This window comes from Neovison vison, chromosome 2 (assembly GCF_020171115.1).
Source record: "Neovison vison isolate M4711 chromosome 2, ASM_NN_V1, whole genome shotgun sequence".
NCBI lineage: Eukaryota > Metazoa > Chordata > Mammalia > Carnivora > Mustelidae > Neogale > Neogale vison.
In genome coordinates this window covers 44209508-44340194 of record NC_058092.1, presented here as the reverse complement: position 1 = coordinate 44340194, position 130687 = coordinate 44209508, and the positions used below count along the sequence as shown (strand labels likewise).

Below are 130687 nucleotides of genomic sequence, written 5' to 3'. Positions count from 1 at the left end.
ATCAAGAGTTAGAGACCCGGTCTGTCGCGCTCGCGCTCGCGCGCTCTCTCTCTCTCTCTCAAATAAATAAATAATCTTAAAAAAAAAAAAGGTTAGAGACCCAACTGACTGAGCCATCCAGATGTCTCTACTGGGGGGAGGGGTGCAGTTTAAACGGGGTGTACATGCTTTCTAGCAAAGGAGGAGTCCCAGAGTGGCCAGGGCCTATCTGGGGAAAAGCCTTCTCTAGGGAATGACAGTGCGCTTCCCCAGGGCTAGAGGAGCTGAGGGTGGGAGGTGGGGGGTGGCTGGAACAGAATGAGAAAGAGGGTGAGTAGGTGGGGTAGGAAGAATGGTGGGTAGTGATTCTGAGGACTCGCGTCTCCCTAAGATTGTAGCGGTGCCTTTTGAAGAGTTTCAAGGAAAGGGGCTATGTGATCAGACATTCCTGTTTCTGAGGTTAACCACCTCCCTATCCACCCCAGCCAAGATGGGAACAGGAGCTCCCCGTCAGGTGCGTCCTCCTGCGGCCATGGACGCTATAGCCTCGGGGAGCCCACAGCTCGGTCTGGAAGGCAGATAAGCAGCAGACCAATCCAAAGCAGGGCCTTTCACAAGTCTGCAGAGTGGAGGCAGAGAACGGTGGGTGTCACCTCCGGGAGTCAACGAGATTTCACAGACCCCTGTTCTCTGCGGAGCTGAGAGCAGAGATGAGGAAGGTCTTCCCAGATGGATGGGAGCTGGAAGGGAGTTCAGCTTTTTAGGCAGCTGCAGAAGCCCCTATCATAGAAGCATGGTGGTGTACAAGAGCCTGGCATGCTGGGTACCACAAGAGTCAAGAGGAGAAAGGCCAGCAAGATCAATGGCAGCCAGAGGGCAGTCGGGCCTTTATCTTGTAGCCTTTATCTTGCAGAGGATGGTGAGCCAGTGATGGACCTAAGGGCACATTTGTTTTAGGAAGGCCTGGGTTGTCCGTGAAGGACTGATGGGAGGAGGCCGGATTAAGAGATTGACAAGGCTGCTGGTGAGAGACCAGAGGAGAGGAGAGATGGGAGGCCCAGTAGTGGAGCTGGCAGGCTTGGTCATGATCGGATCCCAGGGCGAGACAGACAGCAGGGCTAAGTCTGGATGATTCCCAGACGGCCGTAGGCTTTCCAGGGTACCTGTGTCCTGCCCCTTCTAGCCCACCCATGCCCAGCAGAACACCTGGTCCAAGGGTCTCTTCTCATCCAGAGCTGAGCCTCCTTTTCCACACTTCCTCCTCCAGTCTTCTCCCTAATGGTTCCCATTAGCATTCTCCTCTTCATGGTCTTTTCCCTTCTTGGGTACAGAGCCTACAAATCCTTTGGCTTCTATGTTTTGATTCCCATAAAACCCTGAGAGGCAAGAATTCATTTTACAGGTGGTGTTGGGGGAGGCTTAGGAAGTGAGAAATTGATTTGCTGAGTGCTCTTGGACCCTTCCCACTCAACACGACTTGGGGGTCTTGGCCAGTTACTGACACTGTCAGCCTCTGTTGTGCTTCGAAGCCATCCAGACCCAGAATGTGACAGCTGTCGATTGTCAAAACCAGCCCAGACCTAGGTTCTGGCCAGTGAAAGCAGCAGTCTCTTTGGGTGGCAAGAGCTCCGACATGGGAGTTGGGAGAACTTTGGGACCCACACTGCTATTCTCTCGTGTGAACTTGGACAAGACCCACTCATCTTCAATGTGTCCTCATCTGTAGAATGTGGCACTAAAGCCAGTCTGCCTTCTCCATAACTCCATATGGCTACTGTGAGGCTCCAAGCAGGCCTTGCTTCTGAACATTCTTGGCAATGGAAAAGGTGAGGCACAAGCATCACCCCCATTTCCTGCTCTCTCTTAGGCCCAGAATCCCGATGGTCTCAGCCTACGATTTATTGGCAGATGATTGTGTGGTCAACTTCATAGGCTCCCCATCCGAGCAAGAGCTTAAATGTACTCTACACCCTTGCCCAGGGAATCTCACCTCAGCCTTGTCTGCAAGGAATCCCAAACCTATTTCCACCCTGATTCCCTCTACCCAGCCTCCCACTGTGCCGCCAGGCACCCAGTGGGTGTCTCTACTACCGTGAGATGCCAAGCCTCTCATACTGACCACATCCAGCCTGACCTCCTCTCTCTCTGAACCTGCTTCTGATCCAGAGGAACCACCCAGTGGAGGGACACACCCTTGACCCAGTCATCCACTCTGAAATGCAGACAGCACCCCCAGCACCTCACTGTCCCTCCCCCTTCCTCCATTCTGTCAACCACCAGGTTCTGAAAATTGCTCTTCTCCATCTCCCAAAGGTCTGGTCCCCCTTTCCATCTGACCCTGCAGTCCAGACTTCCATTCCTCCCCCAAGCCTCCAGCCAAGTCATCCTGTCTGTGCTCTTGTTCACTGCCCCCCCAACTTTCCTTCCACCACAGAGTGACCTTTCTTCCCCTCCCTTTTATCATTTATTCCCTTTCATGCCCCAGAGCCCTCCTCCTTACTTCTTCCCACCACTCTGTTTTAATGTGTATTTTCAGTTTTTAAGTGTTCTTGCAAAATGTGACTTCTTTCATGCATGCATTTTTTTTATGTACTTTTCTCCTCAGCACTAGGTTTTAGGTCCCGTCTGTGGTACAACACGTCCCCCTCGGCCTCGAACTGCTGCATGGGCTCCACGGTGCCCTTCGCTCCCTGACCGTGGATACCCAGGCCACCTCCTCTCTCAGGCACCGCAAATAACGCTGTGGGAGACTTCATCATTCGTCTCTTTGCATGGACCTGTGGGAAGAGAACATTCGTCTCTTTGCATGGACCCATGGGAAGAGCAAACATCCAAGATGTGTACTCATGAGCGGAGTCGCCAAGTCCTGGCATGCCTAAACTTGGTATGACCGAATAATGACAGGTTTTATCCAGAGGGCTGCACCCCTCCACACTCCCACCAGCCGTGTCTGCGGGGTTCCTGATCCTCTAGAGGAAGCAGTTTTCTAAAGCCAGTGTTTGCCCACATCTCTCCCCAGCTTCACACGACACCATGTCTTCCCGCTGCTCCCTGAGGTCTCCCTCCCTCACACAGCCTCCAAGGCCTTAGGGACCTAGTCCTGGTCCTGATCTCCTCCCCCCTAAAAACACACATTCTAGGATCCTCCGAACCTACATATCAGCAGTTGGCCCTTGGTCCCATGCACCTTCCTGTCCTCCATATACTCCCACCATGTGGTCATCTTTCCAAGCCCCCTAGTGTGTGTGGGGGTGTCTTATCTCTGGGAAACCTTCCCTGACACCCCCACTCCCTGCTAGCCTAGGTACATCTTTGGACTTCAAAGCTCCCAGGAGTCCCTTCGTCACAGCACTGGGCTGTTGGTGTCTTTCCTGTCTCTGATACTTCCCTGATACTTCCATTAGACCTGAGCACTTTTGAAAACTCGGGATGGATAATTCTTCACTGTGGGCGCTGTCCTATGCCCTGCGGGATGTTTAGCAGCGTCTCTGGGCTCCACCCGACAGCCAAAAATGTCTCCAGATATTGCCAAATATTCCCTGCATGTCAAAATCACCCCTTTTGCAAACCACTGCCTCAGAGTATGAATTACCAGGACCTGGGACTCGTCTTGTTCTCCTCCAGCACCCAGAGCAGGCCTGGTCCAGGTTAGGTGCTCAGTGAATGTGACCCATATAAGGGACAGTTAGTCTCTGAGCAGAGCCCCAAGAGTGGGACTCAGTAGTAGGGCTCCAGAATGTGCCGATGTCATGGGGTGGGAGAGTCCCTCCTTTTCCTTCCCCTAAAGTCACCCCAATCATGTGGGGGAGGGGGGCAGTGAGGCAGGCAGGAGACTTGCTCTGTGGCCTTGAGGCAGCCCCTTCACCTCTTGGAGCTTTGGCTTCCCCATCTATAAAATGTGGACAAAACAGCCTGTGTGAGTCTGTAGTTGTTGACCGAGTCAACAGTGAAGGCCACACTCATCTTGCAGAAGCATCGCATAGAGCCACGGCGTCTCCCTTGAGGGAACACTCACGGGGAGAGGTAAGCCACGTGGCATTTATAGGGGGAATGGCTGTGGCCGTGGCCACCCCTGAGGAGGGCTGGGGGCTCGGAGACATCACTGCTTCAAGGACAACTTCCAGGAGCCCAGGGTCTGCATGATCCAGGAGCGCTGCTGGTGGGAAGTGGGCAGGTTCTCACAGCTGGGGCTCCAGCGGTGTGTGGCAGCCGGGTCGCACACCCATGAGTCCCCGTGCGGCAGTGGCCAGGAGTTTCGCCAGCAGCTGGCCAAGATGTGGTCCTGGGCCTGGGCTGCATAGATGCACACTGATGCTTCTGGGTCGTGTCTCAGGTTTTCCAGAGCTGGGGCATGGGGAAGGAAAGGCTGCTTGTTAGGACCGCATCCCCACATCGATCTCACAGATCATCCTTCTCCTTTCCATGCCTTGGCTCAGGCACTCTGCTCAGCGTCCCCTCATCTCACCTTCCTCCCAGCTTTTCAACCCATTCCTGCCTTTTGAAGCCTAAATCAAAACCTGCCTCCTCCAGGAAGCCTTCTGGAACTGCCCCACCCTCAGGCTCCCATTAGTTTTCCCAGTTACAAAATTAATCTGCCCCATTAAGAGTCTGAACTACTCACCCTGCATTAAATGGTTTGGAGCTTATTTCCTAGTCTGGTTTCCTAGATTGTAAACTCTCCTAGGGTGGGGCTGTGTATTCTGTATCTTGGTGACCCCTTAGCACTGCTCGCCGTGGACAAAGACGATCATAGCTGGGCTGAGCTGAAGTCACTTGCTTTGAGATCTATCCCTTCTGTTTCCTGTCACCCACTGTGAGCCCACTCATTCTCTCACTGCCCCCACCCCACCCAACCCCGCCGAGCTCTCAAAAGACTCAGGGCGTGACTCACCCGCTTTAACCTCATTCAGACGGTCTTCTGTCATGATGCTCTCCATGCAGGGGACCAGGGACCCTTGAGTGTAATCCAAGACATGAGTGCCTCCACCTCCTGACTCTGACCCCCGCCCTCAGACCAGACCTCCTAAGAGAAACTCTCCCACCCTTCTTGGGTCCCACGATTGAGAACATAAAACAAGAACTTCATTTTGACCCTGGCACAGAGTCTCTAAGAGGGGTCCTGGGAGAGGTGGCAGATCCAGAGGGCATGGGTGGCAACGGGACAGGGACAGGATCTGGGCTGCTGCTGACTCTGACAGTATGGCCCGAGGTGGTCCCTTACCCAGGCTGGCCCTCAGTGTCCTCATCTGAGACTTGGGAAGGTGCTTCCTCTACAGTGAGTTTGGGCAGCATCTGTGTGAGGGAACCTGAGTGCAGGTGCTTGGTGGGGCACTGGAGGGCCTGAGACTCTGCTCGTCGGCCACATTGTCCTGCTCCCTGGCTCCCTGCCCACGTGCCTTTCCCAACAGTCCTTGAATGGGACCAGGCCAGACCTCCGCCTGCTCTGAGGCTGTTCCCACATTTCTCTGCCTGGCTCATTGCTATCTATCCTTGATTATTCAGCTTAACATAATTACTTCTGCAGGAAATCCTTTCTGACCCTGAGCCCAAACTAAGTTAGGTGCCTCTCTGGGTTCTCAGAACATCAGAGTTTCCCTCACCTGTATATACTGTGATGCATTTTGTGACTTATGAACTTCTCCCACCAGACCTGAGGTCTCAAGCCTAGATACACTCGAGGTGGGGGAGGGGGCAGGGCAGTCCCTGAAGATCTTAAATCACACGCACAATTGAATGCATGTATGCATTCTTCTAGGGAAAGTGTTCATAACTTTCTTCAGGGTTTCACCAACCCCCAAGAGGTTAGGAATCACAGCACCGGGTGGGGGGCTGGGGGGGAGATGTGTGTGAGAGGACACAGCCTCTCCTCTGCTTGGTTTCCCCCAGCACAGGCCTCTGACTCAGAGAACACACTCAAGTGTTAAACACTAATGCTTTTACACATGATTAATTTGGAGCACGATTTAGAGAAGTCAGCGTCTAGGAAATAATGTCACTCTGTGTGAGAAGCTGCCTGTGAGCAGAACCCCACATTCTGAGGGCTGCCCCCAGTCCTGGGCATCGCTCCTGCCTCGATCATGTTAACACCACAGTCCCCCCCACCGCCCGCCCCTGCCATCCACATCACCTCCGGAAATGTTCTGTTTCTCTAGACGAGGCATGGTGCCTGACACAGAAGGGAGTATCAAGCAATGTTTGCTTACTGAACCAGTGAATGGGTGCATCGGTGAGTGGACTGATGAAAACCACAAGTGAACTGGAGAAAGGAACCAAAAGCAGCATGGCTTTTCAAAATGGGAGATGGGAAGGTCATCCTCTCTCCAAGCTCTTGGGCAGCGGGGTCTCTTGGTCCTGGGGAAGAGTGTGTGGTTCTTTGGGGGAGGGGAGGAGAGTCGCTGGGAGGAGATACACCCGCAAGCCATCAGAAGGGTCTGGGCTGAGGTGGGGGATTCTGAGTGAGGGGAATCTAGTTGTTTTCTCCCCAGAAAGGCAGAGGTTGGGATTATGGAAAATGTGGAGTGAGCTGATGTGGAGGGAGCACCTTGACTAGCCAGACTTCACATTTTTGAAAAATTGTCTCATCTAATCTGTGAAACTGGAGTCAATCCCCATTTTACAGGTGAGGAAACTGAGACTCAGTGGCAGTAAATGACTCAGTTGGGGTCACACGGAAAGGGGATCATGGAGCTGAGATTCTACTTCACTCTACTGCACAGCTTGGCCCCTCCTGACACAGTCAATGGTAGGCTCCCATTGGACCTGGACCCATATTGTACTGGGGCGGGAAAAGGCAGGAAGAAGCAGTTCCTTTGTGTACAGTTGCCAAGGTTGTGACCTGCACAAGGACTCCAGGCTGGACCCATCCTGTGGCCCACTTCCTAAGCAGGGATTTTGGAGGAGGGAAGACCTTTCCAATATGCACCATGATGGTCTGCTGGCCAAACCTTGAACCCAAGGGAGGCATTTCCCAGGTGCCAGGGGGACTGGCAGCTTCCTTCCAAGTGGAGGAAGCAAAATGGAGAGCAGGCAGAGTCCTAGCAGCAAACTAGCTCAACCAGGTTACCTATGAACATGACTGAGTACTTCCGGAGGGAGGCCCGGGAATTCTTGGCATACTCCAGGCTCTGGCTGAGGAATGTGAAGGCGCTGTCTTGGTGGGTAGTCACCTGAGACAAAGAGAAAGCCCAAGAGTTCTGGGCCCTCAGAGGGACTGATTGCCCATCCACTCTTCTCAAACCTAGGAATGGTGACCCTGTCAGGCAGCCAAGCCTCAGCTCCTTGCCTCCTAAACTTCTCTGCCACCCATCCTGGCCTCTGCCTGAGGCCCCCAGAGGCCAGGCCTCCTTTTCTCTTAGTGGATTGCAACATGCTTTCCATGGTCTTCCTGCCTTGGGTGTATCCTCTTCCATTCACCCCCACACTGCATCTCAGAGAAAAGTTCTAAAATAAAAAGTCCAGCAAAGTGGGAAAGGACATGGCACTCAAGGGACATGATAGATAAGGAGACAGCCCTGATCAGGGTAAATAATTCAAGTAACAGAGCAGTGAAGAATAAACTAGAGAGGTCTTAAAAGTCCTTAAAAGCCAGATAGGAATAAGGCTTACTTAGGCATTAGAAAATAGGAAGCCAGCATCCATTCTTGATAGAGCAATGACAAAGCAATGTTTTGGGGCAAAATGGTCTGACAGTGGTATTCAGGATGAGTTTGATCACGGAGAAATTTGGGGGCGGACAAGCTGCTAAGAGGTTGTTGAAGGAGGTGAGGAAGAATCTGGTACAATTACTCTCCTATTGACAATCTGCATGTCAGGGAATAAACTATGGGCCTGGCATCAAACCCTTCATGATCATGCTTCTCAGCCTGTTTCCACCAATGCTCTAACTGCTATGCACACTCTGCTCCGATAGCAGGATATGGCCCCAGCTCTCCCCAGCTCCAAGCTTGGTACGAGTGATTGCTCCTGATTGGGGTACCCTTCCCTCTCTTCTTCATCTTTGATAGATCTCTCTCATCCCTTGAGGTTCAGCTCAGAAGCCACCTCCTCCCCGAAGCCTTTCACAATTTTCAGAGGAGATCTCACCACGCTTCATGTTTCTACACCACCTTGGCACAGCCCTTGTCATGCATGTCACCTATGGCATTGTGCTGTGATTATTTATACCTATTCTCCCCTACCAGATCCAGAGCTCCCACGAGAGAAGGGGCCAGCTCACTCAGCTCCAACTTCTCAGCATCCCGGACGAAGCCTTGTGTGGCACAGATGCCCAGAAAGCACTGGATGGATGGGTAAATGGATGGATGGTGGATGGATGAATGAATGGGTTCCCTCCTTAAAGCTAAGGCTAGCAGTTGACTCTTTCATGAGCAAACCTGTTGATGCTAAAAAGCCAAAACAGAGGCTCTAGAAGGGCCTAGCACAGAGGTCATAAGCCGGCAGCCCACAAACCACGAGGAGTTGGCAGAGCCGTGACCAGCACAGTGTTTTCAACAAGCTAAATTGATTGCTAATTGATGTCTTATAAAAATCTGGGTCTCTGGCTTTTCCCGTGAAAGCAGAGGAGCTGGCAAGAGTGGCCTACACCATGAGCAGGAGCACCCACCCACTCAGGCTTTCAGCAGGGCCTGGCCCTCCAGGCTGACATAGGCCCCACCACTTTCGTGTCACCCACAATCTCTCTCCACCCGCTCCCTGGTCACTGGGGGGTATCTGAATTAGTGCCCTGGCCGAACACCTCCTCTAGGCCTCTTTTTCCCTTGTGCAAGGATGGTAATAATAACAGACCCTGGATTGCAGGGGTTTTGAGCCTTACTGACAGTGGTGGTTTCCAGCCCTTTTCTTAAGCCAGGAGCCATCTGTTACTCTGCATATTTTCATTCGACTGCTGTGAGGGGTGCGGGCATACCCCACCCAGATCTCCCTTTGAGGTGAAGGGTTTCTCCCCCAACACTGGGGACTGCCTCCGTGGAAGAGAACTGCTGGCCCAAGGTCATGTCCCTTCCCAGGGTGGCTGGTATCCAGTAACAAACAGACACGAGCGTGTAAAGACCTGGCCCCGGCCCCAAATGTGGGGAATCTCACTGCAGGGATGGCTGAGGCTCCCCCAGAGCTACGCTGCGGCTTGACCTCTCTCCCTGCCCCTGCCCTCCCGTCCATAGGTGTCAATCCCAAGGCCATGCTCAAATAACCCTCCTGCATGCTAATCTCTGTCTCCGAGTCTGCGTCCGGGGGTGCCTTGACAGTCAGGGATGTAGATAGGACTTATAGCAAAGCTTCCCGAATGGTGCGCAGAGGGACCGGGCTGCCTCCTGCAGCGTGCATTCCATGGGGTATGGGTGGCCTGACCACGGACTCAGCAACCACGGAACATCTTAGCACGGACCACCTCAGAGCCTTTAGTGAGCTGAAGGCATTGCAAACCCCCGAGAGGAAGATGACAAGGCAGTGTTTCCCAAACCTATTCATCTTAGAACCTATTTTCTCCCCTGTGGGGCATTTCCTGTGGGGTGTGTGCCACAGAGAATATACCCTGGGAATTGCAGATGCAGAAAAGGGAACTTTTTGAAGGGAGCTCTTGAAATAGAGATAGAACACAGACAGACCCGTGTTTGAAGCAGATTGCTTTGGTGGCCCAAGGTGGGATGGAATTGGAAGAGGTGAGGTTCAAGGTGGAGAGAACTGGGGGGGTGGCTGGATCGACGGCCCTGCTGGGAGACATCCATGCCCTAAACTAAGGGCAAGGAGCATGGGGACAGGGAGTGAAGAAATAGATGAAGAGACGTTTAGGATATTTAAGATTGATCAAATGTGGAGAGTGAGGGAGACAGTCTAGGATAATTCTAGGCTTCTGCTTTGGGGATCTAGAGGGACAGCGCAGAATTGAAATGAGGGGGAGGGCATCAGCTCAGAAGAGGCATGCTGAGCTTCAAGTGCATGTGGGCCAGTGGGGAGGTGTCCAGTAAGCCACTGGAGAGGGACACCAGAAGTAACAAGCCAGAAAGGCAGGTGAACATCCAGGAGCCAATTAACGTGTGGGTAAAAGTGGAATTGCCAGTCAGGATGCCCATGCAAAAAGGAAAGAAGAAAAAAAGGGGAAAGCTTTGCCCACCTCTAGCACACTCATCGGGAACAACTTGAAAGCACTCACAAGGTACTTGCATATTTTGGCCACCGTCTGCTGCTGGTTGTCCCAGGACTTCCGGCTATAGGCTCTTTTTGGCAATTCCCATGCCATGAGGCAAGAACAGCGGAACAGGGTCTTTATACATTTCTAGGGACCAACAGGAAGACAACACCAGAACTAGGGAATTCCAGGACAGCCAGAATATCTTCCAGAAAAAAAAAAAAGTGTCGTGAAACTGCACTCTGGAGAAATCTATTCCAATTTGAAATGCACAAGTGAAGTCCATCTTGAGGAGGAATTCTGACATGGGTGCCTTTGGAACACAGTCTTGTCCATAATAGATTGTTAGTGACTCTGACTTGGTTTCCACAGAGGGAGGCTCGGCCACAGGGCCCAGTGCCTATGCACACTCACCTGGCTCACCTTGGCGTTGCCCTCTTGCATGAGCAGCATCAGGGGCACCAAGGTGCTGATGAGCTGCTGCTCCACAGCTGGGGTGTGGGGCGACCGCAGCTTCTGGACCACCTTGCCATACAGGTTGATGCAGGAAGAGCGCACGTCCTCTCGAGACTGGAGCAGACCCCGAGGCTCAGGCAGGCTCCCTCCTCCAAGAGGCTGCCTGGGCCTCTGAGTCTCACATGGAGGCAGGCGGCTGTCCTCCCACTCATTCTGGGGGGCCCCTCCGGGCACAAGATGCACAGAGATGGGACAGGGCGGAGGCCGTCGGGTGGGGCTGATCCAGGGGCCAGTACTCCCCTCACTGGAGCCTAGGTCTGGAGTTCTGCCCGCTCCCCTTGGCCAGGACCCCCGAAGAGGTGCCTTAGTGCCAAGTGGGAAAATGCCCCCCTCTGCTGGAAAACACGTGCAGCCTTGAGGTGGGCCAACTGCAATGAGGCAAAGGTCTGGGGAGACTTGATTTCGAAAGAGCCCCCTCAGTGAGAACTGATTGAAGAAGGATCTTTCTCAATGCAATCCACTTATAAAAAGACATGGGCCCACTGGAACGAGGTACTTGCCCCCCACAACCCGCCCTGGGCTGATACCGCTGTGCCCTGCCTCAGCGGGCCACGGGAGGTATTGCAGTCGCCAGCATAGTAAAGGCCACACCCTGAGAGGCTGCCCCTCAGCCCCTCCAGCCCCCCCATGGGATCCCTTACATCACTGAAATGGTGCAGCAGGATCTGCAGCATCTCCACATAGACCGAGCTGTCTGTCAGCTTCCGGTCCTGCCCCTTGAAGATGGTCTTGAGGTTGTGGGCCGCCTCCACCACCAGCAGCCCATCCATCCTCTTCAGGCCCTTCACCATGGAGGGCAGGAGGGCCTGCACCTTGGCAGTCTGCAGGGCAGGACCGTTTGGGATGCGGGCGCCGGGTGGGAGACCCAGCCTCTGATTCACTGAGATGACCTTGGTAGGACAGGTGCTCCACCTCCAGGCCTTTGATTATGCCATCCCAGCTGCCTGGAATGCCCTCCCTCAGCCTCTTGCTGTCCCCAAAGTCCTCTTTGGCCTCACTGACTCCTTCCGGGTCTGGGCAGCCAAGGGCCTCTGTTGCCACCCCCTTGCTGGCACCAGGTAGAAGACCTGCATTGCTAGTTAGCTTTCTGAACCTACATCCTGTCCCTTCATCCCTCTATGCCATGAGCTTCCACAGTGCCTGGGAGAGGAAAACAAAGCACTTTTTTTTTTTAACAATGTTAAGATGCATCAACAATCTGGGCCTCGGTTTCCTAACCTGTAAAATAGGAAAAACTACTACGATCCCCAACCCCTCCTAGACGTACAGCCTTTATGGTGAAAACAACTGGATTAGAAACTACTTCAATGAGAATAAAGTGTATGGGGAATTATTAAAGGCTATCTGCTTTACAGGCAGGGACAGAAATGGAGTCCAGCATCTGAGAGTCAGTGATAGCCAGGCTCCCTCCTTCTTCCAGCTCGGGGTCAGGCTGGGCCAGGCTCTCCCCTGCCTTCTGCTCACCTTCTCAGTCCTGCGGGCCAAGATAACCAGGCCTCGGATGGACAGCACCTTCATGATGGGGTCCTGGTGGTTCAGGCCTTCTGCCATTCGCCCCAGCGAGTACTCCTCAGGGATCCGCCGCACCTGTTCCATCTGTAGGAGCTGTGGGAGTAGCAGGAAGGACTCCCTGAGCCAAGGGGCAGGGTAGCCCCCCACCCCGCTTCCCCAGAGGAGTTGCACTGGATGACCAGGGGCTGAGCGTGAGGCATGAATGATGGCTAGCTGGCTAGTGCTGTCCAAGACAAGCCATGTGCATCAGTTTAAATTTCCTAGTAGCGACATTTAAAGAACAAGAAAGAAATAGGTGAAATTAATGGTAGTGATGCCGGACCCAATACATCCAAAGTATTATCATTGTGACTTGTGATCAGTATAACCATTATTGATATATTTTACGCTCTAAAAAAATTTTTTTGAACCAAGTCTGAAAGGTGGTGTGAATATTAAACTTACAACAAATTTCAATTCAGACACGTTTCGGGGGCTGATAGGCCCCATTGTGGCCAGCAGCTATCATATTGGACGGCCCTGGTCTGGCTAGGACAGTCACTCGTTCCTGTCCCTACCCAGCTGTCTGTGTTGGTGATGCTGAGCTCTGTCCTCTCTGCCTGTCTTCCCTCTGCCCACTGTCCTCCATGAGCTCCTCTGCTCAGGATTTTAACTGGTGTCCCCAGCACATAATGCCCAAGTCACCATCTGCAGTCTGTGCTGTGGTCCAGAGCTTCTGACCTGGAAAACCAACAGTTTGCCAGACACCTCCACCCACTGTCCATCAGCACCTCGTGGCCAGGCGGCACATGTCACTCTCCAGCTCCGAGGCCCCGTGCTCCCCGCTGCCTTTCACCATCGGGCCCCGCCTGCCTCTGGGGCCTGATCCACTCCGTGCCTCTCTACAGCCAACACTCTTGTCACCAATCAGCTTCTAACCAAGCTGCGCATTTTTGTGGAATGATCCAGGCTGTTCTGTCCTCTCTGTGCTGGCAGGATGCCCTTCGGCGAGGGCGGCCACCTCCACTAGAGCCTCAGCTCACCTTGCATGGCTCCATCCAAAACTCGGGCCCCCCCCTGAAGCCGTGTTTGACGATGCCCCCGGACCTCACCGCACCGGGCTGGACTGCCCCTTCTCTGGGCCCCTGGGAGTCCTGAACGTGGAAACCCGAGTGCCCCTGTCTGCCTATGCATCTGCTCCTGCATCGCCCCGGGGCTTCCTTGGGTTCCTTAAGCGTTACTCCCTGGGTTCCTGATACCCAACACAAGCTCTGGGGAAAGTATGTGCTTCAGGAATACTTTGGTGCAAGCGTTCAGGTCCAACATAAAACATGGTTCCTTTCCTCTTTAGAACTGCCTTTCTTCCTGTGTTCCCATTGCTGGGTCTAGCACCACCCCACCCTGCAGTCCTAGCCTAAACCCGGCATCACCCCCATCTCCTTCCTCTCCCCGCCACCCTCCCACCCACAGCAGCCAACTCGTCTTCAGTTCCTGCCTGGTCACCCCATAAACACTTCTCCCATCTGTTGCCTGGCCTTAGCTCTACTGTGACTCCTGAGACCCTGAGTTGCTATGATGAGGAGAGAGCTGGGGAGAGGGGCAGGGCCAGGGCCCAGAGGGACAGGAGCTGTATAGAAGGGGCTCCACTCACTGCCCTCCCTCTGCCCGACCACACAACTCAAAGTCAGGCCTGCTCTGCACCAGGTTCTGGGCTGCACACTAGATAAGCAGAGAAGGGTACTGATGATAATTAATAATAATAATAATAATAGCAATATAGCTGACTCACAGACAGTACTTCCTAGATGCAGGTACTACCCTCGGAGCTTTATGTGAACTCATTTAATCCTCATCAAAACCCAGGTGGCTCAGTCAGTTAAGCATCCAGCGTCTGATTTCAACTCCGGCCATGATCTCAGGGTTGTGGGATCAAGCCCTGAGTCGGGCCCCAAACTCAGCAGGGAGTCTGCTGGAGATTCTCTCCCTCTCTCTCTCCCTCTGCCCCTCCCCCTGCTCGCATGAGCTCTCTAGCATTCTCTCTCTATAATAAATAAATCTTTTTTTAAAAAACTCTATGAGGTGGGCAATTCACCATCCCCATATTGAAAATGAGGAAACTGAGGCACGGGCAGGTTTCGGGACTTGCCAAGCTCACACAGCTCCCCTGAGTTGCCCTGCCGCTGGGAGCAGCAAGCACACACATTGATGATCACAGCATTGGTGGCTGGGGAGGCGGGGGCGGGATATGTGAGCTGCATCAAGGTGCCACAGTGAATGTGGTGGGCCCGGCTCTGGCCGACCGCAGCTCACCTCTCTGGGGAGCCAGAGGACTGAACCTGGCTGAGGATACTTGCTCCAGGGCGGAGGGCCACTGCTCAGGGTTCCAGGGGAGTGTTCAGGAATGGTTAAGCCTAGTACCCCTGACCTTGTGCTGGACATGGGAGCATCCCTTGAGGTTCGTAAAGTGCCGCCACCACCACCATCTCCCTCAAGAACCACAAGTGGTGACCACTCACAGAATTAGAGAGAAGGGGCCGACCAGTTGGGTAGACCTAGTCAGAATCTCTCTGGACTCCTTGAGCTGTGTGACCTTGAATCATACCCTCGTCTGTCCTCCTGGAGGTGACACATTCTACTGGTACCTGCAGGGCCAGGCTAAGTGTTCATCTGGGCACTCACTCACCCACACGATCCCCACTTCTTGAGGAACTTTTACAGCTGGGGATGCAATGCCAGCACAACATGGTCCCTCCTTCCCAGACTGTCACTCCAGCTGGAGAAGCAGAAGAGATGCAGGAGATGCCTGGAAGAAAATGCTGCCTCCTGTCCATCTGGCAGCTCAGAGGGCACCTCCTCCAGGAATCCTTCCTTAGCCTTCTACTCTCCGAGCAGAAAGTGAGCCTGCTACTCTGACCCTACCGCAGACCCTGATGACAGCACAGTGCCCAGCATGACCTTGCCCAGAAGGTCACGAGACAGCACGAGTGGCAGTTAGGAGAGTGGGCTTTACAAATGTCTACCGACAGATGAATGGATAAACAAAATGTGGTAGATACATACAAGGGACTATTATTCAGCTTGAAAAGAAAGAATGAAATTCTGAGCCTTGTTAACAACAGGCATGAACTTCAAAGACTAATTATGTAGAGTGAAATAAGCCAGACACAAAAGGACATATTGTATGATTCTGTTTCCTTGAAACCTACAACAGCAAGCTCAGAGCCACAACATCCAACGCTGGTTGCCAGGGGCCGGGGAGGCAGTATTTCATGGATACCAGTTTCAGTTTGAGACAGAGGCTGCACGTGGGAAGGAAGATGAACACTTCTGTGGATGGTGCTAATGGCGGCACAGTGGTGAAAATGATAACTTTTATGTTATGTGTATTTTTCCACAATTTTTTTCTGAATTAAAGAGAAGGGCGCCTGGGTGGCTCAGTGGTTAAGTGTCTGCCTTTGGTTCAGATCATGATCTCAGGATCCTGGGATTCAGCCCCACATCAGGCTTCCTGCTCGGTGGAAAGCCTGCTTCTCCTTCTCCCACTCCCCCTGCTTCTGTTTCCTTTCTCACTGTCTTGCTGCCAATTAAATAAATAAATAAAAATCTTTTTTAAAAATAAAATAAAATAGAGAGACAGGGGAGGAAAGAGTAGGTTTGAGAAACCAAGAGTCTGGGTTTGAATCCTGAGTCTGCCACTTACAAGCTGCGTGGTCTTGCAGAATTGACTTAAATCAGTGCCTCAGTTTTCCTCCTCTAAAACGGGGGTTGAAATGGCATCTGCATCATAGGATTATCATGAGAATTAAGTGAATCAATATGGGTAAAACTCTAAGAACATGCCTGGAAGAGAGTAAATGCTCAATAAATGTTAGCTATTATTGCTGGTGGGTCTCCTCTTCTGGGTCCGACCCTAACCAACCTTATGATTCATCTCTCCCAGCACCCCCAGTGCCCTCCACACACTCAACTCAACTTAGATGTCACTTCCTCCGGGAAGCCCTCCCTGATGCTCCGGCCACCACCATTACCACCTCAAGTCTCCTATTCTCCCACCACAGTCTGGACTGCCCCCATCAGAGCACAAGTCACTTCATGGCACCCCATTTTATAACTGGAGCATCCTCTGGCTTCTCTGCCACACTGAGAATTCCCTGAGGCCTGGGCAGAGTCAATTTCATATTTGTACCTCCAACCTTGCATCTCTAGTCTGGTGCTTGGCACATGGCAGTGCCCACCAAATGTTGGGGGTTGCCTGGGCACAGGAATCTGGAAAGAGTAGAATGGGATGAAGGAGTGGAGAGAGGAGGAGCAAAGGGAGATCCTACGAAATCTTTATATCCTAGAGTAATCGTGCTTGTGAAATTCTCCATTGCTAAGTACTGTTTGTGCAGGAGAAATGACTAATAATGTGAACTGAGGCCTGGGCTCCAAGCAGCGGGGAAGAGCCTTGCCCAGTGCCCGCGCCCGCTTGGTACCTCCACGTAGAAGGCGGTGGCCGTGATCTTGTGCTTTTCGTCGCCTCGCTCCAGGAGCGGGATGAGCAGGTAGAGGATACGGCACAGCTCCTGGCAGGAGTAGTGCACCATGGCCCTGGGGGTGAGGCAGGGTGAGCAGTCCTCAGGCTCTCCAGCCCCAGGGGACCTGCTGGGGGGCTGGGAGGGTCTGGCCTGACACTCTAAACTCTGAGCAAGTCAGGGGCAGCTGGGTTCCTGGGTTCCCAGGATTCCCCTTCTGCACAGAATCTCGGAGGCCATCTAGTTTAACTGCTTTGTTTTACAGATGGAGAACCTGAGGCTCAGAGTGGGAAAGCTTGCCCAAGAGCACAGAGCACACAGCTCTTTGCATGATGCCTACAGCATAGTAGGTGCTCAATAAATACAATTGTATCCTGAGACCCCTGGGGGGCGGCAGCATCCTGGGCACTCAAGGTGCAAGGTTAAGGAACAGTGTTCCTGCAGGAGTCACATCGTCAGAATCGAGGTGCCCCTTCCCAACCCCAGGGGAGGCTGTGTATGGGGGCCAGGGAAGACCCTGGTCTGTGTCAGCTGATCATCTCCTAGCCTTGCCACTTCCTAGCTGTGTGACCTTTGCTACACAACTGTCCCTCTCTGGGACCTTGGCATCCTGCTGTGCAAAATGCAGGCTGATGATCCCTGTCCCACCAGTCAGCACAATGACCATGAAAGCTAACCTGTGCTACGCTCTTCCCATATACCAGGGGCTGTACAGAGTACTTTAACCCTTATCCTAAGCTCTGGCGATGGGTCCTATTATTATTTTCACATGACTGAGCGTAAAGCTTAGAGAGAGGCAAGAACTTGCCCTGGGTCACACAGCTGAGAGGTGGTGGGCTGGGATCTGGACACAGCAGACCAGCCCCAAGGCCACACTCTGAAGGCCTTGGCTCTACCGCCATGCCTGTATGAGTGTAAAAACTAAGGTCCCCATACAGTGAGAAAAGGGGTGTCGTAAGTAAGTGAAGGGCTGTGCGGTTGCCAGGCACTGTCCCAACCACACTCAGTGTCCACGGAGCGTGTGGCCACCCACTGAGGTCGACCATACCCTGCCACTTAGAAGAGGTGCGGGAATGAGGGAATGGTCCTGCCCAGAGAGAGATGCAAACCCAAACCTCTCTCCCCGCCAACCCCTGCGCCAGGCCATCCCAGCCTCACCTGGCCAGCAGGGACACTCCCCGGTGGTGGTTCTCCGCCTGCTCCATGAGCTCCCAGCCGCCCTGGTCCTCCAGAAAGGTGGCCTCATATGAGCAGCCCATCCTCAGCAGCAAGGTTTTCACCACTTTGACCACCCAGCTGCCAAGACAAGGCGGCTGAGACCTCATGACCCCCGCTCCCCTGCCCCACCACACAGGGGCCGGACCTCCCTCCAGCCTGCCTCTTCCCACACCCCCTCCTGTCAGCTCCCATCTGGTCAGACAAGCTTCTCTGAGACCTGCTGATGCTAAGGTAGCAGTCATCGGTGTACCCACCAAGAGCAGCTTTTAAAAAAATTGTTAGCTTTGAGAAAGAGAGTCAACAGAAGCAAAATTCCCCCAAATGGTGTTTTATCCTTCCTTTTCTCCTGAGCCTCTTTCCCTGGAGGGAGAGGTTGGAGCCAGGCCTCCCCAGACCTCTGGGGTCTGCCTCTCTCCCCCCTCCCTCTCCCCCTCATGCCCATGCCTGGGCAGCTCTCTGGGGGAGAGGTCATCCCTCCTCACTTGCACACAGTCTCTTGTTGGCCTGAGGCCTTCACCCTCTTGGGGCACTCGGAGGGATTCCCTGGATGCCCAGCAGAAGGCCCTGGGCAGTATGGGTAGGGGGCAGGTGGGGGGGGACTTTTATAACCTGTGGATGGAGGAGACTGAAACCCAGTCCTCTGTGCTTTTGAAGCCCCAGCGTGGTGCTGGGAAGGAGCGGCCCTTTGCGGATGCCCCACTATGTCCTGGGCACTGGGTGTCCGCAGATGTGTATGTGTACCTATAGATAAACCTTTAATAAAATGGAAACGGACAGTGTGTGGAATGAAGTTTACGTTTAGACAAAGTTTTCTAGAAACGTCAGCCCTCATGTTTAAAGACGTATGTGGACATACGTCAGGAAATACTGAGAGTGGGTGGTCCTCATGATTCAAGACAAAGCAGCAAAGCATTCTGGAAATTGCGTAATGTTCAGGAATTCGTTTTTAGTTTTCATGTTTTGGGTTTTGTAATAACTGCTGATCCAGTGGGAAAAGTCAAGCTTCTACGAAGACCTGGGCTTTCAGAACCATGCAAGCTTCCTGCTGTATCTTAGAGACACGTGCTGTCAGTTACAGTCCTGGACCAGCAAAGTTACACACACATGGAGGGAGGAGGAGGCAGGCTCCCGGTGCTGCCCACCCTGAAAGCCTAGGGCTTGCCCTCCCCAACTCTCCCTCAACTATTCCCTTCCCCCTAGAGCACTAGCTGAATAGCTAAGGGAGATGTGCACATTTTCATTAGAAGGAAAGTTCTACCTTCCATGCAAAGCATCAGCACCTTGAACTAAGACCAAGTGAGCCAGCTATGTAATGTTCTGCTCCATGACTTGACCACCCAATGTCCCCATCTCCAGGAGCAGTGGTCACTTTCTCTCTAACTGGCTTCAGACTGTCATAGCTCTTACCCAGACCGCACCTACCTGGTGTCAGTGTGTGCAGCCAAGGAACTCGGAATTAGGCTAAAGCTTTTGGACACAGTGCCACATCATTCCTAGGTAAGTGACTCCACTCTTCCACCACGCCCTTGATTGGGGTCCAAGTTTTAACAAAAATGACCCTACCCATCGTCCTTCCTCCCCACCCTACTTCCAAAGATACACCTCCGGGAGCCCCAGGTGAGGTCTGTGCTGCTTTGTAAAAAGGCAGAGGTGACAGCGTAGGGAGGAAGGCTGTGGGTAGTGGTGCAGGTCCTTTGGCTCCCCAAAATGCCCACTCTGTAGGCTTCAACTTCCCAGAAGGTTCTCAGCTTTTCCCAGTGAAGTGGAGCCAGCATCGCCCTGTCCCTGCAGTGGGATGGGGGGGCCAAGGACCCAACATGGAGATGCACTGAAGCCTGAGGCTGCCACAGGGCACAGCAGCTGGACCTTTTGGAGGTGGACACTGGGGTTCTCTCTGGCTCCCCTCCCCAGGCCTTGCTCAGGGAGGTCCTCCAAGTCGAGAGATCGCAGCCTTTATCATTTGATGTTTGAGATCTTTCCACCGTGTGTTCCTCTTCTTCCTCCTCCTCCAGCGCCTCCTCTACTTCCCCCTGGTTTTGTTTCCCCTGGAGCCCACCAGCTTCCTGAGTCAGGGCTGCCACCCTCACAAGCAACAGGGAATCAGAGGTGGTGCTGTGGCCCTGGCATGGGGTGTCCCACTGGAACGCAGGGTCCTGTTTGGTCCTTACAACACACCTGCAGGGCAGGAATCACTTACCCCATTTCATGGGCAAGCCACACCAGGCTGCCAAGAGGTTAAAGTGGTTTACCCAAGGGACAAAGCCTAAATGATGGAAACACACTCAAATCCGAGATGTTCAGACTTCAAGCCCAGCCTGGCAATGGCTTGCTCTCGGCCCCTCAAAGTGTGCCTCTCTAAGCATTCCACACAATAGAAGCCAAAGAAAAGACTGAGACACTCGACTGCATACAAACTTAAACCCTCTGTATGGCAAAGACCATAGAATAGTTACCAGTTAAGTGGAATACATGTGACAAAGAGTTACCATCCTTAATATATAAAAAGCCCTTACAAATTAATACCAACAACAAAATTCTCAACGGTCCTATATAAAATTGGCAAACGTTGCTCAAAGAAAAGGAAACACAGGGGCACTGGGTGGCTCAGATGGTTAAGCATCCAACTCTTGGTTTGGGCTCAGGTTGTGACCTCAGGGTTGTGAGACAGAGTTCCACGTGGGGCTCTGCGCTCAGCACAGTCTGCTTGAGATGCGCTCTCTCCCTCTCCCTCCCCTTCTGCTCCTCCCCCGTTCACACATGCACTCACTCTCTCCCTCTCAAATAAATAAAATCTTCAAAAAAGGAAAACACATATGGCACTTCAACCTCAACCTCAAGCATAATAAGAGAAAATGACAGCATTTTTTTTTCAACTTTCAGATCAGCGAAGATATAAATATCTTCTGTTCCACTGTGCTGGCCGAGGTGTGGGAGACGGCCATTCTCATGCCCTCCTGGACGCAGCAACCCCTGGCAGAGGCCATGTGGCAAACTGAATGCTTGAGAGGGCACTCTACCTTCCCTTTCATCACTCACTGGTCAAGAACGTTCTCCACCCCATATCCCTATCCCAGTTCACGATTAAAATGCAGAAGCCCTTCAATGCACCCAGTCTCTTTTCGGGAATTTGTCCTACATTGTACCATCACATGTGTGCATAAAGACATATAAATGAGCTCATTGAAGCTTTGTCTGTAAGTGCAAAGTACCTAAACCAAGAGGACCCTGGTTAAATAAATTATGGTACATTCCACTCAGAGGGTATTATGCAGCTGTTAAAAAAAAATGACACAGATCTCTATGTCTATTCTCCTAGGACAGAGTATATGCTAAAAGCAAAACTGTAACTATAAAGGACGTTACTATTGGTATAAAAACAGAAACAGACAGGTGTGCCTATCTCTGCATCAACCACGTGTGGAAGGGTATGGAAGAACCTGGTTCTGCTGGGGAAGCTCACTGGGTAAGGAGAGGAAAGGAAACTCACTTTTAATGCCTTTTGAGATCTTTACCCACATGCATGTATTACCTATACAGGTTAATAATGAAAAATAAGATGGTGAGGGGTGCCTGGGTGACTCAGTAGCTAAGCATTCAGCTCTTGATCTCAACTCAGGTCATGATGTCAGGGTCGTGGGTTCAAGGCCTGCATGGAGTCCACGTAAAAAAATTAAAATAAAAAATAATAAAATAAAATAAAAAGGTGGAACTTGGATACAAATCTAATACAAATGATATGTCTAGGGAGGGAGGACGAAACATGAAATTGTGAGCTCCTTGGGGGAAGGCTTATTTTTTGCTGTCATCCAGCACCGGGCAGGTCTGAAACACAGCACTCCTAAAAATAGGCTTCTGTTTTCTCTTTTAGTCCCAAAGCTAATTCTACCAACGGACTGTCCTCAAGGTTTTAGGAAGGGCCCTTGCTAGTGGCCTCCCCCAGCCAGGAAGAGCAAGACATACATACCGCACAGGTATGAAGATGGAAGGCGGAGTGTCCTTCCTGGCATCCTTGCAGAAAGCCATGCGGCTGGGAAAGTGGAGCCCGATGTGGTAATGGACCTGAATGAGCAGGGCCAGGAGCAGCTGGGGATAGATACGCCTCACACGACCCACGCAGCTGTTGACCGACAGGAGCTCACACAGGCCGCTGGCTGCCTGGGGGCAGAGGGGAGGCTGGCTGGAGGCTCCTGGCAGGGGTCTGGACAGCTTCTCTAGCAGCTTGGACCTGGATCTTTGCTCTTCTCTCCCTCCGATTGGTAGAGCCCAGATCTCTCCACCCACCGTGCCCCCACACACACTCCAACTCCTGGCTCTCTGGGTGAGCCCCAGACCAGCACAGCGGCCTGCCTCTTTGGTGGTGACACAACTGTAGAAGAACTGGATGGAGGGCTCCTCTCTCACCGTGGGTGAGGTGCAGTCTTGATCCCGTTGTGCAGGCGAGGAGAGACACCTCAGAGGAGTGAAGGCGCTTACTGTGGTTGCCCGGCCCTTGGGACAGAGCTGGGACTGGAGCCCAGGCTTTCAGACACCAGCTGCACATGCCCTCCCTCTTCCTCATTCATAACATGGGCACAGAGACCATGATGGCGCTCCCGTTGTCCCTTCACTTCAGGCCATTAAACCTGGCTGCCCTCCCTGCCTCCCCTGCTGCCCAACAAACCGGAAGAAACAAATCCCAGCTTGAGTGGGAGCCAGGGAGGCCCAGTCCTCAACTCTGTCACTCCACCCCTACAGGTCGCACCCTGCCTTTTCTATCCACGACTGCCCACACCAGCCCCCAAAGTCCTGGGAACTTGGCTTTATTAGCGTTTTGTCCATGACGTTCCCTGGGACCTGACGGGTGCTCACCATCCAACCTCTCCACCTGCCATTCACCTCTGGTCCTGGCCTGGGCCCGCCTCCTGCTCCGCCCACCAAGGCCTCTCTCACTGGTAGGAAGACAATGCAGGAGCAGGGGTGGTGGTGCTGGGGTCACAGATTGGATGGCTCCTTCCCGCCCACAATTCCCTGGCCCTCTCTGAGCTTCAGATCCATCCATCCTGTCAAGGGGTGGGGGGGCTCACCGGTCCTCTTCCCACCAGCCCCACAGGTGTGGTGGAGTGTGAATCAGGGGAGAGGTGAGAGTGCTTTACAAAGAAGTGACCAAGATCTGTGCTCTCATGCTAGCTGGCCCAAGGGAAGAGAATTTGTCAAGTGACAGAGCCTATGGCATGTTCCCAGGGGGATAAGAGACAAAATGCGGGCTGGATGAGAACCAGGAGTGGCACTTATTTGTGCTTTACAGCCTAGGAAGCCTTTTCTTTCTTTCTTTCTTTCTTTCTTTCTTTTTTTTTTTTAAGATTTTATTTATTTATTTGACAGAGATCACAAGTAGGCAGAGAGGCAGGCAGAGAGAGAGGGGGAAGCGGCTCTCTGCTGAGCAGAGAGCCTGATGCGGGGCTCAATCCCAGGACTCTGAGATCATGACCCAAGCTGAAGGCAGAGGCTTAACCCACTGAGCCACCCAGGCACCCCTAGGAAGCTCTTTCACACACAGTATTTCACTCTTCTGAAAAGGGAAGCTAGACAGGGTGGGACTTATTACCGCCCATTTTACAGATCAATATACCAAGGCTAGAGCAGGGGGAAGTGACTGACCGAGATTATATAGTGAGGCAGTGGCGGAGCTAAGATAAGCCTCTTGGACTCAAAAGCCTTTACGTTTTTCAGTAGACCAAAGACAATGATTGTATCCAAAGAACATGGTTGTGCTGTAGAGAAAAGTCTCTAGTGATGGGCCATAGGGCTCTGCTCTTGGCTCAATCTTGGTCACTGTTTATCAATACCACGAGATAAAAATCTGTCCAGGCTGTATCCGTGCTCAAACTATGCTTCAGCAAAATGCACAGATGAGTGACTCACGAATATAGCTAGACACATTCCTTGAGGGAGGAGAGGATGAAGGACCAAATCAGGGAAGGAATGGAGGCTCATGCCTTATTTGTAGACCTCAGCGCTGGGGGAGAGAGGCAGAGAACCCCAGTGGTGAAGCACAGGATTCAGAGGTAGGAGATCTGGGCTTGACTGCTGGCCCCACCAAGCTCTATGACCTTAGCTAAGTCCTGGGATGTGACTGAGCCACAGTGTCCCCCTCCGTAAAGGGGTTACCATCCATGTCTCCACCAGCCATGTCTTTATTTGCTTCCCTCCACCAGAATATCTTGCTCTCTGCTGAATCCCCAGAACTCATGAGTGTGCCTGGCATATAGTAGGTGCTCAGTTATGAATAATGAATAAATAAACCAGTCCAACGAAACTTTTTTTGAGTTTGCGCCAGGTATACGTCAGACATTGGGGATATTATGGTGAGCAAAAGAGGCTCAGGCACTGAATTCATGCATCTCACAGATTACTCAAAGGACCCCACACATTAGTGTCAAATTAAATCACAACAGGGTAAACCCCTCCAAGATAAAGCATGTGAAGCAAAGTGTAATATGCACAGATGTGATCAGGTCAGGGAGGTAAGGGAGGGCTTCCCTGAGGTGGTGATGCTGGAATTGAGAGCTGAGGGATGGGGCACCTGGGTGGCTCAGTGGGTTAAAGCCTCTGCCTTCAGCTCAGGTCATGATCTCAGGTCCTGGGATTGAGCCCCGCATCGGGCTCTCTGCTCATCAGGGAGCCTGCTTCCTCCTCTCTCTCTGCCTGCCTCTCTGCCTACTTGTGATCTTTGTCTGTCAAATAGATAAATAAAATCTTAAAAAAAAAAAAGAGAGAGAGAGAGAGAGAGCTGAGGGATGAGTAGAAGTTAGGTTAGCAGAGAACAGTTCAGGAGAGGGAACAGCATGTGCAAAGGCCCTGTGACAGAGATAGCATGGTGTGTAAGAATTTCTGACAAAGAAAAAGGCTGGATGCATGCAAATAAGAGGGACCATGGAGTGTGGTAAGGCCCAAGAGGGGTGCGGGGCCTTGCAACATCAGTAGAAATACTGTGTTATTCTCAAGGACAAAGGAAAGCCACTGACAGGATTGAGAAGAGCAGAGGTGTATTCTCAAAGATTTTTTGGCTGCAGTACAGATTGGAGGTGCTGAAGTGGAAGCAGCAAGATGAACAGGGGTGCTGTCCAGAGGGCTAGGGTCAGGGTGACAGTGATAGAGGCAGAGAGAAATCTGTCTCTCTACCCAGTCACCTCCCTGCAGTCAGAGCCGCCTTTCCCTCTGTGTTCTCAGGTATGAGCTCGGAGCCCCGCAGCAAGCATGTAAACATGTTGCATCACTAAATGAAAGGATGAGTTACCTCATTTTATCTTCACCACCACCACATGAGGCAGACTCCCTCATCAGTATCCCATTTACAGACGCAGGGGCTGAGCCTCAAGCGGAGAAGTGACTTGCTCAGGTCATAGATTAGTACGGGAATCCAAGCCAGCTCTTAGACCCGGGTCTGCAAGTCCCCCTTCCCCGCCTACTGTCCTCCCTGTAAGTAGCAGCAAGATTCTGTCCAGGGGGTCACAAATAGCAGGCTGGAGACAGACCTACCTGAGCCATACAACTAGCTCCTGGCAGAGCAGGGTGTGCTGAGCTGGGCAGGAGGGCAGGAGCAGGGAGCGCAGGATGGGGTAGTCATGAGGTAGGCCAGGCAGGGGCTCACCGCAAGGGGCACGATGGAGGTCCGGCCGTTCTTGGTGAAGGGTTTCTCCTTCAGGCTGGTCAGGAGCAGGTCCAGGAGGTCTCGGGCGTCACAGCTGGGCTTGCGCAGTATCAGCTGCCTCCACATCTCCGCACCATTGCTGGGGGGTTGGTGGGTGGAGATGGTTAGTGAGGACCAGGGCGCTGGGCCCACCCTGCCTCCCAGTGGTTTGGGGATGGAGAAGGGAAGATACCATCAAAATGGTATCCATGGGTGTCCCAGTGAGGAATGATTCAGAAAACACTCTCTAAGAGGCAGAGGGCTCACAATTCTTCAAAACCCTATTTCCATTTATTATACCAAGTGCTTTATACTCAATTTATTTAGCAAACATGGAGCATCTGCTGTACGCCAGGCACTAGGCAAATCCCTGGGCGTATAGATGTGAACAAAGTATTCAAGATACTCAAATCCACTGAATTCTCAAAGGACACTCAAGTTGGATTGTTATTCCCATTTTACAGATGCGGAGTTGAGGCTCAGAGAGGTGACATCATTAGTCTGAGATATTACAGATAATGAGCTGCAGCGTCAGGAAATGACCAGATTTGGCGCCTTCAAAGCCAGTAGTCAGTCATTCCTCTATGCCAGGAGGCCCCTTAGGGCCTGGACCTTGCATTTGTCACATAATATCAAGGAATGCCTGCACCTGTCTCCTTACAAGGAAAGCCTCTGGACCTGCCAGCACCAGACTGTGGGCATTCCTATCAATTGTGGGGAGCCAAAAGCATGGGCAGGCCAGTGGTGCACAAAAGGGTTAACAGAACCCTTTCCCCTCTGCATGAGCATTTGAACCTTCCATTAACTTTCCAGCTCTGTTCCCCTGGAAACCTGATAAAGATAGTATGTCAACTATGTTGCTAGGCAACATTGCTTATGGTGAAAATGACCCAGTTGGTAAATTGCATCTGGGCTGGGAGGGACTATAAATGAACTATAAGAACCGAAGAGGACGCTGTTGCATTGAGCCTCCCAGGGAGCAGTGACTCTTGGGACTGCGCTTGTCCCCATGGGGACCCCAAAAGCAAAATCTCTAGATCTTTCGTTAAAGAGCAATTCTAGGGGCACCTGTGTCGATCAGTGGGTTAAAGTCTCTGCCTTCCGCTCAGGTCATGCATAATCTCAGGGTCCTGGGATGCAGCCCCACATAGGGCTCTCTGCTCAGAGGGGAGCCTGCTTCCCCTCCCCCTCTCTGCCTGCCTCTCTGCCTACTTGTGATCTCTCCCTCTGTCAAATAAATAAAATCTTGGGGAAAAAAAAAAAAGGAGCAAGAGCAATTCTTAGGAGCCATTTCAGCCAGGGAAGTCCTACACCTTTCACTGGGAGGCCCAAGAGTCCAGCTCTCAAGCCCAGAGGGAAGAATAGGGTGAGGCACGTGAGGCATCCGGGGCATAAGATGGAAGGAGGCCACGCCAGCTGTGGCACCTGAGAGCCCAGCCTCTTTCCATCTTGTACCGGCTCTGTCTGGCTGGCCCACTGGGCTGCCACAAGGACTTCTGGGAGCAGGAGCCCCTGCCACTGCTCTGTCCTCCATCCTGAGCAACTCTGATGACAGGTGTGGCCCTGCCAGTCTTGAGTCTGAATGGTTGGTGACTCCAAGAAACCCTCTAGTGCGGGCAGAAAGGGTGAAATTCTTCCAGGTGGGAGCACGGGGACTTGACACCCTAGCTCTCACCTTCCCAGCCAGTCTCCCTGGCCTCTATAAATGACACGAGCTGTCCCCACTAGAAGCACAGCTCATCACACACCTTGGCGCAATTCTGCGTGAGCTCCCATATAACTATCTTAAGGTGTGGGCCACGCTCTGGCTGCCGTGTTCTATTCATTCAAAGGTGTGGGAGTGTCTCCTGGGCTGGGAGGCTGGAGCAGTCAGTCTGGTCTCTCTGGCCACAGTCCCCTCTGCCCATCAGACCACAAGATCCTGAAGGCTGAGAGGAGGAAGCTTGGTCCTGCAGAGTCCAGCCTTGGGCAGGCCCTCAGCTCAGCTGGCTACGTTGCTTGTCACAACCAGCCATCTGGAGTGGGAATCATGCAGGGAGTATTTGCCTCTTTTGTCTCTGGGGGGAAATGAAGCCCAGAGAGGCAAGTGAACTACCCAAGACCACACAGTAGCCAGAGGCAGAGTCAGGGCCAACACTCAGACCTCCTTTCTAGGGCCTCCTTAGAGATCTGGGCTCAGAGCTGATCAAATCTGAGTTTAGGTCCTCATCCTGTTGCTTGCTCCCCAGGTGCCGAAGACAAGGAACTTCACCTCAGTCTCCCCATCTGCAGAGTGGGGTTGTTGTACTAAGGACAGAAGGGATTAATGCTCCACATGGATACCCGGCAGGGCTTCGGAAGTGCTTAATGGCTGTCATAAGCATCCCAGATCATACGGAAAAGGGGTCAGCTGGGAGGGCCAGGGCCTGCTCTGGGTGGGAGGACAGGTTCCCAGCCCAGGGTGAGGGCTGCTCCAACCCTCGGAGGTGTGATGGCGGGAGCCCCTCCGTGGGTACCTGTCCAGTGGCAGGGGGCACGTGAGCAGGGCCACAACCACCTCGGTCATGAAGGAGCTGGCCAGGAGGGAGACGGGGAGCAGGGCCACCTCGCGGGCCCGTGGTTCCTGGATGTAGTTCAGCTGTGCGTAGATGCCTTGCATGATTTCTGGGATCTGGGGCACAGCCAGAGCAGCCGTGAGCAGCCAGGAGGCCAGTTGGAGAAGCCAAGGCAGGTGTGGGGAGAGTAGGGAGAGGGGAGGAGGAAAGAAGTGGGGGTGACAGGATAGAGGGGCAGGGGAGAGGGGAGAGAGAGAGGACAACAGGAGAGAGATGGGGATTGGGGGGGGGCAGTGCACCTGCTCCTTCCCTGGGAGACAGCCAGCTGTCCTCACTGCCTTCCCTACTGTCCCTAGATCATTGAGTTCTTTCTTACCCGCAAGTAGGAAGCACCTAGAACTCAGCCACTACCACCCCTACCCTGCTCCAGGGCTTAGGGGTTCCCACACTCCCCACCCTGCCCCTGCCAGACGGTGGGTCCCAAGGGATGAGCAGCCCTGTGGGGACTCCCACCTCAGCCACTTCCCACAGGGAACCTTACCACCTCCAGCACCCTGTGGCGGTACCATTCCAGCACCGAGCTGAGCGTGACCTCCGAGGCTAGCTGCATCATCTCCCCAGAGTCCTTCCCCCGGGCCTCTGAGCTGCCTTTCAAGCCTTCTAGGGCTGCTAGCAATAGGTCCTTAACCTGCTGGGGTCCCAGGAAGTCTCCAAACTCCTGAAACAGAGGCACAGAGATACAGACCCCACGGACGGATGGCCAACCCTTTGGGGAGGAGCTAAAAGAGAGGGGAGATATGGCCCCTGCCCCCAGAATGAGCTAACATCCCTCCGGCACAGCTCTGAACCGGCTCTGAACCGAGGAGGAGGGGGTACTCAGGGTGGGCCCGTGTGGTTGGGGAAGGCTTTCTTAAAAGGACTTGAGCCTGGAGAGATGGAAACATGGGGAGGAGACACTGGGGGGGTGGGGGGCTGGCACTGCCCCTCCCCCATTTCCAGGAAGGCCGAGAGCTGGTGGGCAGTGGGTGGTCACCGCGATCACACGCAGAATATTCTGGCATGGGCTGACAGGGTTGTAGGGTCCCAGGAATCGCTTGTTGCTCTCATATAGCTCCTCCTTATTGGTCTCTTCCTTATCTCTGGATCCTGCAAGAAGAAAGCCTCAGTGAGGCCCAACCATCCTGTTTTTTTTCTTAAACTTTCTGCTAAACGTAAATGTAGGAAAGTACACAAATCAGAGATAAGCAGCGAGGTATGTTTTTCTGGAACCAGCACCCAGGTCCAGGTAACCAGCTCTTGCGTTGAGAAACACTACGTCATCAGCAGCACCCCAGAGGCCCCCTCTTGGTGCTCCTTCCAGTCCTCTGCCCCCTCATCCCACCTCCTCTGACCCCACTGTTCTGACTCCTAAAGCCACAGGTTAGATGTCTTGCTGTTGGACCTATGTGCCGGCTTTCCCTCAGCGTCATGGGGGTGACAGTCATCCCGCGGTCCCAAGTAGCGTGAGCTCATTGGTCATGATGTTGCATCGTTTCCTATGGTGTGAACACACTGCGGTCTAGGTCTCTCTTCTGCTTCTGATGGACACTGGGGCCATATCCAGCTATTGGTGCTGCTTGGAACATTCTGGTAGGCCTAGCCCATGCCTTTCAGTGAATGGAGGGACACATTTGTTGGTATGGAGGCAGAAGTGTGTTTGCTGGGTGCCAAGGTACGCACGGGTTCAGCCTCAGGGGAAGCTGCCAAATGGTCTTCCAGTCAGGCCAACTATGCACCCCCACCCCAGCAGTGCACGAGCGCTCCAGCCCATTCCCCCCCCCATCCCACCAGTGAGCTGTCATGTGGCTTTCTGCTGGTCTAGTGGGTGTGTGGTGATCCCTCTTTAAATTGTGGTCCTCCTACCCTGGCCTTCCCAAACCCCCTTTTCTGATGTGTTTGCTTTAGTGCTCGTTATCTGACTTCACTATACGTATCGCTTGTTTATTTTGTTTATTGTCTCCTAACAACGAGAAGGGCCCCTGAACAGGAAGGATTATTTAACTTCATCGCTGTTTTCAGTGCCTCGACTAGACCTGGCACAAGGCGGCTTCATATTTTCTATGCCAGGAAACACATTTCAGGCTCATTTCCTCAGGCCTTTCTGTGGCCTGGCCCAGGTCCCACCTGGATGCCCGAGCATGTGCAAGTCATAGGCATAAGGGCCATAGAGGCAGAAGGACCCTATGGACCAAGTGTGTGAGTTATTTGTAAAGAAAAGAAGCATGATGGGAGCCTGGGTGGCTCAGTGGGTTAAGACTCTGCCTTCGGCTCAGGTCGTGATCTCAGGGTCCTGGGATTGAGCCCTGCATCGGGCTCTCAGCTTGGCAGGGAGCCTGCTTCCTCCTCTTTCTCTCTCTGCCTGCCCCTCTGCCTACTTGTGATATCTCTCTGTCAAATAAATAAATATAATCTTTAAAAAAAAAAAGAAAAGGGAGCGCCTGGGTGGCTCAGTGGATTAAGCCGCTGCCTTCAGCTCAGGTCATGATCCCAGGGTCCTGGGATCAAGCCCCGCATCAGGCTCTCTGCTCTGTGGGAAGCCTGCTTCCTCCTCTCTCTCTGCCTGCCTCTCGCCAACCTCTGATCTCTGTCTGTCAAATAAATAAATAAAAATAAATCTTTAAAAAAAAAAAAGAAAAGAAAAGAAAAGCGTGAGACCTGGAATCAAAGACACCCAAGTGCAAAGCCTAGCTTTGCTGCTCCCTACACTCAGGGGGCCCAGACAAAGCACTTCACCCTTGAAAGTCTGACAGTGTATGTCTGGGGGGTCCCCAGACAAAATACAGGATAGCCAGTTAACTGCGATTTCAGATGGCCAGGCCACTCGGCCTCTGGAGCCAGAGTTTAAATAACATGCCGAAGGCCCGTGGGTGGGGTTAGGACCATGCAGAAAGGATGGAGGCAGTTAGCCGCTGAGACTGCACACCTCTAGGCACAGTGCCAGCCTAGTACCTAGGTCATCCCGTTTCACACCCCCAGCTCCCTAATGCGAGGTCTACAGGCTGCATCCACTCCAGACCCTAACGTGGGACTTGGTCTTTGTTTGTTCACTCAGTAAACGTTCACTGAACACCTACCATGTGACCAGGCCCAGGGCTAGACCATGGGAATGGAGTGGAGATGAAGACATAGCCTTCCCTGCTCTTGGCACATCATAGAAATGTGACAATGAGAGTCACAGATTATACTTGAGAGGAAGAGGAGGGGATCCGATGGACAGACGGCTTAAATCAAGATAGATTTGTTTGTAGCCCCTGTCCTCTGGGTCTGTGTGGACTGAGGCATCTCGCCAGCCCATCGGACCCGTGCTGGGTTCCTCCATCTTCTACCTGTGCCCTTGCTGTCAGGGCTCCAGTCCATTCCCAGGCCGAGTATCTGCTCAGAAGCTTGCTGCAGACGCGCTGCAAAGGGCTTACGTTTTTGGAGCTCCAGGATGGTGTAGAGGATGATGATGCCGTCCAGGGCCTCCCGGCCGATCTCCTCATCAGGATCCCCGATGCGAAGGATGAGTCTCCCCAGCAGAAGTCCCAGCGCCGGGAACCCCGAGGACATCTGTTTGCGTCATAACTTCAAGGACTGAGTCTTATAGGTTCAATAGCACTATACAGTGATTAGTGAACAGAGCCGGATGGTCTGGCCCTGATAGGAGAGCCCTCTGAAGATGAAGGGCCACCTGGGAACCCTGGGACAGAGGCACCGGATCCCTTAGAGCCAAGAAGTTTCTTCCTAAGAGTGTCCTCCCCTCCCAGGGGCCACTCACAAAGAAAGGCAGGGTCAGAAGCGTGTGGTTCAACACAGAGACATTGCTGTTCACAGCCCGTGCTCGCTCATGGGCCTTCCCAGAGTTCATCCAGGGCCCCAGGGGCTGTGAGGACAAGGACAAGACTCAGAGCTGCAGGCTGGACACCAGCCTTCTGCTGGCTGGGTGGGGAGGTTAGCCTTCACCAGTCAGCAGTCAGCAGGAAGCTTCCAGGAGGGCAAAAATGCAACTGTCCATACCCCCCATCCTCCTCCAGGAGCATAGGGAGGCATGAGGTCCAGAAGTTGAGGCTAGGACTGAAAAACCAGAGGGAGGAGGAAGGACAACAGGGAGAGAGATGGTAGGTGGAGAGTCATGAGGATAGAAGAGAGGGAGGGATGAGAACAGAAAAGGAACACTAAGCGGGAGGCTAGAGCAAGAGCAGGAAGGATAGGGAGAGAGTGAAGGGGCAGGAGTTTGGAATAGAGCCTGTTAAGAGGGACCAGGGAGCGGAACACGGGCACAAGGTGACATCCAGAAGTTCAACCACTCCTGGGCATAGCCTCCCCAGGCTCTGGAGCCCATTCTCCTTTCCCCTCTGCCCTTGTACTGCTCCCTGCCCCCACACCTCCAAGATGCTCTTCAGCCCGGCAGGAGTGGGGTCCTCCACAAAGAGGGCATTGAGCAGTGTCTGCAGAGCTTCCAGGGTCTGACGGTAAAGTGTCTGTGGACAGAAGGTGGACCAAGTCACTAGGAGGCTCCTGGAGCAAACCCAGCCTGCAACCCCTGCTATGGGTCAGGGGAGGAGGGGCATCCAGTCCCATGAGAGCTGTTTTCTGGCTCCATCTCAGACACTAACTTGAGGTGTAGTATTGGACAAATTACTACCCCCACCATGGGTATGGTTTCCTTATCAACAAATCAGTGGGGCGCCTGGGTGGCAGAGTCAGTTAAGTATTGGATCTAGGTTTTGACTCAGGTCATGATCTCAGGGTCCTGGGATTGACCTGTTATCAGGTTCTGTGCTCCGCATGGAGTCTGCTTGGAATTCTCTCCCTTCCTTTGCCCCTCCCAGGCTCCTTCTCTCTCTCTCTCTCTCTCTCTCTCTCTCAAATAAATAAATAAAATCTTAAAAAATAACAACAAATTGGTGATTATTATCCCTGCACTCAGGAGGAGGAAGAGGAGCCCCAGCATTGACTGAGAATCTATCATGGGCCAGGTCAGTGTGGAGATTCACACAACCATATCAATGTGCCCTCAAAGTGTTTTTCTCATTTTGCAAATGAGGATGCACTTATCCAAGCTCACGCGGTTTCCAGTGGTGAGGAACAAAGGAGAGGCTGGGTGGGCAAATGGCACGGGAGCGGTAAGAGCCAGAAAAACGGGAGGGTCGGCCTTTTACTATTGTTCCGGGTGTTTTTACTTGCTACTCCTAGACCGAAATAGACTTTCTAAGTTGCCCCTGCAGGGAGTCATGTCTCCCCTGCCCCGGTTCCCCTTCCCTCAGCCACACCCCAGTCCCAGAATTGTCTTAGGAAGGTACAGGCGTTACTCATACACAAGGCTACAGAGTGGGTTTGGGCCACCCTGGGAAGACCCTCTGTCCCCTGCATCCTTTCCTTCTGCCAGCTCATCATGTCTGTTTGTCTCCCAGGGTGTCCTCGCCCAGGCTTCCCCAGTCTGTGCACACCAGCGTTACACCACAACCACCAAGCCAGGCCCTGCTTGTCCTGCTACCACCTCCTTCCCTCCCATCCACGGACCCATTACTGTGCAGCACTGACCTCTGGTGTCTAGGCCTGGTACTGCAAGAGGGCATCCTGCTCTCTTGCCAGGCAGCAAGGATTCCCCCACCTTGTCTCCGTGTACCACCTACCTCCCAGGACCCAGAGTCCTCATGCTGCCAGTGTGGTCTGGCTCCTCCTGCTCTCTAGACTCGCTTCCCAGCCCTCCTGCATCAACCTCTGGCTCCAGCCACATTGCCCCCTTGTCATCTTTGCAGTCACCCTGTTCTCACAGTCTTCAGGCCACTGCACAGGCTGTTCCCTCTGCCTGGCATGCCCTTCCTTCTGCCCACCCCTCCACCCCAGCTAACCAGCTCTTCTGTAACCTCTCAGCTGCAGCACCATGACCCTTGACCCCACCTAGGCCAGGATACCCATCCTAAGCTTGCTTGCAACATTTACCATGAATAAATGTGCATTTATTTGTATGGTTCTTTGATAGTGTCCCTCTCCCCCCTCCCCTCCCTCTACTGTATCCCCCAGCCCCTGGTAGTTTGGAGTGGGCACTGTTTATATTTGCTGAATGAAAGGATGAATGAATGTGCCTCCCTCTGGGCTCAAACTCCTCTCCCTAAACCTCTCCCCTGGACCCTACATCCTACACTAAGGGTCACCTCTACCCACTTCTGGGACCACCCTTCCCAGGCTGGAAGACACTCACAGGAGCCCCTTGACGTTCTACCCTCATCCAAGCTAGGCATCACCCCAGCTCAGCCAGTCCTCAGCCCTCCTCCTCCCACTCCCAGTCACCTCCTCTGGCCGCACCAACACAGGCTCACATCCCTCTCTTAGGGCAGGACCCACAAGTGGACAGAGCATCCCAGACGAGCAATTCCTTATTCTGAAGATTCACTCATTCACCGAATATTTATCAAAAGCCTGTTCAGGCCAGGAGAGGCGAGGTCATGCAGCCTGAGTAGGGGTGTGAAGATTCACATCTACCTTCTGCAATGCTCTTTCTCTCCCCATTAGGAGGTCAGAAATGCACCTTTGTCTAAGGACCCGGACAGCCCTGAGGACTCACCTGTATGGCCTCAGCCTTGGCCTCGTCTTTCTCCTGCATGGCCTGCACGGAGGGGAGGGAGAATACACTCTTCACACACGTGCTCACCAGCTCTGCTCTTTCTTGCCAGCCCAGGATAGGCTGGGAGTGACTGCCGTAGACAAAAAGCAAGGGGGGAGAGGAGGCAGTGAGGGAGGGGCCCTGTGGCCAGAAGCAGGAAGCTAAGGATGAGGGGCAGGGAGGAGGGCACCTAGCTGGAGGCTTGGGCATGGCCTGAGCAAGATGAGGTGGGGAGGAGGGAAGTGGGTGTGCAGGACGGGGCCTGAGGAGCAGAAAAGGCCCAGGAGTGGGTGGGGCACTGAGGACAGGCCCCAGGGGAGAGAGGTGGAGCCCAGGGAAAAAGGGAGAGGGCTGGGGGTCCGGGAGGGGGCTGTGGACACCTCAGCTGGGTCAGGGTCTCCATGGCCTGCCAGCGGACAGTGCTTGAGAGGGAATCCAGTGGCTCCTCCTGGATCTGCCTCTGGACAGGGGACCACAGAGGGGCCAATGAGGGGGCAAGTCCACTGCAGACCACCAGGACCGAGGCCGCTGTTCCGCACAGGGCGTGGGGCTGTGCCAGCCCCTCAGCCTGGACAGAACTCCCCACCTCCACACCATGCAGGGCCTCCTCTGGGGATAGCTGGCTCATGGCTCAAACCCGGTCCTGGGATCAGTTCAAGGCCACCAAATGCACACTACACCTTAACCAGCCAAGGCCACCAAATGCACACTACACCTTAACCAGCCACACCCCACACACAGGGCCCAGCAAGAACTGCTTCAGCAGCCCCGTGGTAAGGAGGTATATTTAAGCCATGGGCTGGCCCAAAGCAAAAAAAAACACCATGAATGGCTCTGGAAGAGGGTCCACTTGAATTCCTTTAAAATTGTCCTAAGGGTGCCTGAATGGCTTAGTCAGTTAAGCATCTGCCTTCAGCTCACGTCATGATCTCAGGGTGCTGGGATCAAGCCCTCTGTGGGGCTCTCTGCTTAGTGCTGAGTCTGCTTGCCTCTCCCTCTGCCCCTCCCTCAGCTGGTGCGTGTACTCTCTCTTTCTCTCAAATAAATAAATAAAATCTTTAAAAACAAAATAAAGGGCACCTGGGTGGCTCAGTGGGTTGAACCTCTGCCTTCGGCTCAGGCCCTCATCCCAGGGTCCTGGGATTGAGCCCCCACATTGGGCTCCCTGCTGAAGGGGGAGCCTGCTTCTCCCTCTGCCTCTGCCTGCTGCTCCACCCACCCCCCCGCCCCACTCGTGCTCTCTCTCTCTCTCAAATAAATAAAATCTTAAAAATAAATAAAAGGGTGCCTGGGTGGCTCAGTGGGTTAGGCCTCTGCCTTCAGCTCAGGTCATGATCTCAGGGTCCTGGGATAGAGCCCCGCGTCAGGCTCTCTGCTCAGTGGGGAGCCTGCTTCCCTATCCCCACCCCCCACCCCCCGCCACCTGACTCTATGCCTACTTGTGATATCTGTCAAGTAAATAAATAAAAAATAAAATAAAAACATCCAAATAATTACTTCTTACTTTTGATCTCCCATCTACATACAATAGGGGCTCAATTAATGTTGGTTGAATGAAGTTATCAAAGGCAAGGATTTGCTCTCTTTAACGGACACAAAGCTAAATATAATTTTGGGGACTTCAGCGGCCCAAACCATTCCAGTGGATAACTGGGAAGTAAATGTATTTTGCCAAACAATAAGGAAACTCTTGGAAGTTTCCACACCAGGAGGAGTTTCTGGGACAAGAATGTGTTAAACAGTCACAACTGTTCACAGGGACTTGGGCTCTATAGTGATCTAACCACTGGGTTACATCCTTCCAAGAAGAGAGCCCACACACAGGCATTATTACCACAGGTACTGAGGAGATGAGAAGAGCCAGGCTCACAGAAGGAAAGGGGTTGAGCTCCCTCAGTGGGGTGGAGGGCAGTTAGAGGTGGACCGCCGCTCACATCCAAGCGCCCTGCCCCCATCTCTGTCCTCCTCCCACCTCAAGCCTTGTCTCGTCCGTTGGGCAGACCAGGACTCCCACCTCCTCCCCACCCAATGCCACAGGCCCACACAGGGTTCCCACACCATCATCTTCTTCATCATGGTCTTCTTCTCGCCTTCCCCTTCCTGGTGTTTCTGGAGGGCGATGACATTCTCCACCTGGGAGGCAGCAGAGGACAAAACCACGGGGTGAGAGTCACAAGGACCTCGCCCTCAGGGCTGACCCACACATCCCCACCATACACGGCCAGCCCGTCCCCACCTGCCAGCCCCCAGCATGGGCTCCAGAGAAATGAGAAACCAAGGTGACACTTGAGGTGGGGTACAGATTGGGGAAGGGTGTGGTGGCAGTGGGGGAGGGGTTGGATAATCCCTGAAGGGCGGCATTTGGAGGAGGATCAGATTTCAGGCCCTGCAAAGCACTCCCCCTCTCTGGTCTCCCTCTCTTGGGGGAGAGGAGGCAGGAGCTGAGGCGACAGAAGAGGTGCTGTCACCTCCTGCCAAAATCCCACCATGAGTGATACCTTTCAAGGGCTTTCTAGTACCCACTCTTAAGGGTACATCCTAGTCAGGTCTAGGTGTCCCATCAGCTGAGAGAGGGAATACCTTCACTAATGTCCAATTAATCTATGCGTTCTCATCATCTTAGGGCAGAAGAACAAAACTCATGAAATAGATAAACTAACTTCATCCAGGGAAGAAAGCAAAAGCAAGTGAACCCGATGGGCAGTGTGGTGGGTGCGAGAAGCCACACATTCTTGGCCATCATAATCAAGAGGACAGAGAGCCCTAAAATCAGGGCTCATCTTAGGGCTTGCTTAGATCAACAGAAGGCCATGAAGTGATGACGTGCCAGTTCCTGGCCTAGCCCTTCAGGGAACTGGCCGCATTTTCCTTCTGGAACCCAGCCACCATGCCACAAGGAAGCAAGGCTAGATATGGGACGATGATGCCATGTGGAAGGTGACATTCCAGCCCCTGCTCCCGGGGAACCTCAGGCTATAGCACAGAGAGCAGAAGAGCCACCTCACTGAGCCCAGACGGTTTCAGAATGGTCACACAATCCAGCAAGTTCATTTAGCTGAAGAAAACAAAAGCACTCATTCTAAAAGGTGTGGGCTCTACGGTTGACTGCGGCATTATCCACACCAGTCAAGATACTGAAGGAACCTGAGTGTCCACCGATAGATGAGTGGATAGAGAAGGTGTGTGAGATCTGTACACACACACACACACACAGACACACACACAGTGGAATGTAACTCGGCCATAAAAAAGAATGAGATCTTGCCACTTGCAACCACATGGATAGGCCTAGAGGATATAATGCTAAGTGAAATCAGTCAGACAGAGAAAGACAAATACCACACGACTTCACTTACATGTGGGACAGGAAAAACAAAACAAATGAACATACAAAACAGATTCATAGATACAGAAAACGTTCTCGTGGTTGCCAGAGAGAACGGGAGGTGGGGCGGGGCTGGGCAAAACAGGAGAAGAGGATTAAAAGATACAAACATAAGATACCTGGTAATAAACCTAACCAAAGAGATAAAGGATCTGTACTCAAGGAACTACAGAACACTCATGAAAGAAATTGAAGAAGACACAAAAAGATGGAAGACCATTCCATGCTCTTGGATGGGAAGAATAAACATTCTTAAAATGTCTATACTGCCTAGAGCAATCTATACTTTTAATGCTATTCCGATCAAAATTCCACCGCTATTCTTCAAAGATCTGGAGCAAATAATCCTAAAATTTGTATGGAATCAGAAGAGACCCCGAATCGCTAAAGAAATGTTGAAAAACAAAAATAAAACTGGGGGCATCATGTTACCTGATTTCAAGCTTTACTACAAAGCTGTGATCACCAAGACAGCATGGTACTGGCATAAAAACAGACACATAGACCAGTGGAACAGAGTAGAGCGCCCAGATATGGACCCTCAACTCTATGGTCAAATAATGTTCGACAAAACAGGAAAAAATATACAGTGGAAAAAAGACAGACTCTCAATAAATGGTGCTGGGAAAACTGGGCAGCTATATGTAGAAGAATGAAACTCGACCCTTCTCTTACACCATACACAAAGATAAACTCAAAATGGATAAAAGACCTCAATGTGAGACAGGAATCCATCAGAATCCTAGAGGAGAACATAGACAGTAATCTCTTCGATATCAGCCACAGCAACTTCTTTCAAGATGTGTCTCCAAAGGCAAAGGAAACAAAAGCGAAGATGAACTTTGGGGACTTCATCAAAATCAAAAGCTTCTGCACAGCAAAGGAAACAGTCAAGAAAACAAAGAGGCAACCCACGGAATGGGAGAAGATGTTTGCAAATGACAGTACAGACAAAAGGTTGATATCCAGGATCTATAATGAACTCCTCAAACTCAACACACACAAAACAGACAATCATATCAAAAAATGGGCAGAAGATATGGACAGACACTTCTCCAATAAACACATACAAATGGCTATCAGACACATGAAAAAATGTTCATCATCACTAGCCATCAGGGAGATTCAAATTAAAACTACATTGAGATATCACCTTACACCAGTTAGAATGGCCAAAATTAGCAAGACAGGAAACAACATGTGTTGGAGAGGATGTGGAGAAAGGGGAACCCTCTTACACTGTTGGTGGGAATGCAAAGTGGTGCAGCCTCTTTGGAGAACAGTGTGGAGATTCCTCAAGAAATTAAAAATAGAACTTCCCTATGACCCTGCCATTGCACTCCTTGGTATTTACCCCAAAGATACAGAGGTAGTGAAAAGAAGGGCCATCTGTACCCCAATGTTTATAGCAGCAATGGCCACGGTCGCCAAACTGTGGAAAGAACCAAGATGCCCTTCAACTGATGAATGGATAAGGAAGATGGGATCCATATACACTATGGAGTATTATGCCTCCATCAGAAAGGACGAATACCCAACTTTTGTAGCAACATGGACGAGACTGGAAGAGATTATGCTGAGTGAAATAAGTCAAGCAGAGAGAGTCAATTATCATATGGTTTCACTTATTTGTGGAGCATATAAGCATGGAGGACATGGGGAATAGAGAGAAGGGGGTTGGGGTAAATTGGAAGGGGAGGTGAATCATGAGAGACTATGGACTCTGAAAAACAATCTGAGGGGTTTGAAGTGGCGGGGGGGGGGTGGTAGGTCGGGGTACCAGGTGGTGGGTATTATAGAGGGCACGGATTGCATGGAGCACTGGGTGTGGTGAAAAAATAATGATACTGTTATGTTGAAAATAAATAAATGAAAAAAAAAGGTACAAACGTCCCATTATAAAACAATTAGGACACAGGGATGCAATGTACAGCATAGGGAATATAGTTAAAAATATTTTAACAGCTTTGTATGATGACAGATGGTAGCTATATTTATCCTGGTGATCTCTCGGTCCTCTATTTAAATGCTGAATCACTATGTGGTACACCTGAAACGAACATAATACTGTATTCACTTACAATATTGTATACCCTTCAGTTAAAAATAAATAAAAATTAAAATTTTTCAAAAATTTCAGGATCAGGAGAAATTGGGCCCCTCAGTCCTTATTCCCCCAGCAGAGTGAACTTTTAGACCACTAAGTTTTGGGGTGGTTTGCTAAATAACAACTGACAACTTAAACTGCCAAAGTGATGATAGAGGGATAGCTAATAGACTGAATGGTCATGGGAGACCTCTCAGAAGAGCCGATGTTTGGGTTGAGTCCTGAATGACAAGAAAGAGGTAATCATTCAAAAAAAGGGGGGGGAGGTAACCATGTAAAGAACTAGAGGAAATTCTGCCTATTTCCCCAATCTAGAATGTTACTTCACTGTTATATCTCTAGTACCTGAAACAATGCCTTGCACATAGTAGGGACTCAACAAAACGTGTTGAATAACTCTAGTAATAAACTCTATTTATTGCAGGCACTGTGCTCAGTGTTGTGTGTACATTAACACAGGCCTCCACTTCAACTTTATTATACCCATTTTGTAGCTGCGAAGAAACTTACTGGCAGAAAAGACAAATGCAAAGGCCCTGGGGCAGGAATGAGTATGCCATGTGTGAGAAACCGAGAAAGGCCAGTGTGGCAAGAACAAGATAGACAACCAAAGGAAAGCCATGGGATGAGGATGGATATTCCTAAAATGCCAGACCTCTTATATTAGTCCTGGCGCCCTGTCCCCATGCCCCACCCTGGTGTACTCCAGGGACTGGAGTTTGCCTCTGAGGCAGCCTGAGGGCAGTGCCTCCCTCCTGCTTGGCCTGGCCTGGGTGGATCCCACCGCTGGGCTCCATCCACCTGCCAGTCTCCCTGACTATGGGTGTGTTCACACTCACATCCACTAGCCTGTCCAGTCTGCCCCCACTGACCTTCACCAAGTCCTATGGGTGCTGGCTTTCTCTGGCCTCCTGACACCCAAGACCTGGGCTGGGGCTGTGTCCTGAAAAGGGGCATTTCTAACCTCTCTTCCCCTTTTAGAGACCCTCTCACAATTGATTCAGTTGCTTAAAAAACCTTTGTTGAGCACCTATAATGTTCCAGACACCATTCTAGATGCTGGGAATAGAGCTGAGAGTAAGACAGACCTGATTCAGGGGGTTCCTGGGTGGCTCAGTTGGTTAAGTGTCTGCCTTTGGCTCAGGTTAGGATATCGGGGTCCTGGAATCGAGGCCACCTCAGGCTCCCTACTCAGAGGGGAGTCTGCTTCTCCCTCTCCTTCTGTCTGCTCCTCCCCCCCAACTCGTGTGTGTTCCCCTCTCTCTAAAAAAAATCCTTGATTTATGGAGGATACATTCCAGTGTGAGAGGCTAACAAAAACCAAGGTGAACTAGTCAAGCACAGTGTATACCAGATGGTGACGAATCCCATGGAGAAAAGAAGAGCCGGGCAGAGAAACAGGAACCACTGGGGCTGCAGAGTAGAGGAGGAGGAGGGGGGAGGGGTACCCCAGGGAAGTCCACTGGGGCTTGGACAGGAAGCCTACCAGAGCCATCTTGTTGTCATCATCTCTCTTCCCTGGCACCTTCAGCAGGCATGAGGTCACTTCATCGAAGATTCCTGAATGTCACAGTTTCAATGAGGAGACAAGAGGGAAGGTAAAGATCTGGCGCCACAGCCCTGTCTCCCCTCCCCCACTGGCCCCCTCCAATCCTTATGCCCTTAGCTGCCAGACAGAGCTACCTTCCTCAAAAGCCTTCAGTGGCACCATAAAGCCACCATTCTTGTCAGCACCCTCAAGTCTCTGCCTGATCTGGGACCCCTGCCCACCTCCCCAGCCTGTCTCCTGCTGCTCTCCTCTCTCTCACCATGCTCTGGCCTCAGCCCTCCTTCTGGGCCAGGACAATCTTCTCCCTCAGGGCCTTTGCACAGGTGGTCTCCTCTACCCGGGCGCGTCCACTACTACACCCCATTGCACAGCTAGGGCTCCCCTCCTTCAAATTTTTGCCTGTCTGCCACTGCTCAGTGAGGCCTTCCTGACCTTCAGGGTGAAAGAGCTGTTGCCACAACATATAATTAAACTCTGATTTGTAATAGTAGATATCTGTTTTGTCAGCCCTGGATTTCCTCATCTTTCTTTCTGGTGAAAGAGGCCCTTCGTCTCTGTGGGCTACCCTTTCTCTGGATCTAGAGAAGCTGGATTATGCAAGCATCACCCCTTCTTCAGGTAGGGCTGGGCCTGGAACCCAGGCTTGACCAATAAAAGCATCCCATGCCCCCCGCCACACTGAACAGGCTGATAGACCCCCTATTAAAGAGACTGAGGGGAACCCAAAAGAAAATAGGTCTCTTTCCTTCTGAGGGCCTATGAGTGCCTAGAACTTGTTTCAGGGCCATCTCGGCCACCAGGGCTTCAGGAGGAAGGAGCCAATAGGGAGAAGAAGAGACACCAATAGTCGCGAACATGGCTTGCTTCAAAATCTCATCTCCTAGGTTCCCTTTTCCACTAAAAGGTACAAACCTCCTCAGAGAAATGTGTGAGTCTGAGATTTGGGCAAGAACGTACAGAATGAGCCCGAAACGTCTGGTAGCAGAAAACAAGAGAGCTCCAAGAATGATGGGGACATGTCATGGGGACATGTCATTGGGACGTGAAAGCTCGCTTAAAGGGGATCCCACTGGCCAAACTGGGAATGATTTGAGGATCACGATAAACAGCAGTAGTGGCAGATTATAATTCGTTGAATGACCTAAGGAATCATGAGACTGTACTAATAAGAACAAGTACACAAATAGCTGAAAGTTTGATGGGAAATGGTATGTTTACATAGTCTCCGAGTACCTCTCCACACAACATCTATTACACACAGAGGGTCGTGCCACTAGCATCTACTGGGGACAGTCCGGGTGTCCATCTTACAAAGCACAGACCAGCCCCTCCATACCTACATCCATGCCGCAAAGAATTATCTGACACAAACATCAGGAGCACCAAGGTTGAGAAAGCCTAGCTCCACGAGACAGGGTATGGAATGGGAAAGGTCACAGGGGACGCTTCTGGGCTGCTGAGAAAGATCTCTGTCTGGTTCTCCGCGGTGGTTACCAGCTTGCATACATATGTAAATACTCATGGAGCTGTATTTGAGATTCTTAGTACACTTTACACATTCTACCGATACAGGCAGGGTCTGTTTCCTGAAAACATTTTGTCTTTACAAATGCAAATGAACAAGCGAAGCCTGGGTGGCTCCGCTGGTTGGGCGTTGACTCTTGGTTTCTCCACGGCTCCCATAATGACCTCAGGGTTGTGGGATGACCTCCCACTCAGGCTCCACGCTTAGGGGCGGAGTCTGCTTGTCCCTCTCGATCTGCTCCTTCCCCTGCTTACTCTCTCTCTCTCAAATAAATAAAATCTTTAAAAAAATGGAAATGGACAGAATGTTCCTGTTAAAAAGCAAAGATTGGGGGCACCTGGCTACAATCAGAAGAGCAGGTGACTCTTGATCTCAGGGTCAAATCAAGCCCCACATGAAGTGTAGAGATTACTTAACTAAATAAAACTATTTTTTTAAAAGATTTTATTTACTTATTTGACAGAGAGAGAGAGTGAGAGAGAAAGCAGGAGTTGGGGGGAGGGTCAGAAAGAGAAACAGACTCCCTGCTGAGCAGGAATCCTGACAGGGGACTCGAGCCTGGGACTCTGAGATCATGGCCTGAGGGAGAGGCAGATGCTTAACTGACTGAGCCACCCAGGCACCCAGTAAATAAAGATTAAAAAAAGGAAGAAAAAAAGAAAAGCAAAGATTGACCCTAAATAGCCAAAATAATGTTTTTTTAAAGGCTTTTATTTATTTCTCTGTCAAAGATCACAAGTAGGCAGAGAGGCAGGCAGAGAGAGAGGAGAAAGCAGGCTCCCTGCTGAGCAGAGAGCCCACTGCGGGCTCTCAATCCCAGGACCCTGAGACCATGACCTAAGCCAAAGGCAGAGGCTTAACCCACTGAGCCACCCAGGCGCTCCTAGCCAAAATAATCTTGAAAAAACAAATAAACAAAGTTAGGGGACTCACATCATACTTTCTGATTTCAAAACTTAACTGCAAAGCTACAGTAATCAAAACAGTGTGGTCTTGGCAGAAGGGCAGACATATAGACCAATGGAATAAAATAGAAAGCCCAAAAATGAATGTAGTCAATTGATTTTTGACAAGGGTGCCAAGATCATTCAGTGGGGAAAGGATGGCCTTTTCAACAAATGGTTCTGGGAAGACTGGATTTCCACATATAAAAGGATGAAGTTGGATCCCCACCTCACACTCTCTATGAAAACTGCCTCAAAGACAAAGATTTAAAGGCTAAAACTGTAAAACCTTTCAAAGCAAGCATAGGAGGAAACCTTCACGACATTGAATATGACAATAATTTCATGAATACAACACCAAAAGACAGACAATAAAGCAAAAAATAAACCAGACTTCATCAAAATTGCACGTTTTTGTGCATCAAACAACACTACCAGGGTACCTGGGTGGCTCAGTCAGTTAAGCATCAGACTCCTGATTTCAGCTTGGGTCATGATTACAGGGTTGTGAGCGGCTCAGAACACAGGGCAGGGTCTGCTTATCCCTCTCCCTCCTCTTCTGCCCCCCCCATCCTGCTCATGGACACATGCATGCACTCACTCTCAAATAAATAAATAAATAAATCTTAAAAAAAAAAAAAAGAAGAACACCATCCAAGAGAACGAAAAGACAACTCACAGAATAGGAGAGAATATTTGCAAATCTATATCTGATAAACAAATTAGTAGCCAGAATATATAAAGAACTTCTAAAACTCAACAAGAAACAACCAACCAAATTTGAAAAGGGGCAAAAGACTTAAACACCCATTTCTCCAAAGATATACAAGCAGTCAATAAGCATAGGAAAAGATACTCAACATCAGTCATCATTAGGGAAATGCAAATCAAAGCCTCAATTTGATACCACTTTACAGCCTTTAGAATGTCTATTATAAAAGTATTTTCAAAAAAAGGAAAATAACAAGTGCTAACAAGGAGAAATTAATAGTGTAGAAACTGGAACCCTTGAACATTGCTAGTGGAAATGCAAAATAGTACAGCTGCTCTGGGAAGTGGCTTAGCAATTCCTCAAAAAGCTAAAGATAGGGGCGCGCCTGGGTGGCTCAGTGGGTTGAGCCGCTGCCTTTGGCTCAGGTCATGATCTCAGGGTCCTGAGATTGAGTCCCGCATTGGGCTCTCTGCTCGGCAGGCGGCCTGCTTCCCTTCCTCTCTCTCTGCCTGCTTCTCTGCCTACTTGTAATCTCTATCTGTCAAATGAATAAAAAAAAATCTTTAAAAAAAAAAAAAAGCTAAAGATAGAATGACCAGATGATCCAGCAAATCCACTCCTAGGTGTATATCTAAAGGACTTGAAAAGAAGGATTCAAACAGGTACTTGCACACTGATGTTTATAATTGCAGCATTAGTCCCAATAGCCAAAAAGTTTAGAAAGAACCCAAGCGTCCATCCAAGGGGAAATGGACAAATAAAATGTGGTACAGATCTTGGAATTTTATTCAACCATAAAAAGAAAGTAGTGTACACGGTACAGCATAGATGAATGTAGGGCAAGTGAAATAAACCAGACACAAAAGGTCAAATAGTATATGATTTCACTTCCATGATATCTCTAGAGTAGGCAAATTCAGAGAAAGAAAGAATATTAGAGTTTAGCAGAGCCTGGAGAGAGAGGGCTGGGGGTTGTTGCTTTATGATATGAGCTTCCATGTTGGGGTTGTAAGTTCAAGCTCTATGTGGGGTGGAGAGATTGCTTAAAAATAAAACCTTTAAAATATTTTTGTTTTTAAATAAAATGTTTATGGGAAAATGAGGGTCAACTATTAGCCTCCAAGGCAAAGTACGGATGCTATTGTCCTCAGAATAATACTGAGAAGAACTTCAAAGAGGAATTCTCATCCTACCAGATACCTATTATACCTTTGTAAATACAGATTTACAAAGCCACGGTATATTTTTAAAAATCACAATATGGTATTGATGCATGAACAAACAAAAATCTTTGGAGATACAAATAACTGGGAAAAGATCTTTACAACATCAAAAGTCGATAAGGGATTAATTTACAGAACTCCTGTGTATCCCAGCTGAGTGAGGGGCAGGCTCCGGATAGGACTTAAGGCTTCACTTAAGTGAGGACAGCAGACACTCAACAGAGGTGAGCTGAGCCTAAAGCCTGCCTGCTCTGTTGGCCAAACTTGAACCTGAGAAGCCAGGTCTGAAATTTAACTGGAAAGAATTAGAGGCATACATTTTGAAAGAAATGCATAGTTAGCTATGTGCCTCATATTTTGGACATAATAATGCATTATGATATGGAGATATTTCAGTTAGGGAAATTGAAGCTCGGAGAGATTAAGTAGCTTGTCCCAAGTCACACAGCAAGCAGAGGCTGAGAGCTGGATTTCTTGTGTTTAATTAATACGTTTCATGCTGTCCACTGCAGCCTGTTCCTTCCCCCACTGTATGCTGTTCCTTTCCCACTATATGCTGTTCCTTCCTCTTCCCACTCCTCTTCTCTAGCCTCCTTGCCCCCATGAGTCTGAATACAAAATTCTTCCCGGGTAGTGCCCTCTCTGGGGCTGTCACCCCTGCTGTACTCACCCTCTGGGATGCTTTGGAAGGCTTTGGTGTCTTCGTCTGTGGTGGTACAGGTGGGGAACCCCAGCGGGAACTGACCTGTCTCAGTGCTGACCATCTCACCCCAGCTCCCCAGATTCTCATCCAAGGGTAAGGTGTGGATGCTGTTGCCCTCAGAGTAATCCTGCTGGCTGCTCAGTGTCAGGGTGGAGGTGTCACTGAAGATGAGGCTGGAGCCCAGGCTGACAGTCTCATTGGAGCCCAGGAGCAGGGTCATGCACGAGGGTGGAGAAAGGGTGGGGTTGGGTCCATGGGTGCTGGAGTGCAGGCTGATACTGTCACTGGGGCCAGGAATCAGGGTCAAGCATGAGGCCTGAGTGATGGTCATGTTCAAGTCAGACCTGGGATTGCCATTGGAAGCCACGTTGATGGTTCCCTTAGAGCTTGTGTTCCAGGCTGCTCCAAAGGTTCCCTTTGCCACAGACCCGGAGATCTTCTGTGACACCACAGTGATGGTCTCGTTGACATCTGGGATCAGAGTCCCACTGGAACCTCGAGCTGCATGCAGGTCTGGCTTGGAGGTGTTTCTTGAGCCCGCACCAAGTATCTGTTTGGTGTCTGGGTCCGGGGGAGAGTTGGAGGCTGGAATAAGGAGTGCTTTTGAGCCTGGCCTGGAGACACACTGGCCCACAACCAGGGCTTCTCTTGAATAGGGCCTTATAAATGGGTCTGCTTCAGGCCTGGAAGGGTTGGAATTACTCTGACCCAAATCAAAAATCTGGCTTGAGTGGGAGTTGAAGGCCTCCTTAGAATTGGGCCCTGTGTGACTCCCTGAGCTCAGACCCTGGGTCCCAGTAGAGCTGGGGCTCAGAACGAGGTTTGAGGCTAGACTTACGGCCTTCTGGGAGTTAGGCCTGGAGACATGTTTTGAACTCAGGCCCAGGACTTCACCCGAATGGGAAGTGGTGATCTGGAGGGAGGCGGGACCCACAGCCCAGCTGTCAATAGGCCTGGGGGTGTTACCAGTCACCAGGCCAGGGGACTCCTCTGACACAGGACTCAGACTTGGATTAAGTTCTGGAACAAGGGCTGAGCCAGGATTTGGAGGTGGGCTCATAACAGGAACGAGGCCCATGTCTGAGTGAGACCCAGAGATGGTACCAGAGCCTACATCTGTGACCTCGGTGATGCTAAGACTAGGTGTCATCTCCGGGCTTTCATGGAGGACCGCACTAGCCCCTGGGCTCAGGGCCATGCCCAGTATGGCAGTCTCTCAATGCCGCTACTCCCTTCTCTCCAACAGCCAACTGTTGAGCCCCCTGCAATGCTCCTGGGAGGGAAAAAGGCAAATTCAGCGTGCTTCACGTTCTAAGTCATGCTTAAAACCTTTCCACGGCTCCCCACTATCCTTAGGATGAAAGCCCTTGCAGGACTTCCCAGGTCTGTCGTGACCACACCCAGCCCACCTTTCCAGATCCATCTACACAGCCCCACCCCTTGAGCTCTGGGTCCCAGCCACATCCTCATTCCCCCCCACCTTGTTTCTCTGACCACACCCTGCCTCCTCTCAGCATTCTGCCCACCATGCAATTCTCTTGGCTTGAAACCTCCTCGTGCTGTCCTTTGCCAAGCCCAATCCTCCCAGCAAAATATTCATCCTACTTTATTCCAGTGCCCCATTTCATGATCTAGCCTCTGATAGAGGTAGCAAGACCCATGCTCATCCCCAGCCTCTAGCACCCAGTGGGAAGTCCATAAATACTAGACCAAGGTAGAAAAGGGCAGGGAGGAGCCCCTTTAGGGGTTAGCCAACTTCCAGCCTACATTTCTAGAATTACTCTGCACACAGCTGTGGCACTAGATTTTCAAAGCAGCCCCTGGCAGAGCTACCCACTGGCCTTAACAGTTTGCTTATTCTGGGGGAGGCAGGCTACCTGGAGGAAAACCGGGGGGCAGACCACAAGACCAGAGCCGCCTCACACCAGCAATCCAGCTGCTGGGTGAACTCCCCAACCCTCCCCGCACCCTACCCCACTCCCACACTTGGGCTCCTCTCCCCGTTGGAACCATTGGGACAGCTCACCTGCATTCATGGTGTTCTTAAGCAGGACTGGGCCCCTGGGAGGAGACAGAAGAAGACCGAGACAGCTGAAGTGTGTTTTCTCAGTGATTGCTGAGCAAAGTCTACAGGCCAGGCATGCACATCTGCTAAGCAAATCTGCCCTACACACACACACACACAGTCCTCAAGTTAGATATTAATGCCCCATTATATACTTAGGGAAGTAGAGGTCAAGGAAAGGAATGTCACCCACCCTACCAGCACTCAGGGAAGCCAAGACCCTCTCTTTATGCCTCATATCCACCTAACTCCTCCCCGGCTTTTCCCACTGTTTTCAGGACATGTCCCTAACTCTCAGCAGAACCTAAAACGGCCATCTGTGTCTGGCCTTACTGCCCCTTTCACTTCTCTTACCCCTTCATACTCCCTTCCCCACTCCATGCCACCACCACTCAATGCTTTTGTGTTTCTCCAAAGAGCCAGGCTCCCGGGTACGGTCTGGGTCTTCCAGGAGTTGGGCACACCCTTCTCCAGACTCCTTCCCTGGCTAGCACCTAAGGCTTCTCCCTTCAAATATTGACTTAAGAGCCTTCCAGGTCCCCCGGAAAGGTGAGGTCCACTTGTAAGTTCCCAGGGTATCTTGACCACTTCTCCCTTGTTGGTGCATAATAATATCTGGTCTCTCCACTAGGTAGCAAGGTCTCCGAGAGTCTAGCACAGCACCTGGCACACAGGAACCGTTCGGTAAATAAGCTGCTTGCTTCCTCTTTTTATGTCTTCTTCATTCACTCATTTATTCATTCGCTAGCTCATTTCATCACTCATTCATTTATTATTCATTCACACACTAACTCATTCACTAACTCATTTACTCATTCTGTAAATTTTGCTCTGCGTCTTTATAGCTTGGCTTTGGAAAGACCATAGATTTGGAGTCATATGGCTCTGGATTCCGTCCCAGTTCAACTTCTTACTAGTCTGAGTGAGCCTGGGCAGGAGACTTTCCCCATCTGGCCCTCATCCTGCTCATCTCTAACACAGGAAGAATCAAGCCTGCCACCCATGGTGGTACAGGTTTCAGTGCCCAACACAAAATACGTGGGCTACCGAAGGTCCTCTCTAAATGAAAGCTACCTTTCCGTTACTCTTTGCCGGGCACTGCGGACAGAAAGGCGTAAGGTGCTCAGAGCCCAATGAGAACTGCCTTCATTCCAAGCAAGCAGATCATGAATAGTTTCACATTCTGCCTCAGCCCCAGAGCGGATTGGACCCTGAAGCTAATGGAATTAAAAAATTCAGGACTCCTGGCCTACACACCCCCTTTCCAAGTGCACTATACTTAATTTGTGTTCACAGTTTTGTCTTCTTTGACTCAAAGAAGAGCTAAAAAAAATCTTCCATTTCCTGGATCTTCCCTTCATCACCCCTCCCACCTGTGGATATGCGTGTGCGCGCACGTGCATACACACACGCACACACCATAGTTATCAAAGAGAGGCGTTCAACCTGGAAAAATATGCACCAGGTGCAGCCTCTGAAGCCATGTGTTGGATTTTCGAAGGCCTCCATGGTTTGGGCTGTGGACGAGAACAATCCCCATCCCTCTAATACTCCATCCCTCTAACAGAGCAGGTGTGTAGTACAGGCTCCCTGGGCAGAAAGTTACAGCTCTCAACCCTAGCTGACCCTCCCTGAACAGATCTCCCCCACTTTCCCCCTCTTCTTTCCCTCATCCTCTTCTTTCATCTTGCAACAGACAGGCAAGGCTTCAGGCCACCTGCCAGTGACTGGGGCAGCCCAAGTCTTACCCTCCACCAAAGGGACATCCGTGCATCGGGAAGAGTGGTGGTTGTTGCCGGGCTTGGGTGGGACACTGCAGAGCCAGAGGAGCTCGGTACTGACTCGGCAGCCACAAGCTACCTACGGGCCTTTGCTTCCCAAGCCCAGGGGCCCCAAATAGGGAGGGCAGAGGAAAGGTATAAAGCAACTAGCTGATCCTATCTAAGACTGAGAGAATCACTGATGGATTCCCATCCTCTCTCCTCCGTGAACTCTTCCAGGCCTTGAAAAAGGGTTCCTGGAGCTCTCCGGGGGTGTAACTATCAGTGGATCTTCTAGCTCCTCATAGAGAACACACTTATCAGCTATATGGGCCTGGAACGTGTTAAGTAACTTGTAAGTATGCACCCACACATCTGTGTGTGCACACACGCATCTGACATCAGGGCACCTGAGGCCTAGAGAATCCCAAACAGAACTTGCCATCTTTCCCCTATATCAGACCTTCCTATTCTCTTCCATTTCTAGAATCTGGCAATGATATCATCCTTGTCTACTCTCTTTCTCACCAGCTGCATCCAATTTTGGCCAAGTTCAGCCAACGCTGGTTCCAGAAAAGCTCCCAAATATCTCCCCCTGTCTCTATCACCCTTTCCAAACCCTAGAGCAGATACCATTGCCTAAGACCCCTGTATCTAGGGACTGCTCCCAAAACACCATTTTCCAAATTGAGCAGCACATATCCTCCTTTAAAATTGCATTCAGCCGTGTGGTGCTTACATAAGGCTAGACATACAGAAGAATGGAATAGAACTGAGAGTCCAGAAATAAACATATGCATCCACGGCCAATTAATTTTTGACAAGGATGCCAATTCCATTCATCGGAGGTAGAACAGTCTCTTCAACAAACGGTGGTAGGACTACCATGTTTCAATAGGCAGAAAAATGACATTAGACCCCTACCTCACACTATATATAAAAATTAACTCGAAAAGGAATGAAGATGTGTCAAAGCTAAAATTATAAAACTCTTAGAAGAAAACATGTGGATAAATCTTCACAACCTTACATCTGGTTTCTTGGATGTAACACCAAAAGCACAAGCAACAAAAGAAAAAAAGTAAACTAGGCATCATCAAAATTAAAACACTTGTGCATCAAAAGACACCATCAAGAGGTGAAAAGACAGCCTGCAGAATGAGAGAAAATATTTATAAGTCATATATTTGATGAGCCCAGTATCCAGAATATAAAAAGAACTTTTTTTTTTTTTTAAAGAGGCTCCATGCCCAGGATGGAGCCCAGCATGGGTCTTGAAATCACAACCCTGAGATCAAGATCTGAGCTGAGATCAAGAGTCGGCCACTTAACCGACTGAGCCACCCAGACACCCCCAGAATATATAAAGAACTCTTAAAACTCAACAACCAAAAGGCAAGCAATCCATTTTTAAAAATGGGTAAATGAGACTTGAATTCAACATTTTTCCAAAGAAGATATACAAATATTTAACAAGCACACAAAAATATGCTCAACATCATTAGTCCTTAGGAAGATGCAAATCAAATCCATGATGGGATATTACTTTATACCCACTATAATTTTTAAAGTGGAAAATGACAAGGGGCACCTGCTAGCTCAGTCAGCAGAGCACATGACTCTTGATCTCAGGGTCATGAGTTTGAGCCCTACATTGGGCATGGAGATTACTTTTAAAATAAAAAGTTTTTAAAAAGTTTAAAAATTTTAAAAAGCTTAAAAGTTAAAAATTTTTAGTTTAAAATTTAATTTTTTAAAATTAAAAATTAAGTTTAAAATTAAAAAAAAAAGAAAATAACAAGTGTTGACAAGGATACAGAAAATTGACAGCCTCAAATAGTGCTGATAGGAAGGTAAAATAGTGTAGACTCTGTAAAAACCAGGCTGGCGCTACCTCAAGAAGTTAGGATCCAGCAATTCCACCACTAGCTATGCACTCAAAAGAATTAGAAATGGATGCTCCAACAAAAACTTGTACCAAACTGTCCACAGTAGCACATTCCCAAGAGCCAAAGTGGGGAAACAACCCACATGTCCATGAGCTGGCAAATGGATGAACAAGATGCTTATCCATGCAAGGGAATATTATTCAGCCGTAAAAAAGAATATACTCGCTAAGGACAAACTGAAAATACCATGTGAAGTGAAAGAAGTCAGACACAAAGGCCACATATTGTATGATTCCATTTGTGTGACATATCTAGAATAATCAAATCTAGAGAGACTAAAAGCAGATTTAGGCAGACAGAAAGAGGTTGCCAGGGACCAAGGAAAGAGAATGGGAAATGACTGTTTGCTGGGTACAGGCTTACTTTTTGGAGTGACAAAAATGTTTGGGAACTAGATAGTGATGGTGGTTGGACACACTATGAAGGTACTAAATGTCACTAATGGTGAATTTTATGCTACGTGCATTATGCCACAATTTTTTTAATGCATGTACCAGGTAACAGGGCATAGACTCACTTTTCCCTGCTCCTCCTTTCCAAATACAACTAAATATCCTAGAAATGATTCAACCGACAACCATAAAAGGACTCTGAAAGCTAGGAAGAAGGCAGTGGACTAGCTAGGAACCTCAGGACTGGACAGATGACACTGGGTGCATTCCTTGGGCTTTTCTTTTCATCTCCTATATATCCCAGACTGGGCACCAGAGAGGCCCACAGACACAGATCTGCCAAGAATATGTATGTGCTTACACACATACAAAGGGGAAAAAAAGCCTGTTCCCTGGCCAAAGGACCAGGGTAGGGGAAGCCGAACAAGAGACAGGACCCCAGTCCGGAGCTCTAATCCCCAGTCTATATCTGGAGCAGCAGCAGACCAATCTACCTGCAGGAGCAGTGTCAGCAGAGCCCTGCCTCTTGGGGCTCTCCACCCAATGGCAAAGAATTTACCAGGTCCCACAGCTCCTGGCCTCCCAGTGACAACAGGTGGTCATGGGAAGCACCGTCTTACCCCTGCAGGTGGTACCACTGGGAATGAACAAGAACCCCATCAGGGCCAGAAGAACAAGGCATACTAAGCCTCTTAAAACAACCATTGGAACAATAGTCCATAAAGGCAGGCCAGGACCTACATTCTAAACCTTAACAGGTTGATTGCCAGCTAAAATAGATTTAAGTAAGATCAAAAGTCTCTTAACATAATGTCCAAGATATCAAGGACATAATCAAAAATTACCCACCATACCAAAAACCAGGAAAAAAATCTCATCTCGAGAAAAAATACCTAATGCCAACACTGAGATGAATCAGATGCTGGAGTCTGCAAGAACGATTTAAAAGCTGTCATTATAAAAATGCTTCACCAGGCAACTACCAATCCTCCTGAAACAAATGAAAGACTAGAAAATTTTAGCAAAGAAATAGAAGTTATGAAAAATACAATAACTGAAATTAAAATAGAAGTTATTTTAAGGACACAACTGAAAAAATTTTAAATTACTAGGTGAGCTCAATAATAGGGTAGAGGGGGCAGAGGACAAAATAAGTGAAATTAAAGACAGCAATGAAATTTACTTAATCTGAGCAAGAGAGAGAATGGACTAAAAAATAGGAAAAGAGCCTCAGGGACCTGTGGTGCAAAACAAAATATCTAACACTCTTAGGGCTCCAGAGGGAGAGAGAGTACTGAAAACATTCAAAGAAGTCATAGCAGAGGGGCACCTGGGTGGCTCAGTCAGTTAAGCACCTGCCTTTGGCTCAGGTCATGATCCTAGGATCCCAGGATCAAGCCCCCATTGGGACCCCTGGTCAGTAGGGAGTCTGCTTCTCTCGTTCTCTGCCTTTCTCTCCCTCTGCTTATGCTCTCTCTCTCCCTCTCTCTCAAATAAATAAAATCTTAAAAAAAAAAAAAGTAATAGCTGAAAATGTCCCAAATTTAGTGAAAGACTTAAACATACAGATCTAGGGAGCTGAGAAAACCACAAACAGGTTAAACCCAAAGAAGTTCATGCCAAATGCATCAGGATTAAACTCCCCAAAACTAAAAACGATGAAAAAAATCTTCAAAGCAACCAGAGAGCATTACATATCAGAGAACACCAATTGGAATGAGAGGATTTCTCATCTGAAACCAGGGAGGCCAGAGAGAGGTTGCACACATGCTTCCAGTGCTGAAACAAAAAAAAAAAAAAGCTGTCAACCATGAATTCTCGATCAGGCAAAACTATCCCTTAGGAATGAAGGGGAAATAAAGATATTCTAGGACAAAAGAAAAATGCATGCCAACCCAACCATGCCATTCCCCTGTAGAACCCGTCTGCGACTCCTCATGGGTTTTTAGATGATGGGGTGTAGGTAAACCTCATATTTTTTATAAGACAGATTTCTGGGCCTCCACTTGGCACCTCTGAAGGGGCGGAGGAATCAGACTTTTATCAAGCTCTCCCCACTTCTGCTCTTCCCCTAAGTGACTGGTACATTGCTGGTGAGTAGGCTGCTGGTAGAGATATCCCTGTCTACAGTGTGATTACTGTGTTTCTTTTGCCAGGATCCTCAGCCCATAGGCCTGCCCTCCCCTCCTGCTCCCTCCATTCCCTTCCCCAAACCCATATTTGAATCCCTCTCAACTTCTCCCAGTGCCTCAAATGTGCTGGCCTCCTTCTTGACTTGGGGCCTTTGTAAAACGCTTTTTTCTTCCTGTAAACTTCCCCAAGATTAGCCATCTAAACCTCCATCACATCCTTTGGCTAACATCTAACACTTCAGATGCCAGTTTAAGAGTCCCTCTCAGGAAATCTTCCTGAGACCCTCAAATGTAGGTGGGATCACTCTATTCTGGAGGATCACTCTGTTTATTTGTATATCTCCACTCTAAAAAAAAATGAACTTGTCTATGTCTGGCCATCTTTTTACCCTTGTTTTCCCAGCACATGGCACAGTGCCTAACACACAGGGGAGGTTCAGAAACATACATGGAGTAAGGGAATAGATGGATGGATGGATTGATGGATGGATGGATGTGCGGATGGATGTATAGATGGGTGGATGGATGGGTGGATGGATGGGTAGATAGGTAGATGGGTGGTGGTTTGATGCTTGGATGGATGGGTGGGTGGATGGATGGGTGGGTGGATGGATGAGTGGATAGGTGGATGGGGGAGGGATGGATGGGGGAGGGATGGGTGGGGGGGTGGCTGTCTGACAACTCTTTAAGATAGGTATCATTATCCTCACTTACTGGCATGTTAATTCAGACTATTCAGGAATCTAAAGTAATGTTTGCAAAGCCCCAGAAAATGGCAGTCAGAATTCAAATCCAATTCTGACAGCTTTTCCTACAACACCCCAGAGATTTCTGAGCCATGAATCACTCAGTAAAGCCACATCTCCCTGTTTCTCACTCCCCATTCCCGTTGCCACTTAGGCCCTACCCTAGCAGAAAAGTCCAACGAAAACAACACAACTCTCCTGATGCCCAGTTAAAATGTACCAGTCCAGGGCTTTGGGGTCAGCTGGACTGCAATTTGAAACCTACTCAGTCTCTCACCAGTGGTGTGAGTGTGGGCAGGTGGCCGCACCATGCTGAGCATCAGTCTTAATACTCAATCCGTAAGATTAGCATAGGGAATAAAATGGGTAATGTACATAGTGAGGATCACAACACCTGACCCCCAGTAGTTCCCCAGTAAATGCTCCTCCCCATCATCCCTCCCACCCCCCACCAGTAGGGATAGGGTGGAGGAACTTGAGATAAAGACCAAGTCTGGCTTCCAGGGTCTCTGCCTTCTTGCCCCCCCCCCCACCAAGCCCAGTCTACAGCATTCCTTCCGGGGTGTTCTCACCTCCCCCAACTCCCACCCACCGTACTCTCAAAACAAGCCTAAACTTTTTCCACGGGCCTTGAGCTGCTGCTATAAAGTTCAATGTGTTACCTCCACCTGGGGCATCCACGTTGTTACAGAAAATTCAGCTTTAAGCCAAAGGTATGAAGTTCTAACTGTGGAGTTACAGCCAGGGGGAGACTTTTACCCAGGAGGGGCGGGGTCAAGGTGGTAAATGCCTTGTGGAGGCTGTTGAGGCTGCCTCCACCCCTGGGACTTTCCCAGAGCCACCCCTCAGCTTACCTAGTCTCCCCCTAGCCCAGGCTGGTGTTATGGTCTTTGTGAGGTCACCATAGCTCAGGAGTTCCCAGCCAATGAGGTTCCTCCTTTTGCCTATACCGTAGCTAGAAGCTGGGAGGTATCCTTTCAAAGAAGAACCCTTTACCGCTACTGAGAAATGACCTTACTCAAACAAAGACCAGGTTCCTTGCCCAGCATTCAAGTCTCCCCATCAAAGCCCCTCACCATATGACCTTACGTATTTGTTTATCTTGGGGTGACTGATTCTGAGAAACATTGCAGGTTTGGGGTACAGCATACCTGAAGGGGAGGCATGGGTAGCAGTGCAAGGGGCTTTGGAATCAGGCAGTCCCTGTGGAGGAAACAGGAGACCCACAGAGGGAAAACCCTGGCCCAAGGTCATGACAGTCCCTTATCTCTTCCCTACTCCACCCTGCCTCCTCCACCCAGGTACAGATACAGTGAGGAGCTGGGCGGGAATGAGGGCCGGGCTGGAAGACCCAGACCCTGAAACCTCAATTCCAGGAGAAGGCAATAAAGACACTACTACTATGTTGAGTAAGATTACCAATGACTACACTGGCAAATGGCGCTGGGCACCATTTAAAAAGCTGTAGTGAAACTAACCACTAAGCTGTATTCCGGGTTACCCAGGTCGGTCTGGAAATCCTCCTCACCGCCCCCGCCCCAGGTCCCTGCCCCAGGCGTCTCAGTGCTCAACAGTGAATTCCCTCCTGCCAAGTCAGATCTCCTTTCTCTGCTCCCCACCCCCCCCCCCCCCGTTCTGCCTTCTGTGCCCCTGCCCTGCCTGCTCCTGGCTCTGCTCCCCAACCCCTCCACCTTGCTGCCTCAGGGGCCTGGGCCATCTAGAGCTCCCACCCGCTTGCTTCTTCCATGTGGCCCACCAAGCAGTATGACCAAATTTTCTTTCTCCACAAAATCCTCCTGGGACAGGAACTCCTGTCTTGTCCCAGCAGCCCCTCCCCGTCCATCAGCTGCAGTGACAAGCCTCTTCCAAGAACCCCCTCTGATTCCTCCCTCCTCTCCCCTGACTTCATGCACAAAAGTCCTTCCAATTTTGTCCAGTCTCTCCAACCCCACACCCTCCACTCTGACTCAGGTCCTCATCCCCGGATTTTGGCCAGTCTTCTAAATAGTGTCCACAGGGCCAGCTCTCCCCTGGGCTAGCCGCCACCATGACGCAGCAAGGGAGCCTCCTGACAACTCATTCCCACACCTTCCATGTCTCCCACTGCCCGCGGGGCACGTCCAAGCTTTTTGGTCTGGTGTCAAGGTCCCTCACGGTCTGTTCCTGCCTGCCTGATTCTGCTCCCTTTGGATTTTGTTAATTCATACTGTAACATAATATGCATACAGGAAACTGGACATATCACGCCAATTCTAGTGAATTCTCACCGAGCGCACCACGTAACCAGCACCCAGACCTAGAAATGGGACATCACCCGGACCCCAGAGACCTATCACTGTCCCCCACCAAGGGTATCCACTATCCCAACTTCTGATACCATCATTTAGATTTGCCTGTTTCTGTACTTCGTTAAGTGGAATTGTACAGCGACCCTTTTGTTTCTGGCTTCCTTGGTTGAATACTGTTTGTGAGATTTCATATATTTTTTCATGTGGTAGCTGCTCCTTCCAAATGCTGGCCCCCCTCTGATCTCTTTCTGCTTTTTATCTCTTTCCAGAATCTTCAAGTAGTTGTTTTTCGGTTTTCTTTTTAAATATTTTTTTTAAAGATTTTATTTATTTATTTGACAGACAGAGATCACAAGCAAGCAGAGAGGCAGGCAGAGAGAGAGGAGGAAGCAGGCTCCCCGCTGAGCAGAGAGCCCGATGAGGGGCTCGATCCCAGGTCCCCGAGATCACGACCCGAGCCGAAGGCAGAGGCTTTAACCCACTGAGCCACCCAGGAGCCCCTAAGTATTTTTTTTTTTTTAAGTTAAGTAAACTCTACGCCCAATTCGGGGCTTGAACTCACGACTCCAAGAGTCATGTGCTCCACCAAGTGAGCCAGCCAGGTGCCCCCAGGAAGCTGTTTTTTATATTCTGTCCAGAGTTTACAGCCGTTATCTCTAGGATGGTTGTTTGAAAGGAGCTGCTTTGCCATTACTAGGAGTAGAATCTCGCCTTTTAACTTTTTTTTCTTACTTTTCTTTTCCTTACTCGCTTTAGGATTTCTGAATTGGTCCGCCTTCTCGTACTCTGCTTTTCTCTCTTCTGCTTGGTGAAAGCTACATATTTCATGTCTATTACCCTAGCCATGTGAACATACACACTTACTAGCAAAGTCCGAAATTAAGTAATAGCGTCATCCACCTCCGGAAAGCCAACCAATAAAAACCGAAAGGACCTTGCAAGAGTTGTAGTCAGCCACCTGCCAACTCTGATACTATCACCCTTTATTTTAGCCCAGTTCTGCCTTCTAAACCCTGCCAATGAGACCCTATTGTTTTATGTGCTTCATGCTGCTTAGGTTTAACCAATACCTTGGTTAATATCTGACATTTTTTTAAACTGAATCTCGGACCCTCCACCTGAAGAACCACCTTCATTGGGACATCCGGGCAGCTCGGTCATTAGGTGTCTGACTCCTGATTGCGGCTCAGGTTGTGATCTTAGGGTTGTGCTGTCAAGCTCCACGTGGGGCTCTGTGCTCAGCGAAGAATTGGCTTGAGATTCTCTCCCTCTGCCCCTCCCCCCACGCACCAGCTTGCTCTCTCTAAAACATACATAAATTTTTTTTTTAAATCGCCTTGGGGTGCCTGGGTGGCTCAGTGGGTTAAAGCCTCTGCCTTCGGCTCAGGTCATGATCTCAGGGTCCTGGAATCGAGCCCCACATTGGGCTCCCTGCTCAGCAGGGAGCTCGCTTCCCCCTCTCTCTCTCTGCCTGCCTCTCTGCCTACTTGTGATCTCTGTCAAATAAATAAATAAATAAATAAAAAGATTTAAAAATAAATAAAAATAAATTTTTATTTTAATTGTATTTTTCATTTCTGGAAGTTCTCTTTTGCTCCCTCTCAAATTCACTTGGTCATTCTGCATGGTCTACTGCTGTTTGTTCTTTTTTTTTTTTTAATTTTTTTAAAAAGATTTTATTTATTTATTTGACAGAGAGATCACAAGTAGATGGAGAGGCAGGCAGAGAGAGAGAGAGATGGAAGCAGGCTCCCTGCCAAGCAGAGAGCCCAATGCGGGACTCGATCCCAGGACCCTGAGATCATGACCTGAGCCAAAGGCAGCGGCTTAACCCACTGAGCCACCCAGGCGCCCTGTTTGTTCGTATTTTCAAGGTAGTTTTTATTTCTTTAAACATATTGCTTTATTCCATGTCTGGTTGTTTTGACTTCTAAATACCTCGGATCTGATTCTGCTGTTTGCTTTTCTGTCAGTTTTCACTCTTGGAGCCTTGTTTTCTTATGAGTTTTGAGGTTGCAGACTATGAGCTGTTCATTTTCCTTGACCCTTTGCCTGGGAATTCCTTAAGTCCTGGTTAAAGCTATGTTCCTCTTGAAAAGATTTATTTTTGCTCCTGGTGGTCACCTTGGGGCACCCCAACTACCTTAAACTAAATTCTACCAATTAAGAGTTTTTGGACCACTTAGGGGGTATGAATTTGGACCAAGGACCAGTGTGAGGGACAACATGTGGTTAATCATTTTCAGAGGAATTTATTTTTTTTTAAGTAGGTTCCGCACACAATGTGGGACTTGAACTCATGACCCCAAGACCAAGACTAACATGCCCTACCAACTGAGTCAGCCAGGCACGCCCAAGGGAATTTTTTTTAACTCACCAAGTGCCAATATCAAAACCAGCAAGTGGGTTTATTTCTCTTTAACCCTTATAAAGGGTACAGCCTTTGGATTCCATTTTCATGAAGGTATCTCCTACTATAATCCCCACTTTGGAGGGGAGTCCTAGGCTTTGTCCCTTGTCACCTCAATCTGTACAAGCACCAGAGTGGAAGTTCAGGGTCACCAGGGTTTGGCAAAATTCCTCAGGACCAAATTCAGCCTTGACAGTTGCTTCCCCCTCAGACAGCTACATGTCATCTTGCAGAATTTCCTATCCCATCAGCTAAGAGATGCTCTTTCAAAGATTATTATATTTTATCCAGCATTTAAGTTGTTTTCCCTGGGAGGCTTATCCAGTGTGTGTAGCTCATTACACTGCTGGAACTGTGCCCCCATCTCCTCTCCTCCCATCCCCTCTTACACAACTTCTGCTGCAGCAACACAACTCCAGACTCACAGGAATGGTCCTGGCCTCTCTGCCTTTCTCTCATGATGGGCCCTCCACATAGAATCTTCTTTCCCTCCCACTCTGTTGCCCAAAACTGGGTTCACCTCTTGGTGGTGAACCAAAAGACACAGCCAAGCCCAAGGATAGGAAAAGAAAGAGTTTTACCAGCAACAAGAAAAGGAGCATCCCAGGGGGCTTTTAAGCCATGGCTGCATGCGAGGTGACCAAGGCGCATGTGCAGTGGGGAATCAGCATGGACTTGGGGCCAAAGTCATGTGATGGTGACTGAGCCCAGAGCAGAATCTCGAGGCCTGTAAGGGTCAATATCACCAAGTCTCTGGCTCTCCAGTGGGTCTGCTATCTCAGTGTTCAGAGGGATTGAGATCCTGTGGAGATAAGTCAAAATGTGTGTCAGCTCCATCTTCACTTCTGAATATGCTGGGGCTGTGCCCTGACCTTATGGTGACTGTTTGTTCTTGTCTTCTTTCACAAGATGGCTGAGGGCCTACCATGACTTTTGTTATGTCAAGAAAGCTGTGTTAGTCTTTCTTTTCCTAGGGGTCCCCTAACTCTTTCTGCTTACAGTTCCCCTCCCACTTCACCAGTCTAACTCCATCTATTGAAAGCCAATAGGCATCATCTCCAGGAAGTTCTCCATGATGCCCTCCCCACAGCTGGGTTAGGATGTTTCTCCTCTGCTCTTGCAGCAGAGCTCAGAACACTTCTGACAGCAAGCTGTAAATTTCTGCTCGTTAGTTTATTTCTCTCATCATCTGAGAATGTTTTAAGGACAGAGATGATGCCTTTTCGACTTTGCTTGCCTGGTACCCGAAGCCTACCCCAGAGCTGGTACCCAACATCAAGACGTATTTGGGGAAGAAATGAGTCTTATTCTTACTCTGTGCCCCTCCTCCCCCGGCCTCACTCCCTGCCCCACGCTGTTACAGCAGCAACAGCAAACTAGCACACTCACTGAAAAGGCAAAACAAAGCAAAAATACTAATAATAAATGTGCACTGAAATGATTGAAAAGATCTTCAATAAAATGAAAACAAATTATAACTGGTTAGTGGAGCTCATTGTTCATTGTAAGATAATGATAATTTCCTTTCTCCACGTTTCTGAATTTCCAGTATCTTTCTTATACCACTTTTCTAAGGGGAAAAATAATCAGCTTTTATCTTCTCCCTAAGAGATCCCAGCCACTCTTCAAGGTCCAAATCAAACACTGCCTCCCTCAGGAAGATTCCCATAGATGAAGGTTTCCTACCCCATCCAGGTTGGGGCCAAGCTTTTCACCAGGGTGACCCAAGCCTCTCGGCTCCCTAGACCCATCTCTCCAAGCACCTCTATGCCACCTGGTGATCCAGTCACATGGCACGGTCTATGTCCCCCAGCAAGCCCTCTCCCACACGCCTTTGCTTGCTCCCGCAAGCACCACTCCCTTGATCTGGAACATCTTTCCCTACTCCCCGCCCCCATGGTTCTCCAAGTGAACTCAGGCCATGCCTCTTCTGAAGATCTTCTAGTCCCCCTAGGATCTTGGGGCTCCTCCCCTGTGCTCCTAATCCCCTTGTGTCTCCCTGATCCACTATGCTCCCCTTGGGGGCCATGCTGTGGGTGCCAGGTCTGACATCCTTACGAGCTCGGACTCCCCTCTTTCAACACTGGCCCTAGAATGGAGATAATAAAGCCTCCTGACAGCCCCTGGCTGCTTCTCTCCTACAGTATGTCATGGGGGGTGGAGCTTCCCAGAGCCTAGCATAGGGCTGCATGCCGAGTGGGGCTCAGCAACAATTAGTTATCTGACTCGTGACAAGTATCACTGGCAGTGGAGTCTTTCGGGGCCTGGTGTCCATTTTAGAGCCGCTCCACCTGCCAAAAGCCAGAGCTGGATAAGGTCCCTCTTCTCTAAGACGTAGCCCCTAGAACCATCAGAACCAAGAGAGGCAGGCAAGCTCAGGCCTCACTGGCATCTTTCCCAAGGATAATGAGATGCTTCTTCTCTTTACCTTTGGGCAGGAGATGATGCTCTCACCCTGTCTTTGGTCCCAAGCCCCAGATCTCTATATCCTGAGTCCTTCTGGCTAGCTCTGTAGGGATGACTCCCAACCCCGACTCCATGAGACCTGAACCAAACTTCCTCCTGACCTGCTCCCCATCCTCCAGATTCCCTCCCTCTGCCCATGTGGGCATCATTCATCATTCTAGATACTCTTTCAACACACACACACACACACACACACACACACTCTTTAATCAGTCCACCAGTCACCCTGATAGATTTCTCTGTGAGCATCAATAAACCAAAGTCCCTGTGTACATTACAGGTGATTCTTGGACTCATTTGAACTCCAGGGTCCCCCCTACCTGGGTGGCTCATTTGGTTAAGCGTCTGCCTTCAGCTCAGGTCATGATCTCAGGGTCCTGGGATTGAGCCCCACATCAGGCTCCCTGCTCAGCAGGGAGTCTGCTTCTCCCTCTGCCTGCTGCTCCCCCTACTTGTGCTCTCTCTACCCTCCCCCGACAAATAAGTAAATAAAATCTTTAAAAAATAATAAGATAAAATTAACTCACGGGTCCCTGAAGTAGAGATAGGCTCTAACTTACTTCCCACACCAGAGCACCCAGGACACCCTCAGCACAAGCTAGTGACTCAGTCCCTTCCTTGTCAACTTGCTGTCCCAGGAGTGGCCTGTGTATTCTAGGCCAGCAAGCGCGAGCTAGTGACTCAGCCCCTTCCCTTGTCAACTTGCTATCCCAGGAGTGGCCTGTGTATCTTAGGCCAGCATGCCAAGCCTATCAGCTTCAATCTCAAGTAGATAATCTATCAACCACAATCTGGGATGGAAGGAAAATTCATAGCCTCTGGCAGATCTACTATGTCCTTGTCACTAACACTAGCCTGACCTTGGTGACTTCCTGGGACAAGGCAACACAGGGAAAGAAAGATCCAGCAGCCACCTTCTGCACAGGAGGAGAACCAGGCTCAGGGAGAAGACTCCTCGTCCAGGACTCAGGAAGACAAGGTCAAGCTGGGTCTAGGTCCCTGGTCTTGGCACTCCCAGGCAGGAGCAGAGACAGGCATTAGACAGAAGCTTGGTCCAACATTTTCTGGCCTCTCAATGTGCTCAAAGGTCATTTTGGAGGCGGTAGAACTTGCCTGATTTGTTAAGCTCCTGGGAGGGTGTGGAATGAGGAGGAGGAGTCTCGGAAGCTATCTCCGCAGGAAACATTTCTAACACTCAGGAGCTGGCAGGTCTTGGTGGAGTAGTAGATGTTGCAGGGGGTTCCCACGTTCCAGTGGGTCCCAGCTACAGGGAGCCTTGGGGACCTTTGGGCCGCGGGGACTTGGGAGGCGTTCTGCAGAGAGACTCATCATGGACTGCAAGAAGATGTGCTCGAACAGTCGGACCAAGTGGGCACTTCTGGGCAGTGCCAGCGTGGCCCTGGTGATCGCCATTGGATTGATCCTGAGCTTCGTCCTGCAGCCACATAGCCCGCCGGGTAGGGGCCCCTGTCATGCCATCTGGCTGGCTTCCCCGTCCACTGCTCTGACTCCTCTCTCTCACCCCACATCCCCCGCTATGACTCTCCCCATCAACTTTCCCCTCCCCCTCCACCAGGCTTGTTTCCTTCAGCCCAGACCTCCCTCCTGTGCCCCTGAATGGACCTTCCTTTTGAGGGGGTCCTATAGGCATCTCAGACTCAGCAATGGCCAAGTCCCAACTCAATTTATCCTTCCCCACACCCAGTCCTCCATGGTCCCTCTCTGGGTGAAGGGCCTCTCCTTTCCCACAGAAACCTGGGGGCAGCCTTCATTCCCCTCTCCTGCCTCATGTCTGTACTCTCAGGCCTGGTGTCTTGAGGTTTCTGCCTCCCCACCCTCTGTCTTCCCTGCCCCCCAAGCTCCGAGGCCTCAGGTGTCCTTAACTCCTGCTACAGCTTTCCTTCCCACAGTCTCAGTCTGCAACCTACTCTCCCAGCTCGTGCTAGCTCTGCAGCCCATGAGATCTTGCTAAACACAAATCCCCTTGCTTCCCTCAACACACAGCTAGCCCCTTTGCTGGCGTTCATGGCCATTTACAGTCTGATCACAAGGCCCCTTTCCAGGCCTGCCCTCTCCTTGTCTCCACTCCCATCTGTACCCGGCCAGTAGCTGTTTGTCCAGGTGACCACACTCTGTCCTTCCTCCCAGCCTTCACTGATACCGTTCTCTCTGTCCCCCTTTTCTTTCAGAGTTAAACCCTTCCTCAAAGCCCCCTTAAATGTTCCCTCCTCTTCCTGCAAACTTCCTGACCACCCAGGCTGGTTAGGGGGCTCCTTGGGCCCAGGAGCCCACACGTTTCTCTCTCTCATAGCGCTGGTGTCTCTGGGGTCCCCATCCCTCTGCTAGATGGGGAGCCGAACATGCCCTGGGACCCCAGGGGGCCTCAGTGGGATGAACAGAGAGGAGTTTGGGGCAGAGGCAAGAACTGAGGCCAACAGTTCCCTTGGCTTCCATTCCAGACTGTGAGCCTGAGGCCGTCTGCCGCCCCGACGCGGACATGCTGGACTACCTGCAGAGCCTGGGCCACATCAGCCAGCGGGACGGCCTGCTGGTCACCTGGTACCATGCTGCCAACAGCCGGAAGGCGATGGAAGCTGCCCTGAAAGGTAAGTCTGGCTACCAGGGCTGGGACAGGCCACGGTAGAGGTGAAGGAGACAGGGGAGAGCAGAAGTGGGGATGAGACAGATTCTAAAGTCACGGTGTCCTGCCCTCTGCCCCAGCTACCCGTACTCTCATGACCTGCCAGCTGCCAGCTGTCCCGGCTCAGAGGTCCTTGCCCGCAAAGCCAGTGGAAGCCAGAAGATGTGAATTTGAGGCTCAGTGCTATCAAAAATGAGCTGTGGAAAGCTGAGCAAATTGTAGAATGCCTCTGAGCCTGTGATTCGGAGTGATTATGGTGGCCCCTGGGGTAACAGACCTGGTCCCACATCGTCAGGACTTTGGCCAAGAAGGCGGCTAAGGGCCCCAACCAGGCAGTGCCCAAGAGCAGGGAGCATGGACAGGCATCCCTTAGCCTAGCTCAGGGATCCAGAGGCCCAGTCTGCTCCCTGGGGGTTCTACCAGGTATTTGCAGTATAAGGCTGGGGATAAGGCTGGCCCACAGCTGGGGTGGGGACCCTGGGTGAGACTCAGGGTTGGGGCCAGGCTGGTGAAGGCATCTTGGACGTGAAGGAGCTTCCATGAGGAGAGGAGGGGCCAGAGCCAAGACCTGGGAAGCAGACAGAACTGGGTTCAAATCCTACTTTGGTCCTTTACTGTCAGAGTGATTTGGGACAGGTGACGTCCCTGTCCGCAGTACGTTTTTTCCCTCTGCATGATGTGGATTAGTAGAATTCCTGTATCATTAATCGTCCAAACCAGATCACGCTGAGCCTGCAGAAATACACTAGACTCTCCCAGGCAAAGGGGGGATATGGCTGCTGTAGTTAAGTGAGCCTACTTCCTGTGGATAATGATTAACACTTAATGAATGCCTAACCAGGGCTATCCTATTATTTTATTTCTTGTAAATGAGAAAGTGGAGGCACAGAGAAGACAAGTATCCTGCAGGAGTAACACAGATCACCTGTTTGTTGCAGGGCTCATGCCTGTGGTCTGGGTTCGTGGGTGAGGGCTCTATAACTTCCTGTCTGTTGGTGGGGTTGGGCAGCCCTCCTCCTCCCCTCCTGGGGCCACAGGAAATGGATCCTTCCCTGTTCGCTCGTTCCTTCCTCACACCCCACCCCAAACATACCCACCTCCAGATTCAGCATCTGGAAGGCAAGTAACAACGTTTCATGGTAAGAGAAGACTTTTCCAGAAAGAAGCTGGGCCTAGGTGGCAAGTGCAGGGAGGCAGGTTAGGGCCAAAAGGTACTTTCCGCTGGTCTACAGTTCGATTCATTGAGCATTCCCTAGGTCCCTGCTCCAGGTCAATCTCAGGAGAAGGGTTTAAAAATGAGTGAGCTGTGACCTTGTCTCCAAGGGGCAGTTAGTGCAAGTTCAGCAAGGCAGCAGCATTGGGGTCATCAGGACTCAGAGGGCTCTCCATGCACCCCAGTCCCCCAAGACTAGAACTGCCCCCCATTGGATGGGAACCATTCTCAGGAACTACCATCTTACCTGCACCCCAACCCAGTTTCAGCCCAGCTGCTCTGGGCCTCACTGGGTCCCCGAGCCTTTTGGACCCCTCTCTCTGCATTCTGAAGTAACCATAAGTTAAGATGAGAAAAAGCTTTGCGCTCAAGTCAGAAAATGAAGGTTGCCTTCATAAAGACCTTCATGGTTTAACAACGTGTGTTTGTGTTCACGTCCTATTTCCATGGCCCCGGGGGGCTCATCATCACCGTGCCAGTAAGGAAACCTGGGAGTCCCCTGTTCCAGAAGCAGGATCCGTAACATTTGGAGGAAATGGGATGATGTGAAATGCTTGGCTCACTGCCAGGGACATCCCAGCCCTCTGCTTCCTTCCCCTCGTGGAAATCCAGGCACCTAGATTTTAGGGAAATCTGCAGAAATTCTCTATGACTTTGGCTGAGCTCGCTTTTACCTTTCCAGACCTAGGCTTTACTGAGCCTGACTTTCCCTGTCATTCAGTCAGTCAGGTGTTCATCATTCAACAAACATTTTTGAAGCTCCTTTTTTAGGCCTGATACCATCTGGGTCTGGAAATTTTAAGTGATGGTCCCTTCAGACCCAGACCCTGCACCCTGATGCCTACCTACCACACAGCAGTTCCATGTGACCAAGCCCTCAGAAAGGTAGCCCTGAAGCGGATGACTAAGTCAAACTGGACCTCGGGTTCAGGCGTGGCCTCCCTGAGGAAGTGGTATTTTAAGCCCACGCTAACAGATGAGCAGGACGTAGCCTAGTAAAGCTGCGTAAAGAGGGAAGAGTGTTGCCAAGGCAACAACCAGGAATAAGAGCCCAGAGATGGGGGGACAGAAAATATTCAAGCCTCACAACTCAAAGTGCAGTCCAAGGCCCGGCAGCTTGGGCCAGGCTGGGGAGCTGGGAGATAACGTAGAACCTTGGCCCCGCCCCTGACCCACTGATCAGGACTTGAATTTTAACAGTTCTGGGTGATAGGTAGTAATGTTGCAGAAGCTGGAGGGGCCGGATCCTAGAGACTGAGGGAGAGGGGGACTCCAGGTGAGATGAGAAATTTTGTCAGGGCCTGGTCATGTGGGACCACCAAGGCTGTGGTAAGGAATTGGGGTTTGAGTCCAAGGGCAATGGGTGAGACCATTTTGTTTCGTTTTTTAGCAAAAAGTGACACGAGCGGGTGCATGTTTAGAATACTCCTGTAGTTGCTGTGTAGAGAATGGACTTCGGCGGGGCAGGGCTAGAGGTGAGAGTTTAGGAGGTGGTGAGTGTGAACCAGGACAAGAGGCCCCTTCTGACGCCAGTGTTGCAGAGCTGAACGTGAGCCCTGGCTCCCTGCCTCCCCTCCTCCCTATGCTGCGCATCCCAAATGCCAGTGGCCCTGGCAGGGTCTTCCAAGCCCACATCCACTGGGAAGGCCTTAGCTCCCTCCTAGACCAAACTCTGGAGGACAGGGTTTTAAAAACTGAAATTAAAAAAATTAAAATAACAAGGCTCAGTGCTACAAAGGTGCAAGGAGATGGGCGAGCTTGTGTACTTCAGGTGGGAACATGGATCAGAGCAATTTTTCTAGACAGTAATTTGATAATGTGGGCCTTAAAAGTGACCCCACGTAGCCCTAACTCTACTTCCACAAGTAGGCCCTAGAAATAATTCAAAAACCAGAAAAGACTGTGCATCATTTATTAGGAGCAAAGAATTGGAAACTACCAAACTGCCTCAGGAATAAGAGGTGGCTCACAAAATCGTGGGAGCACTCTAACCAGGGCTTTTGTAGCCTTGACGAAAAAGAGACCTAGATGGTGAAAATGTCATAATATTGAAGGAAAAAGATTAAAAATTATAAATGCAGTGTGGTCTCCACTGCGTAAAAAGTGTGCATAGACTAAAATGGAAGAAAATACATCGAAATGTGAACTGTGTTGGAAATGTGGGTTGAGTATTTTTCTTCCTGCTTTTCTATATTTTCCAAACGTTCTTCGATAAATGGGTAAGACTTGGATGATGAGAAAAAAAGAAAAAAGTCTTTTTCAAAGGAGCTGATCCAGTTCTGCCTCTTGCCCAGACGATACCATGGTCCTGGAGGCAGATGTCACGGTAGAAGGACTCGACACAGTCAACGAGACGGGGGTCCCCATCATGGCGCACCCCCCGGCCATCTACAGCGACAACACCCTGCAGCAGTGGCTGGAGGCTGTGCTGGCCTCTTCCCGGAAGGGTAAGGACGCTCTGAGCCCCTCTCCAGCCCTCCAGGCCAGCCCCAGACTCAACTGCTCATTGCCTGGGCCCCACCCCCCACACCCCCCCACTGCCCCTCCCCCTGCCAGGTACCCTGGCCCAGGGAATTCTAGGTGAGGTGGGGGATGGGAAAGGGCCGGGTACACGGCGAAGTGCAGACACGTTCAGATTGTTGCCTCTGGAATCCCACCCCCCCCCCCCAACTAGGTACAAACTGTTCAAAACCCAACTCCACCCTTCCCTCCCAGGACCCTTTGCCAATTTTGGTCAGAATCCAGGCCTCACCCTTCCACCTCCCATCTGTCATTCACCACGTCCCGCCCCCGGACTTGGCTGCTCTGTCTTCCCTTCATCACCACCACCACATACATCTGAGTGAGCTTTCCCAACGCCAGTTTTGTCACTCCCCTTTTCAGCCCTGCATGGCTCCCCATTGCCATGGGACAGCGTATCCTCTCCTTGGTCTGGCTTTCAGCAGCCTTTTCTAACCTCACAGCTTCATCCCCCTGAGGTTCCCCTCCTTGCCATTCATCCCCAGCCCCTCACTGCCTGAGTAGGACAGGCCTTTGTTCGCAGGGGCCTTTCCCTCCTCTACGCACACGCCCCTACCTGCAGACTGAGTGACCTCCACACAGACTAAGTTGGCTAAGGACACTCTTAAGCCTGCCCTGTCCAAGAACCATGGTATCCTCTCTCTGATGCTTGACAACCCCTGTGCCTGCCCAAGTCTGAGCCCTGGGCTGGCCTCTGCTTTCTCCCTACAGGGACAGGGCAGGTCCCTCCTCTGTGGTAGCTCAGCCTGTTTGAAAGCCCTCTTCACACCCAGCTGGAATCTGGGCCCTGTCTGCCCACCTCATCACCCACCCCACCCCAAACACTGCTCTCTGCTCCAGGAAGTCATGTCTGCTGGTTCCTTCTGCCCTGAACATGAGGGGCCATTTCCCCAAGCCCTTCGGCCCCTCCCCACAGGCATCAAACTGGACTTCAAGAGCATCAAGGCTGTGGGCCTCTCACTGGACCTCCTGCGGCGGCTGACAGAGGACGGGAGAGTCCGAAGGCCCGTGTGGATCAATGCTGACATCCTGAGGGGCCCCAATGTGCCCATCTCAGTCGAGGTTAATGCCTCACGGTGAGTGTCCGCTTCTCTCCCCCAGCCGTGGCCAGCGCTCTTCCTTCGCCGTCTGGCACAGAAAGTGCTCAGGGCCCCTTTGCCGAGTTTACCTCCAGCCACACCATGGAACCAGACCTCTGAGCCTTTTCACATGCTGTTCCCTTCACTTCGAATGCCTTTCCCCTGTTCCCTGGTGAACCTCTGCCCAGTCATTACCTCCTGCCACATCTACCCTGACATCCCAGTCTGCTGAGAGCCTTCATCCAGTCCGCATGTCCTCCTAACACAGCCCTGATTTCGGGGGCTGTCACAGCCAGATTACCGGTTTATAACCCCCTACTCCACAGTGGACCCCTAGAGGGCAGACAGGGCCCAGTCCTTTCATATCCCCAGGGACCAAGGCAGGGCTTGGCTTGCTAGAGAAATGCCTAAAAGTGCTAACTCCTTCCCCGGCCCCCCTGAAATCCTAGCACTGCACCAACAACCCCCCCATACACCAGCTCATGGTACTCCAGTTTATAATGAAGGGCCACACAGAAGGAGAAAATGTGTTGAGAGCATCTCCTGCCATGTTGCAGAAGGGAAAGCTGACAGTAATTGAGACTCAGTTTGTTGAATGTTTATTATGTGTCCAGGCACTATTTCCAAAAAGTACTTTAGTTACCAAGAGAATGAGGTAGGTACTATTATTTTCATTTTATTAACACAGGAACTATTGCATCGAAGTTAAGAGTGGCCTAGGTCTTAAAAATGGAGAGCAAGGATTCTAAGCCAGTCCTTTCTGATTCCAGTCATCCATCTCTCCATCTGTCCATCCATCCAGAAAGCCAGCCAAACATCCATCCATCCATCCAGTACTTTTATGATTCTCAAACTGAGGTGCATTTGGAAAGCAGCAGTTGGAAAAATGCAGTCCGTGGCCCAGGATAAATAATGGCTCATCTTCTTGGAGTGTTGATTTTACTCGATAGTTTAGGAAGGAGAGGGTAACATCATTGCTCCATTAAAATTCCTACCAGGGAAAAATTTACATGGGACTTAAAAATAAAACCTGAAGCTTCAGAGACAAGTAACAGAGTCTAGATCCCCACATCTGGGGCTCTGGCTTGTCTCCCCTTGTCCAGCTGGGGATGCTGAAGGGGCCCGGCCCTACCAGAAGGGGTAACATCTTTGAGACTAAAAGAGGTTGAATGAGCTACCCAAGGTTTTAAGAGTCAGGACCTGAGCCCAGAACCCCCTGACCTGACTCCAAAGTCCATGCCTCATTTGTAGGACCTGAATAAGTCACTTCTGTTCTTCAGGACTCTGCTTCTGTCCTTAACACTCGACATTCCATAGGACTTCCACTTCCTAGCCCAGTGATGGGAACCCAGGAGATGAGGAAGGGGCCAGCAAGGCTCTTAAAGACCAGTGTCTCTGATTTTCTGCAGGTTCTTGGCTTTGGTCCAGGAGAAGTATCCTGAGGCCACTCTGTCTCCGGGCTGGACCACCTTCTATGTGCCCATGTTCCCGAACATGACATACACCCGAGCCATGGTGGAGAGGATGCAGGGACTGGTGGGCGCACTGCCACAGAGGGTCACTTTCCCCGTGCGGGCTGTCATGGTACGGGCTGCCTGGCCCAACTTCAGCTGGCTGCTGGGCCAATCCAAGAGGTGAAAACTCCCAGGCCCCTGCCACAGCCCCTGATCTTCCAAACTTGCTTCCGGGCACCAGCGCTCCCTAGGGAGATCCCATCCCCTTAACCACATCTGTCCAATACCCACTGGTGTTCACATCCTCTGCAGCAGCCCTGCTCTCTGCTTGTGTACCTCTGGTGATGGGCTTCTCACTATCATCCGAAGCAGCCAGTCCATTGGTCGATAGCTTGACCTGGTGGCAAGTCTTCCTTCCTGGGAGCCGGCTGTGCCCAGGATCATCCTCTAGGGATTGAGGGACTCCCATATGTGCTCGTGTGGTCTGCACCCAGCTGCCTAGTCCCACCTTCCTCGGCCATCTCCCATAGGAGTTTCAGAGCTGTCTCCTTCCCCCTCCACACCTGTTCTCCCCCACAGCGTGTACCCATCCCTTTCTAGCCTTGTCCCGTTCCAAGACAGGACCAGAAACAGACACTCCCAGGGAGGAGGCAGGATGGGGCAGCCCCTCCTGCTTGATCTTTCTCTCTTCCTTCGTGAAGCTCCTGTGACGACTTCTGCCCCTGGGAAGGCAGGAGTAATTCTCAGGGAGGAGGGGCTGGTGGGAAGCTGGAGGCCAGCTACTTTATCATCCCTGCACAGCTAGGGTGCTGCTCTGGGATGAGGCCCTTGCTGGGCCCAGGCAGGAGCTGAGCTGGCTCTCTGGGCCCCAGGTACAGCCTGACGCTGTGGCAGAGTGCCTCGGACCCCCTGTCAGTGGATGATCTCCTCTACATCCGAGACAACACTGCCCCCGACCAAGTCTACTATGACCTCTTTGAGCCTGTCCTGTCGCAGTTCAAGCAGCTGGCCGGTAGGGAGGGGCGTGGAGCAGCCAGGGAGGGTAGGGGGCCTGAATTTTGCACAGGACGGCATTTGGTGGAGAGTAGAGCAGAGCTAGAGAAGGGAAAATCCTGGGTGGACTCTAAGCACATATTGAAGGCCAAACATGGGTATGGTGTGCTGTGTCAGCCTCAGGTATCCAGGAAGCAGTGATTGCATTCTAAAGAGAGACTAACTGACCTTCAGACCACTTAAGTGATCTGCACCAAGTCATTTGCTGTACACAGCACAGCCTAGATTGGAACCCAGCAAATCCCAAACCCCATGTACTTTACCCTTGCAGCATAGTTTCTCAGAGCCTGTCCCCTCTGCACCAATGTACCTACTAATTTGTGACCCAGATGCTACCTGTTAACTTGTCCAAACCCCTTATTCCCTTGACCCTGGACCTAGGAGAGCCTCCAGTTAAGCTATCTCCCAGGGAACCCACGAGACTCAACATTCCTGCCATGGGACCCATGTTGGTGCAGGGACGGGGAGTTTCATCTTTGGGGCTGGGCAGACTTGGCTCCATCAGGCTCCAACCCCAGTAACTCTGTTGTTTGGCTGTGGGACCTTGCACCAGCCCCTCCTTGTAATCTCTGATGGGAGGACTTGGGCCTGGTGGGGTGCCTTGAGGTAGGGAGAAAATGTGTGTAGACATAGGGTACAGAGAAGGTGCTCTGGGAACAGTGGCCTTTTCATCTTGACTATTTGGGCCCTGCAGCGAACGCCACACGGAAGCGAATTTACTATACGGGAGGCAGCCTGATCCCTCTCCTCCAGCCCCCTGGCGGGGACGGTCTGAGTGTGGAGTGGCTGGTTCCTGACCTCCAGGGCAATGGGAGAACAGCAACAGTCAGCCTCCCAGGTAAGGCCTGCCTTCAGCCCCTGAGCCCCTGTGCTTCTAGCTAAACTCGGCAGCTGGGGTGGTGGGGGGGCGGGGGCGGTGTCCTTTGTATGGGGCAGGAATCTAGGGCCTCTTACTGTGGAGGAGAGCCCAGGGCCCTAACCTTCAGTGCCCTTGAGTCCTGAGCTCTATCTGCTGTGGAAGAGGCAGGCCACAGCCTCAGGACTGAGTCCCAGTCAAAGGCCCAGAGCCGAGCTAGCTGCCGATCATGTCATTCTGATGAGTCCCGGGCACATTTATAAAGCAGCCTTCCACTTGGAGCCCAGACCATCAACGACAGAGCTCAGCGGATAGGGCACCAGCTTCTCCTTGGCTGCCCCCATTACCACCCCTCGATACCCCCCATCACCCCAATTCCTGACACTGTGGCCTCCACCACCCCCTTTCAGACAGAGAAGGCATGATCCTGCTAAACATTGGCCTCCAGGAGCCTGGAGCCAAGGACACAGTGGCCATGGTGCGTGCCCCAGGAGGTCCTGTCCTGACGCTGGAGTCCTGCCTGCTGCAACTCACTGGGCGACCTGGACGCTGGGGTATCTACCTGCATATAGCCGAGCCTTTGGCCCTCCGGCCGGCCCTGGCCACACTGGCCCACCTTTCTGCCCATGGCCACCTGCTGCGGCCTGTGTGGATTGGGTCCACAGTCTCCCACGGCAGCTTTGTGGTCCCTGGCCACATGGCCGGCAGGGAGCTGCTGACAGCCGTGGCAGAGGTGTTCCCCCACGTGACAGTGGCACCAGGCTGGCCTGAGGAGGCGCTGGGCAGTGGCTACAGGGAACAGCTGCTTGCAGATATGCTGAGCCTGTGCCGGGGTCTCTGGCAGCCTGTGTCCTTCCAGCTGCAGGCTGGGCTACTGGGCCGGGACACGGCTGGGGTAGTGGCCAGGCTGCTGGCAGCCTCGCCCCTGGCCACTGTCACAGTGGAGCACAACTCTGAGGGGGGCGGCTATGCACCAGTGCGGGAGGTGCTGCTGGCTGCCAGGGCTGTGGACAGGACCCGAGTCTACTACAGGCTGCCTCAGAGGGACCGCGAAGACTTGCTGGCGGACGCTGGCAGGAACTGAGCGCCTGTGGGGGCTGGGCCGGCGGACGCCTGGGTCCAGGCTTCCCACGGCAGAGGCAGCAAGGAATAAATGCTCCTGTCTTCCTCGATGCACTGCCAATGTGTCCCTAGGGGCAGCAGGATGGAGGGGGAGTGGGCATGCGGTGGCCACTGTGGGGGCGGGGCTAGAGGGTCTGGAGGCTGGGGGCCAGATCACTCCGGTTGTCCAACAGGAACTGCTCACAGGCCTTGAAGGTGGTATAGAACTCTGAGGAGAGACCGGCCACGTTGGTGGTCACATAGTTGAGAAAGCCTGGGGTAGCCTGGTTGTAGTAGGACACCTGCCAGATAGGAAGGAAGCCACATTCAGGGAGGGGGTATGGGGAGGGGGGGGGGAGGGCAGCAAATCCGGGCCATGGGGCTTTAGGGGATGAAGTGGTGTGACCCTGGTGGCTGACAGCCCCGCTTCCTTCAGTCACCATACATGGTACTGCCAGCCTGTGCCTCCCTTGTCAGATGGGGGAGGTTCTGGAGGACAGGGAAGGGGTCTCCCAAGCCCTGCACAGAGAAATGGTGCTCTAGAGTCATGGAAGGAAGTTAGAAATAAGCCCAGTGCTGAGATGGTGCTGAGAAACCCCTCAGGTTACACAACATATAAAGGTAGCAAATACCAGCCTCCTTCCTGGGTGCTGCCCCCCCCCACACACACACACACTGGCCCTCAGCCACTTCCCCCACATTTTCAATTAGCGCTAACTGCCTTGCTGAGTTTTATTGGCCCTGAGAGCCATATAAAGCCTTCCTAGACAAGAGAGGTACACAAGTAAATAACGAGATGAATTTTAGATCAGAACCCAGGCCTCTGCCCTCAGCATCCAGAGCTGTTTCGGAGACCCTGCTGTCTTCCTCCTCACAGATGAGATCCAGCCCCTGACACTCCCTGGCTCCCCCAAGCTAGAAAAGAGCCTGCAGGTGGGGTCCAGGTATGCAATTGACTGAGCCCACAGCACCAAGCTCTGGACATGCATGTGGCTTGGGGTGGGGGGCATGGGCCTCACCTTGGTCAGCTGGTCCCCCTCTCGCCAGAAGCAGAAGCCGGAGCAGAGGGTCTCCCCGCGTCTGTATGCTGGCGTCTCAGGGTGTGTGGGCAGTGTAACTGACCTCAGCGCGATGACGTAGGGGTCCCTGGAGCAGAGCAAGGATGGAGGAGGTGAGGGCCTATTCCCCCAGCTCAGGCGCCAGAGACGACTCCACACAGATGACTCCCCCAGAGGCTAAGGCACAGAAATGCTTAAAAGGCCCGATGGGCTCTGGGCCAGGCTAGAGAGGAGGGGCCTGTGTGTCAGTAGCCCCATATTTGCCAGGAGCCAGCATGGCTTCATCAGATTTTTCTGGAAAAGCTGCTCCACTACAGATGCTCAAAGGAGTCCCACATTTTGGGATTTTGGTCTTCACTTTTCTGTGCTCGTCCCCAACGGAAGTGATGCTGTGTGTCATGGCCTTGCCCCTCTTCAGTCAACATGGGGCGTTCAGAGGGTGGAGGCCAAGGAGGTGGCCCATGAGCAAGGGTCTGCCATGTCTGGGGAAGGCAGCCTTGCTCCCTTCTCCCCTAGGGACAGAGACCACCCTGCCTTAGAGCACATGTAACCAGAAGGGAGCTGCAACCCCTCATTTTATCCATAGCAAGACCCCGGCAGTCCCAACAAACCCAAGCAGTGCCTGGAGTCCCACAGCAAACAGGAAGAGCCCTGAGTTTAAGCTGCTGTCCCCTCCCAGGGAGGGAGATGAACCCTGCCCGCCTCCAGCCTCGGCAACCTGGCACCCACCCATTGTCACAAGGCCTCCGCCGAGAGGCCAGGATCACAAAGTCCTGGGGCTTGGCATCACCGCCGAGGACAGGGCTGATGACATGGTAGATGGCGTCGTCCTCGTCCACCTGCTGTACGAGCTCCACGCTCCTATAGAGAGGCGCAGAGGTCAGGACTCAAGAGTCACACTGGCTGCTCCTGGGACAGCCAGTCCAGCCCAGGCCCTCCCATGCTTCAGCCTTCTTGGGCAGAGTGTGGGGGGACACTTGGCCACCTACACTGCTCAGCCGGGGCCACAGGAGGGCAGGAAGGCCAGGCCAAGCACGTGTGAACACACACACACGGGTATGCAGGCAAATGCACACAGACATGGGAACAAAGATACGCACAGATAAAGGCACACCCATGAGCATACACAGACACAGGTCCTGCCAGTGCACGCACGGCTCTGCACAGACGTGGGACAGTGTCCCGGTTATGAGTGCCTGCCATGTGCCGGGCACTGTTCCATGGTGCTTTCCATGTACTGTCTCATTTAACCCCACAGCAGCTGACGCAATAGGTCCTCTTGGTGTCCCCATCATATAGACAAAGGCCTGAGACTGGGGGAAATAGCCTGCCCACAGCCACAGCCCTTCAGGCCCAGGCATATTGCACGTGGGTCCAGGTATACACACATAGAGTTACACCAATACGCACGCACAGAAACATACATGACCATGTCTGACCCTAACCACCACCTCCCCTGCTCTCCCACCCGCCCTCAGAGGCTGTCTCACGAACAGGGTGCTAAGGGTAGGGTGGGGGGAAGCAGCTAAGGGCTCCCTTTCGCCTTGGGACACTCTCCTGCCCCAACCCCGTCAAGTATCAAGATCTGATTTTGCCTTCAAAGCCCACATCAGCCTGCCTCCTCCAAGAAGCCTTCCTACCATACGCCCAATGCCCCCAACATCCACCACCAAATCACCTCCCAGCTTTGTAGAATGTCACTACTAACAGGCTTGGGGTCACCTAGACCAGGGCTTTTTACTTTTTTGTTTTTTTAAGATTTTATTCATTTATTTGAGAGAAAGCATGCGCCCGCATGCACACATACATGCACACATGAACAAGCCAGGGAGGGGCAGAGGAAGAGGGAGAAGCAGGCTCCTTGCTGAGCAGAGAGCCTGATGGTGGGTGAGGGCTCCATCCCAGGACCCTGGAATCATGACCTGAGCCAAAGGCAGCCACTTAACGGACCAAACCACCCAGGCACCCCTGACTTAGGCTTTTTAAAGCAATGGTCTTTTGTGCACCAAAACCTTTGATTAAACAGAAAGCCTGTGTGGAAACAGCCATAAGTAGGCCTGCTCCAGTTAGTTGGAGGTAGGAAGGGGAAGGCAATTTGTCAAAACTCAACTTGCCAGACAACCTGCTCACTGAATTCCCACATGCACAGATCCTCCTCATGTATAGACTTGGGAACATAGATGCCTCAGAGCAACCACAGGAGAAATGACCAAAGTAAGGTGTTGGCACAACAGAAAATGACTTTAAGGGAACTGGGAATAAATACCAGTTTCAACTTTAACATTCTCATATTAAATACTGAAATTTTGGCTGTTTTCCTAAGAACAACTTTATCTTCCTTGGCTAAATTCAGGAAGAAAATATTCACATGGAGAATCAGTAAATTCGGGGAACAAATGTATTCATAGGAGTAACATTTATATTCAGTAACTCACTACATTCAAAAATAACATATACGTGCACATTTCCCTAAGAAGAGCTGGCAGACTGGGTGAATTCATCAAACTGGCCGTTCCATGCATTCCCCTGAGCTGGGAGGGGGCCACCAGCCCCCTCAGCATTCTAACCCCCACCAAGTGGTCCCCGAGCCTCCTATGGGGACACAGAATGCCACAGAACATGGTCTGAAAATCACTGATCTAGGAGCACATGGGTGGTTCAGCTGGTTGAGCGTCTGCCTTCAGCTCAGGTCAAGATCTCAGGGTCCTGGGATCGAGCTCTATAGGGGGCTCCCTGCTTCTCCCTCTGCTCTGCCCCTCCCCACTCCTGTGTGCGCATGTGTGCACGCGCTCTCTCTCTCTCTCTCAAATAAATAAATTAAATAAAAAGAAAGAAAAACCAAACACGGAAATTTAAAAGACAAAAAAAAAGAAAAGGGGGAAATTAAAAAAAAAGAAAAAGAAAATCACTGATCTATCCCAGAGTGCAAATGCATGACCCACACCTCAAGTACCCATGTAAAGAGGAGGAAAACTGAGGCCTAGAAAGGAAGGGACTTGCCCAAGGTCACAGAGCCGGTTGGTCCAGAAACATGACTTAAACCCAGGCCTCCAACTCCAGTTCAGGCTCAGTCCCTCCGGAGGGCTCAGAATGCCCTCGACTCTGACACCCGCCCAACACGTAACTGCACTTCCCTCACACCGCCACCCCCACGCCCCGCTAAAGGCCAGCAGGAGCTGAGCGTCAGGGAGGACAGCTCAGCAAGGGACACCCAAGAGCCCCACTTCCCCATCAGGCCTGAGCAGAGCGCACTGCCCCGCCGGCACCTCAGCCCTCACCGGTAGTGCTTGTCCCACTCGGGCCTCCGAAGCAGGTCCGAGAGCAGCAGGAAGGCCTGGGTGGCATCCACATGCACCAACATCTCCATGTGGAAGGACAGGAACTTGTCTTCCTCCAGAGTGTACAGGCGGACCTGCATGGGACAGAGGGCAGCCTCGATCCCGCACCTCCTCCCCGGGCTATGCTGGGCCACGGGGTGAACTGACTCCATGCTGGAGGCCGGGGCTGGAAGCTCAGGGCTGCCACTGACATGCTGTGTGACTGTGAGAAAGCGATTCAACCTCTCTGAGCCTCAGGCTCATCCCCATGGAAATGGGCCGCTGGGAGAATCTGGCACAGGTAGACAGGAGGGTGTATTAGGAAGCAGTGACTAAGGCAACAACAGAAAGAGTCCTCAGAGCCAGGCACCTGGTGAAGCCCCTAATGTCACAGATGAGGGGCAGTGACTCTCCTCAGGGCACAGGCAGAGCTCATGTCTTCCCTCAACCCAGGCTTGTCCTGGCCCTATCTGTGCAGGGAGGAAGGAGCAGAGAGAGGGAGGAAGCAGCAGGGCAGAGAATGGCAGAGATGAGGGGTTGGGGGCTAGATGGTGGGTGGGCAGGAGAGAAAGATTTGGGGGTTCTCCACTCCAGGTCCTGTGAGAGCATTGTGTTTCTCTAACTGGAATGGTTTCGTGGGAGAAACCAATTCCTTTTAAGAAGGTCAGTTAAGGGGTGCCTAAGTGCCTCGGTTGGTTGAGCGACTGCCTTCAGCTCGGGTCATGATCCTGGAGTCCCAGGATAGAGTCCCACATTTGGGCTCCCTGCTCAGTGGGGAGTCTGCTTCTCCCTCTGACCCTCCCCCTCTCATGCTCTCTCTCTCTGTCATTCTCTCCCTCTCAAATAATACAAATAAAATCTTCGGGGCTCCTGAGTGGCTCAGTGGTTAAAGCCTCTGCCTTCGCCCCAGGTCATGATCCCAGTGTCCTGGGATCAAGCTCCACATCGGGCTCTCTGCTCAGCCGGGAGCCTGCTTCCCTTCCCCTCTCTCTCCGCCTGCCTCTCTGTCTACTTGTGATCTCCGTCTGTCATATAAATAAATAAAATCTTTTAAATAAATAAATAAATAAATAAATAAAATCTTAAAAAAAAAAAAGGTCAGTTGAGCATCTGCCTTCAGGTCAGATCATGTCCTCGGGGTTCTGGGATTGAGCCCTACACTGGGCTCCCTGCTCAGCAGGGAGTATGCTTCTCCCTCTCCCTCTGCTCCCTCCCCTGCTTCTGTGCTCTCTTTTGCCTACTCTCTCTCTCAAATAAATAAATTAAATAATTTTTAAAAAAGCAAAAAGAAAGAAAGAAATCCCCTTTGGACATGAGTGGTTTGAGAGAACATCTGTGGCTTGAGGTCAGCCATCTCTACTGGTGGGTGGGGCCAGCTACCTGGTTGATCTCAGAAGACAGCACCCAGTTGTCCTTGGCCACCAGCATCTTCAGGGAGGAGACATTGTTGTAGCTCAGGTAGACCTGGACAGAGCACACAGAGAAGCCTCACCTTCTCCCCTTCCTTGGAGGCTCTGGGCCAGGAGAGGACATTGGGCTGTGAAGGGGTGAGAAGGGGGGGTAGGTGCCAGGCCCTGGGCCTCAGGATAGGAAGCCCAGCCTTGGACAGACTCTCTGTGTGACCCTCTTCTCAGGACCTCAGCTCCCTCCTGCCAAATGGGGACAGAGGAAAGCCCTTTGCTAACTGCACCAATCTTGAGTCATGACACAGTATCCTGTTCCCCTCAGGCCTACTTTCAAACCCATTCTGACAAGAACAGAGAGTCAGGGTCCCCCCACCCCCAACACGGGCCTGAGGACTGTACCCTCAGAGCAGAGGCCTTACCTGGTTGCTAGGGTCCCAGGGAACAGAGAGGGGCATTTCTGTCTGTTTACAGGATACGATGTACTTCCTGGGAGAGGGAAAAGAACCACTATGGTCCCTGGGGAGCCCACGTCTTTCAGAAGACTTCGCTCCCAGTGCTCAGTCCTGCAGCAGGGGAGGGACTCCTGTCCAGCCACGTAGACAGGCTGGGCACCCAGAAAATGGGAGCTGAGAGCATACGAACTCACCCAGAAGCAGAGTGAGGCCAGGGGCAGGGTGCTGGGGGAAGGCTCGCTCCCTGTGCCCTCGCCCAGCAGATGGCCTTGGATGAAGCAGCTTTGCCCTCGAGCCTCAGTGGGCTTCTCCGTACAGTGGGGCTGGGCATTGCACCTGCCTCATGGGGTCATCATGGTGGGGAGGGTCGGCCTATGATAAGTGCTCTGTAGGGGCGCCTGGGTGGCTCAGTGGGTTAAGCCGCTGCCTTCGGCTCAGGTCATGATCTCAGGGTCCTGGGATCGAGTCCCGGCATCAGGCTCTCTGCTCAGGGGGGAGCCTGCTTCCTCCTCTCTCTCTCTCTCTGACTGCCTCTCTGCCTACTTGTGATCTCTGTCTGTCAAATAAATAAATAAAATCTTTTAAAAAAAAAAAAGTGCTCTGTAGATTCACACTTCTCCTGTCCACACAGATGGCAAACCCCAGTCTATTTCCAGCACTTTCCAGCGTGGAAAGTGCTTCAGTAGCCATTGGCCACACCAGGCTGTGCGTCTTGAGCAACTGCTTCTGCTCTCGAGACGTACCCAACATTCATCACAGTCAAGGGAAGGAACCCAGGATTCAGAAGTGGCCAGACCCTGCCAGGTTCAAAGTCTCACTCCGCCCATCATTCCCATCTGTGTACCCACGGCCGCCTAATCCCTCTGCTCAGTGTCCTCACCCAGACATTGCGTCAGCATGACCACTGGCTCGTAAGGCTGTGTGGACGTGAAGGCCCCAGCCCAGTGCCCAGCACAGGGGCAGCACAGGGCTGGCACTGCCAGTCCCTGGGGCCCGCGGAGCAGGCGGACAGCCCTGAACCCGTGTCCCTTCCCACCACCTGCACTCACCTGTCCAGCCGGATCTTCTTCCTGGCACTAGCCTCTCGATAGCGCCGCTCGCCATCCTGGGGAGAGACGCAGGGACAGACTGTGCTGCAGGCCAGACGAGCGGCTTGTGCCCTCCTCCCAGCTCCTGCGCCCACATTACGGTTGTCTGCCCCCCCACCAAGGCCCGAGGAGGCCCTGCAGCCCTGACGTGGAGCTCAGGTCTCACGGGGGCAGCCCAAGGCAAAGCAACCCAGACAGGAAAGGGCCGAGTCTCTGAACTGCAGCCCCTGCTTCCCCCAGACTCTCTAAGTGACTCTGGGAGCACCACCTGCGCTCACTGGGCCTCGACATCCTCCTCTCCACAAGGGGATCGCAAAGGGCACAGACAGTGCTAGTAAGAACCCACGCTTCCTGGGTACCTGCTGCTACCTGGCACGCTTCTGAAGTGCCTTCCGTGCAGATGTCAAGCCTCGCCACAGCCCTCTCAAGTTGGTATTCATCTTACCCTCATTTTACAGAGGAGGAAACTGAGGCACAGAAAGGTGGGTGGCTTACCCAAGGTTGCAGACATAAGGACTGAGACCAGGAACGGAACCCTGACAGCCTGACCGGGAGTCCAGCCTCTTAACCACTGCTTCTGGTGTCTCCCCACTCATGAGCGTTACTGGCCCAGGCTGAGAGCGCCTCTGAACTAGTCGCTACCCCTCCTCTTCCCCTCCCCCGCAGAAGCCCAGCTGCGGAGTGGGGGTCTTTCACAGCCAATGCTTGGCCCTGTGGGGTAGGCAGGGTGGAGGACCATTCCGGAGAGAGGGAATGCCTCTCCAAGGTCACCCCTCTGCACCCCCGGAAGGAAGCCCCAGGTGATCCAAGACAGCATTTTTAAAGAGACGGGCTTTGAATCCAAGCCCCTGACTCTGGTCTCTATGCTTCTTGCTCTCCTGTCACCTCCTCATAATGGTCACCATTTACTGAGTACCTATGGGGCTCAGCGCCCCTCATATACCCCCCACATCCCCAGGAGGCAGGAGTGCAGACACACCTGCTGTATGGGCGGAGACTGGAAACTGACAGAGGGCGCCCGCTAGAACATGGTAGAGGGGGCTTCCAACCCACATCTGACCCCAAAGCCAGTGCTCCTCTGACTCTGCAGGCTCGCTGAATGCCTGCTAACACCTAGCTGAGCTAGGCCCATCCACAGCACCCTGTTCTTGCAGGCAGACCAGGGTTCCTGCCTTGTACAAGGAGCTTCTCTGCGGGTCATGGGGCAATGCAGCTGGCTGTGCCCCCACAGAGCGGCAGGGCTGAGCCCATCACTCCCTGGCTGCATCACGGGCTAGTAGGCCCCACCACCCCTGGGCAGAGAGGGAGGGGAAGGGAACTGGTGGTGGGGCAGGGTGCCACTCACCCCCGGCTGGGGCCGAATCCAGGGCAGTGTCCGAGGCTGGTCATCCGCGTCCAGGACCACGAAGGTCATGAAGGCACTGTTGATGTGCCGCCGATGGCTCTCAGCCTCCTGGCGGTAAGCCTCCACGCACACGCCCACCTCCATGCTGAAGGGGAAGGATGGCCGCTTCCATGCTGGACCCACCTTTCTGAGCCCATGCCCCCTCCCCAACACACACATGTGCACGTGTGCACACACACACTCCTGTGGCCCTCCCAGCGGCCCAGTTCAGAATCCCTCTGGTAGGAAACCCAGAACTGTTCCCTTCCATCACTATTTACAGAGCACCTACTACAGGCCTGGCCCTAGGCTAGTCACTGGGACCCCAGAAAGGAATACACTGGTTCGGTCCGTGTGCTCATGTGCTAACAGCTGGGGAACAGGGCACTAAGCAAGTATATACACACACATGTATGTACATGTCTATGTATATATACTATGTAATGGAGTAAATGTATATAACACGTACACACATATACATAGATACATACATATCATGTATATAAAACATGCCATGTAAACTGCAAAGGATTCTGGAAGGACGTGAGTACTTTTTCCTACTTGGAAATAATGTCCCCTACACACACCTTCACGAGGGCCCTAACAGCCATGCTCCCGACAGCTCACTCACGGCTGTTTTGTGGATTATAAAAAGCAGCCACCCCTGTGCCCCCCTCTCAGGAAGCTTGATGATCCCAGCATGTGGATGTTATGCAGAGGGTGAACCAGCACCTAGGACAGGACAGTCACTGGGCCAAGGTCCCACAGCAGCCAGGAAGGGAAGCTGGGCTGGACTTGCAGTTGCTAGTTCAGGGCTCCCCACGCCCCCCACCCCCACCCCCTGCTCCCTCCACCACCCCTCCCCTGCCACAGCTGCAGACCGTGTGTGGGTCAGACCTTGAGGAATGGCCAGAACAGTAATAATAATGCTGCCCAGCATGGTTCCTCTGTCAATGTGCCAGTAAGACCGTACTGAACCCTCACAACCGCGATGTCGTCATACTGAGCCCCATTTCACAGGCCAAAGAACTGAAGCTGAAGTGGGGTGCCTGGGTGGCTCAGCTGGGTGAGCGTCTGACTCTTGATTTTGGCTCAGGTCATGATCTCAGGATCGTGGGGTGGTTTCCCATGTGGGACTGAACACTGAGCACAGAGCCTGCTTGTGATTCTCCGTCTGCTTCTGGTCCTCCCCAGACCCCGCCCCCAACCCACCCCCTCCAACCCTGTTCTGCAGGCTCTCTCTCTCCCAGAAATAAAAGAATAAACAAACAAACAAACAGTACAATTGTTAAAAAAGGAAAAAAAAAAAAGAACTGAAACTCAGGGATGTTGAATAACTTGCCTAAAGCCACACAGCCAATAAAAGGTAAGCCAAACTTAAACCCAGGGAGCCTGGCTCCCTCACTTTTTTTTTTTTTTAAGACTTTATTTATTTATTTGAAGGACAGAGAGCATGAATGCGGAAGGGCAGAGGGAAAGGGAGAAGCAGACTCCCCCCATGAGCAGGAAGCCTGATGTGCGGCTTGATCCCAGGACCCTGGATCATGACCTGAGCTGAAGACAGACGCTTATTGGACTGAGCCACCCAGGTGTTCCATTGTTCCCTCACTTTTAACAACTCCATATGATCTTTGAAATCAACAAAGATACATATTTAAAGTAAGCTTTCTCAGAAGTATCTGATTCATTCCAAATTAAGGACTCTGGGAAGGAATTGCTGTTTTAGGAGAAAGGTAGGGAAAGACTTGATAAATGGCAGAACACTGGCAAGAGAGGGCCCTATGATGTGAGCACAGCCCAGAGGCAGGAGACAGGAAGAGAGACAGAGACACACGGAGCATAGGGTATGATTGGAGACCCCAGGAGCCACAGGGCTGGAGAGCCCAGAGCAGAGAATAGCAGAGCTGCATCTCGGTCATGGTGAGGGTGCCCTGCTGCTGGGCAGGCTTTAGACTTCATGGGCCTTTTATCTGCGGCACTGGCAGCTTTGCGACTACATCCAAAAGAGCCCTCAATCCCAGGGGGCCCTGGTTCCACTCCTTACCTATGCTTGAAGGCGTTGTTCACGATGGCCTTGAGCACCAGGCGGTCCCCAACCTGGGAGGGGCCCCGGAAGTGGAACATCTCAATGGCCTTCAACGTAGGGTGGGCACGGCACAGCCGGCTGGAGGAGGCAGGGGTTGGGAAGACAGGATAAATGCCCCAGTGCTTCAGCCACAGGCCTGGGCCAGCCTTTCCCCCTGCCCCAGCCACAGACACAGCCCACATGTACTGCCCTCTGGTCCACCTACTCCCACCCAACCTGGGATGCTTCTGCCCAGGGGAATAGAACTGAAATCCCATTTCGAAGCTTAGAACACTCAGGTCTATGCACCACTAGCAAGCAGCTGAGCTTGAGGTGAAAGATGAAAGGACAGGGCTTGGGGCTAATTCCTTCCCCATTGTTCCCCAACCTTTACACCCCAGCACCAGCTACTTCTACTATCTAGAAGCCCTCCCCTTACCCAAAGCTACTTGTCATTCAAGGCCCAGCTGAAGAGCTTTCTCCAGGAAGGGTTCCCTGACTATCTGGGCTGTGACCCTCCTCTGAGATCTTCTCGCACATGCACTGGGTCCCAGGGGGTCAACACAGAGGAGGGGCCATGTGGGCCAGGCTCTTTAGAGGTGAGGAATAATTCCTCTGGCTCAGGAAGGTATGGGTTGAGGAGGGCACTCCTGACAGAAGATAGGTAGGATGAGACAGGACTGGTAGGACAGTCACAGGAAGCAATGAGGTCTTGGCTTAAGTGGAGTCGAGGGCAAGTACCACCTCAAGCTGAATGGCCAGCCCAGGGCCCGGATGCTACACTAAGGCATCCAGACTAACCTAACTAACCTAACTAACATCTGGACTAACCCTGGGGTAGAGCGCACTCCTCGCAGAGGGAACAGAAACACAAAGCCCTAGAGGTAGGAGGGTCAGGCAGTGAGTATCAGTTATCATAGCTATAAAAAAATACCCCCATATTTAAAGAACAAACCCCAGACAAGTGCAGAGATTCTAGAAGAAGAAAGGAATTGTTCTCACCTCTAGGGAGAAGGGAACAGTTAAAGAGGCTTCGTGAATTTTAGCAGATCAAAAGGAGAGGAAGTGGCCAGGAGCGAAGGCAGAGGATGGGAACAGGGAAGGGCAGATGGCTTCAGGTGCAGCGAGTATTAAGATACTGGAAGAAAGCAGGCAGGACCCAGCCAAGAGGAGGCCCTAGCGCTGGGCCAGGGGCGTGGCATTTCCCACGCAGGTGATGAGTACTGTGTGGAGGAGGGGGCAGCCAGTTCACAGAAAAATCACTCCTCTCTGGCTCTCAAAGCCCTAGGTTTCCCCTAACAGAACAGCCAAGCTCCCGAAGCCTTGAATGCCAACTCCAAGCTGAGGTTTCTCCCCCCAGAGGGAGCCAGCCAAGGGAAGGAGGGAAAGGAGAGGAGGCAGAGGCAGCGCACTCTCTCCTCACCTGGCTGCGATGGTGGCCACGTTCTCCATCCAGGCCATGATCTGGCCCCCAAAGGTATTGCCTTGGTGATTGGCATGGGGGGGCAGGACCAGCTCCACGCTTTCCACGCGGGTTTTCTCGGCCGGTACCATGCAGCTGCAGTCTCTGCTCTCCAGATCTGACCGGGGAAGGGCAGAGGGAGGGAGTGGAAAGGGGAAAGGTTCTCAAGGGCAGACCCTCCCACAGGACAAACCCAGGGACCCCTGCCACCAGCACTCCCAGTCACCCAGAGTCTTGTATCCACTAAGCACCAAGAGTGCCAGCCTCAGCTGAGGAACAGGAGGGCTCAGGATGAGGGAGGTGAGGTCATCGTGGGGCAGGGGGCAGGACACCCACTTGTAGAGAAGACACACCTGGACACAACTCGGACAAGTCAGGGAACCTCTCTGACCCTCAGTTTCCTCATTGGTGAAGGGGTATGTCAGACCCAACCCACAAGGTTTGTGAAGATGAAGTGAGATCGTGATTCCAGAGAGCTTGGCACCAAACTCAGGAGACAGACTCTCAGAAGGATAGTTCTTCCCTCCCTCTGCCCAGATAGGCCCTGTCCGTCAGGGGCAATGGCATCGGGAGATCCTCAGTGGGAGAGGCCCAAGGGCAGGCAGGGCCTTGGGGGTCAGAGGAGCAGATGCTAATATGACATCCCCCCTCCAACCCAAGGGGGAGCCATGCATCTCCCATCAATCAAGAAGAGAGACCTCGTCAGGGACAGCCCATCAAAGAGGTGGCCATTCACTGGCAGGCTGCTCCGAGATGCCACAGACAGGCACAAGGGGAGATGGAAGGGGGCCTGATCTGAGATCTGGAGACAGGACAGGTCAGACAGTCATAGGAAGCAATGAAGCCTTGGCTTAGATGGAGCCGAGGGCAAATAATAGGTCAGCACCAGGTCAAGCTGAATGGCCAGCCCAGGGCCTGGATGTCGCACTAAGGCATCTGGACTAATCCTGGGGTAGAGGGGCTGTCGGGACAAGAGGGGTTTGGGAGGGCTGCAGTGGATGGATGGCTCTAGGGGGGTCTCAAAGACAGTAGGAAGAGCCAGGCCTCCCCAGCCACAGCCCCCAGATCCCACATACATAGACATATGGAACTGGGAGCCCCTCTTGCTGCTTTATGGGGCCAACTGCTCACACCTGCTCTCTCCCACTCTGGGCTGCTGAACTACACTTGAATTGTCCTACAGTTGCCTTGTCTATGGTTCAAGGAAGACTCCACATCCTACTGCTCTGGAGATCAGTGAGTGAATTCAAGGTTACCCCTCTGGGCCTTTGCCCAGCCTGTGCTCTCCATCAGGAAAACCTTTCCTTGTCTCTCCATCTGTCAAAATCCTACCACTCCACAGGAGATCTTTGTATGCTCGTACAGGACAATCTCCAAGATGTACTCTTAAGGGGAAAGAAGTAAGACACTGAACCGTATGTACTGTCTGTTCCCTTTTGGGTAAAAAGAGAGGGCTAAATAATACATAGTATGCTTAAGTATGCAGGGAATCTTCTGGAAAGGTGCCCCAAAATGAGTAACTGGAGGGGACCCAGGTTCTGGATAGGAGAGAGTCTCGCTTTTTATTCTATACATCTATATTATTTATGTATGTGTGTGTATATATATCTATATGTATATATATGTGTGCGCATATGTTTATATCCATATATAAAGCATATAGACAGATAGATGGATGGATAGATAGACAGATATGCTTTTTAAAAAATCCTATAGTCTTCAGCCATGCTCAGTAGTACCTTCCCAAACACCCCTAAACCTAAAGATCCAAATACAGTCCGTGGATAACAAAGGGTTCCTCACATCCTAATTCTATCCTCACTGCTCCTGGGAACTGAACAAGATGCCCAAACACACCCTTCCCTGAAGGAGACCTTGAGACAAAAGGGCCATCAGGCCAGTGAGTAGACGTCCCAAGGAGCCTCTCTTCTTCCCTTTGCCCAGTGGGGGCTGAAGACAGAGGAGGGCATGCAGGATGCCAGCTGCACTCCGCTCCCCCCCTGCCTGCTCACCGTCCTGAATGACGCAGTTGGCCAGAAGGTCCTTCATGGTGTCCGCGTACAGCAGCCGCATGCGCCGGCGCTCGGCAGCCACACTGTGCTCTGTTTTCTCCTCCTCTGTGCGTGGCGTAGTCTGCTTCAGCTTCACCTGTGGGCAGGGGACAGCAGGGGCAATGCTCAGGACAGGTCTCCTGAAGCAGCAGGAAGGGCTGTGCCCCATCGCACACCTGGGGCTGCTGCTAGATTGTTACAAGTCATTGTCCCCTCTCTGTCCCTGTCCTCCTGTCTTCACACTGGCTGATCTGTCACTTTCATCCTGCAAATGTTCCCAGTCCGCAAAGGTACAGAGGATGCAGGGGGTGGGAGGTCCTATAGCACACGTAAGGGAATGGTGAGATCTGAAGACTCCCATGTGAGACGCACAGGGAGAGGTGGGGAAGAGGGGCGAGGGAAGATGCCTGGGGTCTGGCCACAGCTGTGGGGAGCTTCCTCTCTGAACTCCCTGAAGTGCCCCCTCCTCCATGCCTCTGCCAACCCCCAGCCTCACAGCCCCAGTCCCGGCCTGCCATGACAAGCACCCAGGTGTAGCGCCCTACCTTGGAGAGCTCCCGGTGGGCCACAAAGGTGGCCAAGGCCTTGCACACGGTCCATTGCTTCTCAGAGCACAGGTCCTCAGAGGCCACCTGGATGCCCACCTGGAAGGGAAGAAAAGGCGGGAGGAGTGAGGAGGGGGGAAATGGAGCTCCCACCCTGAGGCTCCACAACTCGATGGCCCAGGCCCGGCCTTGTATTTCTGTATCACCTACTGAGTCTTGGGAGCCAGAAACCTGAGATAGGTTCTGATTCTACCCCTGGATCCCTGGAAAGCCTTGGGCAAGTCACTTCTGTCCTCTGGTCCTTGGTTTCCTCATCTATAAAATGGGAGTGAGCACAAGGTGCCTGGCTGGCTCAGTTGGTAGAGCGTGAGACTCTTAATCTCAGGGTTGTGAGTTCAAGCCCCACGTTGGGCATGGAGCCTAGTTAAAATATGAATGAATGAGTGAATGAATGAATGAATGAATGACAGAAATGGGAGTGAGCATACCTAGGAGAGAATGAAAATGAGACTGTATCTAGGAAAGCACTTAAAGTGGTAAAATCTTGGCTACAGTGAAAAGACAGGCATCTGGGGAGTGTCCGGGGGTACCCAGAGGCAGTCAGGACTCCATCCTCAGTGACCCCTCAGTAACCAGTGGCCTGGCTAAGGGAAGCTGCCCAGACCTGCTGTCCACAGGTGGGAAAGACAGTCTCTCTCCAAGAGCTCAGAGCTCACTTAAGAACCCCACAGCATAGGAATCATGCTCCCATTTCACAGATGGGAAGACAGAGGCTGCAAGAGGTAAGCTAATGCAATGAAGTCCAGGGCTTTCCCTGCTGCAGCCCTGCTGCCTCCAGGGTCAGGCCTGATGGCTGTCTTTCCCACTTTCCCATGACTACCTGGCTGCTGAACAGGGTCTGAGGGGAGGTGTAAAGACCTAGGAGGCTGAAAGGCAAGTCTCAGGTTGGAATTTATGTGACCTGGTGACCTGAGGCAAGTCTCTTCCCCTCCGTGGGCCTCAGATTTCCCTTCTGTGTTATTGGGTATCAGACAGGAAGAGCCTTAGGATCCTCCCAGCTCTGCCAGCTGTTTCAGAAACCTGCTGCCTCCACCAGGGCCCTGTGAGTGTGAGTGTGCCCAGGGGGCTGAGAAGGGAGAGGAGGTAGAAACCCCAGCCACCCACCTACCCACCGCCAGGCAGCAACCACCCCACACACCTCCATGCTGGAGTTGAAGGCCCGGTTCACCTTGGCCTTGATATTCACCACTTGTCCGACACTGGGGAGAGAAAAGCAGGAGGTGGGCCTTCCAGAGGGGAGAGAGGAAAGGAAGAGGACTCCCGGATACTTGCAGGGCCTCTGCTGAGGGGACCCAGCGAGGCAATGTCATGGCTTACAGACCATGGTCACATCGGCAATGTCACTGAGTCCTCAAAGCAAGCTGGCAAGTTAGTGTCAGCATCTCACTATACAGGTGGGAAGGCAGAGGCTGAAAGAAGTGGCATGACTTCATTCATCTCCCCTTATCCCATGAATGCTCGAGCTTCTCTTGGCTTGTGGCTCAACAGTCCCCTCCTTGGGGGCCCCTGCCCCACCCCTCTGTCACTCAAGAAGTTTCACTCTCCGACACTCCTTCTAACAGATGGGCCTCTGTCTCCCCTACAATCCTTAAGTTCCACCGGGGCCAGGATCACATCTGTCTTGCTCCCCCTTGACCATTTGAAGCCTAGCACACGGCACAGGGTAGGTCCTCCAAAAATAGTGGCCTACTGAATTAATGCATTCCACATCTATTGAATGCCTACTAAGTCCAAGGGACTATAAACAAGAGAGTGAAAAGGAAAATGGCAACGTTTAAAAGATGCCTACTCTGTGCCCAGCACCGTGCATTGCCTCATTAGAGCCTCCAAATAAACTTGACAGGTAGATTTAGGGGCATTGAACATCAGAGAGGGCAAGCTATCTGCCCAAGATCACCCAGCTAAAATGTAGCAGAGCCAGGGTTCTGTGGACTACAGGGGCCCCACTCTTTCCAGCTGCAGGGTTTTGTGGGCTACAGGGCCAGGGTTCTGTGGACTACAGGGGCCCCACTCTTTCCAGCTGCAGCCTGTCCCTCTGGAATAATTCCCATGTCCAGATAAACAGTCAGAATCCCTACAGGAGCCACCTCACCCACTCTGTGTCTAACTGGAGGCAGCTGAGGGTGCCCCTCTGAAAGACAAGGAGGAAGAGCCAGACAGGGACTGGGATGAGGAGGAGGAAGTCCTTTCATCCTTGAGCAAGTCCTTTCATCTCTTTGTGCCTTGGCTCACAAACCTAGAGAGGACTGTGCGAATTTCTTCATCGAATGCACAGCCTCCTCCCCAAAGCTAGGCAGGGTCCCTTCCAACAGGCCTGCCTTTCAAGGGGCGGCAGTGGCCACAGTGAGAAGAGTCACAGGTGCCTGGGTTCCAGTCCAGCTCTGGCATGACTGTCACACTACGGAGCTGTGTGACCTCGGATGAGTTGCTTTGTCTCTGAGCCTAGCTCCTTATCTGTCAGGTACCACGATGCACGACTACTGAGGGTCAAGTGAGAGGGGATGTGACAGAGCCAGTGCCAAGCCTCGCCCCACAGTACGAGCTCCATAAATAATAGAAGCTCACGTTTGCCAAGGACTTGTCCATTTCTGTTTATTTTGTCCTCAGTCCTAATAGGCATGGAAGGACTGTCGTTTCTAGGAGATACGTGCTGACACATGGAGGGATGAGGTGTCATGATGTCTGTAACTTACTTTCAAATACTTGAGAAAAGAGAGAGAGAAGTATGTGTATCTATTTTCCATATATAGATAAAGCATATTGAGAAAAAAAAAGTTAATTCTTGAATCTCACTGGTGGTGATCATTGCACTATTCAAGTTTTCTAGAGTCTCGGAAGTTTTCATGATAAGAAATTAAGAAAAAACTTCCGTGATCCTTAAAATAAAATAACAGTCTACTTTCTGTGGTGCTGAAGAGATATCTGTGTCTCTTCTCTTCCTCCCCCTCCTACTCTTCCTCTTCTCCCTCTTCCTCTTCCTCCTCTTCCCCCTCCTCCTGTCCCTCCCATCCCACTCCTCCCACTACCCTCCTTCTCACTAGCTTTCCCCAAAGCCAGGCAGACACCCCTTTGAACTCCCGAGTTTCTCATCCCTCCTGACACTCTTCCATCCCACAGCTCAGGCCAAAACTGGCTCCTTCCCCGGGGTCACTGCCCAGCCTCCTGAGGGGCCCCCTCCAGCCTCTAGCTCCCCAACCCTGCCTCTGGGTGTACCTCACATCCCACAGAGGCAACTCCCACAGTCTGAGCCCTGTGCAAGCCCTTCCCCAGGACCAATTTACTGGTGGGGGACAGAAGAACATATTAAATGACACCGCAGTGATGCTTACAGCAGAACCCAGATGGTGGAGAACTTGAGAGGGCAAAGAACCAGGTCTCCTCTACAAATAAATTCTGAGGGAAAAAGGAGAGAGATGGTGAGGGGGCAGGATGCTGGGGGAGGGGAAGCCCCTATAGATAAAAAAGACTTAAGAGAACACAGCAACCAACTGCAACCTTATCTGAATCTTGACTTGAACAATAAAAATCACTATAAAGCAAAATAAAAACAAAATCAGGAGACGGTGTGGGCTTCTGCATACTGACCGGATATTTGACGTTCGTGAGACATTACTGCTAGTTTTGTTTAGGTGTAGCAATGATGTTGAGGTTATGTTTAAAAGGAGTTCTTATCACTGAGAGATACATTTTGGAAATATCTTTAAAGGGCAAAAACAAAAAGAAACCAAAAAAACCTTCTGCAGGTTTCCTCAGGGGCAGCTAGGCCTTTCCTAGTCACCAGCCTTGCTCCAGACCCATCCCTAGCTGGCCCTCCTTCCCAGGATCTTTTCTGGCTTCCCCTTCCACCCACACCCTCCTTGGCCCAGACTCACCTTCAGTCTCTGAGTCCTGCAGCAGGTCCATCCATCACACATGCCCACTCCCTACCCCCAGTCCTCTCCTCCCTAGCTCCTCAGGGTGACAAAAACTGTGTTGACAGCAGAGACTTAAAACTGGCCCAGACACCGCTCCCCTGGCTTTTAGAGGGGCACTACATATGGTGTTGATGGTATTGAAGCCAGCTCGAACACCTCTTCCAGGAAGGCCCCTTTGACTACCTTCTATGCCATCACACTCACCCCCAGACATATAGGAAATGTGACCTCTTCGTTAAGGACAAGAGCTCTGGGGCTCCTGGGTCCTCTGCTATCTGTATGACCTTCAGCAAGTTATTTCACCTCTCTGTACCTCAGTTTCTTCATCTGTAAAATGAGGATACTAATAGCCAGAACCTTGTAGCATTGTTCCGTGGATTAAATGAATAATATATTTAAAAGGTATTACAGGGGTGCCTGGGTGGCTCAGTGGATTAAAGCCTCTGCCTTCAGCTCAGGTCATGATCCCAGGATCCTGGGATCAAGTCCTACATCAGGCTCTTTGCTCAGCAGGGAGTCTGCTTTTCCGTTTCTTTCTGCGTGCCTCTCTGCTTACTTGTGATCTCTGTCTGTCAAATAAATAAATAAAATCTTTTAAAAATGAGGGGGGGGGCACCTGAGTAGCTCAGTGGGTTAAAGCCTCTGCCTTCAGCTCAGGTCATGATCCCAGGTCCTGGGATCGAGTCACGCATCAGCTCTCTGCTCAGCAGGGAGCCTGCTTCCTCCTCTCTCTGCCTCTCTGCCTACTTGTGATCTCTGTCTATTAAATAAATAAATAATTTTTTTTTAAAAAAAGGTATTACAAATAATGCCTCAATACTAGTTCATTCATAGTGACAAAGGAGCTGTACCAATTAAAATGCTAATAACAGTGGAACTGGGAGTGAGATATGTAGAACTCTCCATATGATCTTCTGAGATACAACTTCTTTGCAAATCAAAAATCAAAATAAAAGTGTTACAAAGCTCCCATATGTGAGAGATCATTATTAGCAAGGCATGTACCCCTTTGAATTGAAATTATGTTTCTACATCTGCCTCCCAACAAACAGGACCTCCTGGGGCACAGGGCCTATGCTCTAGTTGACTTTGCATACCCCAAACCCAGCATGGGCCTTGGTCCAGAACAAGTGCAAGTGGTGACAAAGGACCAAATAAATAAAGACAGGGACTGACCAAATTTCCTCCTTAACCACAACATGCTGGGTACCCAGAAAGCTCTGAATCAGCCCTTGGCATCTGCTGTCCTAGGCTCTGACAGTGAGTTTAGGAGCAGGCCTGAAGGCCAGAACACTGCGTGCAGCCCCCTGTGGCCTGTCCTGGGCCAAGGGCTTGGAGTGCTCCATGAGTTCCAGCAAAGCTAAATGGAGGCAAAGCTCAGCACAGGGTGATGAAGAGTTTTGAAAATAGTACAGACATTTTAGAAAGCAACCACAAAACAAAAAACTGTGAGGTAATGAACTCCTTGTTCCTGAGGGTATGTGAGCAGAGGCTGAATGGTCCAAGCTTCTGACTCAGGCTTTGCCGGGGGACCTTGCCTAGAAACCTTTCTACAATCCAGTGACCAATGGCCCACAGACAATGTCCAAGTTCCAAAGGACATGCACCAATTAAGTCTAATCCCTTCCATTTGGCAGATAAGAAAACTGAGGCCCAGAGAAAGAGACTGACTTTCCCAGAGTCACACAGCACCCCACAATACTGCCTCAGCAACGTCCAACTGCAAACCTGGCTGCAGGAATCCACCCCATGGCACCCAGCAGCAGGCCAGCTCCAGTCCATGGGTCTCCCAGAGCCCCCGCAGACAGGTCTGTACCTGCTCCGCAGAGGCCCTCGGTCAGTCGAGTTGGGTTCCAGGGTTCCAGGCAGCTCCGAGGCCGACCAGGTGGGGAGATGGGGGAGGGACCCTAGCTTCATGGTGGGCAGACCAAGGGGACCAAGAAGCAGATGGGGCCACTTACCTAATGGTGTGCTCAAAATAGATATCGTCCATGGAAGCGGTGACGCACGGGCAGCCAGCGTGCCTCTCGGCTGGCACCGGAAGAAAACCATACATTAGCAGCGTCCCCATGTCACCAGGCCTCTGAGCAAATTTCAGGTGGCCCAAGCTGAGGCTGTGCCTCCTGGTCCACACCCCTACCTTCCTCTACTTTCTCCACCTCACTCACTACCCCCAACCCTGTTTGTTGATCATCTGTCTGGCATCTCTCCCTGCTGTGAGACTGAAACTTGAGGGCCAGGAGTTCTGTACCTCTCATTCACTACTGGGCCCCGGTCCGGGAATGGTGCCTGGCCCGCAGGTGGCCCATGGGAGACCCCCAGTGAGCAGCTGTTCAATGACTGAGTCATCAGCCTGGGCTATTCTACTTCCCAGCTCTCCCAGAAGCCACCCCTCTGCCGTGGACATCAGCCGCGTTGCCTTGCCTGAGTCATCCTCACCCTCGGGACTATGCTCGTGGCCACGTTAGTCCCCCCAGAATCCCTCCCCTGCCCCAGGGTGGGGTCAGGGCCCAACTCTGCCTTGCCCAGACCCCATCAAGCCGTGCTACAGGGCAGGGAGCTCATGGCACCCTCAGGCCAGTCTGAAGCAGCCCCACTGGAGGTGGCCCTCTGTTGGAGCAGAGACCCAAGGGTGCAGGCCAGCCCTCAGAGCTGCATGCACAGTGGGGGGAGTGGGTGGGCCAGGGCTGAGCATTGAGAACTGGGAAGGGGCATTGCAGGCAGGTGGAACAGCATGAGCAAAGAGCAGGATGAGGAACGAAGGCAGTGCTCGGAGGGGACGGTGACCATCTCTGATCATGGGGACCTCTCGTCCAGGTGGCGGGGCTGCCCTTGGGAGGACACCTGTGCCCGGCAGAGCCTCACCGGACAGGCAGGCGGTGGTGTCGATCCATTTGAGCAGTTGCCCGACACTCAGCTCGCCACGCTGGTTGGTGTGGCAAGGCAGCACCAGCTGGCTCATCTGCACCTCCGTGGGGTTCCTGTACCCCCCGCCGTCCCCCATGGCCCCGGCGGTCTCCGCGCGAGAGGAGGACTTCCGGGATGTGCGGTTCGAGAATACAGAGGCGATGCCCTGGGAAACAGTGGGGACAGAAAGGTCAGCTTGCTGCAGGCTCTCCCAGGCCCACTGTCCCAAGACCTGAGTGCCACAGGGGGAGCAGAGACACCCCAGGGGCCACCTCCCACCAGCCCCCAACTCCAGCAGTGGCCACCCCCCTCCAGCCTAGGCTCTCAGAGCCCAGGGTGCTCACTGGATGCCATTTCTGCCCAGTTTCCCTCTGGCCACCAACTCGTGTTAGCAGAACCCTGGCTAAACCTGAGGGAGGAGGAAGGAAGTTCAGTCCTCCCTTCTGCTGGAGGGCCAGTTGGCTAAAGTTCTTCCTCAGATTGATCTTCATTCTTGAAAGGTCCCCCCTCTCCACGCAGGGAGGCCTCTGTTCCCAATGAAGTGTTCCCAGAAGCAGCTCCTACATCTCCCCCAGCGCGCCCTTCCTCGGGCTCCCTTGTTCTCCAGATGACCTCAGAGGCGGTGCCTTCGCTGGGTGTTCGTCTGTCCTTAGCACTTGGCTTTCCTGACCGGGAGGGCTTCAGGCCACCACCAACCAGCTATCCGATCCAGGCCAAGGCTGCCGCAGCTGCCAGCTGGAGGAGCCGCCGAGGAAGGCCTCAGACTCATGAATTGGAGGTGGAGTTTCTACCCAGGGCCTGGCTTGCCTGTCCCCAGGCAGAAAGGATGGGGCGTACAGGGCAGTGCCTTGGATGGGCTGGGATGACGAAGGGGGCCTCCTAGCTCTCTGGCCTATTCTCCCTAACAGGCTGTGAGTGAGAGCTGAGCACCCCTGCCTGTGTAAGAGAAATGACCCAAGTCCCAGCTCTTGTGGCCGGGGTAACAGTCGCAGCGAACATTTCTATCACATTTACTAGGCATCAAATACTCCGCTAAGCACTTGGCATGTACAAATTCCACTGAAGCCACACGACAAACCCCTGAGGTGGGTTCATTGCTACCCTCAGTCTGCAGGTAGGGCTCCAGGAAGCGGGGACCACAGCTGTGACCCAAGGTCTGGCCACAGAGCCTGAGGTCCTACCACCACACTGCCCTGGCTGCTCCTGGGGCTGAGAAGGCCCAGTGCCATGCCCCAACACTGACCCTGCCACAGCCCCAGAGAGGGGCAAGGACAGCTCTCTGTGCTGGGGTCTGTCCACCTTGGATAATTTCCCCCACAAGGCTCCCACAGCCAATTCAATAAATTCAAAACACACCAAGGTGACTCATTCAAGGTTGTGGACCCCCCAAGCAGCAGAACTGGGATTCGAACCAGGCCTTTCTGACCTGAACAGCTTCTGGGTCCCTGGAGAGGCAGCGCATTCCAGAGAGCCCCCAGGTTTGAGGTACCATGCTCCATGTCAAGGAGAGAGTGAGGGCAGCCCCAGGATCGCTCAGCCTGGGAAGAGGCCTGCAGGGTGCCAGGCTGCCAGGATTGCAGGCTCCTGCCGGCATCTGGCAGGCCACTATGGTGGCCAAGCAGCAGGACCCATCACCATGGTAACCACTGCCAAGGCACTTCCGGCCTGTTGTGCCCTGCAGGCCTGCATAGATGCAGCTGCGCGGTTGCCTTTCTGGGTGTGGGAGATGGCAGAGGGAGGAGGCAGGCAGACTCCAGTCCCCTGTACTCTCCCCAAACCCGTCCCATGACCAGGGGTTCTGGGCAGAACTTTCCAGAAAGAAGCCACAGAGCTAGGGAAATGGGGGATGCAAGATGTAAAGGGTAGGTGGTCAGAAGAAAGGGAGCAGACCAGGTGGGATTTCTGGGCAGTTCCAGGCATGCACACAGGAAGCCCGACACACATTGTCCCTGCTTCACAAATCGATTTTTGCATTACCACCTCATCAGGTCCTCACAAGGAAGGCAGAGCATGAGAACTATTGACCCCATTTTACAGATGTGGAAAGTGAGGATGGAAACAGCAGTAGACCAGCAAGTGGGACACCTGAGTTCCAGTCCTCTCTCTGCTTCTCACCCAGTCAGTCTCCACTCCCACCAGCCTCCTATTCCCTGGTCCATGAAAAGGAGTCACTCCCCTCACATTAGATTCTACAGGCCCGGAGGAGGCAGAATCTTTGCCTTATTTGTTCATTCATTCATTCACCGAGCACTTCCCCTGTGCCCTGGACCAAACATTGAGAGAACAAAGATAAACTGGTCTGTTCCCTCTGAAAAGCCCCTACTCTACTGCTCATGCTTAGAAGGGCCTGGCACACGGTAGGACCTCATCAAAGGTTTGTGGAGGGACGAGCAGAGACAGACTTGAGTTCAAATCCTAGCCCTGGCCCTCCAGTGCTTGGTGATTCTAAGCACGTCCCCGCCCCTCCTGAGCTTCATCGGTCGCTCACTGGGCAGGCAGGGGCAGGGGAAGACTGCCAATTCCTAAGGCAGCCCCAGTCCTGCTTCCAGGACCGGACTCCACCCCTGCAGGGCTCTTGCAGGCCCAGCTGACATTTCTGTTGAGAAAGCTGGGAGGTCCCGTCACTCTGTCAGACAGGCAAGCTCGTGCTTCTAGGAGCAGGGCTGAGCTCTCAGGCAAACTGAGGGACAAGACCCATGGTGGCCATCCCCTGCTCTTGTCCAGGAGAAGGGCACAGAGCCCCGGGGCTGGAGCATGAGTGGAAGAGACAGAGCAGCGCCACTGCCCCCAGGCATGGCCTCTCAGACTTGAACTCCTTCCTTGGCTCAAGGCAGTCTTGCCCACGTCATGGCAGGCCAGGCTGGCCCGCCTCCTACCCCAAGGTGGGCAGGAAGCCAGCCTGGGAGGCAGGGGCGTGCGCAGCCCAGACAAGGTTCGGCCAATGGGGCCCCAGAGCCAGGCCACCCCTCCCAGGGCCAGTCACGGGGAGAGCAGAGGCCCCAGATGGAGTCAGGGCCTGGAGCAGCCAGGCCAGGCTGAGCCAAGACAGCTGACAGGGAGGGCAGAGCCCGCTGTGAAGGTGGGAAGGGCATCTGGGGGTCAGAGACGTGCCCTCTCGGATGGCAGATGTGCCTACACTGGCCCCAGACCACAGCAGACCTGGCCAGATTTGGTCATCCCAGACTGGCTGCACCATGCCATGGGCTCTGTGTCCTTCTTCCTGGGCCACAGCCATGTCACAGACCTGCTGGGCCAGGTCAGGAGGGGCCATTTCACCTAGTCCCCTCAGAGCTAAGGAAACTGACGCACACAGAGAGAGAGGCTGGCCCTGGGTCACACCAGGGAACCAGGATGAGCCCTTCTGTTACAGCAACCCCACACCAACAGACTTAACCTTGACTTCCTCTCTCTTCCAAGTTCCAAGTCCCAGGGTCCCACCCCCCTAAACTCTCAGGCGCCCCCTTTACCGTGACAACTCGGGCCCCCACTAGGCACTGCTAGCTCACTAGACTGTTCCTGTCCACAGGCCTCCGTTCTCTCCACCTTCTTCTAGCTTCCAGCACCAGGCACACCTTTCCCAACAGCAAATCCACCAAAACAACAACCGTAACTTTCCGTACCCTGCCTTGCAGGGACACTAGGCCCAGTCTTTGTAACTCCCTCCACTGTGGGACTTCATTCTGTCCCTTAGGACCGTACAGACCTTTCTGAAGAGCAAGCCTGACCAGATACCTCCCCTGCTCAAGACTCCTCAATGGCTCCCTACTACTCAGAATCGAGGCCCCACTCTATGGCTCCTGCAGCTGCTCTCATAAGCTCCAGGCCGCACACCCGTCCTCAGAGCACCACTCTCACCCAGCTCCATCCACCCACCATGGGGGTGCTGCTTCTGCCTAGGATCCCTTTATCTGCCCTATGTGCTAGGTGAGCCCTTCCTCTACCCACTTCAAGCTCCCACCACCGCTTCCCCAGAGAGAGTTAGGACCTCCCTGGCCCCACACCCTCTGCTGCCTCTATCACAGCCCTAACCAAGCCGTGTGGTCACTGTTTTGTGAGCCACCTCCCCCATCAGACAGGCATTCACACCGGACAGGGACAGACTCAGGCCTGCCAGGGAGCCGGTGCCAAATAAACACCTATGGAGAAGGAAAAGGAAGGAAAACATGAGAGATGGCTTGGCCCTAGAGCTGAAGCTCGAAGACGAGGCAGAAAGGACATAAGAACAGCAGAAAGGGGGAGTGAAATGACAGCGGCTTGGGGGACGTGACCCATGGGGCCAAAGGAAGCAGGTGGGAGGGCACTAGGTGGAGTCAGGTGGGGAGGAGCCAAGGAGTCTCCAGGAACCACAGAAGACTCCTGGAGAAGAGTGTGGCCCACAGTGATGAGCCAGGAAAGGAGACCAGCCAGCGGAGAGAGCTCAGTGCCTTCAAGAACCATCTGGAACAACAGGCCTACAGCAGAGGAGACCCACCTGTCCTGGCAGGAAGGAGCAGCCTCGCGTGACCTCTCAGCCGACCCATCATGACATGAGGCTGTCTATACACAGGCCTCAGGGGTCAGCCTGCCCTGGGTTCGAGTCCAGTTCCACAACTAACTCGTGTGACCTTGGGCAGGCTGCTCAACCTCTGTGGGCCTCAGTTTTCCCATCTGTAAGAATGGGATTATAAGACCTACCTCTAAGTGTCATTGTAGAGATGAAATTAAACAAGAGTGAGTGTTTGAGGCTCTTAGAACACACCCATCCTAGGGTGAACATTGATAGAGCACTTAATGTTAGCAATTTAAAGCTGAGTTTGGGCTTTCTACAGAAATAGAGCCGGGAGAGACTCACACTGAGTGTTTATATGATACTTTCTGACCTGGGTTCACCAGAACTTCAGGGCAACCCAGTGAGGGGACAAGGTTGTGAGCCCCTTTGAGAGGTTCTGTGAGAATTCAAACTAGTGACAGTGGAACAAAAATTCCACCTGGATAGGAGACTGCAAAGCCCCTGTTCCTCCCTCCCCATTTCCTGAGGGGGTGGGGATAAAAAATCAGGCCTAGGGGTGGTGGGCGGTCAGGCATGGAGGAGCACATTTGGGCCACTCTAGGAGCCACTGGCCAGGCCCCATGAAAGACCTGATTGTCTGAGCCAGGCCACTCCGAGCAGTGAAAGGAAGCTGTCCAAACTAGATGGCCTGTCCCCACAAAGGGGGAATCCAGCTTCTCCGAGGAACCAGGGTGTCCTCCTGGCAGTTTCCCCACCAGCAAAGCCGGAGCATGTGTCAACCTCCCAAATTTCCCTTCAAGCCTACTCCCTACCTCCCTCCCAAAAAAGGCTCTGAGGCAGCCTGCACTGCCACAGCACACAGACCCCACAGGCACCCTGAGCCAAAATGCAAACAAAGCCGGGGAACCAAATAAGGGAAGAGAGGATTATGTTAGGAACTCAGTTGCTCAAAAAGTCTGCTGTGGAGAACTGCAAATTTGTCTTGAGGTTCCCAGCAGACGACACAAGGCGGGAAAGGGTAGCAGTGGGTACCAAACTCAGAGATAAAAAGAAAGAGCTCTTCTCCAGGAAGCCAGCCTAAGGGCTGGGAGAAGGGCACCGGTGGGCTGTTCCTGTTCCGTAGGTTTCTGATGATCGTGTTACATCAGATCACACCTGCATTCTATAGGATAAATAATGGTCCCTGGTGCCCTCGGCAAACATCCTCGTTTTACTTCTGGCTACAGGCCATGTTGGCACTTGACATTTGTCAAGATTCTGGGGTGGGGAAGGTAGAAAATTAAGCCAGTATTTTGTAGGAAGCACCTCCTATGTGCCATTCACTCGGGTTGACCTTTATGGAACACCTGCTATATGTATGGAGTTCTTTGCTAGGACATTTCCTACGGATTATCTCCGTAACTTTTACATCTGCCCTGTGAAGCATTGTTATTCTACCCATTTTACTGCTGAGCCTACTCAGATACCTTGGGGCTGGGGAAGATGCAGGAAACAAATGACTCCAAGTCACACAGCCAGTCAGTGACCAACGAGAACAGAGGCCACGGCCTTGAGTCTCTGTCCAGGGCTCACAGTCTGGCGTGGGCTGACCAGGCACTTCTGACAGCCAGCTCTTACGCTCTCCCAGCATGAAAGAGGGGGAAGGGAAGGCCTTTGGCCTTCTAGTCCTGCCCTATGAGGAAGGGAGAAGGGATACAGGGCATAATAGAAACTCTGAGGTAAGGACAAGCTTTCCTCCGGGTAGCCCCATCCGTCCTTCAGAAGCAGAGTCTCACAAGACATTTTCAGTTTAGTTGTCTTATGTAAACATAAATGGAACTTTTACCAGCTCGTCCTTCCCAGAAGACCTTGGAAAAAGTTATTTTACCTCTCCATGACTCAGTTTCCTCATCTGTCTAAGAGATACATAAAAGAACCCGAGCTCACAGTAAGGATTCTAAAAGACAGCAAACCCACTAGAATGCCTAAAGCAAAATCATGGACAATACAAGTGTCAGCAAGGGTCTGGAGAACATGGTATGCGGCTGGGGGCGGGGATAGAAGATGTTGGAGCCACTATGGAAAAACAGTTTGGAAGGTCCTCAGAAAGCTGAGCATGGAAACGCGGTAGGACTTTGCAACTCCATTCCTAGGTAGAGACCCAAAGGAACGGAAAACAAGGACTCCACAAATTAAGCCGCACCCATGTTCATGACAGCACTACTCACCATAGCCAAAAGGTGGAAACGGTCCAAACATCCATTGGTGAATAAATGGATAAGCCCACTGTGGTCTTACATACAATGGAATGTTAGTCAGACATGAGAAGGAACAAAGCAGCCATACGTAAAACATGGCTGAATTTCAGAAACATGATCCTGAGTGAAACAAGCCCAACACAAAAAGTCACCGATTGCATGGTTCCGTTTATGTGAAGTCTCCAGTACAGACAAAGCAGACTGGTGCTTGCCAGGGGCTGAGGACGGGAGGACAGGGGAGAGACTTCTTAAAGGGTAGGGGGCTTTACTTTGTAGTGATGGAAATATTTTGAATCTTGACAGAGGCGGTGGTGGCCCAACACTGTGAATGTCCCCAGTTCCACTGCTCTGTGTACTTGAAAATGGTGAATTATACATTATGTGTATTTCACCTTGATGAATTGCTTTTTTTTTAATTCTTAAGAGAAACCATTTTGGATGAATATCAGATAGGTCTGCTAGTTTAACATAAATTAAATGTAAAACGCCAAATACTTTTTTTTTAAAAAAAAAAAAAGATACTGGAAGCAAGCATGTTTGGCACAGTAAAAATGATAGGTTTCATTCTTAGATGTGTAGGCCTCAGTTTCTTCATCTGTCCAGTGGGATGTTAACTAGATAGTCTTCAAGAATATTTCCAACCCTGAAGGGCATGACTTCCAGGAAGAACTCCTTACCAAGGCTCAGGCAGCCCCACAGAGTGTGCTGCCCCGCCTCCCACCACAGGCCCTTTGCCCATGCTGTTCCCTGTGCCTAAAGCACTCTTCATCTCTGCAAAGCCTACTCACCTCTCAAATCCATTACCTCTGCCCCACTCTCATGTTTCTGGCACCACGTACCTCCCCTCTCTAATGCTGTCCACCAACAATGTTCAATAAACTGTGTGAGTATTTGGGTGGCCTGGATCTGAAGACCCACCAGGAAGGAGCCCTGTCTCTCCACTGCTGGTGTCCGCAGGACCCAGCAAAGTGCCTGGCTTGCTGTGGACCAAATGAATGTTTGTTCAGTGGGTCCCCAATCTCCACTAGTGTCACCCCATGTAGGCTGGGAAGAACACCAGCCACGAGGTCAGGGGAGGTTCTCCATCAGAGGCCCAACTCCCACCCCTGCCCCCTCACCCCATTCTAGAAAAGAGCCTAAACATCACCTGCTACCCTCCACCCCCAAGTGTAAAAATAACTTCGTCTGAAATCTGACACCTACCCACAGCCCTGTCATCTTGAAAACTCCCCCTATCCCACTGAGAAGGCTTCCTGGAGCCAACCAGGGTAAGGAGGGCATTTTCTGAATGCTTTCCCATTCTTACCTCATCTGTCACATGGACAAATATTGGAGGCGTTGTCCCTGGCAATGTACACAGACGACCCGAGCCCAGAATAGTCCCAAGTCCTGTCCACGGCCTCCCAGCTCTGAACTACAGAACACTCCCCTCCATCTACACAACAGACCCTTCTACCACCACGAGAGTGGGAAGGGCTTCGAGATTGATCACAGTTGCCTGCTTGTGTGGATGGGGAAACTGAGGCACAGGTAGATCTCTGTCCAAAGGTCTTTAGAGTCAGGCAGACCTTGGGTAAGTTACTGAGAAGTTGTTTCCTCCTTGGGGGGAACGGGAGAAGACAAATACCTCCACCCCACTTCCATCCAAGAGTAGAGGTGAGGATTAAGGGAAGTCCCCAAACCAAGGCACCCGGCTAACTGTGAAGTGCCTTTGTGAGGGGGCAGTTGGCCGGACAGGGACTTGTCTTTCCTAAACCACCACCAATGCCAGCAGCCTTTCTTCCTCACTTTGGAGAAACAGAAAAGTAGGGTGTGGAGGTGGTACGGGCCAGTGGGTTCTGGAGGCAGGCAGACGGCACGTGAGTCCCGGACCTACCCTCAGATATACAGAGGCCCCGGAACTCGCTTCCTCCCCTTGCCCGCATTACTCAGGTGTTCAAAGGAGCACCCCACCCCACCCTTCCGAACCTGCTCCCCCATCAGATGAGATTAATGAGATGAATGAGTGTGTGGGGAAGCTGAGGACCAAGGACTAGCTCTGTGCAGCCCCTCAGCCCGCACCCCCATTCCCACCCCTCCGTACTGACTGGGCGCTGTCCATGCGGTGTGCCCCAGACCGAAGACCTATGGGAGGGGAGCATGTGTTTTCATCTCGCTGGCCCCAGTTTCCTTGTTTTTAAAGCTACAGGGGTAGGCATGCCAAGGAGATTGAGAACAATCGCCAACCCCCTTCTTTAAGTATTGACTATACGCCAGCTACTGCGCGGAGTACGTCGTGGGTGTTATCGTGTTATCCCTTTTCATCTTTACACAGCTCCAGTCATCAGCTTTGCTATTACCTGCAGCTTATAGACGGGAAAATAGAGGCTGGGAAAGGGTCAAGAACTTGTACAGACACACACACATTCAGGCACGTAGGCACAAAACTGCCCAGCCAGTAATGGCAGAGTTGGGACAGGAACTCAAGTCTGTTTCCCCCAAAGGCTGGGGCTGCTTGGCAGCTTGGCTGTAATGGCTTCTCTTTTCTGCCAGCAGGGTAGTTCCTGCTGCATCACTAGCCATGGGCCCTTCCAGAATCCATATGCATAAGCTCCCCTCCCCTGACTCCCTCTGCAGGAAACAGCAAGGGTATCTGTGCCCTTTCCCGTGATGTCCCCTGGTCAGAGTACTGGTCCCACAGGACCAGCAGCCCGGGAGGGAGGGAGGGGGGTGGCAGCCCCTAGTGAGAGAACAGCAAGCTCTCAGAGCTGAACACTGTTCTCTGTAAATCCTCAGATCTCCGGAGTGCAAGGAAACCTCAGGTCAGCAAGATTTCCAGGTCCGTGATCTCGGCTACCCCACCCCTTCAGTGGCCATCCAGCAGGAGCTTGCTCAGTCCCAGAGACAGGCGCTCACTCCTTTGTGACAGGGACCCTTCGGGTGAGGAGCCAGGCTGCCTGCCAGAATCCCCACCCCCCCACCCCCGCCCCACCTCCCACCAAACACACTGGGAGCTGCCTCCCTGTAGCTCCCCTCCTCCGGGCTGCTTGCCACCTCCCTCCCCGGCCTCCAGCAAACCTCAGGAAGAGGCAGGAGGGACCGGAACACAGGCAATCCAACACCCAGTATGACTGGCCCACACGAGGTAGCTCTTCAGGGAACACGCTCAGACAGCACCCAGCCAGAGACCTACGTTCATGTTCCACAGCCCCATGCTGGAGCCCCTGGCAGTGAGGTGGGCACTTCAGGGACTGGGGAGAACAAGCCCAGCCTCTCCCCTCAGCACAGCACCCCCCACCCTCCCTGCCAGACTTCCAAAAGCACCTCCCATCTGCCTCTGGGTCACCATGGCAACAGGCACCCACCATCCTGCGAGCAAGCCCGCTCACCTTGGAGCTGGGCACCGTGGCCACAAGTACCCCAAGCCCCTCCAGGACAGCAAGGGGGAGAGGGAGAAAGAGCCAGAAGAGGGACGTGGGGAGAAGAAGAGAGAGGTTACACAGAGGCTGGTAGGGAACAGAAGAAGAGAGGAAGAGGGAGAAGTAACAGGGCAGGAAGGGGCCCCCTCCTACCTCCCCTGCTGCACACATTCCTCAGGCTTGAGCTGCTCTCAGCCCCTGCAGGAGGGATTCTGGCCGCACAGCCGGGACTTCCTGCCCCAGGAAGCTGGCAGCCCACAGTCCCTCTGAGGCCCCAGCTGCTTCTCCAGCCCCTGCAGGCCCCTCGTGCTGAGGGATGGGGTCCTATCCTCCAGGGCAGGCGTGGCCCCTTCTCCCACACTTAGGGGGGAGGCCCCAGATACCCCCCATTCTCCCACCCTCCCTGGGGTCCGCAGTCCTCTCGTCCCTTCCCTCCCACCTCTCCCAGCTGCCCCTCACAGAGCGTACCAACTTTTCCTCCCCCAAAGTATTCAAGAAACCATTCCAAAGCAAAGGAGTGCCCTTTATATAGATAAAGCTGTGACTTGATCCATGGATGCGTTCCTTACACTGTCAAGGAGTGAACGAGGCCTCAGAATGGGCCTCACAAAGGGCCGCCAAAGTCAACAGGCTGCTTCGAAGGCCTGACGGGCCAGGTGGGAAGGTCAGAGCCACGTTGCTGGGCCTGGCCTCTGGCGGAGGCTACTGCCCTGAGCAGGTGCACAGATGGCCAGGAGTACACGGGGGCACCCCACACTCTACGGCCTTCCCTGAGCCCCGAGTCCTCCAGCTGCAAGGTGACCTTCTCAGAGGGATTCAAGAAAGGCATGTTGAGGAGAGGGTGAGCAGGGCAGAGAGAGAAGGAAGAAAACAGGAAGGCCAGGGAACTGACAGGAAGGCTGCAGAGGGGCCCAGCGGACAGAACCCGTGTTGGAATCCTGGCCCCTCCTGTCTCCCTGGATAACGCGAAGCCCTTTATTACTTCAGCCACCGTAAATCTCACTTTCCACATCTATAAGATGGGCATGATGATATCACTGACAGGAATCAGAGAGATTTTACGTGCAAGGTGCTTAGCACAGACTTCGATCCAGAGAAAGTAATTAAAAAGAGTCAGCCCTTCACGTTATTACAAATCCAGAACCTGATTAGCGACCCAGGAAATCGTTCTGGCCAGGAGGAGACCGTGCAGTCCCTGGGAGTAAGAGATGCCTGCGTGACTGGCTAGGGGGCCTTCGCAGAGCACACACAGAGCATGAGCTTTGGCAGGAGAGGAGAGGGGCAGGGAAGCTGCATCAGCAGGGACATCAGACGGGCCTCTCGGCCCTGCTCTGTGACAATCCCTGCCAGTTGAAGCCACCAACTGTGTACCAACTACCAGAGCTTCACTTCAGCCACAAGCCAAGATGCTGAATGGGCAAAGTCTGTGACCCTCCACAGAGGCCTCCCACGGATGTCTACACGCAGCTGAAGCAGATGCGACGGTGGTTGCCAGGAGACTTCCTTTCCCAGGCCTCTGAAAGTCTCGAGACCCCTCCCAACGGGACAGAAGGCAGCAATCCCTGGAAACCAGCTCAGGTTCACTGGGAACACAGCATCCCAGGCACAAAGGAAGAGATCATGAGGCAGGAATGGACATGTTCTGCACAGTCTGCATTTGCACAAACCCAGAACATTGTAAACCCTCAGTAAAAACATGAAAACGTGTTCGACTGAACCTGGAGGGGTCTCCACTGGGGTACCACATTTGTCTGTTCCGTTCGGCATGTGATCAAACGGCTAGGATGAAGACAAGCCTGGCTGCAGACGCCAACCTGAAAGGCGGTAACATAGGAGCACAAGACCACGCAGGTGAAGTGGACAAGATTCATGGTACCTGCCTGCGTTTTTGTCTTTCTGTCGCCCTCACTTTGAAGGGATAAGGCTGCTGGGGAGGCTCTGGCTTAATGGCTGGATCTGCAGAAGCGGCCTCACGATCTGCCGATGCCTGCTGAGTCGGCTGAGCTGCGGGTGGGGACATGTTTCGGGCAGGAACCATGCAGTGACAGGGAGGAGGCGGGCGGGCGGCCACTGGGGTGTGGTAGGCAGCACAAGCCCCAGGCTTGTGAGCGGCAGCTGAGGGGAGGGGTAGCATGGGAAGACAACCAGGCAGGAGGGGGACAGTTAGGGAGTAGGGCTACGTGTGGCCTAGTGACAGGTCTCCGCGCTGGCTGGGTCAGAGGACAAGAGGGTTCAGCGCAAGATAAAACCAAGACAACGAGCATTTAGCTGGCTCAGTCAGGAGAGCATGTGACCCTTGATCTCAGGGTTCTGAGTTTGAGGTACACGTCGGGGGTAGAGATCACTTAAAAAATAAAATCTTTAAAAAAAAAAAAAACAAGAGCAAACAGGGGTGCCCAAGGCTAGAACGAGGCCCCTGATTCCTGGGGATCAACATCAATCTTTTTAAAACTCCCATTCATTCCTTCCAGACGCTGGGAATACAACAGTAAATGTGTTCTCTGATGGATAGACAATAAACAAGCAAGGAACATGATCATTTTAGAGACTAAAAAGTGCTATAAGAAACAGCGGGTAGGATGAAGAGAGAAGTTGGTGGCATGGGAGATGCAAATTCAGGTCGGGTAATAAGGAACCTTCAAAGCCCAGATCTGAATGAATGAAAGCAGGAGCAGGTCACAAAAACTCCGGAGGTACAGGGTTCAGGCAGGGAAACAGAGGGTGCAAAGAGCCCAAGGAGGATGTGGGATAAGCTTGGCTGCCAGAGGAACAGCAGGGCGGCCAGCGCCAGCTAGGCCCAACCCCCGACCATTCCCGCAGAGGGACCAGATACCAGGGACGCCATCTTGGATTCCCTAGGCCAGCCCATCCACCAGCTGAATACCACCAAGTCAACTCCACCCCACACCAGGGAGAGCAAACCAGTCACCCCACCAAGCCCTGCCCAAATTCCCGACCCACAAAAATCTCAAGATACAGTAAAACGGTTTAGGTATGGGGGTAGTTTTTCTGCAGAGCCACAGTAGACACAAGAGACATCGTCCAAGGAGAGAGCAAGGACAGAGCTCTTTTAGAGGGCGGTGGGAGTGAGCAGCCTACAGAGGAAGAAGAGGGAGCCGGGTGAGGCAGAAGGACACTAAGGTGGGGCAGGTCTCCAGGAGGGCACCTGCTGGTCAGGGAGCTGAGCAGTCCCAGCAGATGGGCAGAGAAGCTCTAAGCGGGTGGAGGGAGGGCAGGGAGAGAATTCACGGATTAGAGACAGGGTGAGAGGTAAAGAAGTGGAAGCAGGGACCAAAGAAAATTCTTGCGGAGATTTTTCTGGGAAAGGAGAGCGAAGAAACCAGGAAGTAGTTGGAAGAGGACCTGGGCACAGGGAAGGGGTCTTGTTTGCCTTAGAGGCTGGGAGATAATGGAGGTCTCATCTGGCTGCTGATGGGACACAGCCAGCAGAAGAGGGATCTCCCCAAGCCAGAGAGCTGCCTGCAGACAGGGGCCACCCAAGAACTGGCCAAACAGAAGCTTGAAGATGCCGTTTTAGAAATTTACAGCTACCATCTATTTGTGCATCTACTGTGTGCCAGGCCTAGTCCTTGGGGTTCCTTGAATTCTCTAGTCCACTCTGAAGCAGGAGTCTTCATGTATAGCTGAGGAAAAGGAAATTCAGAGATGGAACATGGAAAGAGCCACTGAACAACATGCAGCCAGTAAAAGGCAGAGGGGTGGGGCACCTGGCTGGCTCTGTGGGAAGAACGTGTGACTCACGATCTCGGAGTCAGGAGTTCAAGCCCCACGTTGGGCATAGAGTTTATTTTTTAAAAAAAAGAGGCAGAGGGGAGAGTGGACTTGGGTTTCTCTGACCCTGGCCACGGTGCTGCAGGGGGGATACCAGCTATGACGCAGATTAGATCATATAGCCCACAGGACTTCTGAGGCTGAGCCTGCCATTTTGGAGAAGACCCTCCATGGATTGCCTTCCAGGTGATGTAGAGAAAGAGCTAGAAGTGTGGTGGTCTCTGACAGTCCAGCCCACCTGCACCATAGGGATCTCAGCATCCCAACCAGCATCATCACCCCCACAATGGCCTATCCAGAGGGCCTAGTGGGCTCAGAAGTCCATCCCCATCTCCTGCCTGCCTTGCTGAGAACCAGTTTGCGTGGTGAGACACACCTTCTCTCAGTCTTAAGCAAGGGGGTGGGATCGGGGAAACTCGGAGTCCAGGGAGGCCCTAGCGGGGGGGTGGAGGTTGCTGGGAGCAATGCCAGGCTTGCCCCTTCCCTTGCCCCAAAGTCATTTAGTTCTTGGGTCCCTTCCTCTCTCCTGCCCCCTCCCCCATGTACCCCACCACCCTCAAAGCCTATAGGCATACCACTCAATCTGAAAACTCGTCTTCTCTGTGTGAAGGGCCGGCTGGGTACTAAACTGCTTGCCCAAAGCAGTCTCAAGTGACCGGGCCCATTACTACCCTCCGCCCCACGTTACAGACAAGGAAACTATGGCTGAGAAAAGAGTAGCCAGCCACTGACTAGCCAGGAGCCCAGAGCCAGCCAGACTCAGTTCTGACTCCAGACTGCACAATCCTCACCCCCTGCCCCTCTGTCCCTGCCACCGTTCACACCGGGTAGTATCCCCAGAGAAGGACAGGAGCTGGGTCTCACCACACCCTCCCTAAAAAATCAAATGGAAATTGAGACCCACCTGGTTCAGCTTGGCCCTGGAGAATGCTGGAAACCTGAGGCTGCTTTAGGACGGGTTTAGAGCCACTCCCCTTCCCGACCTCTGACCACTTTCCAGGCTTGAGAATGGGCCACACCTGGCAGGGCCGCACCCCCGGGGGCAGATCGCAGCCTGTTCTGGAGGTCACAAATAGGACACGGGCAAGCAGTGGAGAGGCTGGGGCTCAGCTCCGTCACGGGGCAGTGAGCATCCATCCCGGGGGACGGGCCTCTTGGGGCCACAGCACAGGTGGCACTGGTGGCAGCCTGCCGACTTTGTAGAGCACTTCCCAGACTGTAAAGCGGGTGTAGACAGAGGAACTAGGAGACTCCTTGAGCAAGGGACCAAGTCCCATGGTTCCCTAGAGTCCCAGTGATTGACAAATAAAAGTAGCATATATTCAGATCACACAAGATGATGTTTTGATATACATATGCCTTGTGGAATGATGACCACAATCAAGCTTATGAACACACCCATCACCTTGCAGTTACCCTGTTTGGGGTGGGCGGGGGCGGGGGGGGGGGGAGATGAGAACACCTGAGATTTACTCTCTTAGCAAATTTCAAGTTGGTAATACATCGCTGTTAACAGTGCTCCCCACGCTGTACACCAGGTCTCCAGAACTTACTCATCTTCTAACTGAAAGGTGGTACCCTTTGACCCACATCTCCACTTTCCTCCGACCTCCCCGACATAATTTTTTCAGGACCTACCATGTTCCAGGACTTTACATACATTGTATAATGGCTTTGTATCCATAATATCGTGTAATCCTCACCAAAACCCTACGAGGGATAATGATCCCTCCTGAACAAGAAAGGAAACTGAGACCCGGCCTATCTGAAGGACTTGCCTAAGGGCGCTTGGCCCCAGGGGTGGCACTGGGATTTTGCTTTCCTCACTACAAAAGCTGTATCTTCAAAACAGATGCTTAATGTCTGCTGACATTCATTAATTAAGGCTCGATTTGCTGAGGGTCAATTATTACCGTGGAAGAAGCCCTAAGCAGGACATACATATTACATGGACAAGAGGGCTGGAGAGAGCCTCCTCGAGGACTCACTACCACACTCTCTCCCCACTGCTAGCGGAACAAGCTCAGTCCCACATTTCAGGCACGGAGGCCTCGGCCTGGACCAGGCTTCCTGACCCGAAAACACTTCCAAGGCCATGCTAACCTGTCACTTCCCCCAGGAAGCCTGCCCTGCCCCGTTGGCTGGTGAAGGGCCACCTCTGGGCTTCCCTCTGTCACATCCTGGCCGCACTCCACTGTCACCAGTGTTCTGTACCTCTCCCTGTTTCCACATCAGTTTGGGGGCACCTGAGGACAGGTCCAGTCTGACTCATTCCGGTGTCCCCAAAGTGCCAGACTTTCCCTCGCCGCCCTGAGGCCAGCTCCTCCACACAAGGAGGCTGCTCCTGGATAGTGGCCCACAGCCAGGGAGCTGGCAGAGCACCATCTGTCCCTGGAGGCAGAGGACAGAGCAGGCACAAGGCAGAGGGGTCACTCCGTCCACTTAGCCAGGTCAGCCCAGGACAAGGAGAAGAGCCATGGCACCAGGGCCCCCGCCCCACTGTAGCTTGGGCCCAGATGAGACTAAATTCTCTAACCAGCACAAGACTTTAAATTCTCTAACCAGTTCAAAGTGGCTCGGGGCTAGAGCCTTGGTTTTCTGATAGGTAAAGCCAGATGAATCCAGATGAAATGAAAAGAAAAGGACCCATATCTACCATGGTCTGTTGTATGCCAAGCTCTGTACTCCTCCAAAGTCATTAACGTTGCCAATGACCCAGCAAGATCTAGAGGAACAGCCAAGGTTCATAGAGGAGGAAACGAAGGGTCAAGGGCATTTGTATCTCTAACACAGGTCTCTAGACTCCTGAACAGCTGTGCGGAGGTATTGAGGAGGCCGGCTTGGCCTGGTCTGGCCCAAACACAGGTGGAAGGCAGGGGTACAACCCCAGTATGTGTGAGGCAGGGGAGAAGGTGATGGTCCTAATCTTCATTGTCAGCCGCTAAAGGTGGGCAGATGCAGCTGCGATGGGATGGGTCTGGGTGGTTCCAAAGGTCTCTCTGGCCAGGACAGGGGCTGGGAAAGGGGTCTCGGCCTGGCAGTTAGGGATTCTAAGTGTCTCACCAGCTGTACAAGCCCAGGCACATCATCTCACTTCTCTGGGCCTTGTCTGTACCAGGGGACTGAGCCTATCACCCACCTGCCTGATGTGAGGGGTCAGGGACTGGAGGGGAAGATGGCCGGGACCTTCCTCGTGATGGCCATACAGACAGGAAACCATGATGATGTGTCTCCCTAGGTCTCTGAGCTTCTCCGAGCACAGTGTGCAGGGACTGTGTACCTTTGCACTAAGCCTGGGGACAGAGCATCCCCACGCACCGCACAGTCTGGTGGGCAGGATAATACAACCCCTAGCACTCCACACCCCAAACCCTGCCTGCAAGGCCCAGACCCCCAGCCTGCAGCCCACGGTAACCTTGTCTCCGCCCCTCCCACCTGCTCCTGTCCCAGCCACACCCGCCTCCACTCGGTAGCTCCAAGGCACCCAGTGCTCCCAACACCTCGGAGCCTGCCAATGAATGCCATTCCCTCTGCCCAGAATACGCTTCCAGCCCTTCCTTTGGCTGTCTCCTTCTCAGCATTTAGGTTTCTGCTCAGTAGTCGCCGGCTCAGAGGGCCTTCCACTGACCTCTCTCATTATTCTCTCACAGTCCCTGGTTCTCCAGCAATCTGAGTTCAACGTCAGCTGTGCCACTTAACAGCTGTGTAACCTTGAGCAAGTTACTTAACCTCTCTCAGGTTCATCTTCAACAGGGGCATAGTAACGTTATCTCCTACACAGAGTTGTTACAAAGGCTAAATGAGTTCATGCATGCTTGGCACACAGGGAGTGCTTCGACGGCGTCTACGCTCATGGTCATTACTGTTCGTGGCACTTAGCACAGGTTTTGGTCTTGTATTTACTTGACTACTTTCTCACTGTGTCTCCTTCATTAGCCGGCAGCTCCGCATGGCAGCCTGGGTTCATCACAGGCTGCTTAGCACCTGCCACAGGCTAATTCCCGTGCAGGGAAGAACTGAAATCAGTAGACTATCCCGAGGAGATGCCATTCATTCCGGGGGCAGGCAAGATGCAGATGGGCCGGGGGGATGATGGCTGAGCGAGGTTTTGAAGGATGAAGGCGAGTCCTCCGGACAGACTACAAACACTAAGGGTGTCTCTCCATGGCTGAGACCAGGGTTCATATGGGGTTCCTGAACACGCTGAGGCTATGTATCTAAGTCTTGCCTCTTCCTCCAGGAAGCCTTCTGGGACGACTTCAGCACCCTTCTGAGCTCCCATAGTCACTCATTCATCCAGTAGTTTTTGCACTCATACTATACGACAGGTGTGTCATTTTAATCCTGTTGGTCTCCCCTCCTCTACCACACAGCAAGGTTCTCAAGGCAGACAGGCCCTGTCTTTCATGGTCAGGACCAGCCTCAAGATGGTGTACAAATGCTTCCTAAAAGTCCAGAACCCCAGGTAGTCAAGGCTGGTGGGGACCTCAAAGAACACTCAAAGAGGGGGAGCACCTAGCCCAAGGTTATATATGAGCAATGGAGTGAAGATAAGATGTTAATCCAAAGAGGGGCCAAACACTGTGCCTGAAACCTCCTCACACTCTGAACTAAGCCCTTCATGAGGCTGGGTGGCCAGGCTAGGGAGAAGCTCCAGCTGTCCCCAGGTTCAAGGTGAAGCAGTAGGATCACTGCCAGCAGTCAGGAGTAGCATGTCCATTCGTAGATGTGCAAGCATGTGCGCAGATGCCTGTGGCTGTTCCTGACCTTCCAGCCTTCTGTGGGCCACAAGGCCAGGGTGCAGGGCTTCTCAGGGAACCTGGGATCGACAGCCCCATTACCTTTCCCAGAGTGAATAAAATACTCCGGTGCCCTTGACCTGGCTAACACCAAGGCTGAGCAGAAGTTTCCAGTCTCCCACTAGGGACCAGCAGGCCCCTTCTAGCCCAGGAGTTCGGGACTCAGGACCCAGTACAGACTGACACCTTGGGCACTGAGAGAGGCAGAGACTGAGACAGGACAGCAGGCCCTTTCCAGCACCAGCAGACAGGCAGTCAGTGCCCCCCACACACACACCTTGCTCCCTCAGCTTGCCAGGCTGACCTCCTCACTCTCATTCACATGTTCTGAGCCTTGCTGGGTGCAGGGAAAAGCCAGAACCATCTGCCGTGCCACGGGATATGGACGAGGGCCCCCAAACCCTGGGATGCAGGGCTGTGGGTTCTCTGAGGGCCCCTGCCTGTTCCCAGTTAACCTGGCTTTCTGTGTCCCCAGTGAAGAGTGTTTGGTGGGTTTTTTTTATTTGCTTGCTTTTCATTAAAAACAGCTTTGGGAACAACTCAGAAAACCATCCCAAACTGTTCTTTATTATTGGGGGATGAAGGGAATTCAGGAGGAAACGGGGGAGTCCAAGGAGATCTACCATGCAGGCAATGGACCACAGGTGGCAATCCAGACCAGAGTGTTAGCTGACATGAGATCACCCATGTCATCTCATGGGCCCAATTCCACCCCCACATCTACATCTGCACCCAGACTTGGGAAAGGGGGCTGGAGAATGGGGAAGTAAAATGCTGCCTGGGCTCAGACTCAGATCCTGTGGCCTGGAGTCTCACTCAGCTTTTGCACTTTTCGCAGGGCAGAGCCTCAGTTTCCCTAAGAGCTCAGACTCTCTGCCAGATTGCCTGTGTTCAAATCCCAGCTCTGCCACTTCCTACCAGTGTGACTCTGAGCCTGGGCAAATCCTCAACCCCTCTGAGCCTCAGTTTCCTCATCTGGGATACGGGGATAATAACTGTACCCACCTCATAGAGAACTGAATGAATTAATATATACAAAGCATTTGGTGCGGTGCATAGCATGGTCAGTGTTATATATGGATTTTCCACGATTCTATTGTTATCTCTGCAAAATGATGATAAGGACACATCCTTCCCCTACTGCCTTCTCCCCCAATTATCGATGGGAATCAATGGGGGAAAAAATCATGAAAGGCACAAGAGAAGACACAGCCCCACCTGGAAAAAGCTCTCTGCCTCAAGGTCAGGAGCTGGGAAGCAAGAGGCCCATGCATTCATTAGACAGTGTCTGGGGCTCTGACCATGCCCAGCCCTCTGATGGGCACACCAAGAGCAGCCTTATGGAACTCATTGGCTGGTGGAAAAGATAGATGTGCAAATCTACCACACAGTCCAGTGTGAGAAGGAACTAACGGAGGCTCTCTGTGCCCTGAGAAATCTAGGAAGTCGTCCTGGAGGAGTTGGCATCTGATCTGAGGGGGACGTGGAGGAGGGGACGTGGGGGCAGCTAGGGGCCACCCAAGCAAAAAGCACAGTAGGGATCACAGCACAGAGGAGAGAACAAAGGTGGTATACTGAGGCAGTGGCAAGCAGTTCACCATGGCTGAATCTATTGGGGTGGGGAAGGTGGGATGAGGAAGGAGAAGCAGGCAGAAGATTACCAGGATCCTCTTGTATCAGGTGAGGAACATGAACATTGTACTGAAGGCAGCTGGCTAAGCAGGTGCGGGATAACCCCGTTTACCTATTAGAAGCATCCCTCCAGGGGAGGGGTCTGGGAGGGGCTGGATGTGGAATGGGGGAAGCAGGGAGAAGGTGCCCTAGACGCGGGAGGGTGCTGAGGTATAAGCTGAGTGGCAGTCATACAGATGAAGGGATGGGATCAGTAAGAGATTTACTTATCCCTGTCCCCTTTAAAAAGGCTTTTCCTGAGAATGTCCTCAGAGGACACCCACTCTGTGCCCAGCACAACCTCCACCAGTCTGTCCTGCACCCTTCTCCCGTTCACCAGATCAAAGGCCCCCGCCAGGCAGTGATGAGCACTTGGCTCCATCCCATGTCTCAGTATCTAATCTCAGCTCCAAAGTCCCTGGTAAGACACTCCAGGGAAACGTGGGTTGTAAGGCCACCCTGCAGGACACCTGTCCAACAGCCCATGCCTGGTCCGGAGCTTGCTCTATGAAAGAGGTTATTGTCCCCGAGAATCCCGGGCTGCCACACCCTCACTCACCCACTCACAGCCCCCACCCCAACCCCTGTAACTTCCATCGGGGTCCAAGCCCTGAACTCCAGAAGGAGCCTTGAACTCCAGCGCGCCACAGAGGCACCGAGCTCTGAAGTCCGGCAGAAGCACTTGCCGGACTCGGCAGGGAGAAACACGCACCCCCAAAATAGAACTCCAGATGCAGAAAACTTCCCCTCAGCATGGCCCCTGGGGCTTGCTTCAGGATTGCTGCCTCTAATAAACCAGCCTAGGAGTTCTGCAATTCCTCCTTCCAAGGAGATCTAGGAAATGGCCCGTGGAAAATGAGAGAGAAGACGGAGAACTTCTGGCTTAAAATGGAAACTTCAATTCTCTTTCAGGATCCCCAGCCTCCAGACCCCTCCCCTTGGCCTCCAACCAGCCTCCTCACACCCACCCTGCATACCCTTCGCAGGTGATTTCCAACATTCTGGATCATCGCGGCCAGGCCCCTTGGCAGCACCCTCTGAGAGAGACACTGGTCACCTGAGCAACAGCCAGGCTCCGGCTCCAAATGAAGCCAGTCAGCCTCTCGTCTGCTCCTCCTCCCGAGCTCCCGCCCCTCCTGAGCCCAGCTGTTATCACTGAGTCCTGCCTCTCCTGGCACCGCCCTCTGCCCCCTTCTCCCAGAGCACCCCCCTCCAAGGCTCCTGGGCCCGCCTGGCAGACAGGAAGGAGAGAGGCTGCCAACTGGACCCCGGCCATGTCAGGGGGCCCTGTGCCCGCCCGCTGGGCACCTCTCGGGACACTCGCTTTACTTTCAGCCACAGCTGAACTTAGTCACCCCCACTGCCAGCCCCTGACGTCCTGCTCACAGGGTCTCTTGGCTCTGGGGTCCCACCCAGGGGTCGGGAGTCCCCACCTCACCGGCCCCAGCCATTTAGACTGGCAAAACGGTCACCAGGCTTCCATCCGTCCACAAGAGGTCAGGCCAGAGGTGGCAGGAAGCCAGGGAGCAGCCAGAGGCCTCCCAGAGAGACACCAGACCCACCTGCTAGGACTCTTCACCCTGGGGAGTGCTGCCCCCAAGTGCAGCCCAGTGCCAGCTGCTGGCCAGGGACAGGGAGCACCCCCTCCTTCTTAAAGGACTTCTTAGAGTGACACCTGCCAAATCCCACCCCAGGCCCTCCGTAGCCACCACCGACTAAGAGAACACCCAGATTTTCTCTTGTCGTTCTTGCTTCTGGAAGAGGCTTCACAAGGGGGCCTTGACACTGACTTTGGCTTTTCATGATGGGCCAATAAAATAAAGTCCTTGGTGGTTAAGAGAAGAAGCCAGGGGGCGCGCCTGGGTGGCTCAGTGGGTTAAAGCCTCTGCCTTCAGCTCAGGTCATGATCCCAGGGTCCTGGGATCGAGTCCTGCATGGGGCTCTCTGCTCTGCGGGGAGCCTGCTAACTCCTCTCTCTCTCTCTCTGCCTCCCTCTCTGCCTACTTGTGATCTCTGTTTTTCAAATAAATAAATAAAATCTTTAAAAAAAAAAAAAAGAGAGAGAAGAAGGCAGGGCAGAGCCAGGCAGGGGGAGCCAGGGTGGGCAAACGGATCAGGAGTCATAATGATCTCTTCACAATAACCGAACACGTGCTGTGTCTAAGGCCTAGTGCTGTCCTCACTCCAGCCCACTGGAAGGTCCCTTGGAGCGGGAGGGGGAAGGTGACATGGCCCAGGTGGCACAGCTGCTGAGTGCAGAGGCATGCTGGAACACAGGTCGGCCCTATCTCCCCTTCATTGCCTCCAGCTCACTCCCCACACTCCTAATGATGTCTCCCCTGAGCCTAAGACACCTGGGTTCTGGGCATGGTTCTCTCTCGAACGGAACTCCATGTGCCTCTGAAAGGATTCTCATGTCTATCCCTGCGAGCTCAAGTCTTTCCCTGAAAGAGCTCAGGGGTCTGCAGCCGTTCAGTGTCAACGAGTGAGAAATTAAAATCAAGCCTTAAAGACAGCAAGATGGTCCAAGGATGGCCCTGAGGGGTGGGGCAATCGAGGAGGTTTCCTGGAGGAGGTGGTGCTTTCTGGCCTGAAGACTGAATGGGTCTGGATAGTTTGAGAAGAGGAGTGAGATAAAGGCCTAACAGGAACAGAACAGGATGCTCATCTTGCAGTAAAAAGCTGGGAATCTGTTGAGGAGGGCCTCAAGTGCCAGGCCACCGGGCTGAGGCAGCAAGAAGCTTCGAAGAATGAAGCACATGCCCTACGTGACAAAAGCCATGTGAAGTGAACAGGACAGGGATCATGAGTCCTCCCCTGACTGATAAGAAAACCAGCCCAGAGAAGGTATAGCTCAGCGCACGGCATTCCAGCAGACAGGAAGGCCAATTTCAGGGTTCCACTGTACAGAGACCCAGAGAGCTTCTGGTCCCCAGCCTACCCTTTCACCAGTGGCTTACAATGTCTCAGACACACTAGACTCAGTCTAGTACCCCTATCTTACACAGGGGTACCCTGAAGCCCAGGGATGAGAGGCAAGCCACCCAAAGTCCATGAGGAAGTTGTCTAGAATTGCTACTCCTAACCTCAAGCCTAGAGCCCTGTCCGCCTCACCCCACAGCAAGGCACAAAACAAGGGAGGCTTCCGTAAGACTTAGGAGAGGACTCCCAGCAAGGCTGAATCAGCATCCTGTCAGGAACAGGCCACAGAGGGGGTGCCTGGGTGGCTCAGTGGGTTAGGCCTCTGCCTTCAGCTGAGGTCATGATCTCAGAGTCCTGGGATCGAGCCCTGCATCGGGCTCTCTCCTCAGTAGAGAGCCTGTTTCCCCTTCTCTCTCTGCCTGCTGCTCTGCCTATTTGTGATCTCTCTCTCTCTCTGTCAAATAAATAAATAAAACCTTAAAAAAAAAAAAAAAAGGAACAGGCCACAGAGATCCAGATCTTTCTGCAGAAGGCTCTGCAGTCCACAAAGTTCTCTCTCCTCTCTGCTCTTCTTTGGCAGCTCTGTGACTCCAGTGAAGATCTCCATGGGCATCTGCCTCCCCTTCCCGACTCTCCCACAAGTCCCATGAGGGTTGACACCACATCTTATCATCTCTGGCCCCTCTCCCCATCAGCCAGCAGACCAGGGTCCTAAATGTAGGAAACACACCGCAGCCCTGGGTGAATTACAGTCCTGGAAAGGTGGGTAGAGACCCGGTCTTAAGTGAGAGTGAGGCCGGTGGTCTCCAAACTTCAGCCTGCATCAGAACCACACGGAAGGTGGTTTAAAATGCGGACTGCTGAAAGCAAAGGCTCCCAGAGAGCCCAAGAATTTGCATTTCTAATAAGATCCCAAGGGATGCTGATGCTGCTGGTCCAAGGACCATACGGTGGGAGCCAGTGAGCTGGGGACACAGGTGGGGAGAATGAGACCCAGAGACAGTTGAGATGGCTTGTGACTGTCCCTCACTCTCATGGCCACCATCACTGTCATTACAGCTCCTCACATACACGCCCAGCCCCGTGCCAGCCCCTCGGGTACGGTACCACCTCTGAGCCTCACCCTTTGAGGAAGGCACTAGCATTATCACTCTCCTCCAGAGGAAAACTGAAGGCAAAGAGTCATGTGTCCAAAGTCATGCAGCTGATAAGACTTAGCGTAAGGATTTGGACCCTGATCGAAGTCCAGAGCCCACAGGTGTAACCAGCACTCTGTGTAGCCTCTCACAGCTCATGCGGACCAAGGGCTTCTCTAGGGGTGCCCAAAACCCCTAGGCTCATTGCTCACGTGGGATGAGCTTGTGATGCCCGTAGTCCAAAGGCCTGGTCCCCAAGGACACATCTGGGGAGCTCCACGAGTCAAGAAAGCCTGCCTCTTAAGCCCCGGACCCTGAGTATTTTCTCCCGAAAGCACTTCGTTTCCCATATGATATCCTTCATCTGGAAGACATACGTCTGCATTAATTCTTCAAGCCCGTGTCCCAGCTCTGTCACCCCACTCAGTGACAAAACACAGCAAAGTAACCTCCATTTATATGCCACAGTGATACTGGGTTGTCACTGTCTGGCAGGGGTCTGTCTCCCCTATCAGACTGGGAACTGGCACAGACAGGGAGTTCATGTGAGTCATCTGAGTCCTCAGCATGGGGTCTGCCCAGAACAAGGGTATAGTGAGTGAGTGAGAGGAAGGAGGGAAAGAAAGAAGGAAGGAAGGGAGGAAGGGGTAGAGGATCAAATGAGGGAGTGAGTAAGTGAATAAATAACCGGTTCCCAGGAATTCCCTCTGCTGGGCCTTTTAGCCTTTCCAGGACCACAAACTCCGGCTAGCAGGGGACCTCCGATGTCATCCACTCCAACTCCCACTTTCAGAACGGTCCTAGCTGAACCCCTCCGAGGGTCAGAACTTGTAACTCTCCCCCACTAGACACACACACACACACACCATCCCAGCCTCCACTTACATACCTCTGAGACTGAAGGGCTCAGTCCCATCTAAGGCTCACTGAACAATTAAAGCGCTCTAACAGTCACAAGGGTCTTGCCATTAGCCCATGACCATGGCTCTGGGTCACCCAGAACAGGGCTGCTCCCCCGGCCTCTAACAGAAGGCAGGGAGATAGGAGCACACGCCTGTCCTCTTCCCCATCCAGACTCATTTCTTCTAATTGTCTCAAACCATGAACAGAGCTTGCAACTGTTTCCTCACACACCTGGAGTTTCCTTTGTTCCCGCTGTTCCCTCTGTCCTGATGCTTTCTGGTAGCTCTACATCCCAATCCTGTCCCGTTCAAGGCCTGGCTCAAACAGCATCACCTCCAGGAAGTCTTCTGTGCCCTTCCTAAGTGACCCTTCCTTCCTCCTCCTTAGTCCCCTCTGTACCTCTCCCCCGCCTCCCCCCAAACCACACTTCACAGCCCTTCATCTCTCTCTTATACTGCTTTTTCTCTTAAATTGGGCTGATTTGTTCTCATTCCCCCTTCTTGATCTTGAACAGTGGGCAGCAGGAATGGAGCTGATTCATCAGAGTATCCTGCTGCCACCCCCACCTAACATGAGTGTTAGGGTCTTGAACATAGTAGATACTCATTAAGTGTCCCAAGAATGAGGGAAGGAGTAACTGAATGGGAAAGAGTGAGTGAATGGGAGTAAATATGTGTGTGCCGGAATGATCAAATGAATGAATCATCCTCTCCTGTTCCCGAAGCTGAAGACTCCAGTTCCTTCTGGGGGCCCCTTGGGCTTGGCATGGCAGAATAAAGGAAGTTGTGGGATAAATGGAAAGGGGGACAGGAGGGAGGAACAAAGGAAGCAAGACAGGAAGTAGAGGTGACATCAACATTGCTCCAAGGCCAGGCCCCCCTCAGAGAAGCTGCGCTTTACAGAGAAGCTTTACAAGGAAAGCAGTGGGAAGCGTGCTCCACCGTGCAGAGGAGGTAAGACACAGGTGGTGGTGATGGGGGGTGAGGGGTGCCGACAAGCCCCGAAGGCCCAAAGCGGGATACATGAGCAGAGTACTGGACCTGCCCAGCCAATCCTAAACTCCATCCCACCTGGCAGGCTCAGACATGACTTGCCTGCTCCTCTCTCACCACCTGCCTCTCCCGGGGCTGGAACCAACTCCTGGGCCCAGATGCTGCCGGTCTGAGCCCAGCTGCTGGGGTTAGGACCCAGCCTCGCCTCCTAGACCAGACCCTTGCCCGCACAACAAGGGCTAGTGCTCCCTCACCCACCCCATGTCCCAGTGAGTCACACTGGCTGCACCCTCTGGACTCTGAGTTTTGTGTCCATAGGCCCTTACCCTGACCCAGGGCCAGCCTCCCCCATCCTACTGAGAGGTGGGCCCATCTCTGCTCAAAACCCAGGAGGCTTCAAGCCTCAGCCTGCCCAAGCAAGAGGGCACTCAGACCCCAGGCAGCTCCTCTGGCACCCGCCCGTTGTGGTGTGGGTAGAGGCAGCTCTACCTAAAGAAAGTGCTGGGACAGACCAGGAGGCAGGAGCAGGAGGATCCTAGAGAGTGTGTGGTCCTTTGCAAGATGGGAGGCGGGGGAGGGACTAGAGGAGGCCCGGTCTTACCTAAGAGGTAGGCCCTCTAGACCCCACAGCTTGCAGGGCAGAGGCCCCGGGGAACCTGCTGGGAACGTCGAAGAAGGAGCTCGGCGGGGAGACGCTCAGAACCAGGCGTCTGAGCAGTCTCGGGTCCCAGACCAGAGTCTGAGGGGGGGAGGCTGCGGGGAGGCTGCAGCAGGCGCTCTAAGCTGCCTCGCAAAGGCACTGGCTGCAGCGGCAGTGGGAGCGGCCTGGGCGAGTTCCTGATGACTCGGTCCCCTCCCCTCCCCTCCTCTCCTCTTCTCTCCTCTCCTCTCCTCTCCTCGGCCCTCCCCTCCGCAGCACGGGTGGGGCGGCCCGGACTGCCCGCGCCGCTGGGCGACCGACCGCAAAGGGCCAGGGCGGCCGGCGCCAGACACCCCGCCCCGCCAGGCGTCCGTCCGGGGCGCTGGGCAGAGCCCGGAAACGCGGGCGCCGGGCCTGGCAGGGTCCACGTGGAGCAGAACAGGCGCCAGAGTGCAAACGCTGCCCTCGGGTCCTTGCTGAACCCGCTTCTCGCTGTCTTCCTTCACACCTCTAGGGAGCACCTGCCCAACACTGAGCCTGATGCTGAGATGAGCTTCCGGGCCCGCTATCTGGGGCCCGGAATATACACTATCTGGCCCGCGTGCGTACACAGAGAAAAATGTGACGACAGACAGTTTGGAACAGAACAAAGAAAACTGAATACCGTCCACGGTGTCTTCCCTCGGAGAGAATCACTGTTCATAGTTTAAGGTATGTGCTTTTAACTAGACTAGAGATGAGAGATGTAGGTAGACATGCCCCCCCGGGGAGATGGAGGCACCCCCTCCTACTCCACCATGTGTGCCTACATGTGTTATGTTCTGTGATATAAAGTAATATGATGTGATATGAAATATAGAATATGATCATAGGCATATGGAGCTGCCTAGAAAAATCTGGCTCAGTCGGTAGAGCACGCAACTCTTGGTCTCAGGATTGTGAGTTTAAAGCCCCATGTTGGGTATAGAGATTACTTAAAAATAACGTCTTTTTAAAAGTAATAATAAAATGGTGCCTGGGTGGCTCAGTCTTAAGCCTCTGACTTTGGCTTAGGTCATGAGCTCAGGGTCCTGGGATAAAGCCCCACATCGGGCCCCCTGCTCAGAGGGAAGCCTGCTTCTCCCTCTCCCACTCCCCCTGCTTGTGTTCCCGCTCTCACTGTCTCACTCTGTCAAATAAATAACTAAATCTTTTAAAAATAATAATAATAAAGATAAAAATAAAAAAAATAAAAACAAGTGACCAGATTGGATATACCATTCTGTAATATGCTTTTTTTTTCTCTCTCAACAATTATTATAAATATCTTTCCATAGTTTTCATTGCTACATAGTATTTCTCCCTATGGGTCTACTTAAATTTACTTATTTTTGCCTTATAGCTTTATTGAGATATTATTACATGCAATGGACTCCACATATTTAAAATATATAATCTGTGGGGTGCCTGGGTGGCTCAGTGGGTTAAGTCTCTGCTCAGGTCATCATCTCAGGGTCCCTGAGCCTTGGCTCAGGTCATGATCTCAAGGTCCCGGGATCAAGCCCCACTTTGGGCTCTCTGTTGAGCGGGGAGCCTGCTTCCCCCCTCTCTCTGCCTGCCTCTCTGCCTAGTTGTGATCTCTTTCTCTGTCAAATAAATAAAATCTTTTTTTTAAGTATATAATTTGTTAAGTTTTGACATACATATTATATATAAATATGTATATACATATATATTCATGAAAGCATCATAGTCGAGGCAATGAAGACATCATTACCCCCAAAACTTCCCATGGCCCTTTGTCATCTCTCCCTTCTGCCCCACACTGCCCCTTCCCCCTCCTCCCCAGGCAAACAATAGTCCGCCTCTGTCACTCTTGATCATTTTGAGGTTGTAGAATGCTGCATAAATGGAATCACACAGTATGCATTCTTCTTCCTCCGACTCCATTCACTCACCAAAACTATTTTGCAATTCATATGTACATTGCACACACCAATAATTTTTCCCTTTCTATCGCTAAGTAGAATGCCATTTTATGGTTATAGCACGATTTGGTTATTCATTCACTGACAGACTTGGGATTATTTGTAGTTGCTGGCTAGTATACAAATAAAGCTGGTGTGAATATTCGTGTTCAAATCCGCCTGTGGACATACACTGTCCTCTCTCTAGGAGATACCTAGGAGTGGAATGGCCAAGTCATATGATAGAACATACGTTTAATGTTTTTTAAAGTGCCAAAATTTTTTCACCCTGGAGGTATTTGTCCACATTCCCACCAGCAGCCCGTGAGAGTTCCAGTTCCTCCACATTCTCACAGCGCTCGGTCAGTCAGTTTAATCTAAATCATTTCAGTGGATTCGGAGGGCTTTATCATTGTAGGTTTCATGTATATTTTCCTGTCCATTAATGCAGACTTTTTTTGTATGCAGACTTACCATGATCTTTGTTTCTTCTTTGGTAAAATGTCTAGTCAAATCTTTTCCAATTAAAAAAAAATGGGGTTGATTGTCTTATTATTGAATTATAAGAGTTCTTTATATATCCAAAAGAACTGAAAACAGGCTCTCCGGAAGATATCTGCACAACCTATGTTCACAGCAGCACTAGTCACAATGGGCAAAAGGTAGAAACAACCCAAATGGCCATCGACTGATAAATGAATAAGCAAATTGTGGTCCATGCATACAGTGGAATCTATTCAACCTTAAAAAGGAAGGCAGTTCTGACACATGCTAGAACATGGAGGAACCGCGAGGACATTATGCTAAGTGCGATAAGTCAATCACGAAAAGACAACACTATATGATTCCACTATATGAGGTAACTAGAGTAGTCAAATTCATAGAAATAGAATGCAGAATGGTGGCTGCCAGAGGCTAGGGAGGAAGGAAGTTAGCAGCTGTTTAATGGATGTAGTTAGTTTTGCAAGAAAAAAAAAAAACCTGGAGATTGGTTGAATAGCAACTGTATACTTAAAATCAGTTAAGATGACAAATTTTATGTTATGTATATCTTATCACAATTTAAAATATTTTAGGGGTGCCTGGGTGGCTCAGTCAGTTAAATGCTGACTCTTAGTTTCCGCTCAGGCCATGATCTCAGGGTCCTGAGATCCCAAACCCCGTGTGGGCCCCATGCTCAGCACGGAGTCTGCTTGAGATTCTCTCTCTCCCTCTCCTTCCCCCTCTGTCCTTCCCCCTGCATGTGTCTGTACATGCACTCTCTCTAAAATAAATAAAATATTTTTTTTAATTTTAAATACAACTTTATACATATCTAGATACAAGTCCTCTGTTGCATGTATGTTTTGCAGATTATTTTCTCCAAATCTGGGGTTCATCTTTTCATTTTCATAACAGTGCCCTGAAGAACACAATTTTTAAATCATGATGAAGCCTAATTTATCAGTTTTTTATTTTGTACCATAGACTTTTTGTGTCCTGCTTAAGACACCCTTGCCAACTCCAAGGTCACTAAGATTTTCTTTTATGTTTTCTTCTAGAATTTTTATAGTTTTAGCTTTTACATTTAGACTATAATATATTCCAAGTTAATTTTCTTTTCTAGTCTTCTTTTTAAAAGATTTTATTTATTTACTTATTTATTTGACACACAGAGAGAAAGTACATGCAGGGGGAGCAGCTTGCAGAGGGAGAGGGGGTGGCAGGCTCCCACTGAACAAGGAGCCTGATGTGGGGCTCAATCCCAGGACACTGGGATCGTGACCTGAGCCAAAGGCAGTTGCTTAACCAACTGAGCCCCCCAGGCACCCCGCAAGTAGATCACAAGTAGGCAGAGAGGCAGGCAGAGAGAGAGGAGGAAGCAGGTTCCCCACTGAGCAGATTGCCCAATGTGGGGCTCAATCCCAGGACTCTGAGATCAGGGCCTGAGCTGAAGGCAGAGGCTTTAACCCACTGAGCCACCCAGGCGCCCCAAATAAATAAAATCTTCAAAAAATATATATATATATAGGGACTCCTGGGAGGCTCAGTGGGTTAAGCCACTGCCTTCAGCTCAGGTCATGATCCCACCAGGCTCCTGGGATCAAGTCCTGTATAGGGCTCCTTGCTCGGCAGGGAGCCTGCTTCTCTAACCGCCTCTGCCTGTCACTCTCCTGCTTGTGTGTACTCTCTCTCTGACAAATAAATGAATAAATGAAATCTTAAAAAAAAAATAAAAAATATATATGTATATACTTTAAAAATTTCAATTTCAGGGACAGCCAGCTGGCTCAGTTGGTGGAGAATGGGACTCTCAATCTCAGGGGGTAATGACTTCAAGGCCCACGTTAAAGGTAGAGATTACTTAAAAATAAATAAACATACTAAAAATATAAAAATTTCAGTTTCAATCAGAATGTTGCTAGGATGTAGAAATACAATTGCTTTTTGTGTATTACTGTATTTGCATCTATTTTGAAACCTTTAAAACTCATCTTAAGTGTCACTTTATAGATTTTTTAAAATTTCCTGGGGCACATGTCTGGTTCAATCAGTAAAGCATGCAACTCTTGATCTCGGGGTTGAGAGTTCAAGCCCCACATTGGGCATAGAGAGTGTTTAAAATAAAATCTTAAAAAAATTTTTTTCATGTTATCTGCAAGTAGAGACAGTTTTACCTTTTTATTTCCAATTTTATGCCTTTTATTTCTTTTCTTGCCTAGTTGCCCTGACTAGAAACTCCCACAATGTTAAATGCAAATGGAAAGATCCCGACATCCTGTCCTTGTTCTTGACCTTAGGGAGAGGGCACCCAATCTTTCACGTTAAGTAAGACATTATTAGGACATTAGATTTTTTGTAAAGGCCCTTTATCAGACTGAAGATTTGCTCTTCCCTCTATTTCTAGCTTGCTGCAAGTTTTTAATCAGGAATGGATGTTGGATTTTGTCAAATGCTTTTTCTGCATCTATTGAGATAATCATATGGTTTGTCCTTTTAAATTTGTTAATATGAATTACACTGATTACTTTTCAAATGTTAAAGCAACTTGTCATCCCTAGGATATATATTGCATAATGATATATTTTACTTACTATATATCGTGGGTTTTAATTTGTTAAAATTTTATTAAGAACTTTTGTATCTCTGGGGCACCTGGGTGACTCAGTCATTAAGCGTCTGCCTTGGCCCAGGTCATGATCCCAGGGTCCTGGGATAGAGCCCCGCATTGGACTTCCTGCTCAGCTCAGCGGGAGGCCTGCTTCTCCCTCTCCCACTCCTCCTGCTTGTGTTCCCTCTCTCGCGGTCTCTCTCTGTCAAATAAATAAATAAAATCTTAAAAAAAAGTTTATTTTTACAGTCTTATAAATAGTATAAAATTACTTGGGTTTTGCTTTTTTGAATCCAATCTTAGAATTTCTGCCCTTTAATTATAGTATTTAGGCTACTTACACATAATGTGATTACTGGTGTGATTAGGTTAAGTCACTAGCTCACTGGGGTTTCTTTGTCTCATCTGCCCTTTGTTCCCCTTTTCCTCTTTTTCTGCCTTTTGAATTATTCAAGAATTTGTTGTTATTTCATTCCTACACTGGCATGGCTAGCACCCACCTAACTATACATAGAAATGACTGAAAACCACATACACATATCCTACTGAATAGATTTCCAACTCAGCTTTTCCTTTAGTCACCTTACAGAAGCCTACAGCCATCCCAACAGCACCTGACCTAAGTGTAAGTATTACAGTGAGGAAGTCCAAGCCGAAAGGGCAGCAATGTCAACTGAATGTGGTTAAGATAACTTACGTTTTCAAGTCTTGCACACAAGATCGTGTAACCACATTGCACTGTAAGGATTGGTTGAAGCGTCTGCCCTCCTGCTGTGTAGACTGTGTGCAGCCTCTGAACAATATAGTCCTTCTGGGTCTTGGCCCTTACACCTGACATCGTCTCCCACGAAGGTGCTCAATAAATGTTTGTCAAATAGCTTGTGTAAGCAAGTGAAAGGAACCCCAGCCTGAAAATCAAAGAACCCGTGTTTGAATCCAACTCTGCCACCAAGCTTTATGACCCCGAGCATGTTGCTTAATTTCCTTGATCTTCATTTGTCTGTAAAGCCCTTTTAAAAACATAATTGTATTTTAATAATTTTTTTACCTAAGAAATACATCCATCCATAGGGTTTGAAAATTAAACAATCCTGAAAGATTTATAATGACAGGCATTTGTACTCTGCCCCTTTCCTCCTAGCCACCAATTCCCTTCCCAAGAGACAACCGCTTTTTAATTCTTTGAGCTATTTCTTCTAGTTGTTATCTACAATTTTATAAATAAGATGCTTATACAGCAATGTCTCGTTTTATCAGTTTTAAACACTATCTGTGAGTGTCCTGCCATGACAGGTGATGAATTAACATACACCACGGTCATAATTCTTCTCCACTCCACCCAACGGTATTCTATCTATGGCGACCTTTGTAAGGTCAAGTAATACTCATACACTCTTTCCATCGTTCCATAGCCTACGGACAGGAGCGTTTGGTGCCCCACTTGGTCAAGTGAGGCTATTGGGCCCTTCCTTTCTCATTCAGCTTTCCTCTCCCTCTTCTACCTCTCGGCTTCCCTGTCTGAATTTTTAATCACCAAGGTTGTTAGCATTAAATTCTGTCCTGTGGCCATCATTAAAACCTCTAAGCTCTGACCACAGGTTGATTCTAATATACAGTGTTCACATTATTATCAGCTAGGGGAATATTAGTTTTTCAGAGCCAAGTGGGTATTATTACATTTCCTTTTTTACAGAGCTGTTTTGTTTTCCTAGGGTTTCTAATTGTTTTTGTTTTCTAATTACTTCTTGTACTGTTTGCCTTAACTTATTCTCACTCATTAGATCTGGACAGGTTCACCTCTCTGTGCTCTCCACACACTCGTGGTGACGTCTCTCGTTATCTCTATCACTGCTCTATCATCTCAAACGGCTTATCACATTCGCTCTTTTCCTTCTCAGAGCCCTGTGTTCTCCCATTCCAACTTGGTCTGGGTGTTACGGGGGTTACCGTGTGGGCGCTGTTCTCCACCTAGACGTGTAGTTGAACTGTATGTGCCTGACCCCTCCAAAGTGAGGCCATG

General features: G+C 51.8%; 3 protein-coding genes and 1 non-coding gene across 5 annotated transcripts; 2 read left to right on the top strand and 2 right to left on the bottom strand.

The window, feature by feature from the left end:
- Positions 1 to 4022: 4022 nt before the first annotated feature.
- MROH7 (maestro heat like repeat family member 7) lies at positions 4023 to 48924 on the bottom strand. Its single transcript, XM_044238309.1, has 23 exons — positions 48844 to 48924; positions 46785 to 48090; positions 41648 to 41721; positions 36728 to 36802; positions 35050 to 35129; positions 34631 to 34760; positions 32448 to 32543; positions 31841 to 31945; positions 31497 to 31632; positions 29078 to 29190; positions 28586 to 28762; positions 28006 to 28160; positions 25472 to 25610; positions 21806 to 21996; positions 17782 to 17919; positions 16585 to 16699; positions 12083 to 12223; positions 11260 to 11439; positions 10517 to 10672; positions 10127 to 10249; positions 7043 to 7145; positions 4871 to 4933; positions 4023 to 4323 (listed from the first exon to the last, which is right to left on the bottom strand). The coding sequence occupies exons 2-23, from the start codon at positions 48013 to 48015 to the stop codon at positions 4079 to 4081; spliced, it is 3966 nt and encodes a 1321-aa protein (XP_044094244.1). The 5' UTR covers positions 48016 to 48090; positions 48844 to 48924; the 3' UTR covers positions 4023 to 4078.
- A 14982-nt stretch (positions 48925 to 63906) lies between these two features.
- On the top strand, positions 63907 to 75013 carry FAM151A (family with sequence similarity 151 member A). Its single transcript, XM_044238308.1, has 8 exons — positions 63907 to 64482; positions 65485 to 65631; positions 69174 to 69326; positions 70316 to 70475; positions 71888 to 72112; positions 72805 to 72944; positions 73680 to 73823; positions 74252 to 75013. Exons 1-8 carry the CDS (start codon positions 64356 to 64358, stop codon positions 74923 to 74925), a joined length of 1770 nt encoding a protein of 589 aa, XP_044094243.1. The 5' UTR covers positions 63907 to 64355; the 3' UTR covers positions 74926 to 75013.
- ACOT11 (acyl-CoA thioesterase 11) lies at positions 71130 to 123722 on the bottom strand. 2 transcript variants are annotated; one of them, XM_044238307.1, is made up of 16 exons: positions 123592 to 123722; positions 96610 to 96817; positions 95706 to 95775; positions 90969 to 91029; positions 89771 to 89869; positions 89187 to 89322; positions 87136 to 87292; positions 85692 to 85811; positions 83609 to 83753; positions 82225 to 82280; positions 81143 to 81209; positions 80698 to 80781; positions 79279 to 79412; positions 76730 to 76861; positions 75962 to 76088; positions 71130 to 75244 (listed from the first exon to the last, which is right to left on the bottom strand). In XM_044238307.1, the coding sequence occupies exons 2-16, from the start codon at positions 96746 to 96748 to the stop codon at positions 75089 to 75091; spliced, it is 1683 nt and encodes a 560-aa protein (XP_044094242.1). In that variant the 5' UTR covers positions 96749 to 96817; positions 123592 to 123722; the 3' UTR covers positions 71130 to 75088. The 2 variants fall into 2 exon arrangements, with proteins under 2 accessions (XP_044094242.1, XP_044094241.1); XM_044238306.1 differs by lacking the exon at positions 123592 to 123722 and adding an exon at positions 118015 to 118104.
- TRNAK-CUU lies at positions 90112 to 90184 on the top strand. The gene has a single exon. It is a non-coding gene; the product is annotated as a tRNA-Lys (tRNA).
- Positions 123723 to 130687: the final 6965 nt, after the last annotated feature.

Coding starts and splice junctions, on each gene's coding strand:
- FAM151A (XM_044238308.1), top strand. CDS start 64,356: ATGGACTGCAAGAAGATGTGCTCGAACAGTCGGACCAAGTGGGCACTT. Junction 65,632..69,173: donor GATGGAAGCTGCCCTGAAAG/GTAAGTCTGGCT, acceptor CCTCTTGCCCAG/ACGATACCATGGTCCTGGAG. Junction 69,327..70,315: donor GCTGGCCTCTTCCCGGAAGG/GTAAGGACGCTC, acceptor CCCTCCCCACAG/GCATCAAACTGGACTTCAAG.
- ACOT11 (XM_044238306.1), bottom strand. CDS start 118,047: ATGATCCAGAATGTTGGAAATCACCTGCGAAGG. Junction 95,776..96,609: donor CACCACCGCCTGCCTGTCCG/GTGAGGCTCTGC, acceptor TTCCGGTGCCAG/CCGAGAGGCACGCTGGCTGC. Junction 75,245..75,961: donor AGGGGGACCAGCTGACCAAG/GTGAGGCCCATG, acceptor CCTATCTGGCAG/GTGTCCTACTACAACCAGGC.
- MROH7 (XM_044238309.1), bottom strand. CDS start 48,015: ATGGCCCTGAGCCCAGGGGCTAGTGCGGTCCTCCATGAAAGCCCGGAG. Junction 41,722..46,784: donor CTTCCAAAGCATCCCAGAGG/GTGAGTACAGCA, acceptor TGTGACATTCAG/GAATCTTCGATGAAGTGACC. Junction 10,250..10,516: donor GCAACGCCAAGGTGAGCCAG/GTGAGTGTGCAT, acceptor GTTGGTCCCTAG/AAATGTATAAAGACCCTGTT.